The following is a 144,179-nucleotide window of genomic DNA, read 5'->3' as shown; positions in this document are numbered from 1 at the left end:
TCGCAATGCGATCCAGGTCAGTTTGGGCATTTTAATTTCTTTTTTTCCAGTTTTGCTATTTATGTTTGGTTGCCGGGAAAAGTTGACTCGAAAATTGAGATGGAAATTCTTTTTTGCTTGTGGTGCGTTTAATTTTGGAGTTAACTGAGTAGTCTCTATGTGATGGAATTGGATTCGGTTCGATTTTGAAGCCGAATTTCCCTTAATCGTTTCAAGTTTTCTGCTTTTTCATAGGCCATTAGATTTTCAATCTTTGTCTTGACTGGCTTCTCAAGTAAATTTCAACTGAGTTGCTTTTTAGTGCATGTGTGTGTGTGCCCTTGGGTTGTCGTCTTTATGTCTGCTATTCAATCTAGATGCAGATTTGTTTTCTTTTTGCCTTTGAGACTGCTTGAATTTGTGTTTGGGTACCGAGAAAAGATAGGAATTTATTCAGATTCAATACATTTTTCCTGCATTTTCTTTTAGGTACCAAATTGAGTATTCAGTCCAAGTTTCTGCTTTCCATAGGCTCCCAAATTTGGGATTTTGAGTGCTTCTTTTGAAAATTTTTAATTGAAGTTTTCTTTTTTGTCTTTGAGGTTGCTAGAGTTTTTTTTTGGGTACTGAGAAAATATGGTAATTTATTCATACCAGTTACATTTTTTTCCTGCATTTTCCTTTAGATACCAAATTGAGCAGCCATGAACTCCAAGATCTGCTTTCCATAGGCTCTTGAATTTGCAGTTTTTAGTGAAGCTTTTAAACTTATTTTAATTTGTTGTTGCTCAGATAAGGAGAACTTGTGTTTGTATGGTCACCCGAATGAGGCATGGGAGGTAGCTTTACCTGCAGAGGAAGTTCCACCCGAGCTCCCTGAGCCGGCCTTGGGCATTAATTTTGCAAGAGATGGGATGAACCGCAAAGACTGGCTTTCGCTGGTTGCTGTGCATAGTGGTTGTTGGTTGCTCTCTGTGGCTTTCTACTTTGGGGCTCGACTTAATCGTAATGAGAGGTACACTATTCTGGCATCTGTCTTTTCTCCATGTGAACTGTAGATTTACCATTGTGCATTGAGATTGTCTTTATGATCCATCTCTTCCCTCTTGCGCTATGCTGTTATATATCTTATTCATACTGAAATATGAATGTCTATAACTTGACATAAAACAAAGAAAAAAAATTAGGAAGGAGACTAGTTGAACCTGAGTCTTGAGTCTGAAATTTGAAAAATTATCAGTACTGATGTTCATATTGGAATGCTTGACTCTGTTACTCGGACTCATATGTGAGTGTCAAATATGTGTATATATCTGAGATGAGTATGCAGTGGCAGATTTTGGCATTTGATGTTGTGATAGGACTATAAATCACTAGTTTTGTGCCTTTCACTCCACAGAAAGCGATTATTTAGCATGATAAACGATCTTCCCACCATCTTTGAAGTTGTTACTGGAAGGAAGCAGGTCAAAGACAAACCCACAGTAGAGAGCGGAAGCAAATCACGAAATAGCACTAAGGTGAATGATGAATGCAGTTCGAACTGTTAATCAGAACTCTGTATCATCGTTTTTGCTTGCTTGGTTTTTGTATTTATCATTCCACCTTTTGCCTTTCAGAGGTCACTCGATGGGCAGCCGAGAAACAATCCTAAGATAGCTGATAATAGTTACAAGGAGGATGAAGAAGAGCAGGGTGATACCTTTTGTGGGATCTGTGGGGGAGGATACAATTCCGATGAGTTTTGGATTGGTTGTGACAACTGTGAACGGTGGTACCATGGAAAGTGTGTGAAGATAACACCAGCGAAGGCAGAAATGATTAAGTTTTACAACTGTCCTTTGTGCCAAAAGAAGGTAAGGCAATAGTCATCAATGGAGGGATTAACCCCGATTGGTTTTATTCACCGATGTTGTTGTAAAGCAGCTATGGGCAAATGAGTGCGTAATTCTGTTGTTACTGGCCTATCCTCCCTAGAATCGCAAGCCATTCGCTTCGGTTCTTTAGGTACATGAATAACATGTAGTGGCATACAAAATGAATGATGCATAGGCTTTACGTTTGTGTTCGGTTTTCATGTTTTGGAATTGAGTGGATACTTAGTTGCTTTTATGTCCAAATGACTGATCCAATTCCCAATCGATTAGGTTTTATGTACAAGAGAAACATCTATCATGTCCAGTTTAAATACTTTCTCTTTTCCCCTATTGAAATTTCCCATTTACTTTCAGTAATGTGCTATATATATATATATATATACACATATATATTAACTTCCTATGTTTGCATATTTTGCATGGATTAACCAAATTAACTTCCTATGTCCTTTTTCTTTTGAATACAAAAATACTCAATCTGGAGTTCAGTGAAAAGGTTGCATATATTGGAATTCGAATTTAATACTTGCTGGATTTCGTTTTTAAAAAATGTGACTGTCTGAATTAACTTAACTGGATTATTTCGGGTTTAAACCGATTTTTCCTTATCTATGTGGAAAAATACATTATTAGACTTGACAATTCATGTACCCTTTTGTGTTATTTATTATGTTATAATCATATTTAAAATATTTTATATTTATTAAAATTTAATATATAATTAATTTGTGTTGTATAGAATATTTTTTTATAATTCCTTTTATGTTGTGAAATAAGGATGTAGCCCACAACCATAAACATTAAGAAAAGAAAGAGAAATCATCCCTCCATGTGCCTCAGAATTTCCAGATTGTTTGGATAATTCATAAAGATTTTATCGCTGGGATAAAATATATATTTAAAATAAAATATTCATGTGCCTTGGAATTTCCAGATTGTTTGGATAATTCATAAAGATTTAGGTGCAAATAAATAATAACAACAATTTATCGTTTGGATAAAATATATATATTTAAATTAAAATATTCATGATTTTCGTTTTAAATATTTTAGCAAAGGATAACCATTATACGCAATTAAAAAATGTAGGCTAGCTAAGACCAGAGTGGGCAACTTAAAATAATTGGCGACGGCTATAACTTAATATTTATAGGCATTAGATGTTAAAATAGTATAATTAAGCCTTTTGATTAACCCTTTTTTATCGTTATTATATTAAAGTGGCTGTTAAGGACAGTTGATTCAACTATCTTAATGCTTATATGGCACTGTTGTTTAGGCGAACATGAGCAAAGTTTTTCAATAATGACAAATGCATTAAGTGGCAAATACGTGAGTAACCCACTGATGACATAGAATATGCACGCTCTAAATACTGATCAAATTCTTCATCCTCCACATAATCTATTTGTGGATACTCGACCAATGTATGCAAATTAGTGAAATCCATTTTGCCACCTTTGAAATGATCTTTGTTGACGGGATAATGGCTAATTAATCTCCTCAATTTTAGCTCAAGGTTAAATTCAATCACACCGGTAATAACGATTAATTCTACTAGAAGGCTCGTAATTAAGGTATATCATCCAACATGATTGTTGCTTCACCAAATGAGAGTTAAAAGGTAGGAGTTTTCGATCTTTACCTTTTCTAACAACGATGACCATATTGAAATATGAGGTAGTTGAGATACTTTCAAAAAAAGCTTGTTATAACTATGGCCTCTAACTCGAGCAAGCTCTTGATCCAACATCTGATAATGGACATTACTTTAATTTCAAAGGTTTAATGACAAATAAATACTTGCTTAACTAATAAGATAATAAAAAATACTATATCAACGATTACTAAAGCAATATGAGTTTCTTCCCTTAACTAAGTCATGGTAGGGTTCAAAAGATCAATGTTACGATGAAAAAGAAAGATTTGAAGATACTTCTTAGGAAGTTGATAATAGTGGAAGGCAACTTTAATTTGCATGAAACAAACAAATGAAGGGAAGGGTATTTATGGATATGACAAAAAAAAATTCTTGAAAAAGTAGATGACCATATGCGTAGACATTCATTTATGAGGGTTAAGTTGAGATAAATAGTTAAAATTCATTAGGATTAGGTTTATGGTAAATGATGAAAATTTAAATAAATATAAACTGAAGACCTATAAGTGTCAAACTTAATAGAATGTATTTTTCAGGGTTAGGTTTAAGGTAAACTGTGAAAATTGAAAATGTATTGAACTCAACAGTCACAGGTGTTGAGTTTTACAAAACATATTTATTAAGGTTAAGTTTATGAAATTGTTATATTAATTAAATAAGAACTCCACATCCACCTATGCCGAGGCCCTTTTGTATTTATTAGTGCTTAACTCTCACTAGTAAAATTAATTTGGCTAAAGGGATATATAAGCCTCTAAATTTTGATGAAAAAATCCATTAAATTTTTTCGTGAAAAACACATTCAATTAAACTTTCAAACTCTCATGACCGTTAATGTTACCGGCATAGTGATTTACATCAACTACAATTATTGAAAAAAGATTTTATTCCATAGCTAATTTTAAACTTTATTCGAAAAAAATTCTTGAAAAAAAAATAAAAAATCTAAAATTTAAATAAGATTTTGTTGACAATAAAATAAGAGGTCCAGTATTTAAATAAATAATTAAATCCAATTTTGAGATAACACTAAATCCAAAAATTTAAAACTAAAGTCAATACAATCTAATCTAAAAAAAGATTGAACATGAAGCATAAATATATTTCAATTTAAATAAAACTAATATTTAATCCCTGCTATATTGGGGTTTCAATTTATTTTATTTTATTAAATAATATCTTTTTGTTAATCATGAAATTAAATTTAAAACAATTGTTTAAGGTTAGGTATGAATCTTGGATATGAAAGTAAAATAAATTGAGTGGTTCAAATTTTAAATTAATCAAAAATAAATGTTGGACTTGAGCTCTTCAAATACATTATTTAAATTAAAAATTAAATTATTATAATATAAATAACGTTTTCTTTTAATACTTTCGTTATAAGTTTTGATCATCACTGTGATTTTTGAAACAATGTCTAAAATTACCTATAGTCCCTCCTCAACTCATAAATAAGAAGATAATACGCTTCAATGCACTCGAACCCATTTCTTCCTACATTACCAACAATGCACATGCCAATCTAAGACTCAATCATTATGATAAATTATACATTTACAAAATAATATATGAACCAAAATTTTATATATAAAAATATAGAAATAAAACTTTAACAAAATGTGATATATAAAAATACTTTTTTTTCTTTTCAAAGAAATAAAAATACATTTATAGAATGTATACTTAAATATATATATCAAAATCTATAAAGAACTAAAATTTTACTTTAAAAATTTTAAAAAATTTAAGCATTATGTGAATAAATAAAAATATAATAATATTTATAAATTTACAATACTATAAATACTTAAATATCATAAAAAAACAAAGAGAAAATTCTCAATTGTTTTTTTACTCGTTTTTTATGGTTAAAATGTATTATAGGTCCTTGTACTCTTCTTAAATTTAGAATTTAGTACTTATATTTTATTTTTAGGATTTTAGTCCTTCAACTTTTTATATTTTAAAATTCAGGTTCAACTGCTACACTATTAAGATTATTTTGTGAAATTTAGGTTTATTAGAACGTTATTTTTCGTTACATTGTTACTAAGTAAGTATTTTTTTATTTCAAAATGTTACACCAATAAATTTAATGAAAAAAATAATAGTGTTAACAAATATACTTGAATTTTAAAATCTGGAGACTACATTTCTAAAAATAAAAATATAAGAACTAAATTTCTAGAAATAAAAATATTAGGATTAAATTTCAAAATTAAGAAGAGTGCAATAACCTATAACATATTTTAAATATTTTATCCCAAAACCTTAAAATACCAAAAGGACTGCAGTCAGATAGATGGGATAGGCAGATTTACAGCGGTACCCATATCTTATCTTTTAGGGAAAACTACAACCATAATCACTTAATTATGGATAAGTTTTAATTTTGGTTATTTAACTATAAAAATGACCATTTGGTCACTAATATTTTGGAAGTTATTTTTTCTGGTCACCCAACCATTAAGTAATTAATGGAACAGTAACATGACACTTTTTTAATCAGTATAATAATAATTTTAATTCTCAATTTTTATACTTTCTATCAAATTGACTCTAATTCTATACAAAAAATTATTAAAAATTAAATTTCTTTTAAAAAATTAAAAATTATATAAAATTATAAATATATATATTTACTAAAAATTGATTGGTTCATTTATTAAAGTAAAGACAAAATACAAGAGAGAAAGTTGTTACAAGTTTTGAGGGTAAGCTTAGAAAACATAGAAACATAAAGGAAAAATAAATGATTGGAAAAACATATAGTAAAAAAGAAGAGCAAACTCATCGTCTGAAAAAGTGAGCCCTTCAATCTCTCTCGAACTAGAGATTCAACCTCAATCGATAATCCTTCTTCAACCTAATTATAATTTTGCCTTGAACAGAACAAAAGCCAAAGAAAGTAAAATTAGGGAAACATCTTTTAACACCTCAAACACGGCATAAATGTTATAGTCGAATCTTGAGGAATTACATGAGCTTGTTTAGAAACTCTAATGTAACTCTTGAAAATCAGATGATCTTAAAACTTATTTTTTGCAAACCTCTTTCTAGTTTTTAGAAAATTTGTGTTTTAAGTTATTTATTTTACAGAAAATTGTTTAATAGATTACTTTGTTTTGCAGTGGAAATTTCAAAATATTAAAATTTGAAAACTATGACTTAACTTGTAAAAATATATAATTTTGCAGTTTGAAATAATAATTACTTTTGAAAGAAAATCAAAAACGAAAAACAAAGTCCTAAACAGTTACACAGTCCACAGAAGTCCAAAAAAAAGCCTGAAATAGTTTAAAAACATAAAGCGTATTATTATTAACTAGAAAATCAATCTAAGCTCATATGCACCACCTGATCCTAAGTTTGATGATTACCTGAGAAGTCAAAAAATTTGGGTGAGCTTACAAAGCTCAACGTGTAACTTAGCCTATAAAAGTAGAATAGATAGCATAATTCACATAGAAGTCAGATACTGAATAGAATACACAGCATGGCATATGAAGCAATGCAACAAAATTATCAAATCAAACACGGATGGCGTGGCATATCATGCGATGCAACACTTAATACAGAACAGATAGAGACCCTACCTCCATCCACTACACATCATCTCTGTCCATCCCTACAGACCTATTTGGGTAATAAATACCCATCCAACCCCACACACCTATAAGTGAGCATATGTCACTTTTCAGAATAGTGCAGTCAAGCTGTCAGAAATAGTGTGGTAATCTGCTAGAATCAGATGAGTGTGGTCAAGCCACCAGAACAGATATGTGGTTTAAACCAAAAGATAAGGCAAATCATTAAACTGCCAACACTTCTTTCATCACATCATTATCCCACCCTAATGCACATGCAATCACTAACCAAATATCCAGATGCACACAAATCATACATGTTATACATATCAGAACATGCTAACATGCTTTCAAAATTCACATATACAGAGGAAGAATATCATATTTTATTTATATATAAGTCACACATTTCACAAAACAGACCCTACAAAGTAGTTAACCTTGGAACGTACATCAAATATGGTTCTATTAAATTTTACTGAAAATGAGCCTACATACATGTGTGGCCCACATTGCCTATCTAGCCCAGCCCATGTGGCTCACACGGTTTGGCATACAGTCGTATGGGGTCGACAATAAGTTTTTCGACTTTGTGTTGTTTGCTATTTTTTGAGACAAAAGGTACATACCTTATTGTTTCTAGAAAAAGACGATACGACACGCTTTTAAACCTTAAAACCAGTATTTAAAACGGACTAATTAGTAATGATATATGAAATCAAATCACTAATTCAGGCACAAACGATTAAAAATTTGGCTTTAAATAGGGCATTGATCACTTACCCTTGAAAGAAACAACAGCTTTTATCAACACTTAAACCATTAGAGGAGTCTTTGTCGCGCGATATTCACCTAAATAGATTCATAGAACCAATTAAAATGAGAATCGTTGAACCACTAAAATCTCTATCTTGTCCAGAAATAGGTAAAAACCTTAATACAGATAGGGATATTTGAAACTTACAGAAGGATTGAAATATAGTCTATTCGATCGAAAACACTACACGGAAAATTTTGAGGAGGGATTTTCTCAATTTTTTTTAAAAACTACCCACAAATCTGTTTGCTATATATATCATATTTTTTAGAATTTGAATTTGACCCAACCACTAACCACATGGGTGGCACACTTAGGGAGAACCAAAATTATTTTTCGTTTTGCACGCGTGGGATTCAAACACAAATAGGTAAGTTGAAGCCTTACCACTGAACAAGCAGGATTATTCTTATCAATGGTTGAGAAAAAATAATAAATAAGTTAGATGTTTAAGGATAGCATTTGGAACAAAAATAACTAAAATTCAAGGAAGGGATTTGAACACAGGACCTTTGTAACAGCCCGTTTTCAATGAAATCAAAATAGTGGTTTCAGGACCACAAATCCGAATCCGGAAGAAAAATCATTTTAATATCATTTCTTGATCTGCATTACGATAGAAATGTCGTATGAGAATTTCGTAAAAAAATTTTACTGATTACATGTCTAATTTGATGTAAAGGACGAAATTGCATAAAGTGCAAAAGTTGAATTCTAGTAGCTAAAGGGGTCAAATAGCTATGGAATTCAAAATTTGAGGTCCTTATATGGAAAATAGACCATTTAGAGGAGTTATTAGATAAGTATGATTAGTCATCAATGGAATTTAGCCAATTGTTAAGATTAATTTTGGAAATTAGGTATTAAAGTAATATTAAATAAAAGAAAAAAAATCTAATATCATCATTTTCATCATCTTTCCTAAATAAAAGATATGGAAACCCTAGTTATGGATGTTTACTTCAAGCAAGTTATTTTGGCTTAATTAGGTATGTATTCTTGTCCCGTTTTTAATAATTTTTATGTTTTCAAGATCGTAATAGTTTAATTTAGCTATCTCAGGGATTAATTTGCAAAACTATCAAAGGATTACAGTTTTTTCATGGATGAATATAGTTGAATTATGAAGTTTTATGGTAGAAAATGAAAGGTTGTTGATAGATAAACAACTTTTGTAAAGTGAATTTTGATGAAATTGTGATTTAGGGACTAAATTGTAAAGATGGAAAATTCATGGAAAAAATCTAAATTTTATGAAATACAGGGGCTACTATTGTGATATATAAAAATCGACTAGGCTTGGAATAAGGATTAAATTGTATGAATTTTATTTTCTGAGCCTAAGGACAAAATCATAATTAATTAAAAGTATAGGGGCAAAATAGTAATTTTTCCAAAGATGTGTATTGGATTGAATTGAGTATGAATTGTATTAAATTGAGTTAAATTCATTCATATAGATCCGAATAGACCTAATACAGAGTTAGAACAAGGAAAAGAAAAAGTATAGGATTAGTAGCTTACAAGTCTACGAACATTTGTCGAGGTAAGTTCGTGTAATTAAATTGTATATTTATATGTTTGAATTGAATGTTATGTATTTGAAATGTATAAAATTGTCATGTATAAGTATGGATCACATATCCGATAATATTTGACAAGTGCTAAGTCCTGTTTAAACTTAAGAAATTCGATGGATACAAATGACATTGTCATTAAGGGTTCCCGATTAGTTGTGGTCTTGCATGTGTTGCAGACACACCACAGCTTGCAAGAGCGTCCCGTTATTAGCTCTTATGAGAATCCCAATATATGGCTCTCTGGAGCTTTTTGATATTGACTCGCATGAGCTTCCCGATATTGGCTCTTATGAGTTTCCCTTTACATGGCTCACATAAGCTTCCCGTCATATGGCTCGAAAGAGCTTCCTGATTACATTCTCGTATGGGCATACCTGTATATGAATTGACGGATTACAAATTTGTACACTTCGTGTGTACTACCCATGTATCCAATGATATTTAAATAGTTCAATGGGTAATGTTCTGTTATAAGAAAATGTAAATTCGATATGAACTGTTATCAGTGTATATGTGAAATTACATGGAACTGATATTACATGATATGTTGAAATATAAGATGGATGATACATGTATGGAACTTGCTTGGTGACTATGTTCAACCATGTTTATGGGTTATTATATGTGTTTACATGGCTAACATGATGAGGATATGTGTTTAGGCTTTTGGCCAAGTTGATTTGGATATTTCTTGTATATTTGCCTTAAATGTTATTAAATGGTAAGTTAACTTTTCCATGTTATACGAGTTTACTAAGCATTAAATACTTACTCTATTTTATTTCCCCTATTTTATAGTAACTTGAAAGCTCGTTAAGGTTGAAAATTGGTCGGAGCTACATCACACTATCCATCGGCCCATTTCGGTACATATAGAAAACTAATTTTTGTTATAATGGCATGTATAGGGTAATTTGGCCAATGTTGGCTTATAAATATTTTGTTGTAAATAGCCATTGGAATGGCTTGAGTTGGACATATTTTAATGTGTATATATGTATGGCCTTATCATGTTTGTCGTGTGTTTTATATGGTTGAGTGATGGATAATTTATAGGTATGTTGATGATTAGGTTGAGCTAGTATGTTTGATATAAATAAGTATACATGTGATTTTTGATCAATTTGGTAAATTGGATAATAAGGAATAAGTAGAGATATGTTATGAATAAAACTTGATTTTGGCTTGATAGGGATGCCTTATTATGGTATGTTGATGTTCAAAAATGTTTGATTAGTTGATGGCAAATTTGGGGTGAGAAATGTGGCTTGGAAATAGTCTATTTTCATCCACACGGGCAGAGACACAGATGTGTGTCTCAGCCGTGTGTGTGTCCCCTGTATTTTTGAATTTGAGTAAAACAGAATGTTCACACAGCCTAGCAGACGAGTGTATGGCTTGGCCGTGTGACCCCTGCACCTTATTAATACAAGTCATTATGCTCACATAGCCTAGCACACGGGCGTGTGGCTTGGCCGTGTGACCCAAGTTAGAGAGCTTCCTAGTTTAGACACAGGCTGTAACACAGTTTTGTGTCCTTATTTTCGTCCACACGGCTTGAAACACAGGCGTGTCTCTTGACCGTGTGAGACACACAGCCTGGCTACACGGGCATATGTCCCCTGTACTTTGGAATAATTTTGATGTTTTTCGAAAAATTTTCTGAGTACCCAGTTTAGTCTCGACTTATTACTAATGTGTATTTTGGACCTCGAAGGTTCATATAAGGGACTTTATGATTGATTTCTGATACGAATACTGTATGATGTGAAATTTTTGTTTACTTGATCTGTAAATTTCGATAATCCTTTGTAACCCTATTCCAGCGACAGATACGAGTTAGGGGTGTTACAACCTTAGGCACAAAAATAGAATACTTAACCACTAAACCAAACTAACTCATTTTACATGATTTAAAAATTCAAAATTAAAAATTTTGGGGCGTTACAGCACCATTGTCTATAACAACATATTCCCAAATCAACACCGACATTAAAGACTAAAAAGCGTCAAGAAACCTTCGATCAACAATAGCAAAATGAAAAACTTTCTAGGGTGCATCCTCCACCCAATATCGATTGTCGAATCTTCTCATGTCTTCTAGAGCCATTGCATGCACTGTTTGGTTTCCATTTCGGCCGATAAAGTGGAAATGATAGGAAATGAAATTTTTGGCCAACAATTTCACATCCCAAGTGAGTGAACCAATTTCTAAATAATCAGAGTCCCAAACCAGTTGCGAACTATAGTCCTTGAACAATCGTTGTGGCTTTCACAATAAAAACTAAAAGAATCTGGTAATTTGTTCTAGGACACGAGCCCATAATTTGTCCTTTACCATCATGAATTACCACACCTGAACTAGATTTGTTTTCTATAGGTGAAAAGCTTGCATCGACATTTACTTTAACATTCGGCTGAGCTGGAGGCTCCCAAAGTACATCCGTATGAGGGTGTGATAATTTAGTGACCGAAAAAGAGTTTTAAGTTTCGAGCATTGACCTCGAATAAAGGTAACCAATTCGTCAACACTTTAATTCATGCCCTCATGTAAAAGCTTGTTTCTGGAGTACCATACTGACTATATTGTTATAACAATTTCAATTTGTTTACTGCTATTACTATGATAGAAAAGCCAGTGTAGCAAATCATCTAAGTCTAATTGGTTTACATTCCCTGATCAAAAATAGCCAAATGTTTCCAGATAGAACTAGCATAAACACAACCACAACTAGAATTAGTGGAGTTTTTAACATCGATTTTGTAACGAGGATAGCAAGATGTTTTAATAACTCATTTACTGTAAAGATTTGCATTATAGTGATGTAATTTTAAACAAACTTCCACAACAAAATTTTTACCTTATACAAACATTGAAACTTCCATATGAGGTCGTAAATATTATTATGCTGTTGATCTAAAGAGGTGGGATTTAACAACATTCTATATCTGTTTCGAACTAAATACAAGTCTGAATGTTCACCATGCTATGTCAAAACATCCTTTGCGGGTACATTGAAAAAAAAGATTAAATACACAAAAAAATTTAAGTTTTACATGAAAAAAATTATTTTCTTGAATTTTTGGCAATATTTAAAGGGTTTTTAGTTTGACTATGATGCAAAGATGATTCATTTCTAGTGTTGTGTTTCTTCAAGGCTAGGTTTTGATTTTATTTTTGAGTCTTGATTAATTGATTCCTTGGTTTACTGGTAACAGATTTTGCATCGATTTTCATAGGTTTAATCTTCTCTTATCATCTCTCTAAGTTAATCTTGTAACAGCCCATTTTTTAGTAAAATCAGAACAGTGATTTTGGACCACAAATTCGATTCGAAAATAAATTTTATTTTTATTTTATAATATGGTCTATATCAAGATAGACATGTCGTGTAAAAATTTTGATACGAAAATTTTATCGATTAAGTGTTTAATTACGAGAAGAACTAAATAGCATAAAATGCGAAAGTTGAATTCTAGTAGCTATAGGGATTAAATAGCTATGAAATTCAAAACTAAAGGTCCTTATATGGTAATTAGACCATTAAAAAAAAGTATGTAGATTTTTGGTGACTCGTCCATGGAAAAATTAGAAAAGAGTATGGACTAAATTGGAAATTGAAATAATTAATTAATTAAAAAGATGATAAAAGGTATCATCTTATTATTTTTGTCATCTTCAACCCCAAAATTATATGGAAACCCTAGGAGAGAGAGAAGAAACTTTCAAGGCTTAATTGGGTAAGTTTCCTTGTCCTGTTTTTAGTAATTTTAATATTTTTAAAACCGAGATAACTTAAACTATCTATTTGGGGGATTAATTTTAAAAAGTTATCACAGTATGGTAAATGGGTCATGGATGTATATGCTGAAAATTAGAAATTTAAGGTAGAAAATGAAAGGTTGTTGATAGATCAACAACTTTTACAAAGTAATTTTTGATGAAAACATGATTTAGGGACTAAAATGTAAACTTGTGAAATTGAAGAAAAATGCTGAATTTTTATGAATGTATGTGCTGTAAATTTTGTAATGGGATTTTTGTTAGGCTTGGAATAGAGAGTAAATTGCATAAGTGTCATTTTCCGAGCCTAAGGATGAAATTGAAATTTATGGAAAAGTTAGGGGCAAAATGGTAATTTTTCCTAGGGCATAAATTGAGTTCAAATAAATATGAAATATGAGAAATTGATTATTAAAGCTATTTATATAGATCTGGACACCACAAATTCAAGGTTAGGCCGAGGAAAAGAAAAGGTTTCGGATTAGTAGATTTTATACGCGAACAAGTGTCGAGGTAAGTTCGTGTAACTTAATCGAGTATGTAATTATGTTAATTGAATGTTATGTTTGCATATAATGTGAATTATATTGAAATGCATTACTTGAATGCTATAATGGACAATTCAATACATGCTTGAAATGGTGAAAAAAGGGTTAAGTCCCAATTAAATACTGAATTCCAATAAATATATGTGTTTCCTGAAATGGATGAGGTCCTGCGTTTGTTGCGGATTGGATTTAGCTCGGACGAGTAATCCTATTAATCTCATTTCAGAAAGGATTTAGGCCGGATGGGTAATCTTGATATAATGCTTCTCGAGTATACGTTATGATTAGGGTTTAGCCTGGACTGGTAGTCCTAATTAAGCTCTTCTAATCATACGTTATATAAAAGATTTAGCCTGGACTGGTAATCCTATTATATGAAATGTAGCTTGAGAGTGTGTTTCTTGATTAAGTGCCCTAATGGGTACTCTTGAATAAGAATTGACTTATTAAATCGTACACCTTAAGTGTACTATTTGAACATCTATCGAAATTTCAATGATTCAATGGACACGATTCTTGACATGGTATGAGAATTTTGAAATGAAATGATAATGACTTGAAAGAATATTGCATGATGAGCTTATTTATGTTTACTTGATTGATATGAAGATTTTAGTGACTAACATATTTGACTGAATGCATGTGGTCAGGCAATTTTGCTAATGGATGGAAAAACATGATATTGTATGCTTAGATTTAATAAACGGGATTGGTAAGTTTAGTTTTCTTTATACGAACTTACTAATCATATAATGCTTACTCCGTTTTATTTTCCCTGTTTTATAGTGTTCAAAAGCTCACGAAAGTTGAAGATTATTGGAGCATCGCCACACTATCAACTAGTTGTTTTAGGGTATACATATAGTAGAATTATTTTGGTATAATGACATGTATAGGATAACTTGACCATTAGTGGTTTGAAAATTATGTTTGTAATCTAGCCATTGGAATGGCTAGTAATAGTTGTTTTGATATACTTGTAATGTCATGCTATGGTAGCTAAATATATGTTAAGTGGTTGTTCAAATTATGCCTAACATATAGAATATACCAAGGTAAGATTATAAACATATATGCATGTAATGATATGCCTTGTTGAATGATAGAATTTGCTTAATTTAAATGCTTGAATTGGTTGGTATTTGGATGTGTGTTTTAGTACATGAAAATGGTAAATTTGGGTGACAAATGAGGCTAAGAAATGACTTTATTTTGTCCACATGGGCAGACGCACGAAAATGTGTCTAGACCGTGTGTGACACACGACTTGATAACATAGGCGTATAGTTAGGCTGTGTGTCCCCTGCACCTTAATTTTGAGAAACTGAATGCTCAAAATTGAGCACACGGGTAGAGACACGGGCATATGTCTCAGCCGTGTGTGCTACACGGCCTAGAACATGGGCATGTATCTTGGCCGTGTGAAACCTGTACCTAATTTTGAATTAAATTAATTAACCACATGACCTAGAACACTGGCGTGTTGCATGACTGTGTGTACAAGTCAGAGAGTTACACAGGGTTGAACACGTCCTGTAGCATGGGTGTGTCTCAGGGTCACACGGGCATGTCCCGTGGACCACACGGGCTTGTGAGCCCTGCACCTTTGAAAATTTTTGTAATTTCGTGAAAAATTCTTAGAGCTACCGATTAAGCCCCGACTCGACTCTAATGCTCGTATTGAGCCTCGAGGGTCCAATTAAGGGAGGTTTTGTATGATCTCGGTTAATGAATAGCAATTTACATAAATTATTGTAAAATGTTCTAAAAGTTTTAATAATACTCTGAAACCCTATTTCGACAACGGGTACGGGTTAGGGGTATTACAAATCTCTTTTGGTTGTTTCTTTCAAAGAAGTTTAAGAAGATGGCTTTTCAATAATCCAAGCCAAAAGCAACAATGTCCAAGGCTACAAAAAAACTGATGACTTAGGTTTCAAATACAGCTCGTTTGGTAGAACTAGGTATGGAGGACTGTACAAGTCTAATTCAGTGGTTGGCAAATCGAAAAATGTTAATACCAAAAGTGATGGCAATAGTGATGGTGTGGGTTGATGATGATGATGATTGGGAAGGGGTGAAATGTACTATAATTATAACCATAATTAGGTCCAAAATCTAAGATCGGGGAGCAGATAGATGTAAGGAGGGGGAGAAGGCGGAGACGATGACTTCGGTAGGTAATTAGGGTTTGCCGTTTTGATGATGGTAAGAAGGGTAAGGGCACAATGGCAAGTGGGAAATTAAGCAAACATCAGATGTAGGGTTATTGTAATGGTAGTGTTTGTTGTCATTATTATGAAGTTGATGATACTTCCAATTATAATATTGATCCATAATTTAAAGCCAAATTGTATGATGAATGTTTGAACAAAAAAAAATTGTACAAGAAAGAGGAACTAAAAAGAAAATTTGAGTTTCTAAATAAGGGTTGAAGAAAAAAAATGAGCAAATGGCAAAGTTTTGTAAACCTTCAAATTCAATTGATTTTTTAATCTATTTTGAGTTTTTTTATATAATTTTAATATTTTAGAGTTTTTCAAATTCTTAAAAGAATTTAAAATTTAAAATTTTTTTATATAAAATTAGGATCAATTTGATAGAAAGTATAAAAGTTAAGGATTAAACTTATTACTATATTGATTAAAAAGTGTCATGTTATTGTTCTGTTAGTTACTTAACGATCGGGTGAGCAGAAAAAATAATTCCCAAAACAATAATAACCAGCTAGTTATTTTTTATAGTTAAGTGGCCAAAATGAAACAATGGTTGTAGTTTACAAAATAGTGTTATAGATTTGAAATTATTCAAATAAAATTTAAAAGATTTAGTGCTAAATTAGTAGCGAATGCCAATTTTTTTACTTGGCCTTTTAGGCTGTTCTTTTTGAAAATTAGGGAAATAGGCTGATTTTGAAAAGCGAGTGTGAAAGTGCATCCAGATAGGCATGCTTTTATACAATCTCTCCTTGGCTTTTTTTTTTTAAAAAATTGTTAGGGTTAAGATTAGATGTTTTATAAGAATTAAGGTTTAGGGTTTTAAGAGTGAAACCATGAAAGTTTATACGTAGATTTGAGGGGTTGGGGATGCAGAACACATACATTTCATATGTCATGCTAGGATAGGACCATTACATCAGAAACTCATCATATGGAAGTCAGGTTTCGGGGTGACAATACTTGATAAAGTAGCGGGTCGAAGTCTAAGTGGAGGTCACAGTCGATGGTTATGATGCGATTACGGGTTCAAGTATAACCGGGGGCCAGTTGACGATCGTTATGCGATCACGAGTTTAAGCTTTTTGGATACCTACGAATGATGCCTTATATATATCACACATAAGATTGAAGTCATAATCATAAGGGAAAACGGAGGGATTTCCAATGTAAACAACATAATTTTTTTCTCCATTTCCAGGCGGTCAATATCTTTAACTTTTTTATTCTTACTCGAAAGCTGACACCGATATGGACACAAAAGGGCTCTCAGGTAGAGAGTAAATGTTTCGTCGAAGTAAAGGTTAAACTAAGGTGCGCAACAACAGTTGTAGTTATTAATGGGTCATTTAATAACGGCAACCATTGTCACCCCGAAAGGAGCATCACCTTTACTCCAACATCACAACTATTGCCCGCCTGAGAGTCTTGTGTCCACAGTGGTGCCAAATTTTGGATAAAAAAGAAGGTTAAAGATACCGACTATATGAAAATAGAGAAAAAATTTATATCGATAATGCGGGAAGCCCCACAGTTTTTCCCTGTGATTATTGCCTCAAACTTCTGTATGATATTTATGAGGCAACATCTCCGGGTATCCAAAAAGTTTGAGCTCGTGTTTGCATAACGACCGTTAACTGGTTCCCTCATTTATTCTGATCCATGACATTATAACGGCCATCAGTCGATACCTCTACATAGACTTCTACCTGTAACAATATAAAACAAAACCACCCTGAAACCCGACTTCTAAAGGATAGATTTCTGAGATAATGGTCTTATTTCAGTAGAATATATGAAATGTGTGTGTCTCAGAGTGATATCACATCACCAATAACTCAAGAATACCTCAAACCAAAAATTTTATTAGCGACGAAATTTTTTAACACTGAAGTGGGGAAAAAATTGAGAGAGAGAAATATTGTAAAGTGGATGGATGAAGGCTGAGAGAAATGATGGGTTTAGGGATGATGGAGTATAGATGGGGAGCCCCCTTTTATAGGCGTGGGGGAAGGGTGAGATTGCAAAGGAAAAAATCATCATGGTTTAAAATGAGTCATAGGACCAACGTTTTCATCAAATATCTTCAAAACATGCTTCAAATCTTACCCCACATTCCTGGTATCAGTGTACTTTTGGGGCAAACTTTAGGGAAATGGTAAGAAAGCTCGCCTAGTTAGACGAGCTTTCTTACCTTCCCACTAAAAGTTTGCCAAAAGTGCCTTAACCTCGAAAATCCTAGGTAAGATTTGAAACACGTTTTGAAGCACTGAATACTATTTGAAACACACGTCTGATAAAATTATTTAATCTGTGAAACATGTTTTTGAGCACCGAAAAGCGTTTCATAATTATTCGACGAAAGTACGTCTTCTTAAGTGCATTTTGAAACACGTATTCATTCTCTCCTTGTTCTATTTTACTATTAAAGTACCAACAGGTCGTCCAACTTTCACTTGGATACGTACCAATATGAATGGTCGGGAGAGAGACAACTAATAGAGGTTATATGGGTACTATAGAAACCTAGGGCATACAAAGGCCACATGTTCCGTATTGCTGGATACATTGGGTTTTTAACGTTGCTAGCATTTGATTTTTTTTTTACGATATAAAATTGATTACAATGCTTCTTTTTGTGTACAAAATCTTTTTTTTTTGTATTTCATTTGTATTTGCAACCATCTACTATCATTCATATAGTGGAAAAAAATGCTACTTTAATTGTTACTTCAAGTACATATTACAATTTCTCTATCGATTGAACTTTTATCATTTTTACGATTTAGTCAGTGTACCTTTATTAATCAATAGTTCAATAAAGCTACCTATCCAAAGTTATATATTTCATATCAAATATTATATATGGAAAATTATGTATAATTTACAATGGAATTTAACAAAGATAAATATGAATTGTAACAAAAATATAAAAAAAATTGATTTTTTTATTAATGTCATTTATATTTAAAGTAAATGAAAAATAAATCATTGGCGTTGTCGGGGCCAAATGTGTACCACAAGGCAGTGGTTGATGGGTGTACGTAGAATTTTTGTGTACTAGTTATGTTGTCAGCTATTTCTCTTGATCATGAACATCTTATTCGCCTTCACTTGGACCCTCATACTCTTCTTCATCTCTACCATCATATTCATCTTCATCTCCACCCTTGGCTTCCTCTTCATCTTTAACCTCAGCTTTGTCTTCGCCTCCATCGCATTCATCCATGCTTAAGTGTGGTGTCGTCCTAGTCTCTCATCGTATGTCCTTCACTTCACGAGAAGGTGGTTTACCAATAACCCACATCGATTAAACAACAACACATTGGGTGTTTGTAACACTACCGGCAAATAACAATACAATGTCACAAAACCCGAATACATTGATATTAGTGTGGGAATTGATGTTGGCATTGATGACGGCAATGGTGTCGCCATCAGTGTCGGGGCGTAGTTTGCTGGGGACTGAGGTGCCTCAAAAAAGGTACTTGCGAGAGATACAGATATAGGGTGCATAGTGTGATGCTTGTGAAAATAACACGGGGTTAGTGAAATGAATAGGAATAAATAGAGTGATTGGCCAAGATGTGGTACAGACATCGGTGGCACTTGTTGGGTTGGAGCTGGTACAAACCTGTTGTGGCACCTCCTCCGGACCTACAATGCTGAGGCTGTCGTCATGCCTCTTTTGATGAAGTTGCCTACTCCTCGCCTCCATCAACAATAGATATGGCTTGTCGGCGACTCTAAACCAAGGCATGTACTCCAAACAAGTCATCGTGTGCGATAAGAAAAAGGGTTTACAGATGGGTAAGAATTTCATCCTATGATTCCAAATGTCGATGAACTCCTTGTGATAACCTCGCCAATTTTTATTGGTCTTCCCCCGTAGTCAAGCTTGTGTAGTGCTTCCATGTCTCGCGGTGGCGGCAGAAATTTTTACCTCCACCCGAACTGTCACATCACTCAATTTGATTCATGCATCTCCACCATATTGTACCCTATCAATGGCACGCCCGCATCCCACATACTCTAGATGGCCAAAAATTTGGGCGAGACGCATTCTATAATATCCGGATCGGCGTATGACATCTATTCAAATTTCAATGCACAATTATAAATTCTATTATGTATGGAATTTTAAATTTCAAATCATTATGTAAATATTATAGGTTTGAAAAATCAATAACTAACCTCCACTTTCGAGTATTGATCTAACAACAACTAGATATCTTCGAGCTGCTTCGGTAGTCCCACATAACTCAGCCCATGGTTCCACCTATTCAAACGATATGTTAATTCAAACATATAATAAATAAACAACATTTACTATATTAACTACATATTATTATCAAATGATTTTTACTTTGTCGTCAATGAGAACATATAAGGGCAGTTTACTCAGGGACATAGAAATGGTAGTCGCCACCACGTTCATGACTGCAGTAGGAGCAGGCAACCACTGATTGACATCTTATTCGGTTTTGCTGTCTAACACAACTCCTACTACAACATAACTAAGTGTAGTAACGACCTTATATGTATCAAATTTCGAGATTTATCGAGCATTTGAATGCCCTAGATTAACCTTTGGATGAATGTTCGGGTGTATTATTCTTTAATAGCATTGGGCACGTCCTTAGAAAGTTCTTTGAAATTATTCTTCAACCATTTTATATCTATTCGACTATCTTGAAACTTGTTCGACACCTTCCCCAAAAATGCCTCGCAAAGGTCCTCTTTACCGGGAACAACCGCTGACCTCATAATGACTGACCCATCCACCGTAAACCAAGTTGTAAAGCTACCTCCTCGAGTGTGATTGTACACTCACGACATGGAATATGGAAAGTGTGTGTCTCGGGCCTCCATCTTTCCACCAACGCGCTGATGAGTGTAAGATCGAGTTTGCAACCCCTGAGCATACGAGACGCATGGAAGAATCTCCCATCTTTCAAGCAACCACGAATTTTGGTGTCTGGGCTTTTTGATAACTTATGTATGAAACCCTCCAAAACAAAATTATCCACCTATTTATATCGACAAAGTAAAATAATTAAATTTTAAAAAAAATTAAAAAATTTAACTTTAACTTAATTGAAAATAAAAAAAATTAAAATTTCCCCTTACCATTATCGCTTGAGTGGCAGAAATGTGCTTGTTGTCGAAACGAATGAGAAAGCTTGACATTCGTGAAAATTTAATCGAAATGAATATTCTAAATAATTAAATATAACTATAGTATTTTTAAATAAGTGCATAGCAAAATTTCGAACAAAATTTGAGAAAATTGAGAGTTTAGAGAGAATAGAGAAAGTTGGCTTTGAGTAAAAAGAATGAAAAATGAATTGACATTTATAGGAAAAAAAAATATATTGTTGGGTCATTTATAAAATTTTATAGCTGTCAATGTTTAAAAAATCGTTAAGAAAATGACCATTGAAAGAAAACACATTTAGTTAGACGCACTTTTACAAATTTTTTCAAAAAAAAAACAATCTTTTTTTCTAAGAAGAAACAAGTTAATTAAAGAAAATTGACATATTTGGTATTTGGTTTATTTAACCAAGATTATAATTCAATGATATGACACGTGCTTAAAATAAAAAGGGGTGTTTCCAAATAGTGGGAAGTAGTAGAAGGCTGAGTCAAGGACAACATATGATATCTTATCCTAAATTAAACTTCATATCTTATTTCTATTAATTAATTTATTAAATCCTTCCAACAAAAAAATTTAGTAAATCCTATAAATGAACCCCAAAATTATGTATTAAATTTAATTCATTGAAAAGTTTAATAAATTTTTACTATTAATATATTTAAATATTGTATACTTAGTTTATTTCGTATTATATAATTATAGCAAAATGGAAGCGAAACGTGCCATTGCGTTATTGACTCGGTTACAGCTTGGAATCTAGCACTATTTCTGGTCCACCCCAACTCACTCCAGGGTCTTCTCTTTCCTAGCCTACTCGCAACTCACAACGCGTGTTTCCTACTCAGCCTTTTCTTTTCCTCTTCACCCAGTGCTTGTTTATTTGCGTCTTATTTTTTTTTCGAGAAAACTATTAAAGTAGTCATTTTTATTTAACTAATGTTACATTTTTACTCACTTATATTATTATGTTGTAATATTTTAGTCATTGAGTCGTAAATTACTGTTAATAGTATCATGGTAAGTTAACGTGACACGTTAAATCATCATTTCAAATAAAAATTTGGTTAATTTATACAATCGGTCCCCTTTTTTTTCCTTTAAAGCAATTTAATTTTTTCATTTCTATTTTTTTAACTTTTCTATTTTTTTCTCTTTTTCCTTTCTCTTCTGCTTCTCCCTCTATTTTCTTCCTTTTTCCATAATTTTTTTGACATAGTTTTTTTATATTTTACACAATCATGCAATCATATCATAGACCTCAAAATAATCATAAAATAATTATTTTTATCTCATATTTTGTGGTCCCGAAACCTCTGTTCCAACTAGACCCAATTTTGGGCTATTACAACTCTCCCCCCCTTTTGAGATTTTCGTCCTCGAAAATCTTACCGAAGTGAAGTTTTGTATCTTTCTCATAATTTCCAGCATACTAACTAATTGTTTTCAAGATGATACTTTCAGAAACACTCTGTCGTCAATTTGAATCCCAAGATAACTCAGTCAACTCTGATATTTCTCTAACTCTGTCCTTCACTTGTCAACCATTCTCAGTCTCTGGTCATATCTATAATTATTTTATCACTGAACACTTTGATTCCACACTTAGGAACTTAGTCAACATGATTCTCATGAATTTTCGTTATATACACCTCATCGGTAAGGGGGTGAGGTCGTACAGTCTCTAACTCGATTCTGACATATATCTATATGACATATTTTTTTAATTATCCACATATATCATTATAATCATATTATCCACTTCAACCAATTTATTATTCATATCTGTCTTACATAAAATTTCCAATTATCTCATTTCAAACAAGTGCACTCACTCATACATTCTATTAATTTTGAATAACTTTAGTGATCACATTTACTAATTAATTTAGTCAAGCATTCAACAGCATATGTAGGCCAAACAAATATGAATAAATATATCACTATATAAACTTTCATCTGACATATTATCACATATACATATATCACGAATTCTTATTCATACCTTCCCGAGTTTAACACATCATAGCTACACTTTATTCAAATACTTCAATATTACTATTAAATGGTCAGATGTAGCTCGGTTGGAGAATACTTCATTTTAAACAAAATGGTCCTCATTAGTGTCGGGAGACATCACACTATCACATATTTGTGGCATGTATAACTAAACTCTCACACTTGCTATGTTAGTCCGAGAATCGACTAAACCTGCTCTGATATCACTAAATGTAACACCCCTTACCTGTACCCGAGGCTGGGCTAAGGTACGAGGCGTTACCGGACAAACATACAAACATTAAACTAAAATACGGGCCATAAAATTTCATTCATATTTCAAAACATTCATTCACTTACACATAGTCCCTTATTTGAGTCTACGAAGCCCAAAACATACTTTAGAAAGGGTTCGGGACTAAACCGAGAACTTACGAAAATCTTGAAAATTTCATGCTTTAAGGCTCCACACGCCCGTGTCCCAAAGTCATGTTCCATACACGACTGAGACACATGGTCGTGTCTCTGCCTGTGTGGAATATACCTAGGCTATTTTCCAAGCTTTGGTCAACCTTAATCTCTTACACACTTATACAAAATCAAAAGCATATAACATGGTATTCATTTAATAATTCAATATTCTCAATTAAACCACAAACATAGCATTTTTATATCATCATACATGTGTCTCTCATACTCATTTTACCTTGTTTATTATAGTACCACTTATACATTTATACCAAGAATATCATCTTACCAAATATCTTCAGCTTAATCATCAAGCATTCATATTTAAAACTAGATCATATCTCTATAAAATACCACAATTCATATGCGTAAATAACATGTTTGCCTAAAACATTTAAATTCAACTCCATACTCTACAAGCATTACATTGAAACTAGTCATATATATATATATACACATGTCATGATACATATCATTCTCTTTCTGTTTTCTTATAAACACATATCATTTATTTCATTATATCAATATTTCATATACCATAGTTTCCATGTATTCCACATATATTTATTTTCCTCCTCCTCCTCTCCATTCCACATCCTTAATGTATATAGCATTCTTGTAAGTACGATTTCACAATTTACTAATAAATGCTCAAATCAAACTGTCCATACAAGTCATAGTCACTTACTTATTTATAATTCGAGGTACAAAGCTCCAAATTAAGATCCGTAAATTTCCCCTGAAACTAGACTCATGTATCTTTGCACCATAAAATTTTCATAATTTTTGGTTTAGCCAATTAGTACAGTTTATTCATTAAAATTTCCCCTATTTCACATTCTGACAATTCTGACCTCTCTTCACTAAAAATTAATTATCTCACAATACAGAATCGGATAATGTTCTTGTTGATTTATATTGAAAATAGACTTATTAGGAATTTTAAAAATATAATTTTAAGCCTCTAATTATTTTTATCCAATTTTTTGTGATTTTCCAAAGTCAGAACAGGGGATCACGTAATCATTCTAAACCAGTCTCACAAAAACATAAATATATCAAAATATAGAACTCCTTTTCTTGCTCTGTTTCTTTTATATGAAAACAGACTCATTAAGCTTTAATTTAATATCTCATTCAGTCTCTGATTCAATTTCTACTATTTTTGGTGATTTTTCAAAATCATGTTACTGCTACTGTCCAAAACAGTTTTATTGCTAATTCACTCTTTCACACTTTCTTTGTATTAACCTCATTTTAACATACATATCACAAATCATTTTCACCACATTTCATACATCACAAGTATAGGCCCATGATCACAAGGTCACCATAAAATCATTCTCATGTATAACTTACTTGTTTATAACCTTACCACATCCTGGTCACTTAATGAACATATCATTCACATAACCAAGTTCATGCACTTATTCATCACAAAACTCACAAAGCAATACATAGAGATTCTCCCGTTGAACACTTCGGATCAATCCTCGATACTTTGTGGTTTCAGCACATAGCTCCACCCATCATAGAGATCGGCTCTCTTGTACACATGGTAAACACTCAGTACCACCCATGTGACCTAGCCAATTTATCTCGTAGCTCTCTTGTCTACATGGTGTCCTTCACCTGGAGCCACGCATGCGACCTAGCTACATATATCCCGTAGCTCTCTTGTCTACATGGTGTACACATAGTATCACCCATGCGACCTAGCTACATCATAATGTCTTGTAGCTCTCTTGTACACATGATGTGCACTCAGCACCATACATGTGACCTAGCTACATATATCCAATCTTTCCGAAGGTTCAACCGAGATTTCTCTCTCTTTTCCAACAATTTCACCAATAAAGTAATTATCCACAAACATATTTCCAATATTATTATAAAATATCATAATACAAGTAATATTGATGTATTACTTACATATAAACTTACATCTCATTTAATATCAAGGCAATAACATTAAATTACACATTGCCTTATTAAAAATCATATGAACTTACAATTTCCCATAATATCCATAATCATAGAAATCACATTTATGTATGATAATTCAATGCACTTCATGTACCATAGACATATTTTTAAATCAATTCATAAACTTGGCACCATAATCATTTAATTTAACATAATTCAATTAATTCACTAAATTTAACTTTCAAATATAAATTACAGCATTATTGCTGTATTATTATCATACCAACTTACATACTTTCAACACCTCGAAAATTTTAATAAATATATCAATTTTACATTGAAACATGCATAAATTAATGCTTATTATACATATGAATTTACCTCGATACTAAAACGATCATTTTACCAACTTTCCCAATTTTCGATTTTTCTCTCATTCTAGGTTTAAATCTCATTTTCTGGGATCTAAAACATTATATTTTACTTATTTAATTAATTTACTATTCAAAACAGTCCTTAACTCAAACTTTTGAAAAATTACAATTTTGCCCCTAAACTTTTACATATTTACACTTTTTCCCTTAGGCTCGGGAATTAAACTTCATCCCTTATTCTTATGTTTTATGACATGCTGATCACTTTTCCCTTCTATGGCAACATCAAATTCTCACTCTAACATATACTTATGACTATTAGGTATTTTTACCGATTAAGCCCTTTTACTTGTTTTCACTCAAAACCGAGTAGCACAAGTTGTCTAACATAATTTAAAACCTCATATTCTATCATAAAACAGCAAAATAAACACATTTCACCTATGGTTATTTTTCCAAATATGAACCCTAGCTTAAATTATTGCTAGAATACGCTTAATCAAATTACCGGGATTCCAAAAACGTAAAGAACTTGAAAAACGGGGTTAGAACGGACTTACTATTGAGCTTGGAAAGCTTGAAAACCCTAGCCATGGTTTCCCCCATGCTAATTTCGGCCTCCATGAAAAAGATGAGTAAATTTTGGCTTTATTTTCCCTTTTTATTTCTTTTAATTACCAAATGATCAAAATGCCCTTCCTTACTAAACTTTCAAAAATTCCATCCATGTCCAATTTTTGTCCATCACTTAGAAATTGGTCAAATCCCTATTTAAGACCTCCTAATTAATATTTCAAAGCAATTTCATACTAGAAACTTCTAGAATGAAAGTTTTGCAATTTATTCTATTTAGTCCCTAACTTCAAATTGAGCATTTTATGCATAGAATTTCTTCACGAAATTTTCACACAATCATGCAATCATGCAATCATATTATAGACCTCAAAATAATCATAAAATAATTATTTTTATCTCATATTTTGTGGTCTCGAAACCTCTGTTCCAACTAGACCCAATTTTGGGCTATTACACATGCCATTATCAACAATTAACACGTTTTACCTCGTTGAATTCGGGATCGGCCTGGGATGCTGATTCGACATTCTCACTTTAACTTAACCTGCGCATGGAAATAAACCATACGATACGTATGGGTATACTCAGTGGTATTTCTATAATCCAAACACTTAATAAAATAAAAATATAACAAATTAAAATCATATAACAATCATAACTATTCAATTATTTAATTCATAGATAAATTTATTGTAACTTATTTCATTCTTTTCACTTACTAACCTATATAGCTTTCCATGATTTATTCATAGATAATATTTACTTTTATCCAATCCAGAGCTACATAATTCATTTGTCTCAATCATACTTTAGTTCACTGTTTAATATCAATAAACTATATTCAACTATTCACTTTTCAATCAGTGTTCTGTACATATCCATTTCAATAACAGTCATTACCATTCATATTAAATCAACTTGCTATCCCAGATAGCTTTCACTGTATAATACGATTCGTGTGTTTCAGTCCACATTTCAATTCTTCATTCAGTATCAATCTGATCATTGTTATATTTAATAACCTCTATTAACATGACTCGGACTCAAACGGATACACAGATCCAACCAAACACACCAGAATGGCACCCAGTGTCTTATCAGATAGTTCAAAGCAATATAGTGACACCCAGTGTCTCATCGGCCTAGCCGAAGTAAAGTGGTACCCAGTACGTCATCAAATCTATCCGAAGAAATATAGTGACACCCAGTGTCTCATCGACTCGAGGTCAAAATATCCCTGAACTCTTCCAATCCTATGGCATGCCAACTATATCCAACCTGGCCCGATACTGTTAATAGGGTTTCCAATTCACTTTCCAGTTTCCAATCATTATACACTTCAACAATCACATTTATTCCCAATTCAATATAACTCAATTCATTTTTCAATAACAAATATTCAATTTCACAATAATCACATTTTTTTATCAATTTCATCACACTTCCAAATACATATATTTTCCAATATAACAAATATTTATTATTCAATTTCCACATCAATATTCATTTCAATTCAAACATTCACATATATTCATAAATCAATTCAATATAATCAATATTCAATCCAATTCAAATAATCATATCAAAACACCTACTATATATATATTAAATAATAAATCCAACAATTTAAGTATTAAGTTCGGATTATAGATATACAAACCGTAATTTCCAAGCTAACTCCCGTTGTCTTTGTCTTTTTCCTTACTTAGCCGAGATTTCCTGAGACAACATTAGCTACGGGAATTAAAATAATTATACCATTAATTTTCAGCACTCATTATAACAAATAATTGAATTTCTATTCAATTTACACCTTATTTTCAATTAGGTCCTAACTAATTCATTCACTTTACTAACTTAATTCATACTCTATTTCTATTCAAGTTCCATCCAAACTCAAATTTAACTACTAAATTTTTAGCTTATTTCAATAGTTTTGAAATTTCCTCAAATTAGCCCTTCAACATAAAACTTATGAATTACTTTACAATTCAATCCTTATTTCATTTCTAACTTGAATTTCTATCAATTTAACCCTTATTTCATCATTTTACTCAACATGAACATTATCTAGAAATCTAATAACTTTCAAAATATCAACTTAATTTCATCAAAATCTTGTTCCAAAACTTCTAAAACATAAAAATTAAATAAAAAGGGCTAAATTAACTTACTATTAAAGTTTAAAGCTTCAAAACTTCAATCCCTCCTTTTCTCTCTTTCTCTTTTTCTTCTTTTTTTCCCTTCTCTATTTTCGTTGTTCATTCTGATTTTTTTTATTTCTTTTACTTTCGTTGATATATATATATATATAATATAATATAATATAATATAATATAATATAATATAATATAATATAACAATAATAATTATAAAATATCTATTTAATATCCAATATCTATTTTACATTTGTATAGATATACATTATTACACTTGTCTTCTTTTATTTATTTATTTATTATATAAATATCTTTTACTTAATAATAATATATATAATTTAATAATATACCTATATAATAAGTAAGTATACATGTATTTTATAAATGTATGTATATTAGTATCACACATGTCACCATATGCACCATACATTTGTCTTACTTTTATTTATTTATCATATACATATCTTATAATATAATTACTTAATTAATAAATATCTTTTTTTAAATAATAAATATCTATTTAATATCAAATACATGTATTCCAAATGTATGTATTTTTATTAACACATTTGTATCAAATCATTACCATACACATATCTTTATTTAATTTATTTCATAATATAATATAAATTCAATTAATAATAATAACATTAATAAATATCAATTATAAAATCATAATAATAATTATTTATTATACATATTTATGCATAAAAATCAAAGATTTTTATGCATTTGTCGCCTTAGGACAAATGGCATAATTTTTATTTTGGTCCTTTTGATTTTCTTTTAATCTACAATTAAACTTTCACATTTTTTTCAATTTAATCCTTTTATCTAATTATCCTTAATTTAAGCTAATTCACTTCATTAAACTCTAATTAACCACTCACTTGACTTCATAAATATTTTTAATAAATATTTACGAGTCCATTTTTCAGAAATGGAGACCCGGAAATACACTTTTCCGATAACTGTAAAGTTCGGGTCATTACACAATTGATGAAAAATGGGCTTAAATTTTTTCTCAAGCCTGACCTGAATAAAAATGCTAAAATTTCGATTTAGCCCTCTTATATTAATTTTTTATTTAAAAAGTTTAAAAAAATTAATACATCAAAAACACTAAAACCATTAAAATAAATGTTTCCTAACAAATTGAAAATATTTTTATAAAAAAATATTTATACTTAAATAACAATAAGATATGTGCAACTTAATAAGCAATTGGTTTTAAACTAATAGTAAAATTAACAATAAAATAATAATTATACAATATCTAAACAATAACAACATAATAGTGAAATGACAGCAAAACAGTGGGAAAACAACAAGAAGATAGTGGAAAACAACAGGGTTTATTTTTTGCAAAGTCAAATAGGGCTCAAGCCCAAAAATTCTTACCCGAGGTTTGACTTATTTTCTAAATGGGCCTTTTTTTTTGCCTAAACTTTCCCACTTTTAAGGTTGGTATGAAAGTGATTGTTAATTATTTGAACAAATCATTATAAAAAACTCTAAACTAATTTAAGGTATAATTATACTTGTTCATCGTCGGGTCATCTTGATCCGACCTAAAAGCGTACCCGAAAAGTAAAAATGATAATATTGTACCTTATATGGCATTTATTAATTTTTCCTAATAAGGTCAAAATGAAAAATAAAAATAATTAAGAACTTAATTGTATGTATGTATAAATTAATAAACTTTAATAAAAAAAATTACACCATAATAATTAGTACTGAAATAGAAATTTAAATAAATCAATTTATTGACCACTGAAACCCACATGATTAATATAATAATAAGCTGACATGTCAGTCAATTACTGGTGAGATTTGTCACATAAAGAACTCATTTGAAACTTAAAATTCTCAAAATTGTGTCCTAACCTTACTTTAGTATATATATTAGATTATGGTTTGAGGCTTTCTATTATTGTAATATTTTAATTATAAAACTAATTAATATATCTATTTATATTATATCCAATAATCTGAGTAATATTAGTTAAATTGATTATGTAAAGTAAAAATATTATTTAATAAACATGTAAAATTACTTACATAAAAAATATTGAGATTAAAACATTATTTTGGACATGGAAAAATATGATAAAATAATTAGAATATTATGTAAAAATAATATAAATAAAATATAAATATTAAAATCTCACTACATGAACTATTTACTTGTTAAGATTTATATAAATTCTAGTTTTTTTGGACTTCAAGTACCAAAATGTATAATTTTGTTAAATACATGTATTATATTTGATAAAAAATTAACATAAGTATCACTTTTTTAAAAATGTCAAATTTAAGTACCAAATTATGCATTAAGCCTTAATTGTTTAAATAATTGTTAAAAAATTTGAAAAATTATATCAACTTTTAAAATAATTAAATATTTAAATAATGAAAAAGTTAAATATTTAAAAAAAAGTAGAATATATTTATTTTTCAAATGATTTAATATTTAAATTTTGAAAGAAAATGTGAAGTGAATATTATATTACTTTTTAATTAAAAATTGAAAAAAAAGATAGAATATCGGAAAACAAAAAAAAAAGAAGATTTTAATTAATTATAAAATGTATATTTCAAGTTAAATTATTTTGTTAGTGGAGTTTTTAAACTCTACAAGTAATATTAGGAGTTGACAAATGTTTTATAGAATATAACAAAATATTAAAAATAAATATTTAAAAAAAAAGACTCATACCAATTTTTCAAGATTGCTTGTAGAATAAAAAAATATTAAAAAAATTTAATGTCAACAATAATAATTTTAATGAAATTATACAACCAATAAAATTAGTTGATAATTTAATTTAATAAAAATAAAATTAATTACAATTTGAAATTTAAAAAATGGATAATTAAAAATTAAAAAAAGAAATAAAAATTATAATTATGCCACTTGTCACAATTTGAATGTATGTAACTTATTGTATTAAATATAGTGCTTTTTTTTCAGTGGTTTTTCTGTAATGGATAAAATTATTTTCCACAAATTCATATAAAACACAGAAAGAAATAATCCATTTTCCTTTTAAGGGTAAATGTTTGTGCATTTACTTTGTTTTATTAAATATACATGATAAAATAAAATAATGAAATTTATAATATATAAATAAAGCTGATCATGGTTAGGCTGAATTAAGTAAAAAATTTAGGCTCATTTTATAGGCTTGAGTCTGGTTCTACCTAAAATATGGATCTAAAATTTTGTCTAAATCTAACCTAGATAAAAATGTTAAAACCTGAGTGTGACCTGCTTGAATTAAAATTTTTTATATAAAAATAAATTTTAAAAATATAATGCATCAAATATACTAAAAACATTAAAATAACATTAATATAGATACAACTTAGCAAACAAATATCTTTAAAATAATAGTAAAATTAATAATAAAATAAGAGTTATATAATATATAAATAATAATAACAAAATAATAGTAATATAATAGCGAGATGATAATAAAATAATAAAAAATAGTGACAAAACAATAAAAAACAATAACAATTTTTTTTTTACAAATTCGGGTCGGATCGAATATAAAAAAATTTACTCAAGATCCAATCCGTTTAGAAAATAAGACTTATTTTTTATCCAAACTTATTTTTCGAACTTATATTTTACTCAAACTCATTTAGACTCTACCCATAATCAAATTTATAAGTTAACCTATACTATAAACTCTAAATCCAAAATAATTAAAAAGTAATTAATAAAATTAAATTGTATACAAAATTCCAAAGCGCGTGAGCTGAGGGCGAATCTTTAACGTACGCATTAAGACCTACGGCCAATCAGCTTTGGAGTTTAAAAACATCCAACTAGATAATGTTTTCATTTGGTTTTGCATTTGCATTTCATCTTTAATTTTAAGTAATGAAGAGGGGACCTTTCCCCTGTATGTCTCAATGATAATGATAGCCATGGAAGAATCGAGATGAAGAAGAATAAGTTAAAGCCTGCCCTTTGAAGTTTAGACTTTGACCCATAATATAGAAAGTGAGGGGAAGGAAAGCCGCAGTTTCCTACCATTTTCCTACTAAACAAACACCATTTCCCAAACCTTAAAAGCCCCCCCAACTTGCTCTTTTTTCTCCTCAAATTTTCTTCTAAGCCAAACTCACTCTTCTCCTCACCTACTTTCAACTAATACCTTTTTTTCTTCTTCTTCTTCAACTGAGACTGCTTATAGGTAAAAATACTTGAACTTTGGTTTGAATTTATGAGTTCTTGTTTGTTGGGTTTTTGGATTTTTGGTCAAAAGTTGTGAGTTTTGGTTCTGAGATGCTGAAGTCTTAGAATAGACCAAGTCTTTTGATTTAGAACATAGCTGTTTTCTTTCTTTTATGTTTGAATTTTTGTATTATTTGATTTGTAGTGTATGGAACTGATAATTCTAGATTTGGGGTTTCTTTAATTTACCTTTTTTTTCCAAAAAAAATCGAAAAAAAATTGTATGTGTTGTGATGTAGCAGAACTATCTTCCTCTTGTTTGATTATTGCTATTTAGTGAGAAACTGAGTTCTTGTTGATGTAATAATTAGCCTGGCCGTGTTTTGGGATGTGCAGTGGTTCAAAGAGTGAACATAAGCCCTCAAGTTTCATCATGGAAGGTGAATTACAGGAGCCGAAAGCCAGTTCTCAATCAATTTTGCTCGAATTGGCTGCATCTGATGATCTAGTAGCCTTCAAAAGTGAAGTAGAAGAGAAAGGTTTGGATTTCGGGGAAGCGAGCTTCTGGTATGGTCGGAGAATAGGGTTGAGAAAGATGGGATTTGAAGAGCGGACGCCTCTGATGATCGCGGCCATGTTTGGTAGCATCGAAATTTTGAAATACATCATTGGAAGTGGCAAGATTGATGTGAATAGAGCTTGTGGCAGTGATGGGGTTACTGCCCTTCATTGCGCTGTTGCTGGTGGTGCAGATTCTTCGGTTGAGATTGTCAAGCTGTTGCTTGATGCATCTGCCGATGCGAATTGTGTAGATGCTAATGGGAACAAACCTGTTGATCTGATTGTACCGGGTTTAAAATCTTCAAGCAATTATAGAAGAAAGGTGATTGAGTTATTACTGAATGGCGATGATGTTCTTAAGGGGGAAGAAGAATCCGATAAGACAACGATGCCTCAGTTGCCAAAAGAGGGGTCTGAGAAGAGAGAATATCCTATGGATGTATCACTGCCTGATATCAACAACGGGATATATGGGACCGATGACTTCCGGATGTATACGTTTAAGGTGAAGCCTTGCTCGAGGGCGTACTCCCATGATTGGACTGAGTGCCCTTTTGTTCATCCTGGTGAGAATGCGAGGAGAAGGGACCCAAGGAAGTACCCTTATAGTTGTGTGCCATGCCCTGAGTTCCGAAGGGGGGCATGTCCTAAGGGTGATGCTTGTGAATATGCTCATGGTGTGTTCGAATCCTGGCTTCATCCTGCTCAGTACCGGACTCGGCTTTGCAAAGATGAGACCGGTTGTGCTCGTAAAGTTTGTTTCTTTGCTCACAAACCTGAAGAATTACGTCCCGTGTATGCTTCCACTGGATCAGCAATGCCTTCTCCGAGGTCTGCTGCAATGAATGCAGTAGACATGACAACTTTGAGTCCTCTAGCACTTGGTTCTTCATCTTTCCCGATGCCGACAACTTCAACGCCGCCCATGTCTCCTCTGGCAACCTCTTCATCACCAAAGTCTGGAGGCTTGTGGCAGAACAACTTTAACCTCACCCCACCCGCATTGCAGCTACCTGGTAGCCGCTTGAAGACTACTTTTAGTGCCCGAGATTTTGATTTGGAAATGGAGTTACTCGAGCTTGAAAATCAATTGCAGCAACAACAGTTGATGGATGAGATATCGAGTCTCTCCTCCCCATCTTGCTGGAGTAAGGAATATGGTCGTCTCGGGGATTTGAAGCCTACTAATCTCGATGATGCATTTGGATCTCTCGATCCTTCCCTGCTGTCTCCATTGAAGGGACTGTCCATAAAATCCGGAATACAAGCCCAGTTGCAATCTCCAACTGGACTTAAAATACGCCAGAACTCGAACCAACTACGTTCAAGCTACCCAACAAACCTTACATCATCCCCTGTGAGGAAGCCCTCGGCATTCGGTTATGACTCATCAGCTGCAGTGGCTGCAGCAGTAATGAATTCCCGGTCTTCAGCATTTGCAAAACGGAGCCAGAGTTTCATAGACCGTGGAGCAGTGACCAACCCTGCCGGACTTGCTGCACCTGCTAATCCGACAAGCACAATGTCTTCAAACAATTTGGATTGGAGCTCCCCTAATGGGAAACTGGATTGGGGTATTCAAGGAGATGAGCTAAACAAGCTTAGGAAATCCGCTTCGTTCCAGTTTAGAAACAACCACCCCGCTGTGAGAGCAACAGACATGATGGCATCTAAAATGGAAGAGCCAGATGTGTCCTGGGTTCATTCCCTCGTGAAAGATGTTACTCCTATGGGAACCGCAACTTTGCCATCGTGGGTGGAGCAAATGTACATAGAACAACAAGAGCAGATGGTGGCATAAGAAAAAAGGATTCATTTGCTCATTTGCTTTAGTCTTAACTTATTTCAATATATTATTGAATTATTAGGTGAAAGATGGATCAAAACAACAAAGAAAATTGATTTGATTATTTCATATTCTTGATTCTTTTTTATTTTCTTCCTCTTTGGGGGATTGTTCTTCAATGTTTCAGCCAAGTTGAAGGTTATGGCATTACTCAAATTTCTGTGATCGAAGCCATTGTGAACTTAATCAACGATCTCGTTGTAATTTTCTATTGATGTGAATTTTCTTTTATCTGAAGATACACTTGTGTTGGATGCATATCTATATGGTACAATTATATCTCTTATTTAATATTGGTATAGATTGCATTATTCTTATTCTACATGCTTATCTATGTTGGTATATTTCAATATTTTTCTTATATTTATACTATAATTTTTACTCTCAAATATATATCAATTACATACTTAAAAATAGGTTTATATACACAGATTTTTAAATTATTTATTAGGTTGAGCAACTTAGTTTAATAATTATAGCATATTTATTAATGTGATAATAAAAAATAAAACTAGTTTAGAAAAAATTAAAAATTATTTATAAGGGAGCTTCTCAAGGATGATCTTCATCCTATTACGATTATTTTGACTAATTAATTTAGTTCTTGTTATCGCTGTTTAGCTTAGCTGTTTCGTTGTTATCAATTTTTTTTAAAATTAATTTAAAATCACAAGATATTATATCAATTGTTAAAAAAAAAATTCATTAATATTATGCAAATGCGACACAAAAATAATAGAATTATAGTTTGATTCTTCAAAAATTATAAAAAAAATTTACAAATTAATTCTTGAAAAAAGAAAATTCTGGCTTAGCAGGCAGCAAATGAAAGCTGACTGATTCCTCAGAATTACCCCTTCTTGTAGCCGCAATATATCCAATACAACCCAGCCATAACAGGGTTGAAAAAGTCTTAACAAAAAATATAACCCTCTATAAAAAAGAAGCCTCCTTTTTTCTCTGATTTCATGCTAAAGAACAAGAAGAAGAAGCAGAGACCTCTCTACCAGGCACTTGTTCACGTTAACATTGTTCATTCAGCTTCTTCTTTTCGTTTCTACGCAAAATACATACAGTTTATTCCCTTTGTTTCTTCGTTTTTGGTTTCCAAAGGATAGGAAAAGGTAGATACTGAGTGAAGTGACAATGGGCAATTGCTTGCAATACTTCTGGCCTACTGCGCAAAATAACCCTGACACTTCAGGTAATGTATTAATGGCGTTTCTTTCAATCGTTCTTTTTGTTCCTTTCTTGCTTTCTTGGAAGGTTTCATTTAATTCAGGCAATGTTTTCAGTTGGATATTTTTCATTTCATGCAATGGTTTCTTTTTGTTCCTTTCTTGTTTCCTTGGAAGGTTTCTTTTACTTCAGATAATGTTTTAATGGGGGGTTTTCCCATTCCATGCCATTGTCTTCTCTTTTTCTTGTTATCTTGAAAGGTTTCCATTAACTTTAGGTATTGTTTTGATGGGGTTCTTTCCATTTCATGCCATCTTTCTTTTCACGTGTTATCCTGAAAGGTTTTCCATTAACTTAAGCTAATGTTATGTTTTGATGGGGTTCTTTCATTTCATGCAACAGTTCTTTATCTTTGTGTGTGTGTTGTTGGGGGGGGGTTCTCATTCCATGACATTGTCTTCTCTTTTTCTTGTTATCTTGGAAGGTTTCATTTAACTTTAGGTGTTGTTTTGATGGGGTTTTTTCCATTTCATGCCATCTTTCTTTTCACTTGTTACCTTCCATTCCATTAACTTAAGCTATTGTTTTGATTGGGTTCTTCCATTTCATGCAATAGTTCTTAATCTTTGTGGATTACTTGATTTCAGGTAGACATGTCGAGCCTTTTGTTAATCACTTATACTATATGTTTCCTTGAAAAGAAGGCATTTTGGCTTGTTCTGTATTTGTTTATCACTTGAAATTGACTCAAAAGGCATGTATGTAATTTGATACTTCTAATGACATGAAGTACTCTTTTAAACATTTGAGCAATCATATAGTAATCTGCTTGTCTTGCTAAATAGCCAACTTGTTTCACATCTATTCATTCGGCGTGTAAGGCTTCGGTTTTGATGTGAATAACTTAGTTACATATGGCCTTAAATCTTATATTAACTCGTAGAAATGGTTCTCTCTTCAGGACTTACAACCGGTCTCCTGAGTGAAATAACATCTGAAAGTGATTTTCCAACCGTCAATCTGAAAGTTTTCACATATGCTGAGCTAGACAAGGCTACTAGAAACTTCGCTTTGGCGAATCGCCTTGGGGACGGCGGGTCCAGTCATGTTTTCATGGGGTACATTGATGAGCGGACCTGTAGAGCTGCAAGCCTTGCAACTGGAACACCCGTTGCTGTGAAGCGGCTTAGAACCGGCAGCAATCTGACTCATGATGAGTTGCTGGTAGGTTACTTCCTTCATCATGGTAACTTTGTTTGAAAATTTATTCTTTGCCTCATGTATCGATTTGCATCGACTGTAGAGCGTAGTTAATGACCTCGGTCGCCATGTTCATTCGAATCTGGTCAAGCTTATTGGTTATTGCTTGGAAGAGGAACATAGGCTTTTGGTCTGTGAGTATCTACCTAACGGAAGCTTGGAGGATCATCTTTTCATACCTGAGCGTTTACCATTGTCGTGGGAAACAAGGGTCAGAATTGCCATGGATGTTGCTAGAGGCCTTTCTTTCTTACATGGTCAACGAATTATATTCCGAGATTTAAAGGCAGCGAATGTCCTACTAGATTCGGTATGTATGCTAATGGTAACATGATAGCAACATTCATGGTTGATCATGGCATTAGCAGTTGTATCAGTCACTGACACATATTGTTGCAGGCCTTCAATGCAAAACTTTCGGATTTCGGCTACGCAAAAATCATTCCTGGCGTTGATCCATCTCTCACTGATCCAATTTTTCGAACCCGAGCTTCCGGTATTGAAGGATATCTTGCCCCTGAATATCTTGCTACAGGTTAATGTGTTTGCCTCTTTTATCCAATCTTTGTTTACCACAAGCTCTGATTTTGGTTCTTATGGAATTGATAATAGCACATTGCTTCCTTCGTAACCAAGTAACAAGTATTGAATGAATGAATTAGCTCTCTTGCAATGTTGTGCAGATCAGCTAACTTCAGCAATAGATGTCTATAGCTTTGGAGTCCTATTACTCGAACTGGTTTCCGGCCGCCGTGCTGTCCAACAAACAGAATCTGGTATAGAGGACAACATAGTGGAGTGGGCACAACCGAATATTGGCAGTAGACACCTGTTGGACAAAATCATGGATACCAAGTTAAGGGAGTACTCCCACGAGGAAGCTTATGAAGTTGTGCTCATTGCATCGGAGTGCGTAGGTGAAAGGGCCCAACGACCGCGAATGCGCAAGGTTTTATCGGCACTGGAACAGCTTTGCCCTTCTCTTGTCCCTGCCATTGCGTCATCAAGCAGTGCTCCTGTTGCATCATCAAGCACTACACATGAGCTTTCCTTTAGGACCCTACCTCAGCTTCAGTGTCCTCCCTCAAACATAGTTTCATCTCGCGAAGCACTTTCTCCTCCAACAATGGGCTGCTGCTGTCACGTCATCTGATTTGAGACCCACCCACCATGTGAATTCTCTCCATTTTTGTCACCATGTCTCGCAGTTCCAAAAACAAAGAAACAGGAGGTAAAAAAAAAAAAAAGATCGTATAGAAAAATGATTCTTTAGATTTTGTATATAACATCATATCTTGCAGAATTGCTTTTATGGAATGGAAATGATTTTTAGTTTTACTACTACTAGTCTGCATTTACATTGTAATGCATATACTAAAAAAATGGAAACTTGTTAAAAAGGTCGAAATTGATAAGATCATTCTAGTCTAGCCCTTCCGTTGATGGTTCCTTTCCCAACAAGCGATTACAATTCGGTAGAAACCAGTCTAAATAGGTTTTTTCATTTAAGATGGATTTGCCAACCTTAGTTAAAATATATTCATCTAGTATCACCCACTAGGATTCTAAAACAAGGCACCCCCAAAATGGGGATGTAGCTCAGATGGTAGAGCGCTCGCTTAGCATGCGAGAGGTACGGGGATCGATACCCCGCATCTCCATTTTTACTTTTTTCTCGACAACTTCTTTTAAGTGGAAAAGATCATATATAGCTTCGACTTTTTTAAGCTTTCTGATTCTCAACTAAAATCTTTCCCAAATCTGTCAGAGATAAATACGTTAAAACAACATAAATGAATTATGGAAGTCATAATTACTTATATCAAACATCTCCATTGTTAGCTTTTAACTGCAGAGAAGCATAAACTGACATCAAACATCTCCATTTTCCACCTAGCTATTTTAAAGAAAAACACTGAAACACTTCCATTTTACATGCTACTTACTACTAACGACTACATGACTGATGACACACGTGACATGACTCGAATACCTCCTTAAAATTTAGTTTTAGCTACCCATAAACATCCGCTGCTTTCCTCCCACAACGTTGGATTTTTATTTCTTCCTTCTTTTTTACTTATTTAGCCCCTCTGCTTCGTCGCGAACTTGTCCTCATTGATTGGAATCCCCTCTTCTGCCGCACGTTCTCCGCCCGACTTCTCGACGGTGCTCAACCCACCTTTACGACCCATTTCTTGATACCCTTCCCTTCCTATCTGGTCCCTCCTCGCCTGCCCTCCCCGGCTCCTCCCTTTGCCGCCACCACCAAATGAAAAGCCATTAATAGGCAAACAGTTATTCATAAAAATGATAATAATAATAATAAAGAATCATTGTTAATTATATTAATTACCTCCAGCAAGGTTTTCTTGAGCTTCAACGCTTTTGCCACCGGTTCCACCAGGGACGACGGTCTTTCCTTCCCTTGCCCTACGATCAAGCTCATCTCTTTCCTGTTGGGAAGCCATGGTTTCTTCTTCTTTTTCTTGGTTTAAACTGCTGACGTTGACTGAAGAAGTTAAACTGTTAAGCTCTTAACCAGAGTATCCTGGGAGTTCCAGTTTCTTAATAAGCATATATATAGTGGTTTGTTTGGGCTCAGCTCGAATCACGACGGGAAATATAAAAAGGTGGGGGTTAATCAGTGACGCTTGACAGGTGACCTTCGAGAATGACACGCGGTGGGTTATCTGGCGGAGCTAGAGAACAAGTTATGTACGCGTAGGTCACCGTCCGAGAATAGAATGACACGAGTATGTTATTTCATGCATGGGGAATATTAATTTATGGTTTAGTTATTGATGAGAACATTATTTTTAATCCCTATTTTATGATTTCATGCTATTTATTCGTTACATTTGTTTGACAGTCGAGCTTTTACAAAGTTCATTCATTTGTGTCTTAGGCTCCATTTGGATTTACAACTACCATCAGTGAGAAAGAATCTTAAACATATGCTTTTTCATTGAACTCTTTTTTGTTGTTTGGATTATTAATGGTGAGGTGCATCTCCACAATCTCACCACACTGTCTCCTCAATTTTCAACTGGAGTGAACTAGGGCAATGGGTGAACTGGGCAACCAGTGGAAGGAGTAATTCCCTTTTTGCCCCTGCAATCGTTTTAAAAAAAATTATATATGTTAATTTTACTTTATTATTATTTTAATCATAGATTAATATTAATATGTTTTATTAATCAATATAAATATAATTTTTAACAATTTCTTAATTTAAATACAATTTAAATATATTTTATCTATTAAATAATTTAAATTTATTATTTAATTTATTAAAATATTTATAATAAATATTGGAAGATACATTTTAATATTTTATTAAATTAATTTATAAATTCACATGTTTTAATAATTTTATAAAAGTAAAATAATTTAAAAACTTCTATTATATATCAATTCTAATATGATGTCCTTAACAGTCATTTTTTATTCTCACCTCACCGCTACAGCTGCGTTTGAATCCAAATACACACTCCACCATTGTTTCTAATCTCACTGCTACAGTATTCAATCTCACCGTTACAGTAACTAATCTCACCGTCACCGCTGTTTTTAACCTCACTGGAACTAAACACACCGCCCATCCAAACTAAGCCTTAGTTTAGTAATCTTTTAAGCTACCTTTGGATGTCCGTTTGATGTCATTTCAGTGCATTTGGAATATTTTTTAACTAAATCGCACCTTACCAATCTGTTTGGATTGTAAAGAACAAAACGATTGGAGCATCACTCAACACACTAGATACCAATTTCTCCACTGGAGCTTTATGCTCCAGTCAAATGTTCCAACATCTCATTGGTGGTCATTTTTCCTTTTACACGCTTACTCTTATTTTTTCTCCATTTTACTCTTCCTTTTTTTTTTTGGTCTCTTTCTTTATTTTACCTTCTACTTCAATAATTTTGTATTTTCATTGTGAGATAATTTTATTAATTTAAAATAATAAACATTTTCCCCATTATTTTATAACAAACTAATATACATTATTATCAAAAGAAATTTTAATTTACTATTCAGTAAATTAACTACTTTTAGATTATTTATTTTAAATTTTAATTATTTTGATTTAAAAATGTTAATTTTTTTACTTTATATAGTAAAATATCGAAAGATACATTTTAATATTTATTAAATGAATTTATAAATTCACATATTTTTAATTATTTTGATTTAAAAATAATTATCATTTTATCTAATAAATAATTTAAGTTGATTATATAATTCATTAAAATATTTATAATAAAATATTGGAAGATACATTTTTAATATTTTATTAAATGAATTTATAAATTCACATATTTTAATAATTTTAAAAAAGTAAAATAATTTAAAAAATTTCTATTATATATCAATTCTAATCTGATGTCCTTAATAGTCATTTTTTATTCTCACCTCACCGCTACAGCTATGTTTGAATCCAAACACAAACTCCACCATTGTTTCTAATCTCATCGCTACAGTATCTAATCTCACCGTTACAGCAACTAATCTCACCGCCATCGCTATTTTTAATCTCACCGGAGGTAAACACACCGCCCATCCAAACTAAGCCTTAGTTTAGTATTGCCATTCCAGTCTACGTAATAATTTGTCAAAATAATATTTTTAGTTATTTAAATCGATATAATGCTTAAAATTATATTTTGACAAATTTTATTATTATATTTAAAATTTTAGTTAATGAATATGTAATTTTTAATTTATATAATTATTTTCAATTCATATAATTAAGCACCTTAAATGTCAGGATAGATTATTCGAGTTACAATGTACGTAGATATCTCTACAATTATTCACACATCTAATACTAATATTTATCCTAAGTCCTATGGGTATTGATCTTCATCAATAAAAACGACTCTTTTATAAATCGTACATGACTTTTCACGAAAAATAAAGATAAAATCCCAACATAAAAATAACACATTTAATTATTGACAACAGTCCAGATCAATTGCGTAGAATACAAAACTTAACATTTTCGGTTAAACTCTCTCTTTGTGCTCTAATGGATACGTCGCAGATAGAACCAGAAACTTAAATGCCTGAACTTTTCCAATCTACCAAGCATTTGTTAAGCTCATTTTCATTCCGTGAACATGTGTGCACTCTTGCTCCAAATCCCGTCAATTCCTCCACTATGGCACGTTTAACAAATTCAGAAAAAGAAACACCAATCCAAAAAACAAGCTCAAAGTTTTCTATTTTATATTAAATGAAAACTACAAGGATAAGATATTTCATGTTTATAAAAATGGGATTTTTAAATTTTTTTCAAAAATATTTTATATATTTTTTGAATTTTTAGATTTAAAAATAAATTGATAAAATGTATAAATTTAAAAGACTAAAATTATTATTATTATTATATCAATAAAAAAATTATAATGGTTGACTTACAATTAATGACTTAGCGGAAAAATGATAAAAAATTTAAAGTTTAAAAATATTAATGACTAAATTAAAATTTTTCTAATTGGATAAATAAAATAGAAATACTCTCATTATTAGGTGACTATTCTTTTAGTTTATCCTAATCATAATACAAACTATACATTTAAGAGTTATAAATTTTGTAATAAATTTTTAAAAATTAAATTTAATATTATTTATATTAAGCTTCTACATTGCGAGCGATAAGAAACTAATTATTATATGAATTTCATTTAGTAATAATATTTTAACATTATAAATATTATATATCTTCTCAAATTAATTTTTGAAACCAAATATTTATAAATCATCTTATAATTGACATAATTTTTTGGTCACGCACAAATGTCTATCCAAATATGGTTTATAGTTTCAAGTGGACATTGATGGGCTTTGCTAATCCCAAATGTGCCCAAAAAGAGTCCAATTGTAGACGACCAATAAAAAAAAGCCAACATTTTGTCACGAGACTAAAAAAGTATAATTTTATCATTTTAATAGTCTATAATTTTATAATTTTTAAAGGATTAAATCAAATTTTTAATATTTTTTATAAATCAAAGTTATAGTTTTACTATTACTAATTTAAAATTTATAAATTATAAATGACATAAATAAATAAAAAAATCATTTTAGGGGCTCAAAAACTTTTGCCTGCCTAGCTAGATCCATTCTTGGATGTACATAATAGGAGTGAGTTGGGTTAGATTGATGGTTTGATTTGTTTCTATCTAATTTTTTATTTTTTATAATAGATTTTGGGGTTTTGAATTTATTTTTATAAAATGAGTTTGTTTTATGATTTTTAGATATTATTTGATAAAATTTTAAAATATCTGTTATAAATATTTTTTTAAAAAATAAAATTTCAAGTAAATAAAAATAATCAATAACTCTTATAAATATTTTTAAAAAAAATAAATTTCAAGTAAATAAAAATAATCAATAACTCTTACAAATTTTTTAAAAAAAATAAATTTTATATATGACTTTAAAATTATATTCACTATTTTACATATAATTTTTATCATAAAAATATAATTAATTATAAATTAAATAAAAAATAAAATTTAATTCTATTCAAATAATCATAATTCTTAAACTTATATTTCAAAAATCGTCCAAATTCCATCATTTTAATAATTTTTTATTTCTTTGCTTTTTTTTTTCTTCCTCAACCCTAGTATGCAAATTTGAATACAAAACGTCTATCACATTGTTAATAAGGAGGGGTTAACAAAACTTGATAAATCGAAAAAAATTTTAAATTTTAAGTTAATCGAATCGAGTTATTCAAGTCAATTCGAATAAATAATTTGAGTTTCGAGTTCGAATCGAATTAAATTTTGCAATTCAAAGAAAAGATTGGTGTAAATGCTCTTTTGGTCTCTGTCAAGTTTGAAAATGAACAAATTTATCTCTCAACAAAAATTACAATAAAAATCAAAATAATTTTTAATAATTTTGGGACCTAAATAAGTTAATTAATTATTTAAGTTTATAAGTATTTTTTTATTATTTTGCTTTGAAAAAGTTTTCAAATATATATAGTTTTAAATTTATGTGTTTTAATATGAAATTAGTTATACTGTAATAAAATTTTAATTTGATATGTTTAATTTTTTAATTACACTCGATTCAACTTGACTTGACTCGAATTTTGTTTCACTCAACTTGATTCAAAATTTTTTTCAAAATAAGTTAAGATGATAAAATAATACTTACCAACTAGATTAACTCAAATATCTTTTCACTCGATTCGATCGAGTGCTGACCCCTATACTTAACCATATAAAAAATCATATTAAGCATCAATTATGACTGGGATGAGCTAGTAAGTCAAGATTTTGGAGCCATTGTATTATCAACTATTTACATGATTGTTAAATGGTTTTCCAATGCTCATTTACAAGAAATGTCAAGTAAAATAAGAACTTACAATTATGGGTAGCATGTTGAGAATAAAGAGTGCTCTTTTTATGATCACTAGATGGACACCAAATTATACTTTAGGTACACACTTAGTTTTCATATGTTTATATTTCGATGCAACTTTGGGTTTTTTTTTTGTTAGAATATCAACCTCTATTTTTCATTGTTCATCTTATCTAATTTGTCGGGAAAGTTATATGGGTTGATTTTGTTCGTTAGAATCTTTAATACCAGGCTGTGCTATGCAAGAAGATCATGAAATTGTTACATGAGTGAAGTTTGATTACGAAATGATTAATAAATTATACTTTTATTGTGGTATGATTGGTTATTTAATCTATTGTGGACAAATGCCTACTATGATAAACGTATCTTGAAGGTGTAGATAGAAATTATATATTGAGACTTTGGATATGACTTATCAACGCTCACATTATATAACTTCTTTCCAAGCTTAACCAGTACAATTCCATACATGTTACTAATTTCACTCACTTTCAAGCACGCATAAGGGTCACTAATTCGTTCCAATCTATGAGGTATGAATTCTAGGCTAATCAACACCTATACAAGGCGAGTTCAATCTTATAAAGATCTCAGCCTAGAGTTAGACTTCAGCATAGAGTCAGATTCAAGTATAGAGTTTGATTCCAGTTTTGTAGCTAGTCTAACCAATTCCATTAAATAATGTTTGCCTACCAACTAAGCTTATCCTTCACATTGCTCATTTTGATGTGCAAGTGACTCATGATTAGGGGTGGAACGTTATAAGTGCCTAAGACTCCAAAGTTTTGGAAATTTTTTTTTCTAATTTTTAGAATATTTTAATTATTTAATTTTTTTTAAATTCTCACTATACCATTTAATTTTTTTCTTAAAAATAATTAAACTCTTAAAATTCTTATTAATCTCATAAAAATTTAATTAAACCCTATTTTTTAAAAAAATTCTTATTAAACTCTTAAAATTTTTAAAAATTTTACTAGAGCCCCCAAAACTTAATTTTAGGATTTGCCACTGCTTATGATTTGTGAGAAATTGACTTAAGGCAATGTCATGAAAGTTAGTTGAAAATTAATGTGGTGTATTTCCAAAACGATTATGGGCATGATGTTATATGTTAATCAGCAAACAATGAACCATGATGAACTAATTCTCTAACAAGATTATACTCGTGACATCACAACGGAATTGAGGATTTTTTATATGACAATGACATGTACCATGTAGGTAATATGGAAAATGAATAATTCAACCATATTCCGAGAGAAACTTTGGATCTAGAGAAGGTAGTCAAAGAGACGAATTGATTCTCTTACAATATTCAAGATGCATATATATTAGAGTAGATTTGGACACAAGTTAAGGTTAACAAATTCAAACATAAATGGAAAGTGTAACCATAATGTAATCTGATGTTATTAGCGAAGAAAGTTGGCTCTCCACTATCATCTTTTATTATTCAGGGAAGTACCAATTGAGAATGCAAAATTTTAGAATTGTAAAATGCCTTTGTGATGTTTTATAAAACATTATACACAATAATTTGATACACAATCAATTTATTTAAAACGTAAATCAATTTTAAATGATATTTAGTGAGTCCAACACCAACTAAGAGTTGAATTTACATGTGTTTTTTAATCTTTTGGATCCCTTAATTCAGTTTTTGTCACATTTAACATAGGTTAATACTATTTATTTACATTTGCTTTTGCTTTTGCAAATGACTCCTTTCAAAATAAAAATAAAAATGAAATTTGGACCGGGTTGTTACCCGGATCCAGCATCTATAATTAATCCAAGAGCTAGCTAATGCGCACACCAGTGTTTCAAGGCACATTTTTTACACGTCCGTTCCACTTTCTCCGGTGCCTTGGATTGGATCTCTCCCATCTGCTTCACTTTCTCTCTTTTCAAATGCTTTAATTCTCTGCCTCAGATCTCTTCGCAAAGTACTTTTTTTTATAGTTTTGCTCGTCTCTTTCTCAGTGTTCAGTTTTGACTCGCGATTGAAAGATTCAATCTCAGCCGTTAGATCCGCTCCTGATTCGTGGATCTTCATCCTTTGATCTGAGCCACCATGGCGGCCGCGAACGCTCCCATCGCCATGAAGGAGGTTTTAACTGTAAGTATTCTCCTTTCACTCTCCTTCTCTCACTCTTTCGTTTCGGTTCGGTCGTTTATTTTATAGAAAATTCAGCTGAATTATAGTTAATCAACGGTTGCCAAGCTTAATCGAATACTTTATAAACTTTATCAGATCTAGTATCTGTAAAACCTGCTTAGATCTGTTTGAAAGTTGCTTCTTACGTTTTGACATAGTTAGAATTTTGAGTGATCTGGATGATGTTGTCTGTTTGCAGTTGCCGAGCGTTGGTATTAATCCACAATTTATCACATTCACGAATGTAACTATGGAATCTGATAAGTATATTTGTGTGAGGGAAACCGCGCCACAAAATAGTGTTGTGATCATCGACATGAGCATGCCGATGCAGCCGTTGAGACGGCCTATTACAGCTGACTCTGCTCTCATGAATCCAAATTCCAGAATCCTCGCTTTGAAAGGTCAGTTACCTAACTGCCAACCTTAAGTTGTTATTTTTATTGAAGCTTGTTAAATGTGTGTAGTAATTGATAGTGATTATTAATTATTTAGCGTTTTTGTTATTGATTATTGGGTTGTATATTTAATATCGCTGTCTTGGGTGGTCCATAGAGCACAGATTGGATTCATGATATTGATCTGTTTTGCATCTGGCCTTACAAAGAACCTAGTTGTGTTTGAGGTTTTTCTTAATGGAATACTTGTTTACAATATATTTTTCAAAATGATACTTACCATCCTTGTGTTTAATATTTGTTACTTGCTTTTTGCTTCTAAAATGAACAAATGAATGTTGCAATACATGTTAACTGCAAGGACCCAGCTTATGGAATCTTAGTGTATGTGATATACGGTCAGAGTAATTATCACTTCCCTATTGTTTTATCCATATATTCCTTGGGTGTATTTGCAAATCAAACAGTTGTTCAGCACTGCTTAGAGCAAGCATGTTCTTATAGCAGAAATTACTTCAATTTGATCCTGTAATGCAACAAAAATATGGTTGAAATGGAAGTCATACAAGTGCTTCACATTCCTTTTAACAAAACTAATTAAGGGAGAAGGAGATTAAATATCTCTAGTATAAATTTTATGTCTTCTTTAATTTTTAAAATCTATCTATGCTTTATGCTAACAGAATATGAAATTGCTTTTGTAGCTCAACTACCGGGAACAACTCAAGATCACTTGCAAATATTTAACATAGAGATGAAAGCGAAAATTAAATCGCATCAGATGCCTGAACCGGTCAAATGCATTTACTGTCTCAATTTTTTTCTTTTTTTTTAATGGTTCCAATTTTGTTATTGCAGTATCTGTCGGCCTCTGCTTTACTTGTATTTCCTTAATGCTAAACTTGATTGCATGACCTTAGCAAAATGCCCTTGGTTCATTTCAGGTTGTATTCTGGAAATGGATTACCCCAAAAACGCTTGGTCTGGTCACACAAACCTCCGTGTATCATTGGTCAATTGAAGGTAAGAAGTTATTCTGTTAACTTTTCTAGTATCCCAGGTGCTGTTTTTTTTCAGCTCTAAAAACTTCTTTTTCTGAATGTACTTTTATCTATTAAACAGTATTTTGTGTGTTACAAGTCTCACTGCATCTTATTTCTGGCAGGTGATTCTGAGCCAGTTAAGATGTTTGAAAGAACAGCAAACTTGGTGAACAATCAGATAATAAACTATAAATGTGATCCTTCAGAGAAGTGGTTGGTTTTGATTGGAATTGCCCCTGGTGCACCTGAGGTAGGTGTTGCCTTATCAATGCTTTCTAAAGTGTTTTTTTAAGGGGTTGTTGCTTCATTTGTATTGAGTTTTGGGATTTGGAAAACTGCGAAATGTTAAGTAAATTTTGTTCTACATCAAAAACAGAATTTTTAAAGTAACATACTCAAAACATTACCCTAAGCTAACTGTGCCTAAGAAGTTCTTCTAGCTGGCGTGGTTGTTGTGTGGCCCATAGCTCAAACTGCTATAGAGAACTCTGAATTAGTTTATGACCCTTATGGGTGATTAATTCTGTCTCTTGCAGTGTCCTTTAGGATTTGCGTCCCTGTAATCCCCTTTTCTAGTTTTCTTTGCCTTTTCCTTTTCCCCATCTTGTCTTTCTACTGTTAGAATAGTTCTTTGCATAATCATTATTACTGATGAAATTCGCTTTCTTGAAAAATGTTCTGCTGCTACTATGTAATTCTGATTTGATCTACGTGTCTTGTCTCTTTAGAGGCCACAATTGGTGAAGGGGAACATGCAACTTTTCTCTGTTGATCAGCAGCGTAGTCAAGCTCTTGAATCTCATGCTGCTTCATTTGCACAATTTAAGGTAAGGAGATTTCTTTGTACTTTATTCCCTAGATATGATACCCTAATTAACTAGCCTGCTTATTGTATATGCTTGTTTGTGTTGTGCAGGTTCCAGGAAATGAGAATCCTTCTATTCTTATTTCTTTTGCTACCAAGAGTTTTAATGCTGGCCAAATTGTATCAAAGTTGCATGTAATTGAACTTGGTGCCCAGCCAGGTCTGCTTGCTATGATGTCTGTTATACTTTTGTTATCTCCTTCTCGTATATAAGGGGAAACTGAGGGTCTGTCTAAGTGAATTCAAAAATGAATGTAAAAATAAAAATAAAGAAATAGATCAATTTGCCATTGCCCCTTTCAGTAGTCAAATAACATTTGGGGTTTAATTCAGTAATCCTAGAATTTTATCTGTAGCAAACTCTAAATCATGATCTAGACTATTCTAAGTTAATTTTGATGGGAGGCATGTGTTGGCACTGGCTGTATATTAACTATTTTCTTGAAAACAACGTAGTAGCTACAACATTGTGTTGTATCTCCTGTCCATTTAATTTCGAACCTTTTAACAAAACCTCTAATATGACAGGTAAGCCATCATTTTCAAAGAAACAGGCAGATCTATTCTTTCCACCAGATTTTCAAGATGATTTTCCAGTTGCAATGCAGGTAGTATAATGTCCTCAACTTTGATTGTTTTTCTTGGTAAATCTTTTTTCAAACTTTTGTGCCATTAATAAGACATGTTTCTGTTAAATGGCAGATATCACACAAATATAGTTTGATCTACGTTATCACAAAGCTTGGGCTGCTGTTTGTTTATGATCTAGAGACTGCGACTGCTGTATACAGAAATAGAATAAGTCCAGACCCAATATTTTTAACATCTGAAGCTTCGTCGGCAGGAGGGTTTTATGCCATCAACAGGCGAGGTCAGGTGTTGTTGGCTACTGTAAATGAAGCAACAATAGTGCCATTTGTTAGCGGTCAAGTATGTTTTTGTGCCTTTCATGTGTTTTCTGATATCAATAAGGTGAGACATGCAGGCTTACAACTTTTCCGGGTTGTTTTCCGTTTCAGTTGAACAATTTGGAGCTTGCTGTCAATCTGGCTAAAAGAGGAAACCTTCCAGGTGCAGAGAACCTGGTAAGTTGATTGATATGTGTATAGCTTGGTCTATGGTTTGTGGATCTTTGCATTGAAATGACAATTGAGAAGTAAGAGCCTGATATTATTAACCGTAGGTTTTAGTTCCCAGACAATAATATCCCAAGGAGTAATCTATATTATCCAACAGTTACTTTTGTGGTAACTTTCTTCAATGATTCTGGGATCTCTTCGGTCTTGCTGCAATGCTGAGATTGGAGATAGCATTTGGATTGCTTAATTAGATTTTGTGTTCTCTATATCTGATGCCGAGTGTTGTTAACAAAAATATGTAGTTTAAGTTGTTCAATTTTATCTGTTTATTTAGATCCTTGTTTATGATTACTTTGTTCTTTTAAGAATATACTAGGGTTTTGATTCTGTGGTTTTTAATATCTCAGGTTGTCCAACGTTTTCAAGAATTGTTTGCTCAGACAAAGTATAAAGAAGCTGCTGAGCTTGCAGCAGAGTCTCCACAGGGGATCCTTCGCACGCCTGATACAGTTGCCAAGTTTCAGGTAATATTTGCTTTTCCCTTTTTGCTAATGCAGATTCTGGTTTTTATGTTTGTGTTGATTTTATCTGAGGCAGAAATGTTTATTTGAATGCTGCAGAGTGTACCTGTGCAAGCTGGGCAGACTCCACCACTGTTGCAGTATTTTGGTACACTTTTAACAAAGGGAAAGCTCAATGCCTTTGAGTCATTGGAATTATCTCGACTTGTGGTAAATCAAAACAAGAAGAATCTTCTAGAGAATTGGTTGGCTGAAGATAAATTGGAATGTAGTGAGGAACTTGGAGACCTTGTGAAGGTTTGTTTTGTTCTCTAATAGAAATGTATCTGTATCTTATTCAGTTGTATCTAAATTTCATTTTAAAATTGGGACTGTTTTGACTCTTTTTTGCTGCCTTCTACTTTCATTTTGCTTTTGTTGTAGACTGTGGATAATGATCTTGCACTGAAAATATACATTAAAGCTAGAGCAACTCCTAAAGTTGTTGCAGCTTTTGCAGAACGTAGGGAGTTCGACAAAATCTTAATATACTCAAAGCAGGTAATTGCTGCATTTTCTTCGCTGTTAGCATTTTCTGGTGTGATTGATGTGTGCTCTCCTTTTTACAGCCTATCAAGATGAGAATTTTTCTCCACTTGCTTTTTACATTTCTGTGAATGCTTGCATTGAATATTCATGACTAAATTGTTTCCTCAGGTTGGGTACTCTCCTGACTATCTGTTCCTTCTGCAAACAATTCTTCGTACAGATCCACAGGTTCGTCATTCTTCTTCTTGTAGTCTTTAGTGTTTGAGGTATTGAAGGCATGCCATATGACCAATCGATAAATATATTCAATTGTGTTAATTCCCTTCATTAGAGCCTCTTAATTAAAATTTTATGAGTATTCTGATTAAAGTAAAAGCTTCCTTTGTTTTATTGTTTGCCAATCAACGGCTACTATTATGAGATTTTTTTAGGGGATTGAATCTGTGTAATTTTCATTGACAAATGGGTTCTTGCTTCTTGTTTTACTTGCAGGGAGCTGTTAATTTTGCATTGATGATGTCTCAAATGGAGGGAGGTTGTCCGGTTGATTACAACACTATTACTGACCTCTTTCTTCAGGTCTGCTGCTCATCAAATTGGTTGTGTCAATAACCTTATGTTTCTATGTACATGAGATTGTTTCCTTTTGCTATCTGCCTTTTTTCAGAGGAATTTGATACGGGAGGCTACCGCATTTCTTTTAGATGTTTTGAAGCCAAATCTGCCAGAGCATGCTTTTCTACAGACGAAGGTTATATATTTTATGTGCTGGTTCAGCTAATCTAATTTTGGTTTTAATTTTGAAAAGAATAATTTAAGGTCAACAACATTCTTTTCTATGCAGGTTTTGGAAATCAATCTAGTAACTTTTCCTAATGTTGCTGATGCCATCTTAGCAAATGGAATGTTCAGTCACTATGATCGCCCTCGAATTGCACAACTTTGTGAGAAAGCTGGTCTCTATGTGCGAGCTCTGCAGGTAATTATCTTATTTAGATTTTTACTTGTTGCATCTTGTGTTGTTTTAACTTTTAGGTAATTATCTCATTGATCTTTTTCTGCAGCATTACAGTGAGTTGCCTGACATTAAACGTGTCATCGTGAACACACATGCTATTGAGCCTCAGGTACATGTTTTCTGCTATCTTTATCTCTTGGAAAAATTAGACTACTAAATCCTGATATATTTTTATTCAATAATAATTCTATTTTCAGTCGCTTGTTGAGTTTTTTGGCACTCTTTCACGAGAATGGGCCTTGGAGTGCATGAAGGACCTTCTTCTGGTTAATCTAAGAGGCAACCTTCAAATAATTGTTCAGGTAAAGCATGTTATATAATAGTATGCTAATAATGTTTAGTAAATCACCGAAGGCTAAGCTGTGGCTGTGCAGGTTGCCAAGGAGTACTGTGAGCAGTTGGGTGTTGAGGCTTGCATAAAACTTTTTGAGCAGTTTAAGTCATATGAAGGATTGTACTTTTTCCTGGGATCTTATTTGAGTTCAAGGTATGCTATTTAGCAAACAAGAAATGTCCTTTGTTTGATTGGGCATACCGCAGATATATCTAATATATCTAATATGGCACTTACTATGTTGGTTCTGATTATGGGACAGTGAGGACCCCGATATACACTTTAAGTACATTGAGGCGGCTGCTAAAACTGGACAAATAAAGGAGGTTGAGCGTGTGACCAGAGAATCAAACTTCTATGATGCTGAAAAGACAAAGAACTTCCTGATGGAGGCCAAGCTTCCTGATGCTAGGCCCCTGATTAATGTTTGTGATCGATTTGGGTTTGTTCCTGATCTGACCCACTACCTCTACACAAATAACATGCTCCGTTACATTGAAGGTTATGTTCAGAAGGTATACAATTTTCTTGACTGGATATGTTTACTGGCATATGATATGAGTTCAATTTAAACCCAGGTAATTGTGAACTTGCTTCTTTTGACAGGTGAACCCGGGCAATGCTCCTTTGGTAGTGGGGCAGTTGCTTGATGATGAATGCCCTGAAGATTTTATTAAAGGTCTCATTCTCTCAGTCCGTTCCTTGCTTCCAGTTGAGCCACTTGTGGATGAATGTGAGAAGAGGTGATTTCTTACCATATCTTTGGTCCTCATTTCCTTTGTTCACTACTTTGTGATTCTCATCTTCCTGCATGTGATTTCCAGAAATCGACTTCGTTTGCTTACGCAGTTCTTGGAGCATCTTGTGAGTGAGGGAAGCCAAGATGTGCATGTCCACAATGCTCTTGGTAAAATCATCATTGAAAGCAACAACAATCCAGAGCACTTCCTCACAACCAATCCTTACTATGATTCCCGGGTTGTTGGTAAGTATTGTGAGAAACGTGATCCCACCTTGGCAGTTGTGGCTTACCGAAGAGGACAATGTGATGATGAACTTATCAATGTCACAAATAAGAACTCGTTGTTCAAATTGCAGGCCAGGTATGCAATTCTTTAGTTTATTTATGATGATATATCAGATTTTTGTTTTTAAGTGGCTTATAGGTGCACCATCCTTTGATCACAGGTATGTTGTTGAGAGGATGGATGGCGATCTTTGGGAGAAGGTTCTAAATCCTGAAAATGAATATAGAAGACATCTAATTGATCAGGTTGTGTCAACTGCTTTGCCAGAAAGCAAAAGTCCAGAACAAGTCTCTGCTGCTGTTAAAGCTTTCATGACTGCTGACCTGCCCCATGAACTAATTGAGCTTCTTGAGAAGATTGTGCTCCAAAACTCTGCATTCAGTGGGAACTTTAATCTGCAAAATCTACTTATTTTGACAGCTATCAAGGCAGATCCCTCTCGAGTTATGGATTATATTAATAGGCTAGATAACTTTGATGGACCAGCAGTTGGAGAAGTGGCCGTGGAAGCTCAACTATATGAAGAAGCTTTTTCAATTTTCAAGAAGTTTAACTTAAATGTTCAGGCTGTCAATGTTTTACTGGATAACATTAGAAGCATTGATCGAGCCGTGGAATTTGCCTTCCGAGTTGAAGAAGATGCTGTTTGGAGTCAGGTGGCAAAGGCACAACTGAGGGAAGGGCTGGTGAGCGATGCAATTGAATCATTTATCCGTGCAGATGATGCTACTCACTTCCTTGATGTCATCCGAGCTTCTGAGGATGCTAATGTCTACCCTGATCTCGTAAGGTACCTTCTGATGGTCAGGCAGAAAGTCAAGGAGCCCAAGGTTGACAGTGAACTCATTTATGCATATGCAAAGATTGATAGACTGGGTGAAATTGAAGAATTCATTCTCATGCCAAATGTGGCTAATCTTCAAAATGTCGGTGATCGGTTGTTCGATGAAGAGCTATATGAAGCTGCAAAAATAATATTTGCATTTATATCTAACTGGGCTAAGTTGGCTGTTACACTTGTGAGACTTAAACAATTCCAGGGTGCTGTTGATGCAGCACGGAAAGCAAACAGTGCCAAGACATGGAAGGAAGTTTGCTTTGCTTGTGTTGATGCAGAGGAATTCAGATTGGCACAAATATGTGGTCTTAATGTTATTGTGCAGGTGAGTTTACTTTCCAGTTGACTTGCAATTTTCAGGAGCAATTGTCATTGCGCATACAGTTCCCCTTTTCTTCTTCTCATGTTTGTCTGTTGGAGACTGTTTGACCCCATTGATTTTGACCATTATGTTTGCTGATTTTCTAGGTGGATGACTTGGAAGAAGTCAGTGAATACTATCAGAATAGAGGATGCTTCAATGAGTTAATCTCTCTTATGGAGAGTGGTTTAGGATTGGAGCGTGCACACATGGGTATCTTTACTGAGTTGGGAGTCCTGTATGCCAGATATCGTCCAGAGAAACTTATGGAGCACATTAAATTGTTCTCTACGCGTCTCAACATTCCCAAACTGATAAGAGCTTGTGATGAGCAGCAGCATTGGAAGGAACTTACCTATTTGTATATCCAATATGACGAGTTTGATAATGCTGCAACTACTGTCATGAACCACTCTCCTGAAGCATGGGATCATATGCAGTTCAAAGATATTATTGTCAAAGTTGCTAGTGTTGAGCTCTATTACAAGGCTGTCCACTTCTACTTGCAAGAACATCCAGATCTCATCAATGATCTGCTGAACGTGCTTGCACTTCGTGTGGATCACACTCGAGTTGTTGACATTATGAGAAAGGTTCAATTCTGGCAAAAGATGATCTAATATTGAAATAAATGATTTTCTTTGTTATTACCATAGTTCATTTTGGGCTCACTATTATTTCCTTTTGGAATTTCAGGCTGGCCATCTACGTCTTGTGAAGCCATACATGGTTGCTGTTCAGAGCAACAATGTATCGGCAGTAAACGAGGCATTGAATGAGATTTATGTGGAGGAAGAAGATTATGATAGATTAAGAGAATCTATTGATTTGCATGATAACTTTGATCAGATTGGACTTGCACAAAAGGTGAAGTGCTCTTTTTCTTACATTAGTGTTTGGTGTTGGGTTTGTTTCTGATATTATTTCCAAATTGCTTGTGTAGATTGAGAAACATGAGCTGCTTGAAATGAGGCGTGTTGCTGCATACATCTACAAAAAGGCAGGCAGATGGAAGCAGTCCATTGCCTTGTCAAAGAAGGACAACCATTACAGAGATGCAATGGAAACAGCTTCACAGTCTGGTGAACGTGAACTTGCCGAGGAGTTGCTTGTTTACTTCATTGAACAGGTACTGAACTCATTCCAAATTACATAAAAATATATATATGCTGACTGATTATCTGTTTGGACTTTGGAGGTAGAAAGCAATACACCTTTTTGGCCAATTGCTACTCCTAATTATGTTATTGTGCTCTCTTCCACTTGTTCCTTTCCGGTGCAAATATGAGTTATGCTTTTCTACTCTTTCTTCTTGAAATATCTGTGTCTGACACTTATTTCCAGCGCATATTTGGACACGGTTAATGGGATATGACCTTCCAAGGACTGTTCAAATAGATGGAAAAACTTAAAAAAAGAAAAACATAAATATACTTTGTGCCAGACACATTTTTTCTATCCCACACTAACATCCGAGTCTGAGTAACATAGAAAGTATAGACATAATACTCAACTATCGTACTATAGGTATAGGACATGGAAAGTATAGTTAACTGATGTTTGTTTTTGCACTATGGTGGTTTTCCTAATGATATTATCACTATAATGTTGGTTATTGTTTTGAATTGTACTTAATTTCAGTGTTGATGTTCTCTTTGTACAGGGCAAGAAGGAATGCTTTGCATCGTGCCTCTTTGTCTGTTATGACTTAATTCGAGCGGATGTTGCTCTTGAACTGGCCTGGATCAACAATATGATTGATTTCGCATTTCCATATCTGCTGCAGGTGATTTCTGTGCTCTGCCGCTTTCGGTATCATCAGTTAATAGGGTTTCATTAGCTAGAATGCTTGGATGGTTGATCTTAGTTCAACCTGTAATTTTTTTTGTTTTGAGATTATGTTGTTTGAACCTTTTTTAATTTCTCTTTGAATTTACAGTTTATCCGTGAATATACTGGCAAAGTTGATGAACTTATCAAGGATAAGATAGAAGCTCAAAAAGAAGTAAAGGCTAAAGAGCAAGAAGAGAAAGAAGTCATTGCACAACAGGTAATAATAACTTGGAGAGCCGAAAATTGATCTCCTTTTTCTTGATAATGTATTCTCTACCCCTGCACAGTGGGAGTAGATAGATTTTCGACTGATTCAAAATGCTTCTTACTGATAAAATTAATTGTCTTACATTGCAGAACATGTATGCTCAGTTACTACCTCTTGCCTTGCCTGCACCGCCAATGCCAGGAATGGGAGGACCAACAATGGGTGGTGGATTTGCACCTCCACCACCACCCATGGGAGGAATGGGAATGCCTCCGATGCCACCTTATGGCATGCCACCAATGGGCAGCAGTTATTAACTCATGACAGGTTGGTTTGAAAGATATTTTTTAGCCGAGTTGATTCCTTCTGTTGCTGTGACAAATAAGACATTGATATCATAGTTCCAATCATGGCAATTTCTTCAGGCTTGAAGATCAGTTTATAATAATGCCATTTCTATGTTTCATCTGTGTGATATTATGTGATATTATTATGTTCTAATATTCTCTTCTTTTCTTTTTCTTTTTTTTTTTACTTTTTGGTAGAAAGAGGCATTTTTTTGGATGCTGGTAAGAAGGTAAGCCGAGGATTTTTATCACACATGCATATTTGTATTTTGTAGTTTTATTTTCCTTTAATGTCCTTGGAATTGACCCAGCAGTATATACGAGAACACTTCCCACTTCATTGTTTCTTCTTTTTGCTTCATTCTTTTCCTAAATCGAAACAGAAAATTTGTTTATGATCCATATACATGTTTTTTTTGGGCTACTCTTTATTGGTAGAATATGTTTGCAGTATATACATGTACATCTTTTCTATACAAAATAAATATTATTGCTGGTCTTTAGTTAGATTTGATTATTTTGATCGGAATGATGATTATGTGATGCGAATACGGGTCCAATAGGTTTGGAATCCAAAAAATTAAAATGACATGCCACGAAAGAGTAATGCACGTATGATGTAATTATGGGGAAAAAAAATCAAGAACGGACTGAGAGGATCGACCAAGTTTTTGTAGATTTTGATCTTCCGGACACGTAATTGACCTCGAAATCAAGAACAGGATCTTGATCAGAGTTTGAATTTGATGTGTTCCGATGATCCGCCTGAACTGTTCTCTGAGTTCATTGAGTTGTTAAAAGCTTTGCGCCTTTGCAATGATAACAATGGCGATCAAGTATTTGTCTCATTGCTTATTAAAAAATATTTGTTTCATTAATAACTGTTAAACAGTTCCCTTGATGCTGTTTTATACATGGTTCGTCGTTTGGAAGATCAGACTATCAAAGCAGAAAATATAGCTTGTTCTTAGCGTTGTCAATTCGCATAATTTATGTATATTTTACAATTGCAAGTTTACGATAATGAGAGATGCTTTGTACTTGGTTTATGTTTCCTTGATTAATAAGGATGGAAGCTACAATTCAAAACTTTGATTCCTGTCGTTTGGAGGTGAAGAAAAGAAAAGGGTGAGAAGACATCGCAATTTGTTCAGAAAATGCGAGCTGATGTTTGGTTTATGTCTAAAAGAGAAATAGAGGGAAACAAAAAGAAAATGACAAGGTTGGTAGAAGCTACTGAGAGATTTTGTACCATTGGGGTTACATTTAAGGTGGGTAAAAGAAGTGGAGAAATGGGAGGAGAGAATGAAAAAGTGAAAAGAAAATAAATTGAGTGTACTTGGTTGGGATGAAAATAGGAGAGGATGATTTTCTATGATAATACATAAAAATCAATATTTCTAAATTAGAATGTTGAGAGGAGAAATAATAATGGAGATGTGTATGCTAATTCAAAATTATGTATTTTCAGATGTTTCATTTCATTTCCTTCTATATTTTAACTCCACCAAGCAAACCAAGCGATGTATGGAAAAATTATTATTTTCATTTTTCTCTCTCTCCCTAGGAAAAAAATATGTTTTCCATCTTTTTAGTTTTTTATCCTTTTAATTTTTTATCTTTCCAATTTTTTTTTCATTAAAGCCTTGTAATCTCTTTAAATGATCTTATTTCTTGGAGAAAGAATTTCCCCTGAAGCTCTCGACGTTGACAACAATGTAGAGCTCACTCGAAGCACGCCTTAGGAGAGAACCACTGCTCACCTTTGTGTCGAGCTATCATGGAATCCGACGGCTTCATGCCCCTAGATGAAAGCGCATTAACGAAACAAGGGAACCAGGCTTGGGTCACTTATACCACCGCCACTTGCCTCCAAGGGAATTGATCATTGTAACACCTATTAATGGGTTTTGTCCGGTTACCGACGCCATTGGCTTGGTGAATCAAGTAAAGAACTTTTAAGTCATGGGCACAATTAAAAGCTACCTCCCTCTAGGGCTTATTTTGCTTTCTTTTCTTTTTGCCAAGGTTATTTCTTGTAGAGCCTAAACTTGTGTAATTTATAATAGAAATGAGTATATAGGTCTTTTTTTTTCCATGCCTCAATGTCCATTGCATAATAACTCTTCTTTTACTTTTCATTTCTCTCAAAATATCCGACATTTATCCAAATATGTATATAATCCTCAAACAATTAAATGTATTTAAAGAACCTAACAAATATTATTTGAATATGAACATTAGAATAAAATCCTTGTTGAGACTCTTCCTGAAAAAGTTTCTAAAATGTTATCCACCACGCAATCAACCGATCTCTCCCGCACGTTAGTACATCTTCTCCAACTAGTGACCTATATAACATAGGTCAAGGATTCATACCTCACAAAAGGTGAAACATTCACACTCTCTTGGTGGATGGCCATACACCCACAGTCGATCTTCTCCCGCACGTTAGTACATCTTCTCCAACTAGTGTGACCTATATAACATAGGTCAAGGATTCATACCTCACAAAAGCTGAAACATTCACACTCTCTTGGTGGATGGCCATACACCCACAGTCGAAGTACTCCTGGCTTTGTGAATCAAGCCCTCAAGGTAGTCGCTGGACGGGAGACAAAAACCCCAATAAACAATACTTTTGATTGTTGGGGACCAATAGTCTCCTTCGAAAATTTCTATCAAATCTCTCAACAATGCTTAAAACAGATTCAATTGTACCTAGAAAGTTCTCTAAAAATATGAATCTAGAAAACCATAACATATTAATATGAAACACATTCACATATCTAACAAACATACCGCCAACTAAGTTGAATAATGAATTGGCATAATTGTTGATGCAATATTTTGAAAGGTATGAGTTCGAATATTCTTATGCTCATATGTAGATATGAAAAATCTGACAATCATACCAGAACTTCTAGAATCATGGCCCAAAGAAATCAGCTATATCTCATCAACTTAGTCAATAGCTACATCCGCCAAAATCAAATCTGTAGCCATAATTTTCCATTTGAAGATAAAATGAGAACACCAAGTAAGTGCAACTTTGAGCCAAAAATATTAGAAAATTAACATCCAAAGCCATAAGTTGTTAATAGAAAATAACAAGTTTCCAGAATATTCAAAAGGTTTCGATAAAGATAACTTAAATCCTTTTAAAGTAAAGTATCCATCAAACAACAGAAAATCTAAAGAAACATAGAACAAATTGCTTGCTTTAAGATAAAATTAAACTACTTAGATCTTTGCCTCATCTTTCTTCTCTTCCTCTTCAACCTCCTCATACGCTTCTTCTTCCACTGATATTAGCACAATTTATATAAAAAAAACCATATCAATATTTCAATAAAAAAATCAAAAAGATCATGGTTTGGGTTTTGACGTTTTCACCTTAGCTCTCATGGTGAAAAGGCTTCGAAATCGATCTCCTTTTGCAGTTCAAAACCACTCGTGTAGTGTTCTTCTACGGAGGCTGCGAGGAGAGTGGGGAAGAGAAAGGTAAGGCTTTGAGATTATATATATAGGCTTAAAAGCTAAAACCCTAAATCCCTAATGGCCTTTCCGTAGTTGGGCTTTGTTATTATATGTTGGGTTAAACCATGAATCGGCCTATTTTAGCCCAAAATCAAGTTTAGGGTTTCTCAGGTTCCCTCCGGAAGAAGAAAAAACACCCTTTAAGCTGGAATCAAATCAATTTTGGACTATTTTAAAAGTCTGTTTTAGTATTAAAAAATACTGAAATATTATAATTTTTATATTAATATTAAAATAATTATTTTATAATTATATTTAAATAAATAAATTTAAGAATAATCATATAAGTTGATTAAGCAAAACTTCAAAAATAAAATTTGTATAATAATCTAATTGAAGTAAAAAAAGGAAAATTATTTAATATACCGTCAATGTATTATAGGGGTATTTTACTAATAAAGATCCATATCCAAATTTTTTTACGGAAATGGGCTGATTTCTTAATTATTTACCGGAATAGGCCGAAAACGGAGAAATCGCGTCCACATCAGCGCGAAGTCAGGATATTTGCTAGCAAAGCGCGTTCCTGAGGAAGCGCTTTGTCCACATCAGCAGAAAACGCTTCCCTGAGGACGCTGATGTGGACAAAGCGCTTCCTCAGGGACGTGCTTTGCCCGTGTTTTTCAAACAGTCAAAAATTTGACCATTGGGCCCCCAACGGTAAAAAAAAAACTATAAAACCCCCTCCCCTTGATTTTTTACACAAAAAAAGTACTCCTATCCAAATTCTCTCAAATTCTTCCAAAAATTCTCTCATATTATCTCATATCCTCTCAAATTTTCTCAAAGTTCTCTTTAATTTTTGCAAAAAAGCTCTATTTAAATTTTTTTTTGAATTAATTGTATTTTAAATTAAATTTTTGCAATGGAAAGGGAATTAATTCGTCTCGATAATAAACACATCTCCGTCGATCAAATGACAATGGTAAGTGATAATTTTAATATTTCAATAGTATTTACTATTTTTTAATTTATGCAATTTTAATTAATTTTTCAATACAATTTAATATTTTTTCATTTATGCAATTTTAATTTTAATTTTATATTTTTTTATAACAGTCTGTAGATCGGGTGTTGCAATGCTATATTCGTAATATGCCTGGTCCTCCATCACCGTTGATGGAGGGTTACCTACGGGACGCGGGTTTTTGGCACGTGGCCACGATAGGCCGGGGGTGCAAGTTGGACTCGAAACTAATCAGTGCGTTGATAGAGAGGTGGAGACCCAAAACGCACACTTTTCATCTTCCATGCGGAGAGTGTACTATCACTTTGGAAGACGTGGAGTTGCAATTGGGATTGCTGGTGGATGGGTACACGGTCACTGGGTCTGCTTATTCTGCTGATTGGGGCGCCATATGTTACGAGCTTTTGGGTGCTATTCCGGATAATATTAACGGAGTTCGGATTGAGATGGGCTGGTTACGAGACACATTTTCAGAGTTGGATAATGATTCGACTGAACTAGAAAGAATACGATATGCTCGGGCATACATTCTTGAGATGATCGGAGGTTATCTAATGCCGGACTTATCACGAAATCGCGTACATCTGAGATGGCTGCTAAAACTCGTTGATTTTAGAGTAACTGGTGAACTTAGTTAGGGGCCTGTCGTGTTAGCAACATTGTACCGAGAGATGTGCGGGGCGACACGACCGAATAAAGTCAAAATCGGAGGTTGCCTATCACTACTGCAATCATAGGCACGGTTTCGTTTTCCATTTTTACGTCCTCGAGTGGACCAGCCATATACATTCCCACTTATAACGAGGTAAATTTTAAATTAGATTTTACAATTATTACGTAGATTTAAAATATAATTGTATGCTAAAAATTTATTTAATTAGGTGGAACCATTCGGCGAGTTATGTTGGAATACCTACATCTCTTGAAGATATACGGCTTTTATTAGACCAATGGTCGGAAGCACAAGTAAGTTTTAAATAAAATATATATAGATAATAAAATACTCGTTTCGTATTTAGTATTTAATGTTTAGTATTTAGTATTTAGTATTATGTATTATGTATACAACTAATATTTTTATTATGTTCATATAGTTTCAATGGACACCATATGAGGATCCGGCAATTCGGGCAGTAATTCCGGATGAATTATTTCAAAATCCGAACGTTTGGCACGTAAAGGTCCCATTGGTCAACTATGCTATCGTGGAGATACACCAGTCAGATCGAGTATTGCAGCAATTTGGCTTCCAACAACCGATTCCTGTGGCACCTGAGCTGCTCGATGATGAGCACAAAATAGACTTACGGCAATTGCATACGGATTGGCCGAGATTCCACTCAGCATATATCGAAATGTGGGAGAATCGATATGATTATATACCTACTCGGGAACCGATCATCGTTCCTGAGTTAGCGTTTGTGCCCGAATACATGCTATGATTTAGGATCCATGGGAAGCCATATTTACTGTCCGAAGAAGAGAGGCGACGACAAATTCGTGTCCAAAGGGAATGACGAGGCCCTTTAAATCCAAGAAGAAGGGATAACGACCCGGGCTCATCAACAATGCCCATACAATCAGCTGGCCCATCAATAGTGCCCACACAGTCACCGGGCCCAACACTTCAACCAACGACACCTATATCACAGCCTTTTCAGATTATGCCAGATGCGTATCCTAGTCCTTATATATATCTTAACCCTTATATGTTTCCTTTTTCCAGTCCTATGGCAGGTTGGAATGCATGGCCCGGTTCATCTCCGTTCCCAATTACTCCGAGTCAACCGCTAACCTACAGGCCGCTGTCGCACGAGGCGCCATCGGGGAGCTCTTCTTTTTATCAATCCCCATCACCTTATGGGATTCAAACACCTCCGCCATGGGTGATGCAAACACCTCCGCAGTCATTATTCTATCAAGATGGCTCATCCTCCCAACACCCACAACTAGATCTCCAGCCGGATGAACCACAATCCCCGCCGGAGCAACCAGAACCCTCTCCGGAACCTGAACCAAGGAGGAATCCAGCGCGTAACCGTCGACGACCCCTATGTGGCACTGATTCCGATCGGCACCAACATTGATTTTTTTAATATACTTGTATAAACTATTTTTATATTCTTTCATTTAATAAAATAAAAGTTGTTTTTAATATTTTAATTATAATTTACTCTTTTATATTTGTAATAAAATAAAAGTTGTTTTTAGTATTTTAATTATAATTTACTCTTTTATATTTGTAATAAAATAAAAGTTGTTTTTAGTCTTTTAATTATAATTTTCTCAATACCACTGTAGAAAAAAAGCGTCCATGTGGAAGCAATTTTCAGTAATTTTACTGACAGTGCATCCAGCTTGAAGCGTTTTGGATCTATTTCTTCAGAAACTTCTTCTTAAATTTTTTTTTCCAGATACTACTGAAGAAAAAAAAACCAAAAATTTATTTTAAATACACTAATACATAATTTATATTGCATATATTTTTTTTCCAAAACCCTAAACATAAATTTAATTACTTAACCCTAAACTCGAATTTAATTAATTTTTTAATTAATATTTAATTTAATTAATTAATTTTACACCTTAATTTAATTAATTAATCTTACACCCTAATTTAATTAATTAAATCCTTACAAAAATCATAAACCCTAAAAAACCCTAACCCTAAACCATAAAAACCGTAACTTACCCTAACCCTAACCTTAAAAAACCCAAATCCCAACAGATGAAAAACACGGGCAAAGCGCGTCCCTGATGAAGCGCTTTGTCTACATCAGCACAAACCGCGTCCTCATGGAAGCGTTTTCTACTGATGTGGACAAAGTGCTTCCTCAGGGACGCGCTTTGCTGGCAAATACTTTGACTTCGCGCTGACGTGGATGCGATTTTTCCGTTTTCGGCCTATTCCGGTAAATAATTAAGAAATCGGCCCATTTCTGTAAAAAAAAGTTAGAAATGGGCCTTTATTGGTAAAATACCCGTATTATAGGGTGTAAAAAAAATTAATTACATAAATAAATATGACAATTGTCAGACTTTTAACCCATTTGTGAAATTTTAAAAACTCTATTAATAATGTATCAAATAATTACTCTAATCTTCTGTTATAGAAATATTATATCGATGTAATTTTACATACAATAACTAAACTTTTAAATATCAATAGTTTATAAAATTATAAAAATATGTAACAATGAATAATTTTATTTAAGTGGTAGTCATTATCACAACAATAATTTAATTTATAATATTTCCAGTCTAAGGGCACACAGATTTTTCAGATGCAAATAAAGTGCCAAATTATTGACTGATTAAAGGCAAAAAGAAATATTAATTACTTCACTGACACAAGGGTTAAAATATAATTTTTAGAATTAAGGGACTATCAAAACAAATCTCCACCTTGCATTATCCCAATTAAAGTATTTTCTGGATTCTTCATAAAGTATATATTATAAATTATATAAAAAAAAACAGTCGTGCTTTAACCTAATAATTATCCATATACTCGTACCAAAAAAAAAACAAAACTTCTCATGTTTAATAAATTATATTTGGAAAATTGCGAATATGTCCCTATTGTATTTTGATTTTTATATTGGTCCTTTTAGCATTGATTGCAATAAAGGGAATAAAAACTGGAATTTTGTTTCCCCAATCACAACAGCCCACGTTCCAAGGGCACAAGGCAACAAATGACCTAACTTTCTCCGTCGTTGACAAACAGAAAAGTAAAATCTACTTCAAGTCCTTCTACTCTTTGTTCAGTTTGAATTTAGTCACTTTAGTTTTCAAGTTTAAAAAACAATTTCATTTATTAATATCATGTTTTTTTATATATTAAGAGAGTATTTTTTTTAAAATATTACACTAACGAATTTAATATTTTTTTTAAATATTACACTAACGAATATAATAGAAAAATTTTATCCGCTTTAACAAATAGACCTAAAAATAGAGAAGCTAACATTCAAAAAAATAAAAAGTACAGGTACTTGAAGCATAATTTAGCCAAAACAATTTATTCATTGAACAATTTCATCGAGCACATGGTAGCATTACATTCATGGCAACCCCACAATATAAGACAAAATAAAAAGCAGAGAAAAACCCATAAAAGGAATCTACTCAAATCCACCATCGTTTACAAAAAATTTTTTTTCGTGTGCGTGTTTGTTTACTGAGTCACAATGACTGGAATCTGACGAAGCCGATCTGATTCAACTTGAAGAGAATTTCTACACAGTGGACAACTCGACTCAGCACTGAGCCACCTATCAACACACTCGGAATGATAAGAATGGTGACACGAAGGCAAAACCTTAACTTTCTCACCATCTTCAAACAGTCCAAGGCATATACAGCACTCGGTCCCAAGCGCCGCCCTCCCCCTCGTCACCATAGTAATCGGCAACGCATTGATGGTATTGGGGTCGAGCCCTCGAGGCTGAGGAGGAGGCTGTGGAGGTACGTGAGAGGCTGGGGATAGGTCATGTCGATGAGAACTGCATAGCCATCGAGTGTAAAAGAAGATGAGAGCGAAAATAAGGACGATGGCAAAGAGGACGACGGTGAAGAAGAGAGTTCGGCCGTGGATTTGGAAGCCGCGGTCTTCGAGATCTGCGTAGTGCCAGTGGAAAGGCTGAGAGTCTTGGGCAGACGCCATTTTAGCGAAAGGGAAGGTGTCGAGGCTTTTATAACAGTGGAAGTTGAGGCATATTTGGCAGTTAATGTGGACGGTTGGGAAGTAAAGATGAGGAGATCTTTGTCCTAAAATTCATATAATGTGACAAAATATTAAAGTTTATCTTAATTTTTTAAAGGATATATTATAATAATTAGAAATTTTATCATATGCATATACGTATAAAACCACAAATTTATAATAAAAATGTGTGTTTAAAAATAATATAAAATAAATAAACGTATGGTTTGAAACTACTTAATAATAACACGTGAAATATATACGATATTAAAATGAAAAAATTAACTTAAATTGTTTATCACGATGTTGTCATCAATCTTGAGTTCGTGTCGAGATAACTTGTGACACCAACTCAATCAAATACTCTTGAGGATCGACTCGTATAAACAACGAATAAGAAAAATAGAGAATAGCGAACACAATTATTTTACGTGAAAAACACCTCCAAAGAAGATAAAAACCACAAGCAAAAAATGTTTCGACTTTTCACTAAATAAGTAAATAAACGAAAGTATAATATGAATAAAATAAACCTATAACAACTTATACATTATCCAAAACCCCAAATGCAAAGCTCAAAATCTCAAATAGCAAACCGATAAACAAAACCCTAAAGTTTCATGAGATACTCGCAAAAGGGGTATAAAATACTCTCTATAATTACCACGAACCTCTTACCAAAACTCTTATGCTACTACATCTTATCACTAGCAAAGAAAAGCTCTTGCTAGTTGATACATCAAAACAGGGATACAATGACCTCTCAAATAGCAAACCGATAAACAAAACCCTAAAACTTCATGAGAGACTCACAAAAGGGGTATAAAATACTCTCCATAATTACCACGAAACTTTTACCAAAACTCTTATGCTATTACATCTTATCACTAGCTAGCAAAGAAAAGCTCTTGCTAGTTGATACATCAAAACAAGGATACAATGACCCCTGGAATAATTAGAGCCCAACTAGGAAAAGATAACAGAGTTTAACTGAGAGAAGAATATGAGACACACCCTACAAATACAGTATTAATAAAATTCCATCACATGTAATTTAGTCAGGAGCTTAAATAATAGTATAAATGTACAATCAATGGAGGTAATAAAATATGTATAAAAATATTAAAATAAAGTTTTAGTTATGTGATAAATTAAATGTTTTATTAATATAATTGAGAAGCGTTCAAATCCCACAATATGTATATTTTTATGCATATTTCCATAATTTTTTCAACCAAATTGATACTCGATTGATTCGTAACACAAACTCAATTATAAATTTAAATAACAATATAAATAAAATATATTAAATTGAGTTGAATCCTTTTGGATAACTTTAAATTTAAGTAATTAAAGTTTCATATTAGAATTTAGATTATTTAAGTTTAAAATTATTAAAATTTAAAATCAAATCAACTAAAATTCAAGTTATTTTTTCTATTTCATCTTTTAATTTTTAGATTTAAATAATTTATTAGGAAGGATTAAATTATTTTAAAAAACTCTATCCTTATACATGATTAAGTGATATTTTAATGAATAATTATTAACTACAATATTTTAATTCTATAAGCGGAAATTTTTAAAAAAAACTTTCTAAATATGCTTTATCTAATAATTTTTAAAAAGATTATATCTCACAATTAAATCTCGATATGTATAACTTTATCTCTTATTATTAACTCAAAATCTCTTTTATTTATTAAAAAAAAACCTACTAAATAATTTTAATTGAATCTAACGGTCTTATATTCACATGACTTTGTTGAGATTTTTTCGTCCAAGGATACTGAAAAACAGCCAATGGAAAGGATTAGATTGGAAGTGGACATAAAGTTTTAATTGAAAAAAAAAGTGTAAAAGTAATTAGAAAAATTAAAGGATAATTTAAAGAAACCGTTCATGGAATGAAGGGCCAATTTTTGGTTTTCAAGTTTTGTGAAAAGTCGGATTAATCTCTTCCTAAGGGACAGAAAAAAAGTGAGTCATTGTTGTTTTTAAACCCTAACTAATATTAAATATTTGGTTATGTACATGATGTTGAAGTTGTTGAGACTACTGACATGGTAATGTCTTTTAGGTTGATTGTAAAAAGGTAAAATTATGCCTTAGCCTTCTTAAAAATAATAAAAAATTAATTTAATTATTTAAAAATTATAAAAATATAGACTATTTAAATGATAAAATTATATTTTTATTATCGTAAAAGTTATAATTTATTCGTCCCTGAATATGAATATAATCTTTGTCTACATGGATATGATCTTGTGTACATAAATGGCTTCATTAATTTTACTGGGAGGTGAATGGACTTTAATCAGTAATTTCAACAATACTAATATTTTAGGGATTACTGCCTTTTGTTAATGCTTGAATAATTGCAAGCTAGTCGAAATACATAACAAAACTAGATTAAGGCCCCCAAAAGTTTTGGGAAATTTTGGTTTTTCGCTTAAATTTTTTAAAATGTTTTAATTAGCCCCCCTAGGTCGGCTTACTTTAATAAGTTCTACCCTAGTAGTCATTGCTTGTATATACCTTCTCTCATGTGTCAAGGCACCCCAGCAATTATAGACATGATTGAAGCGGAGGAGAGATTGGATCATCATTTCCACTTGTGTTCACTCGTCAAGGCTTAAAAAGGATTAAATTAAATTGTTAAAGTTTAAAATGGATTAAAAGTGAAATTCAACCATTTAACAAGGGGTCCAAAGCTCCTTTGTCCCAATCTAAAACAGATTCAAATAACGAATATAAATAAATATTAGTATTTAAATCAGTTATGAATCGTATGTTAATAATTATACAATATACGATTGAATATCATATGTACATATTCCAGTTCACAAAAAAATATGGAATATTCATTATCCATTATCCATTATCCATTATCCAAGCTTGACTTGCAAGTCTATTTCATTACCTAAAAATATTAAAATACTTTTATTGTATGCATCCATTATAATATATTAATTTTTTTTATAATTTTAATTTTATGATTAATATTATAAATAAATTTAAATTATTTTCTATTTTTTCTATATCTTTTATAATTATTTAAATGATATATATTACCATTTACACTTTGTTGAAAAGACCAATTTAATTATGATTAATAATAAATATATCTTTAAAAATTTTTATAATTTATAAAAAATCTAATTTAGACACATTTCTAATTTAATTTATTTGATGCAAAATAGTAAACATATTTTTAATTAATAATATTAAAAATATTGACAATGCTAAATTATCTTATTAAAAAAAATTCTAGAATTATGATTTTTTAATTTTTTTTTAGAAAAAAATAAGTTAAATAGATTTTATCTTTAAAACAATTGTAAAACATTTATAAATCAAATTTAAATTTTATACAATTTTAATAATAAAAGTATTTTTAAACCATTTTAAATTATTTTGTTCAATTTCAATATTATCATATAAGTAAAATTCATTAAAAAATATATATCAAATCAAATTATTGTAATGAAATTAAAAAAATTGACAAAGTATAAAACAATATTTAATAGAAAGGGGGTTTAGATTTCTAGTTCTTTTGTTTGCTAGGGTTTTATAGCATGCCATTTTCTTTGTTTTTTCATTTTCACAACATCAAATCGGCGCACGTTAGTGTTAGTTGGGATTTGTAGAGAGTGGATGCTTACCTACAAAAAAGCTTGCCACGGATGGAGGCGGACATCACTAATATGAATTTGGAGGATGAAGAAGAAGAGTCGATTCCCTGTGAAAGAGAGCTGAATAATGATGATGAAGATCTTCGGTTTTCTTTAGTGGGGAGAACTCTTACAGATTGCGTAATTCACTTTTCGTCTCCTAAGAGAACTATGGCGGACTTATGGCACCCGTTAGGAAGAGTTATAATCATATATTTAGGGGGAAAACAATACTTATTCCGATTCTTCTATGAAGTGGATATAAAAGAGTATTGGATGGAATGTCGTGGACTTTTAACAGGCATCTGTTAATTTTCCACCGATTGAGTATCGGAGAAGATCTAAAGCAGATCCTATTGTTTTATTCTTATTTTTGGATCCGAGTTCACAATCTACCATATGGAGTAATATTGGAAGGCTTAGCAAGGAAATTTAGGGGGAGGGGTTTGTTAGACAATTTATACAATATGATGTTGCTTTGATTTCACGAGGAGAACAAAGATATATGAGATTTAGGGTGAAAATTGATGTAAGGCTAGCTTTAAAGAGAAAGAAAAAGCCGACGCTGACAAAATGACAAGAGGGCTACATGTATTTCCAATATGAAAGACTCTCATTATTTTGCTTTCTTTGTGGAAAATTTGGTCATGGGAAGGGGTTTTGCTCGGTACAAAAGACCATCGAAATTCAAAAGGTTATATTTGGTTGGAACCTCTCACTAAGAGCACCATTTAGAAATGAGCTGCTTGCCGGAAGTATATGGTTAATGAAGGAATTGCCAAGCGGAATCAAGAAGGGTAATAGCTCTGTTGGAATGGAATTATATGGACAAGGAAGAAGAAGAATAGATGGTGAAGATTTTTCTCAATGAGAATAGTCTATGGGACAAAGGGAGGCCATAATAGAAGATACTCCAGTCAAATATGGTGAAGGAAAAATACGATAAAGAATAAGGAATGACCATTTGTGTGAGGAGAATGACTCAAGTGCTTTGATTCAATTTAAAAAGAGACTGGCAACATCTAATCAGCGTGCTGACCGGGCGTAATAAAAATTCTAAGTTGGAACGTTCGTGGATTGGCATCCATGAGCAGTTAATCGCCTTCAAAATAAGGTAAGACGCGTATAGCCCCAAATTTTGTTTCTAGTAGAAACAAAGTTAAGTGACAAAAGAATGGAAAAAGTTCAAGGGAGATGTGGATTTACTAATGGAATAGACGTAGGTGTGCAAGGTTCCAAAGGTGGATTGTCAATTTGGTGGAAAAAAGAAGATGAGGTACAGTTGCGAAGTTATTCAGCCAATCATATTGATGTGGTTGTCATGGTAAAATGCAGAGCGCTAACATAGAGATTGACATGTTTTTTTGGTGCTTTAGAGGAACATAATGGAAGTGAATCTTGGAACCTTCTACGAAGGTTAGAGAATAGTCGAGATATGCCATGGATGGTCGTGGGAGATTTTAATGAAATCATGTATTCATTTGAGAAAAAGAGTGGTAGACTAAGGAGTGAGAGAAACATGGCCTGATTTTGTGAGGTTTTGGAAAAATGTAACCTTAATATTTAGGGTTTACGGGGAGGTGGTTTACATGGGAAAGGTAGATTGCCAGCAAATAATGTTCTTGAAAGATTAGATAGAGGGTGGCTAATCAAGTATGGTGGGAGGCCTTCCCGAAGTATTCTTTAAGATATCTAACGCATGCTACATCTGATCATTGCCCGATATTGATAAATTTTGGGGTAGAATGCAATAGAGCTCATGAGAATGGAAGCTTCAGGTTTAACACAAGTTAGGTGCTAGAAGAAAAATGTGAATGTCGAATAAAAATTTTTGGGAAGGGAACAAGGAGGATGTTTGTACGAAGCTCAAAGAAGATGAAATTTTATCAATAACATGAAAAAAGAAAAAGAAAACTCAACTCTTAACACTAATAAGTGAAATTCTACAGTTGGATGCACAAGGAAGATCAAAGAGAAAAAAAGATACATCTGATGGTTCAGTTTCAAGCATTAAACAGTCAAGTAAAGGGATATATATACCAGTACAATCCCCTATTCTAAGTTTTTAACACCATTAGTTAGTATTTGCATTATGAACCAGTAGGATCTTCATTTGTTGGAGCTTGATTTACTTGATCGGATGATTTGGTACCGGAGTTTGCTTGATTCGATAGAATAGAATCCATTTGATCTATTATACCGGGGGATGGGTTTTCCTTCTTATCTGTTGTTGGCTCAACGATATCCATTTGGCAGGTTGCAGATGGGTTGCAGTCTATCAGGTCAATTTCTGGTTGAGATACGGTTAGTGGAAATGTGTTTCTATGGTCTAAGTTGTTTTCGATACTTGCATATTCGGAGAGGAGATCCATGAACTCGTTAAGTAATCGTTGGACTTTCCTATTCGATGCCATGTTGGAAGAATGTCTTCTCCAATTGTATTGACGAAGCACAAGCAACTTTTGTTCCTGGAAGGCAAATTACGGATAATGTCCTTATTACCTACGAGATACTTCAGATTTTAAAGCATAAGAAAGTAGGGTCACGAGGTCACTTTGTATTAAAGTTGGACATGAGTAAAATATATGACAGGGTGGAGTGGACTTTCATAAAAAAAGTTATGAGACAAATGGGTTTCTGCGAAGAATAGTTGAGTCTAGTAATGAGCTATGTTCGAATAGTGGAATATTCAATTATTCTTAATAGGACAATAGGAGAAAAATTTAGACGTTTAAGCGGATTAAGACGGGGGGATCCACTCAGTCCATATTTGTTCTTATTGTGTGTAGAAAGGTTCTCCTCACTACTGAAACTAGCAAAAAATAATGGAATTATTAAAGGGGTAAGGGTGGGAAGAAGTGGTTTAACCCTAACTCACCTATTTTTTGCAACTGACAATATCCTATTTGAGGAAGCAAGTTTGGAAGGAGTCAACGCTATTAAAACGATTATAAAAGAATATGAAGGGATTTCGGGCCAACTACTTAATTTTGATAAATCCCTTGTTTATTTCAGTAGCAACGTGCAGAATGGAATTAAAGATCAGATTGGAGCGACCCTTGAAGTATGAAGTTCGAGTGATCTAAAAAAAAAATTTAGGTCTCCCAACTATGATTGGAAGATGAAAAAAATAAGAAGAAACTTTCGTCAGTTTCAAAGACAAATCCGCAAAAAAAAATTAGAAAATTGGAATATTCGGTACTTATTACTTAAAGGAAGAAGTTTTCATTAAGTCGGTTTTACAAGCCATACTAGTTTATTCTATGCAATGTTTTTTGTTGTAATACCCCGAAAATTTTTATAGTAAAATATTATCCGTGATATAGTAAAATAATGAAATAAAGTGACAAAAAGGGAAATTTTGAGTTATGTAAATATTGGGAATATATTATGACATAATGATTCAAGAAAGGATTAAATTGTAAAAGTGAGAAAAGTTATGTGGCCCAAGAGTAAATACTCAAAATTTGAAGGATTAAAGTGTAAATATGAAAAGTTGAAGGACTAATAGTGCAAATATTTTAAGGGTGGAATGATCTAGAAACCAAGGAAAATTGATGAATTAGGACCAAATTAAATAGGTGAAGAATTATGAGGGACTAAATTACAATTTTACCAAATTAAGTGATGACTCAAGATTGGAATTTTAAAAGATCACAAAGGGCAAAATGGTCAATTGGAAGAGAGAGAAATCTAGAGACAATGATGATGTTGGAGATATTTTAGATAAATTAAATAAATAAATATTAGTTTATTAATACTTTAAATTGATTTTTAAATGATATTTTATTATTTTATTATTATTTTATTTAATATATATATGTAAGGAAAGAAATGGGAGGATGATCACCATTCTCATGCAACTAACGTGAGAAGAAGAAGAAGAAAGAAAGTTTTCCTTTTCTTACAATTTAGTCCTTCCTCCAAAAATTCATTATTTTTACCTAAAAATTGAAAGAATTTCCATAGCCATCAAGAGAGAAAGATAGCAAGAAGATGATGGGGAGCAAGAATATCAAGTTGGATTCAAGAAATAGAAGCTGGAGGAGAGAGAAAAATCAAGTTAAAGATTGAAGTCAATAAGAAAAGGGGATTTAGCCTGGACTGGTAATCCCAACAATACTCTATGAGTTTATATTACAGGGGATTTAGCCTGGACTGGTAATCTCACTGTAAGGATGAGGTTCGCGGGAGTATGCTCTCTGAAATGAAATGTGTAAGACCATGGTTGAAAGATACTATGGCAGCCTGATATGAAATGTGTAAGACCATGGTTGAAAGATACCATGGCAACCTGATATGAAATGTGTAAGACCATGGTTGAAAGATACCATGGCAACCTGATATGAAATGTGTAAGACCATGGTTGAAAGACACCATGGCAACATGACAGAAAATGAGTAAGACCATAGTTGAAAGACACTATGGCATCATGTCAAAGATAAATAAGACCGTGGATGGGAGACGCTATGACATCTGTTGAACAATTGATATTCAGGTAATATGTATCAGATGACGAATGGTTATATGAAATAATTATGAAGATAGATAAACGAAAAAAGTATAAGTACATGGAATATAATTTATGTTAAGTTTGATATAAGCTATTACCGGAATAAATATACATAAAATATATGGAAATGATGGAGCATGAAATATTGATATAATGAAATGAATGATATATGCTTATGAAGAAATGGTAAGAGAATGATATGTTTCATGACATGTATATATATGATTATCTTTGATATGTTGATACAAGGAAATTATGTAAGTAAAGACAATTATTAAACTCAAGTGTGACATGTCGAGAAAATAAGTATATCAATGTTGAATTTATATGAAATATGTGCAAGTATACTAACAATGATATGGCTTGACGCTTAGACAAAGGTCAAGCTATTTATTGAATGGTAACATGTTTAATTATAAGAAGCATTGAAATGGTAAGTACTTAGATGAAAATAAAATTTAAGATTTTGTGAAATTTTTTATGATCCCGATTTAATTCCGGTTGATTTTTAATGTATGTTTGGGGCTTCAAGGGCCAATAAAGAGACATTATGATTATTTTCAAAATATGAATAATAAATGACTCAGAATTATCTAAAAATGTTCAGTAAACTCCAGTAATGCCTCGTACCTATTCTGGCAATGGATATGGGTAGGGGTGTTACATTTGCTACCTGTAACTTTATGTCATGAGCTTGAAAAAATAATTAGTAAGTTTTGGTGGAGAAACTCCAAAATGGGGAAAGGGATACAGTATTTTTAAATATTAAATTTAAATTTTATTTCTAAAAACTCTAAAATATTATTCACATACCATAACTTTATCAACAACTACCCTTTTTTATTACTTAAAAAAACTTCATTCTTTATTAAAATTAAATATTTATATGATTATATGAATTTAAAATGAGGGACTGGTAGGCCAAAAAGACCATCAACAATAAAGTTAAAATATTATCAAATCAAAAATTACTAGAACGAAAGGAGTAACACAATAATTTTATATATAGTTGTTTATAATTTAAGTTGGTAATTTTACAGATGAAATTGTTGTAACCTCCTCACCCGGCCTAGACGTTAGGCCCAAATTCAGAAGGTTACATTGGTCACCGAAATGACCCAGTAAGCTATTGGAGTTTATAAAATAGTCATTTTAAAAAATTTGTTTATCTTAGAGGAAAACTTAGTCTATTTTTAGAAAAATTCGTGAGATAAAAAAAAGATTAAGTTTAGCTTTTCCTTGAAAATGGTGACTACTTTTGAAAACATGGTAAATTTCCCATTTATTTAATATTCAGAATTTAGCTATAATCTAATAGTGGAAAAAATGATATCTAGCCTAGTTTTAAATAACAATAAAAATCATATTTCCTGCATAGATAATTAAAATCTATATCTCAACATCCTAAAATCAAATTAAATATCATGTATGTTATAAAATAAAAAACATAAATCTTAAGTCTCATGTCATAGTTTAATAATAAAACGATACAATCTCTGATTAATAAAAAATGTCAAATAAAAAATCTAAAATATGATATTAAAATCAAATTCGAGTCGATACCCTCTGGATGTCATGTCCGCATCCTAACCTGTTGGGTTATTTGTAAATAAGGAAATAAATGGAAGTGAGCTATGAAGCTTAATGTGAGTTCCATACAAGAAAACTAGTGCATTGTAATAAACCAAGCTTACGTATTAACAATTTTCAGTATAGTATAATTCGTATAGTATAGTAGAAATTAGCAATTCATTCAAGTATGTTTATGAGTGTCAATGCAATGCAATTTCAGTTTAACCACAAGGAAAGGTCATACTCCACTGCTACACTTCACATTAAAAGTTCCCAGAACTCTTTTAACCCGGACACTCCAGATTGTGGATAAACCACTAGTGTTTGCAGGCTAATACGTTGCCAGTAGGTTGTGGATGCACAATGTATTTGCATATAAAAACTGTCAGTAAATTTATGGATAAACCACCAGTGTTTGCAGGTTAATACGCTGCCAGTGGGTTGTGAATACACAACATAGTTGTAGATAAAAGCTGCCAGTAAATTTGTGGATAAACCACCAATGTTTGCAAATAAATTATTAGTACTTCCTCCTTTCAAAGCATCCCACCCCATGCAATGCAGTATGACATGCTAGTAACAGTACAGTGCAGAAACAATAGACATGCTTAACATGTATTCAATTCAATAGTATTAGTAGGCATATTTGACATGTGATCAGTTCAACAGTGATAATAGGCATGCAAATAGTAATATAGTGGTAAGAGTAATAGTATCAGTTCATCAGAAAGATAGTGACAATAGACATGAAATATTCATATATCATCATTAAACAATAGAAATTCAGTCATCAAATCACAGAATCTAGCATATTCATAAAATCAGGGGCTCAATCGAGTGAATAAAATTCCTAAAAATAGTTTGGGGATTATGTAGGGACTAATCTGAATAATTCTCAAAATTTTGGGTAAAACTATAAAATAGGGGTCACACAGTCATGTGGCCAGGTAGTATGATGTGCTATATACAGTGTGGGAGGGTTACACAACTATGTGGCTAGGCCATGTAACAGACTGTGGTCGTGTGGCAATTACAAAATCAACATATTTGAGGGAAATGGCCATGTGAAAGGTTCTGGGCCGTGTGAGATTTGAACTAGACTAGGATTTCCAAAGCATATGGCCGTGTGGTCCACACGCCTGAGAGACCGTGTGACCTTATTCCTACACATGATCACCACCGATTCACTTGGGATAGAACACACACCTTTTACCGAGAGTCTAATTGTCGTTCCTTACACTTGATTTTGGTCCGACGCACCTAAAACAGCTCTTTCAAATTACATTTATACACAAGTTAACATTGGGAATCAAGATTCATCAAGATTAATGGAAAATTTCGACAAGATCCATAAAAGATCATTTAATTGATCAAAATATTAGCATGGGATAGAAGTTCAATAAAAATTTGAGATTAATCATTGGGATTGGGATGTCCTTACTGGTTCTTTGGCAAATAATAAAGATGTTATTGATGAAAATTATGAAACCAATAGGAAAATTAACGATTGATTTATTTGGGGAAAGCAAAATATTCAACAACAAAATATGTAAAATAAGATGCAAATAAGATGATAGAAAAGAAAATGAGAAGAAATAGAGAGAAAAGAGAGCAGAATTCTAATTGTGGTTGAAAAGAAAGCATAGTCCAAGTGGGATTAGGAACAGAAGGACTAAATACCTTGGATTTGGGAACCCTAGGGGGTTGCATGGTAATTTACCATTGTTGCCGAAAATAAAAAAAATGGAGGAGGTTTTGGACGGCTCAAACTCGAGTATGCAAGGGGACAAGAATGTTAACCATTAGACCTATTTCTTGTTTAGTTTTTACAGCAGACAATATATATTTTAGTGTGGTTTTTATCCTAATTTGTTGAAAATAAAAAAAAATAGAAATGAAAGAGGTGTAGCTTGAACCTAAAACCTTTAAGGAGTGCACTAACTACTTAACTATCAAACTTAATTTATTTTTTAACTAATTATTCCAATTAACCCCTTATATTTTAAGACGTGACAATCGTATTTTGTAAAGAACTTCAACAACAATATTAACTATTTAGCTAAGTGCCTTGAAGAGAACTAAAATAATGGTACTCCCATACAAAAAATTGAATAATAGAAAGATTACTTAAATAATTAAAGGTGAGTTTATTATTATGACTTTATGCATTTCAAAAATTTTGATTATCTTCTTCCTTTCATGAATCATCAATAACATTAATTAGTTTGAAGACCCATAAAAAGGCGAAAACATTATTTTAAATAAATCAGTATTTTGTGTCAATAAGCAACATGTAAATTCTTAAAAATAAACATAGAGACTGATGAAATAAAAATAAAAATTTAAATAGATAAACAATCTAATTTAATTGTAAGAAATTAACTTTATTTATCAATTGAAGACTTAAAATAACCACATAAAATTAGCATGAGAAGAGTGGATATGAAGATCTCCCAAAGATAATTATCTAGAGAGACTTGCTCTCTCTCTCTATAAACTGTTAAAAAAATATAAAAAGAAAAAAAATTAATTAAGCCTCTGTATTAAATTTGCACCTAATTAGGCCCATTCATTAATGATTTCTGTCATTAATCACATTGACCGTTAAAATAGTTTGAAATTAAGACCAATAAAGTAGTGACACATGGTAGCTTTTGGTTTAATCTAATATTTTTTCATAAAAAATATTAAAAATCATTAAAAATATATAAAAATCAGAAAATATTAAAATTGATATAAACTTATTAAACTTATAAAAAATTGACGAATGCACCAGTTCAAGTAAAGCCATTAGACCAGTTGACCTAATTACTGGCAGTCGAACTAATTTTGTGCTTTTTAATATTTTTATCAAACCAAAATTCCATTTTCCAACTATTAGTTTATGTCAGAATGAAATATTATAACTAAGGTTTTCAAAATCAAAGCGGTGGTCGAACTGATCAGGCCACCGATTTGTCAATTTGTCAGGTTTGTCCAATTCAATTAAATAAAATATTAAACAATAAAATAAACATTTTTTTAAATCAGTTCAATAATTTGGTTCCTAAGTCAACCAATCTAATGACTTTCTCTAGATTGATATCTTTATTGATTTCGATCTTATCAGTCTAATTGAACGAGCCGGTCCAATTCAAGTTTTTATAATTTTTATGAGTTAAAATATAGATTTTAATACTTTTTATGATTTTTATAGAATTTTAATATTTTTTATAAAATTTTAAATATGTTTTATTAATTTTATAATTTATTAGATTTTTTATATATTTATAATATTTATTTCAATTTTCATAGTTTTTAATATTTAATCATTTATATATTCTTTTGATAAATTTTTTTTACTTTTATAATTTTTCTGATCTTTTAATTTTTTTATTGAAAAATATTAGATTAAACTAGAAGTTGCCACATGTCACCGTCTGATTGGTCCATCAATTTATTTTAACGCCACATATGAATCCGTTGAATATGTAAATTAAAAATATTTTTTAATAGATTCTTTTATGACTTTAACATAAATAGAATTGAGTTGACAAAATTATTTAATTGAGAAATCAGTTTAGTTAATTAGATTAATTAATTAATTAATATTTATTTTGGGAAGTTGAAAACAAATATTGAATTTAATTAAATTATAAAGTGTTGGGTTAAAAGTCTAAGAATCACATATAATTGTATCCAATATATGAGAGACCCCAATGTGCCTCGTATGATAAGTAAGGGGCAACAACCCTATTAATATTTACTAATAAATATTATTTGTGTAATTCTTATTCAATTAGCATTCTCCCATCTCTCTCTCTGCAAAAAGTAATAAAAATTTATTTTGAAGTAATTATGATTTTCTACCTATTTCTGTTGACATAATTACTTTCCTACTAAAGTAATAAAATCGTTTCTTATTTTGTGTTTGGTTCGTGTTGCTCGAGACTACACGTGACACAATTTGAGATACAAGGATAATTAAGAAGACTATTCGGTTGAAAGCCGAGAACAATTCAAATCAGTCTCCGCACAAAGCATATGTCCTTTTTAGTAAAAGTTTATTGCAATAAATATCATAAAATAGCTTAGTTTAAAATTTTTTTAAAACTTCTACTATTACAGTAAACCGTTTTTTTAACTGAATTTTTCTAACATAAATTATTCCCTCTCTTTTTATTTTGCTTTTTCTTCTTAGGTTTTATGATTTTCCATCGGTTTCACAAGTTGGGCCAAAAATTGGTTGCAAAGGGGTTCTGGGTTCATGGTTTTATGCAGGTTTGTGGGTTGCTAGATATTTAAATTTAGGGTATTCTAGATTTGGTTTAGGTTAGGATTTGAGAAGGGTTGAGTGGTCGGAATAACTTATGTTGGGTAAGGAAGAAGATGAGGAAAAGAGTAAGAGAGAGAATGAAAAGAAAAAAGATTAAGGAAGAATGAAAATAACAACATAATAAAGAAACAAAATTTAAAGAAAATGAAAATGAAAAAAAAGTAAAATTTTAAGTCAATATTCCGTACCTTTTAATGTGAAGTGACTAATTTAATCAATTTTCTTTAACAAAAATAGTCAAATTAATATTAAATGAATAAAATAGAAATGACTCAATTGTAAGTGTCTAACAAAATAGTTTATTTTTTATTTTTATTTATTTCCATAGAGTTTAAAAAAAATGAAATTTAATCAAGAAGCTACCCTATTTTTATGAATTGCATGACAGGAAGGTCGTAAGTTGTGTTGGAAGTTGTATAGGGTGTAAGCTAGTTCTTAGATGTCCCCTATTCTTAGCAACAACCAGGTTTTCAGCGCTTTCTCATATTATAATTTCAACGATTCCTTAAAATGATTATTGAAAATGTGATTAATAAAAATTTTAACTTATATACGTAGAAAAGTATTGATTAAAATCTTTGAAAAATTATATTATTTTATTTAGTACACTAAATATTTTCTTGAGAATATAATGATAATTTACAAATTTATCCTTATAAAATAAAAATAATATCCATATTTCTAATATTTTATAATAAATATCAAGTTGACAAAATATTAAACTTTAAAAAAACTAATTTTGATATTATGCCTTTTTTTAATTTTAATAAGAATTATTAAGATTAATGGCAGTAAATATCCGACCGAAATTACAAAATAATGATTCACGTTTGAGATCAACCCATAGCTTATCTTGTATGGGTTACAGAGAAATTTGGCTTAAAAAGTTGCTTCTTCACCAAGATTGTAGCAACTGGAATATGAAATACAATTTGTGATGAATGTGGCCTATTTTCCAGGTAAAAAGAAAATAACAATGAAAATCTCAATTCGACATCGATTAGATTCCAAAATTCTGCTGGACACCCAATATAAGATCCGGAATGCTATGATGCAACTGGGGAAGCATGCCAAACACCGGTTTTCACTTGTGCCAGACACCAATATAAAGTCCAAAACTTCTATGATGCTGCAGAGAAAGTAAGCCAAACACCGGTTTTGGCCCGATCATGATCCAACTTCTTCAGTATATAGCAGTAGTTAAGCTGGACCAGATGGGAGGAGAAATTACGTTAGCTATAAAAATTGCAGCTCCTTGACTCATGTAAAACACTAAACAACACAATGGAAACCGGGGTGCCAAAAGTAACTGTCATTAGTCTTGTACAGAACTCGAGCAAATTGACTCGATCATACCATATCTTTTTTCTCATTAAGAAAGTCAACACACACAAAACAGTCGATGGCAAAAATAGAGAAAAATGGCATTGAGCTATCAACTCTATTATCAATCCTTTGTATAGTATCTATATGCAGCATGGAAATTCGGCCAGAAACGGATCTTAATAACCTATCTTAATTACATTCAGCAAACAATTTCTCTGACAAAAATGGCACCGATTGAAATGAATGGCGTAATGGGACCTATGTGAACAGTCAAATTATCTACAACTATGTTATCATTTCATAGTGTCAAAACCTTTATTTGACTTGATGTTCTCCTGAATAAGGAGGTCCTATTCTAAGTTCAAAACCCCCAGCCCCGGCTTAATTATCAAAACTTATCGATAATAGAATATTCAGAGAATATAAAGTCCTAATTAGATTATTAGTAAAATTATATAAAACAGAAAATTAAGATCTAACAAATTATCAATGCTTGACTGAAAATAATTAGAGAGAGAGAGTGAGAACAAACCTCCATACGAAATAAACTCGTAGGAACAACAAGTCCAACACCTACTGAACTTCGGAGTGACTCTACGAACTTCTGAACAGAGATATTGCGATACTCATTCTCTGTTAATTTAGCAACATTACCAGCACATGCAAACACATGAGCATGGATTCCCTTTTCTCTAAACCACCTAAATGGAAGATCGAAAGAAAGGTCTGCCAAAGCAGTAACAGCAAGGTCTCCTCCAAGAAAATCCACACCAGAAGGATCGGCACTTTCATTGTTAACCTGTCTTTTTGGTTCTGTCGGTCCCAATCCCCTTGTCTTAAATCCCCACAATGCTGTCGGCCCTCCTAAAGCACAAACTGGAGATATGTTGCCACCTAAGAAGAATCTTTCTGGCAAAGATGATGGCCTACTTGAGAACCCATTCCCCCATGGAAAGACAACACCGCCAGAAACCCCAAAATTAAGGGCAGCATGATAAAATCCGAGAGGAACAACGTAACGAAGATCAAACTCCTGTCATAAATTTCAATGAAAAGAAAAAAAATATGACAAACAGCAATGCTGACAAACAAGTTCAAATGCGTGATTGTGAGACAAAATCAAGAATGCTTAGGATGTAAACAAAAAGCATGCATAATTCATACCTGCCGCAGAAAGCGTAAGCTTCGACTATCAGGTGCGAGGCCACCAATTTGAGTAGTAGAAACAAAAGCATAACCCCAAGTTGGTCGCATTGTTGAATTTCTCCTATCAAATTTAAAGGTATATTTCAAAGAAGAAAGTAAATTATGGCCAAGCTGCCTCCTTATGGACCTCGATGACATTTGTGATGGATCTGTCAAGGTACGCCACGCAAGATTATATGCTAAATCATGATATGGAGTAGAAAATAATCCAAGAGAAAGGCCCATCGATCGCTCTTTGTAAGAAGAAAACTTTAGCCAGTCTTGGGATAGCAAGTATGCTCGTGCTGAGACAGGTGTTACCAGTCCTTTAAATTTCGGCAAAAAAACACCAGCGCTCAACTCAGCTGAGTGATCGTAGCCATATGCCAATGAACCATCCCAAAGATCCCCATAACCAAAGAAGTTTTTGTACTTGAGAGATCCTTCCACTGTGGAAGATCTAGCCTACAACAGCATTGTACAACTTTAAAACAGAATTCAAGGTATCATACTTATAAATTCACAGAAAATGAGTGCTCAAAGTGTAGGAGAAACAGAACTTTCCAAGTCAAAACTAGTACAAACATTACAATCACGCATATGTCATTAGCTTATTTTCTATATCACATTTTGTTGGTCACATGTAGTGACCAAATGCATAACTAAATAGCCTATGAAAGCAAATCTATAGCATAAGATGCATGTGCATAAATGTCATACAAATGGAACAAAATGCACCTTCATTCTGACCCTGGAAACACTTATCTGACATCTACATATATGCAGCCTTACTCAATGGGCATCGTTTCTACTCTTTTATCTATCTAAATCTTTAATAAAGATAAAAACTCCAGCAAATCCACTAACTCGCAATATTCTCATTCATTAGCATTGTCATTATTCCTTATATTTTACGGTCAGCTTAAATAAAAGAGTTCCTCTCCACAAAATCAAATCATCTACATTGTTCCGACTCTTCATTTCTCTTTAACTACCTCCATCTGCCCGGCATGTATCTAGACGGGTATGAGATATGATCCTCCAAATACATACCCTGTCCGACATGAAAACTTCAGAGAATTTGAACAATACATGTACCCGAAACATACTCATACCTGACCCTCATGCACGAGTCAGTAACATAATTAATTACCACATTACACTTAATAAATTCAGTTATCACAGACTCAAACCTAGTTCCACATTCCAACTACTCACACTAAACTCATGTATATAAAAACCCACATTGCAACAATTTCCCCAAATTTCTCAGTAACCAAAACATATATAAGTCAAAACAAGCAAATTAGAAAAGAAAAAATAAATAAAGCTTAAAAAAATCAGATTGAAAAGAAAATCACCTCCGCTTTCGTATAAGCTCCAATCTGTCCCGAAAGCGGGCTGGCTGTCTCAACAACCTCGATAATCACGTTAGCAGTTCCAGGAAGTTCCGGCGGGCCGGAATCGAGCGTGATTTTCACGGAATCAAATATTTCAAGTGCTTGGAGCCGCAAATTCACTATCTGTGACGCTTTTAAGAGCTCTTGCATCGAGCCAACGTTGTTCAAAACCTCCGTCTCGGCTTCAATTACGTGGTCTTTGGTTTTCGTGTTCCCTTTGATGATCACGTCGTGGACTCGGACCGAAACCGGACCGCTTTGCATTCGCTGGAGCAGCGAGTCCATTTTGAGTTCTTCCGAACGGAACTGAGCCTCTCGAGAGTGAGGTTTAGGGCGGTTCGGCTCTCCAAATACCTCGCCTTTTGCGTCCTCGTCATCGTATTCGACGTCGTTCTCGTCGTCGTCGTCTTCTTCTTCTTCGTCGATGTCATCGGTGTTGAAGGGTTTTGGGTGTTCCGGGTCGGGTTTCGATTTAGGTGGAGTCACGTCGGGTAGAGAATCGGGGTCTGACATTGTAAACGGAAAAAAAAAGGGAAATCGCAATTGAAGACAGTGAAGTAAGGAGGCGGGCGGCGATGCCAGGGGTTTTTTATGTTAAAGGTTTATTCAGGAAGTCATTTTTTGCTAAAATACCCTTTTACTGTTTATTATTTACTTCATTGTCACTAATATCTTTGTTATTTGCTGATTTGATTTAGCATTTCGAGAAATTATCTCATTTATCAATAGAATAATAAAAATATATTTGCATTAATTTATAAAATTATTATCCATATGTACATATAAATCAGTAAGTTCAATGCACCATTTTTTGACTTTGTTATTTTATATTTAATATTATTATTAACTTGTTGCATTTAGTATTTAATATTTAATTAATTTTTTTAGAATATTATATTCTTAATTATAATAATTAATATAAAATAATACTTTTATTTAAATTATTGAATTTAATTAAAATATATTAATTTATCATTTTGAATTTTTTAAAATAAAATCAACACAACTTTGTTTATGTCAATTTTTTTAACTAATAATGGTAAATTATAATTATAGCCAGTATGATTTTCGACCCATGCTTTGTGTAGGGTTAATTATTTTTGGACTAAATAGTTAAAATTTAAAGGTTACAATATGCTCTAAGTTTCTATACTCTCTATATATTCGAAATTCAGTGTTCGTCTTTTTATTTTTAAGAATTTAGTTTCTCTATTTTTTGAATTTAAAAATTCAATTCCAATTGTTAGCATCATTAAAATGCTTCTCTTAAATTTGTTGGTGCGACATTCTAAATTTTTTTTTAAAAAGTACTCACTTAATAATCATTTCACAAAAAAGTGGCATTATAATGGAATTAAATTTAACAAAAAAACTTAACAATGTTAGTGGTTCTTTAAAACATTTTAATTAGAAGAAAATATTTAAATTAACTAATAGCACTATAAACGTTGAGGTACCAAATTATATAAAATATTCAAATATAAAGATTAAATCTCAAATTTTAATATGGTATAGAGACAGGAATTGAAATTAAACTATTTTTATATAAATAAAAAGTAGAGAGACCAAAATTAAAAAATAACCATTATTATTAACAATGTAAAAATAAAAAAGAGTAAGTTGGGTGTCAAATAAGCAAAGCCTAATGCCTTCCTTTTATATATATAGTAGTATAGATTATAAGTATCATAAATTTTTTTTCTATATTTTATACTTAGAGCTCTATTTAAGTAATATTTTTATTTTAAAATTAGTAGAATTTTGTTTAATTAATAATTAGCAAAATTAATTAGATTGATAGTACATCAGACAAGACTAAAATAGAATAGATCCTAGATTAATTTATGGCTTTAATTACTTGTGGCATTCATAGTATGTCAGACCTTAATCTTGAGTGGATAATGTACTATGTATGTGTAACTCGTATACTTTGATGTAAGTAAAAACTTATGTTCAAATAGATAATGAATCAAAAACTTGTGTGTTGAGTATATGGCTTCTGCGGCATGTAGTATCATTTATGATAGTGAAATTCATAACCTAACTAATAAGTAAATGATATCTTTTCATCGGCATTATATAATAGATGAAAAGTAAATGTGGCCACATGCTGTTTGTCTTTGTGATAAAATACTTGATTACTATTTTATAGTAGTTGACTTTTCATAAAAAAAGATGTAATAGTTATCATGAGATAAAATAGGATCATATTAGGATAACAAATTTATTTCAAAGAGATTAAGGATATCCTATGAAGGTAACACATTTATAACAAGGTCATTAGACGAATACTTATTAAAGTAGCTTTAATAATGGTATGTAATTAAGGAGAGCTCACTCATAATACTATAGTGGAATGACTTCGTGACTAAATAAGTTTGTAATAAATAAGTGAAAAGCTAGAACTTAATTATAAATTATTTAAGTCATAATTATATATGTCCAATCGGTCCATCCGTTAGCTTGTTGAAACTAAAAATAAATTGCATCTAAAACCAAACGAATATTAATGAATGAGAATGACGACGTTAGAGAAATAGGTCACATTCACAAATGAATGCGTTTTCCCACTAAGTATAAAAATGACTTGAGAATTAATTTAAGGTTTTCAAATTATTATTTAATGAATTATAACTAAATAATTGGATTTCGAAAATAGAATTAAATTAATTCGTCATTATGAATCCATTGACTATGAAAATTAAATATATTTTTTATACATACTTTTAAAGTAAAGTTGTCATGACTTTAACGAAATTAAAATTGAGTTAAAAAACTATTCAATTAGAAAATTAAATTTAGCTAATTTAATTAATTAAAAAAAATTAAATAATTAATATTTATTTTGAGAAAGAAAAATAAATATTGGGTTTGATTATAAAGTGTTGAGTAAAAAGTTTAAGAAGCACATAAAAGTGGACTCAATATAAGAGAGACCCAAGTCCCCTCATATGATAAGTAAGGGGTGACAACTCTAGTAATATTTACTTGGATGTGTTGCCCATATCTCTCCTAGTTGGATTAGGATAGTATTTTCTATTAAATAAATATTATTTGTATAATTCTTATTCAACTAGGATTCTCTCATATCTTTATAAATGTATAACACTAGTAGAGTTATTTACACAAGTTTTCATATATCGCTATTCCGCAGAAAGTAGTGAGAATTTATTTTCTTAGAATTACTTTCTTACTAAAGTAATAAAACCGTTTCTTGATTTTGTGTTTGGTTCATGTTGCTTGAGCTCACACTCAGTGCAATTCGGGGTACGAAGATATCTGAAAAGACCGTTTGGTTAAAATTCAAGAATGATTCAAATCCGTCTTGCATAAAAAACTTATATTTTTCTGATAAAATCTTATTATTATAAATATCACAAATTGATTGAACATAAATCACCCCCCTCTCTTAACTTATACTATTACAGTAAACCATTTTCTTAACTGGATTTTGTGAACATAAATCACCCCTCTCTTTTTTACTTTGTTTTTTCTTCTTTTGTTTTATAGTTTTCCGCCGGCTTCATAGGATGGGCCCAAAATTGGTTGCAAAGAGGTTTTGGGTTCATGATTTTATACATGTTTGTAGGTTATTAGATATGTGAGTTTAAGGTATTGTGAATTTGGTTTAGGTTAGGATTTGGGAAGGGTTGAGTGATCAGAGCAAACCACTAACGATTGCGGCTAAGTTGGGTAAAGGAAGAAAATGAGGAAAAAGGACGAGAAAGAGAATAGAAAAAAATGAATGACAAAAAAAAAAAAAAGAAAGAAGAAAAGATTAAGGATGAAAAGAATAATAGAATAAAGAAACAAAATTTAAAGAAAATGAAAAAAATTGTAAAAATTTTAAGTCAGTATTTAGTTGTCATGACTTGTTTGATCAATTTTGTAACATCTCAAATTTTAGCGGTACTAGAAATGGTGGTTTTGAAATCTTGTTTTATGATGATCGAGTTTGTAAATATTATTAATTAATATTTACGAGTTAATTAAAATATTTCATTGAATTTTGGTTTGGTGAAAATTGACAATTGGATAATTAGTTACGTACAAGTGTACTAACCCTAAAGTTAGTGGTGTCAAAAAATGAGATATCGAGACCTTACTTTCAAAAACTGAGTTCGAAAATGTTTTCATTAAAATATTTATCGAGTGATTATATGGATAAATTGAATTTCGAATAGGAAATTTTACTAAATTCAAGATTAATTAAAGTATAAGGACTAAATCATAAAAAGGATAGAAGTTAATCATTATTAAATTTTGTTAATTTAAAAGCTTAATTAATAATTGTTCGAGGATTTAGGTGGCAATTTAGCTAAAATTAAAAGAGTGGGACGGTTAGTGCTTGTCCTAATTAATTACACGTTAAAATATGTTAATAATGAAATAGATACAAGTACAACATAAAAAGAAAAGCATGTCAGGTCATCTTCAACCCTTTTACCTTCTTTTCATCGTTCGAACATCCAAAGAAAAAGAGAAGCCATTGTTTTCATTCTTAGAAGTTCGGCTGTTGCATGTAAGTGATTTTGGAACCGTTTATCCGTAATTTTATATTTTTGAAATTGTTGTAACTTAATTTAGCTAACTTGGGTATTAAGTTATAAAATTGTTAAAGTTTTAAAAGTTTTCCATTGATGAATTTTGAAGCTTTTGATGTTTAATGGTAGAATTTGAAGCTTAGATATGTAATAGGGTTAATTTGTAAAGTGAAATTTGTTAGTTTTGAGTTTAGGGCTAAAATGAAAATATTTTAAAATTGACATAAAATTTTTGTAATTATTGAATTTAGAGGGCTATACAAGGATTTTATTGAAATTGGAGTAAAAATGATGCTAAAATGTGAAAATTATTATAATTTTGGTTTTAAGGATTAAATTGAATAAAATGTAAAATTTTAGGAAAATTATGTAAAATAAAATTAAGTTGTCATATGCCTTGAATAGGATATTATAAAGTAAATGTCATTGATAATTGGCAATAAATTGTTATAGATTGAGATTTAAATAAATTGAAAGTTAATCGAGAAATATGAGAGAGTGTAGATTAGTCTCTGACACTTTGTAGTTATTGTTTTCCAGGTAAGTTCATATAGACTTACTTTATTAATTTTTTTTATATATTTGTATTATTTTATTTTACTGTTAGTTGGAAATGTTATATATATATAAAGTTTTTGGCATTAAATGGATTAAATCGTAAAATATGAAATATATGATAAATATGAATAGATGTATGGTAATGAATGATCGTGAAATTGTTGTATAAATGAATGATGTGTATATGATGATATTACACGGTTTAAAATATGTTTTGATTGTTTTTGAAATATGAAAAACATGTATACGACTACAGAGATTGAATTAGTATAAGTACGATAATAGTAACGAGTGAAATAAATAGTTATTTAGAATGGAAGATTCATGGATTGTTAATTGAATCATGTTACATGTATATGGGGTTTTTACTGAAAAAATTAAAAAAAATTATATACCAAAATAGGTTGTCAGCTAGATTATTTATCAAAATAGGTCGTTTTTTTCATTCGCGCCTATGACAGGCGCAACTCTTTTTTTATATTAAAATATTTTTTTATTCTTTTAAATAAAATATATATTTTTTTTATTTTTATTAAAAATATTTAAATTTATATGCATGTAAAAATACGGTCAACGGATCAAAATACGAGTAAAAAATATATTAGAATGGGTCGCACCTGTCAGATAGGCGCGACTAATCGTGCCTGACAGGTAGGCGCAAATGGTACTGTTCCGCACAGTGTACAAACAGCCCCCTGCGTGCCATCTACTGCTGTTACTGCAGACTCATTTCATATTTTTTATATCAACTTGGATATAAATTTGTCTAAGTTTAATCATAACAGATTTTTTTCATAAATTTATATACTTTAAAATTATTTTTATAAAAAAATGATTGTAGAAATATTGAAGAATATAAATCAAGTATTAACATACCAATACTTAATAGCAACTTAAAAAAAATAAAAAATTGATAATAATACATTAATAGTATCAATTAAAAGCGTTTCCCAAAACTCATAATTAAGAAATATTTTAAACAATGGGAGTAGAGTTTTGACTGTGTGAAAAAATATGGGATATGGATATTTATATCTACAATAACAAGTAGGATATGATCTTCGAATTCCATTTAATGCACTGTTGATTCTAAGTATGAATTAAGATATTGACAAATACTTTTATTAAAATTATTTAAAATTTTAATTAAAATATTTAATACCCACAAATATCAATGTTGTGTTTAGTTTAGTATCTGATGAATTTAAAATTAAGTTATAAATTATTTAACACCCACAAATATCAATGTTTCTAGTGTTTTGTATTTTTTTAATGTAATTTTTATATATTGTAATTTTATTTGATTTTTTATTTTTATTGACAATTTTTAAGGTATATATAGGGGTAAAATTAAGCACCAGACACTCTTGTGGGCCCCATCATTTGTGCCTCTGAGATAGGCACAATTAATAGCGCCTCTGAGAAAGGCTCAATTAGTCGCGCCTCTGAGATAGACGCAACCTGTATTCGTATCTATACATGGGTTATACTGATTTGAAAATAAAAAATAATATTTTATTTAAAAAATATATATTTTTTTAATATAAAAAAAAGAGTCGCGCCTGTCAGATAAGCGCAAATGAAATGAACAACCCATTTTGGTAAATAATTCAGCTGACAACCTATTTTGGTATATAATTCTTTTTCTTAATTTATTTCAGTAAAAAACCCATGTATATGGCAATGTTATGATAGTTTAGAAGGTTGGAAATAGATTTGTGGCCCGAGAGAACTTAGTACACAATTAGGCTATATATATATAATAGGTACTATGTACTGGTGTTGGCTATCATGCCATATACATACAGCAAGTACTATGTACCGACATTGATTTTCATGCCATATAAATACAACATGTACTATGAACTGGTGTTGGCTATCATGCCATATACATACAAGTATTATGTATCGGTGTCAACTTTCATGTCATATACATACAATAGGTACTATGTACCGGTGTTGGCTTTCATGCCATATAAATATAAGAGGTACCATGTATTGGAGTTGGTTATCTTATCGATGATTGAAATACTGCATGTGTTCTAAACTCTCCCCAACTCGTAAGAGCAATTTAAGTCTTGTCTATCCGAGATTAATTTAATATAGTTCTCTGAGCAAAAACGTTTAACGAAATAGAAAGGTAATGAATAAAAAAGATGTTATTTACAAGGTTGTATGATGAGCTTGTATTGAATGGTATGATTATTTGTGTATGAATAAAATCATATGGCATTTGATATGATGTATTTATGTAATGCACTAAACATGGGATTTGTGGTGTAAATTGTATAAGGATGTCAAGGTTTATAACATGCTTTGTCCCATATGTTTCAATTATTTATATTGTTTAATATTAAGGTAAGTCAAGTTAAATTTAATATGCTTATGTTGCTTATCCTTGTAGATGGACAGTTAAGATCGAGTGGATCGGACCACACCAAAGTTCACACTATCCATCTTAAGTTTCGATAGACTTTGGTTCATATTAGCTCGATTATATATGACATGTACATAGGTGTCGTTGTGTATGTATGTTGATTTTGAGACATGTTGCTTTGGTCTCTATCTGATATTTTAGTGTTGGGATAAATGTAAACTATATGCATGAATGTGTGTATTTCATGTTTTGATCATGTTATTCTTAATGGTTAAAATGGCATTTTGTTATGAATATGGTATGACTGGACATGAATGTGTTAAAAGGCAAATGGTATTTATAAGTAGTTTTAGCCTAAATTGACATGAATTGAAGGAATGGATGGAATTTTTGTATTTTGGGTACCACTTGGATGTTTTTGTGTAGGTTTGAGTTAAGATTAAGTGCATTAGTTGATGTGATACAAGATTGAATTGAATCACGTACAAAATGTCATGTTTATGCATCACACAGTCTTGCATATGGCCGTGTGTCCACACGAATTGGTGACATAACTGTGTGACCATTGAAAGTAGAATCTATTAACATGGTTTCTGATTGTTACACGGTCAGGTCATATGATTGTATAATATGCACTGGTTGAGACACGATCGTGTGACTATTGAAGCATGAAAAATTAATTCCATACAGGCACAATAAGTTACACAGCCTGGGCACACGGTCATGTGACTCATATTTGCAAAAATTTCTATTAATTTTGAAAAAGTTTCAAATTGATCCTTAATTGTTCTTGGGTCAACTTAAGAACCTTCGTAAGCTATATTGAGACTCAGTTTAATTTGTAAATCATATTATGCATGGATTATGAAATGTTGTATTGTTTAATTGAATTTTAAAGCCTATATTGAATGTGATCTGCTCCGATGCTGTTGTAGCATTTCGTAGCTCGGGTCCGATGATCGGATCGGGAATAGAATGTTACAAATTTCCTTTAACAGCAATAACCAAATTAATAATGAATGTGGAAAAGTTACTTTCTCATTTTTTATCATGAGAAAGTCCAAAACAAAAGTAAAATTATTTTGACATATCAAACATTAAATAACTTTCTAAGTGATTAAATTCTGAAGAAAATTTTCATTTTCCATCCTACCACACAAAAAGTTTCAATGGATAATTCATAGTTGTGCCTCTTGTATGTGTGTCTAGATGTGATTAGTAGGCCGCTTGTCATCTCTTTCGAGCTTTCCCACTTTACTTAGAAGCAAGTTATAGGCAATATACAAGAGGAAGCCAAGTAGCCAACACCATCCTATCAGCAAGTGATGAATAGAGGTCGGTAGTCCGGCCCGAAGGCCTGCCCGAAATGTGAGAGGGTTTGGACAAAAGTATAGGCCCGAAAAATGAGTTTGGACAAAAAAATAAGGCCCATTTTAAAAATGAGACAGGCCTCGGGTAAGGTATTTTTAGCCCAGGCCCGACTTGGTCGGCCCGAATTTACTAAAGGAAAAAAATATGCATTTTTTTAATGTTATTTTTTTGTTGTTTTCTCTCTATTTTGCTACCATTTTACTATTATGTTGCTACTATTTCTTATTATTTTAAAGGCATTTGTTAATTTTTTTATTATTTTAGAGGCATTTGCTTGTTAAGTTGCATTTATCTTAGTGTTATTTAAGTCTACATATTTTTTAAAATTTATTTTCAATTTGTTAGGGAAATATTTATTTTGATGTTTTTAGTATTTTTGAAGTATTATATATTTAAAAATAATATAAAAAATCAATACGGGTGAGCCGGACCCGGGTTTTAGTATTTTTATCCGGGTCGAGCTTGGGCAAAATTTTACGCCCTTTTTTGGGTTGGGCCCGGCCCTAGCCCAATAAATGAACATAATTTTTTAGTTGAGCCCGACCTGAGCCCAGCCCGGCCCATGAACACCTCTAGTGATGAACAATAAACATTACTATTTGTTTACTTGAATTATATTTGATTTGCTAACAATCATATAAAGGTAAAACAGATGAAGAAGTTGCTTCAAAATTGAAATAGAAAATAAAATTAAAGCTAACAATGAACAAATCAGAACAAATAGAGACCAATAGGCTTGCAAATTATGCTTTTTCTTTTCCATTTGCGTATTTTCACGCTGAAATGCAGAACGAAGATTTTCCTGGATTTCCTCTCTTTCTTGAGTGTATATATATGTATGTATGTATGTATCACTGCATCAGTGTGTGTGTGTATGTATATACAACAGATTTTCAATTCACCTAAACTAAATACGTGCAACCTTCGTTTTGCCTTTTCACCTATATAAGATATATAAAAACATCAAAGTTTCATTCTTATAACTTCAACTTCATCCCCTAGCTTGCTTCTGTGGACATAATCTCCAGCTCCGCCCACCAAAGAGGAGAAACTTTCGGGATTGCACCTTCAGGTGTAATTGCAGTGATCTCTCTCAATCTTGCACCGACTTCTCTCATATCTGGTCTTTGTTGAGGTTCAGGGTGGACACAAGATTGATCACCTCTCCGATTTTCTCAACTTGATCTGCATCGAAAGAGCTTAGAGTTGGATCAACCATCTGCATGAGTGGTTGATCCCTTCTTAAATAGTCCGATGCCCAGTCGTAGAGCGAACCATTGTCATCCACCAAGTAAGGCATCCTTCCGGTTAAGATTTCGAATAATAATACCCCAAAGCTATAAACATTACTTTCTGGCCTTGATAATGATGGTGTATCCGAATGGTATTTTCTATCAGTTTCACTCTCAGCTGCAGTTATCTCGTTCCAGGAGAATGGATCATAGACTTTGGCCGCGTAGTCTTCGGTTAGATTGACTGCAGCTGACGACAAATTGGTATGCGGTATGGGAGGGTTCAGCTGGTGCATATGCTCTAGGCAGGAAGCGATGCCCACCATAATTCTTAACCTGGTCGTCCAGTCCAAGTGCTCGGATTCTTTAACTGCAATATCATTCCAAATACATAGGAAAACTTAGGAAAAACTGAACATATTATGATGTTCTTATTCCATGTTATGTAGAAATACATCCGAGAAACAAGAGTTAGGTGCTCAACTGTGTAAATGCTCAAAAAGTGTTCCATTCGGAGCATATTCAAAAACCATCATCCTCGTAAAAGGCTCGTCTTCCTCACAATATCCAACTAGGTTGACGAAATTTTTATGGTTCACCTTTGATAATGTTTCAATCTGAAATTATAAAACTAGATATGGTTAGACAAACCAATAAGAACACTCCAAGTAAAGCAAGACAGCAATGTCCGAGGCATAGAGAGAGAGAGAGACATGAGTATAGAGATATGATCTTTCCACTCGAATCCTAGTAACAGAGATGGATGTTTTCAGTACAATACCTTGTTTCTGAACTGTGCTTCTAAATTCCTTGACCAATCTTTGGCAAATTTCACAGGGATGTAGGCCACGGATATTTCAATCCCACTAGACAGTGTCCCTTTGTACACAGTGCCAACTGTTGAAGAACTAATCACATTGCTGAAATCTTCGCAGGCTGCTTCCAGCTCTGATCTCTTCAGCTTTGGTACACCTGAAATGCAACATGAATTCAGGTACAATGTGTTGGATACAAATATGTGCTCGATTATTTCCAATTTATTCCAAATTTATTCAGGTACATCACGAGTCTATAATAAAAATGAAGAATTGAGGCAGCAACATGACAGAAGAATTACCGGTTACAAATGCTTTCTGAAGCTGTCCGCTTAGCCCGGTAGACCAAGGTTTCACAGCAGATACCTTAGAAGTTTTAAAGAGATAGGCAATGACTATTAATATTAGAAGGAATACACCACCCCCTATGGCTCCAGCCAGTATTGCGGGTCGATGATCTGAACCCGAATTAATAGGATTGTTTCCTGAAGGTGATGGAGCCAAAGCATTTGGGATTGACGGAGGCGGAGACGGAGACGGAGACGGAGAAGCAGTCGGAGAGGACGATCGGTTAACCTGAGCATCTCTTCTGAATGTAGGATTGCCGGAAGGTTCAGCGGATACAGGAGTAGGAACTCGAGGTGAAGGACGAGAAGACAGAGATATGTTGTTGAAGTTTATAGAGGGTGGCCTTGCTTGAAGCAGTCTCCTTCGCATTGCATCTTCAGATTGGCCAACGTTCCTAACAGAGAATATAAAGATAAAGAAGGATTAAACACAATCATAAAGAAAAAGACAAAGTAATAAAGCTAAAGGATGAAAATTTTCATGAAAATTACATCTATTTGATCCAGACAAAATATTCTTTCTGTTTTAATTTTGTTTTTGGAATAACATATGTACAACACTTCACATATAACTTCATATAACTTTCACAGCACAAAAAGGTCCATCCTGGACATGACCTTAGTTGATTGATGCAATCACTCTTAAGTTATGTTATTCAGTGAGTATCGGATGTGAGTACATATCTTTGCTTTTTCATGTATTTGTAATATATTTGGAGGGTTATATCCCATGTCGTCAAACATGAATATTTGGATGTCGATACTTAAAACAAAATAAAGAGTCGAAACAACATCGAATTGTATAAGAATGGCTTCTATTGGAAATATGATGGCATACCATGTATTGATATTTTGCTTGCAAGATAATTTAGCAGCCTTAGATAGTCGGTTTTCATCCACTTGAGTTTCTGAAAGCTTCTGAAGTTGATAAATCTCAGGAGATAAACTATTGAGGAGCTCATTATTGTCCAGTAAACTGCAAACATAAGCATAAATTAAGTTATTATACTAGGTGATAGAGAAAGAAAAGAAAAAGCTTCCAAATGAAAACAGATTCGGATTGGAATATTACAGAAAATGTAGATATCCAATCCGTTATCGTCCCTGGACACTGTCGACTTACAGGATCGTCAGTGACAAATTGTTTCCAAGTTCGGGCGGAATCGGTGCACTGAAGTTATTGTATCCCAAGTCCAACACCTCTAGTTCGTCGAGTCCTCCGATGCCTTGGGGGATAATTCCAGTAAAAGAGTTGTTCCGCAAAATACTGTAGAGGAAACGATGGTATTAGAATGACTATAAACTCGTGGATGAGACGAGTATATTCTTTTAAAGAAAAGATTTTCATGTATTTTAAGATCTCATAGAAGATCTATCGAATTCCAACATAAAATTTCAAAAAAAAAAGGAAAAATGGAAGCAACATAGATGTGAACAAAAGGATAAACAAATCATAGTCACTTACATGGACTTAATATGAGCAAGAGATCCAAGTTCAGGTGCCAATGTTCCTTCAAGACAAAGATCCTTCAAGTTCCTGCATTTTATTCATTCCATCAAATTTTAGAACAAATTAAAGGAAATAAGTTATCAAAATTTCAATATACTAAATATGGAAGTCTCAAATTTGCAAAATTGTAAAGAAAATATTTCTGTTTGAATAATCATATCCCCAAAGCTAACATCTCCAGAAAAATAAATAAATAAATAAATACTGAGCACTCAAGATTACAATTCATTTTCCTTTCTTTTCTCAGCAGCCAAACAGCACAAATCAAAAGAGCAAGAAAAAGTAAGACATAGAAAAGGAGAAAACTTACAAAACAACAACTTTGCCATCAGAACACTCGACACCAAACCAAGAACAATGGTCTAACTCTCCATCTTCTTCTTTCCAACTCGACAATGAACAAAAAGGATCATTCACAACTCTATCTTTTAACCTTAACAACGCCAATCCTGCATAATATCCATTACCAATCATATATTTTCCTTCACTTTCCCAGCAAACAAACAAAATCCAAAACTTCAAAAAAGACAAAAAAAAAGAAAAAGCTTACCTTCTTCATTCAATGACCAACAAACCAAAGTTTGACATAACAAAAACAGCAAGACACCAACTCCGAAACCTTGTTTTAATCTTATAAACTTCCAGTTCTTGTCCATGATCATCGTCTTCCTTTTTATTCTTCTTCTTTTGATCAAAGCTTAACCCAAAAAAGGAACCCAGAAATGTTTCACTGAGTTGAAAGAGAAGACGCCGCTGAGTCAGACGCTGAATACAACACGATAAGATCAATTTAGACTTCAGAATTCAGATGATTTTTCCTCTCCTTTTTTTAAAAAAAAATTATTCGTTTTGGGTTTGAAAACGCGTACACTCAAAAAGGCTGAACTCTGCAAATAACCTTTTAAAGCTTATGGCTTTATCGATTTGAATTTTCGTGTTTTTTTTTTTCAGTTTTTCTTTGTCGCGGTAAAATTAATAATTGCAAATCTTTTGGGGTAAATTAACTAAAAGTGCCGGTTTTTTAAAAATATTTTACGGATTAGTCCTATTCTGGAGAGAATGAGAAAACGCGTCTAGCTAGACATGCTTTTAATTTTGGTCAAATGATTAAATGTTAGCATTTTTATAATTGAGTCTCGAGTTCAATTCTTCTCCTACACATATTTTTTATTTTTTATTTCATGTTGCTTCAAGCTTTTTAAATTTTAATTTTTTTTAACATACTAGTTCCTTTGTTAGATGGTTAGATAGTTACAATTACATCCTTAAATCTCGGGTTTGATTCATTTTCTATTCACATTTTTATTTTTATTTCATATTGCTTCAAGTTTTTTAATTAATATTTTTAATATATTAGCTCATTTTGTTAGATGATTAAATAATTACGATTACATTCTTAAATCCCAGGTTCCATTATTTTTATAAGCATATTAATATATTTTTTATTCTATGTTGTTTTTTAATTAATATTTTAATTAATAAATATATTAATGCAAATAAAAAAGACTTGAAAATAAAATATTTATTAATTAAAAGCATTAATTAAAAATAAAAAAATCGAAATAACATGAAATAAAAATACATTAATATGTTTATGAAAATAATGGAATATGAGACTTAAGATGTAATCGCAATTATCTAATTATCTAATAAAAGGAGTTAATATGTTAAAAATATTAATTAAAAATAAAAAAATGAAGCAACATGAAAAAAATAGAAATATAAGTAGGAAAGTCGAACCTAAAACTCAAAGATGTAATTATAATTATCCAATCATCTAACAAAGAAACTAATATGTTAAAAAATATAATTAAAAATTTAAAAAAGTTTGAAGTAAAATGAAATAAAAAAATACAAATGTGAGTAGGAGAAAAATTGAGCTCGGGATTCAAATATAAAAACATTAACATTTAATCATCGAACCAAAGTTAAAAGCACATTTAGTTAAACACATTTTCTCATTTTCTTTCCAAAATCGACATATTCCGATAAATTAAAAAAATAGCTTAATCTGTTAAATATTTTTAAAAAACACGGCATTTTAGTTAATTTACCCAGTCTTTTGCCCCTGGCTCACGGCTACGGTAAATGAAAACTGACGTAAAATAGAGGGCGGCGCCGCCGGAGAGTTGCGTTTTTGTTATTTTCTATTGTGTGTTATACTTATACAATTTTTTGTATGATAATAACTCTTAGAAATTTGAGAATTATGTGTAGTTTAGAATTGTATAAATTTTTATTATTTTTGTAATTCATATAATTTCTATATTATATTTCATATTATAAGATGTTTTATTACTTTAAATATTGCAAAAGTCTATAAATTATTTTATTTTTAATAATTTTTACACTAAAATTGTTTCTACTTACATATCTTACTAGTAATTTTGTTTCTATTTAAAATCTATTAAATTATTAGTAAATTTACCTTTTGATCACTTTAATTCAAAAAATTACAAAATAGTCGCTAAAGTATTAGAAAGTTTTTATTTAAGTCACTAAGCTGTTAAGTTTAGTTTTTGAAAAAAGTTTGACTAGCGAGTTTCAAGCAACGATTTGATAATCAGTAGGTGGATTAGTACTCATTGATGAACCTTAAATCCAAGTCAATTTGAAGATCAATGTCGAAAATCAAAGAAAAAAGTTGTTTAGATTTTAAAATTTAATTTATTAATTTTTATTTTTTAATTTAGTTTAAAAAATAAAAGAATTAAATTTTTAAAAAATTACATGAACTAAATTTTAAATTTATGGAGAATTTATGTGATATTTTAATTTTTTAAAATATATTTTATTTCTTTTTAAATTAATTTTTATATGAAAGATTAGAAAAGGAACGTCGCATGTATTGACTGAGACATTTTTAGTATTTTCTTAGAACAGGGTTAGGTGGGTCCAAAGCTGACTTGGCATTTACTTGATTTTATTTATTTATTGTGAACTGTGGTAGGTTTAAAGGGCCTTTTTTTTACTTTAATGAAACAAATATATTAATTTATTAATTTGTTGAGTTATAGTGACTTTCTTTGATGTTTCCTCCTACTGTCTTGATTGAATATAGAAAATTAAGTGTGCAACAAAATGTTTTTTTTATTGTTAATGTAGAAGATTTCCAATAATGTTAATTTTATAAAGGGAAAAAAAATAAAATTCCGCATGGTTTTTTAATTTTATAAAAAAATTATTTTGCAAAACATAAGTAAAAGAAATAAAACGAGAGATGTGCAACACGAGGACATTTAAGCACGCTTAACCGTAAAATTTTGATGGGATCCAGTGTATTAATATTGATATAATCACACCCATCAATTCTTACAACTTATTGTACTTGCGCCTCGAATTTGAATGTAAATTTGACCAAATAATATTTAAAAAGATTTATTTCACAAAACATAAATAAATAAGAAGAAGGAGAAAATAATTATGCAAATAATATTTAAAAAGGTTTATTTCACAAAACACAAATAATAAAAAAATAAAATGAGAGGGGTGCTTATTTTAACTTTTGAATTTGTATTTTTTGTTAAACAACCTTAAAATGAACTGTAATTAATTAATTTTAAAAATATTTCTTATATATATATTTTTAAAATTTTTTAAATAATTTTATAAATTTTAAAAATTTAATTAATCATTGATGTGATAATCCGTCTACATATCGTGTTAACAAAATTAACATACGATAAATTAAAAAAATTTAAATAAAAGACTAATTTTTTTTTAGTTTAAATGTCAAACGAAATTTCTAACTACTATAAAAAGAATCGATTAATCTGTTTTTCTCTTTAATTATTATTAATTAGCATTAGTAATTCATCTAAAACTGTTAAAAGATAATTGATTAAATAACAATGATTGATTCACATCTCAATAATTGATTTATTCAGTCATGAATTAGACCCTAACTTAGGACGCCCAATTGAATTGATCTGTCTTTTATTATCAAGTCAAAGTACAGTATATACCCCCGAAACAATCAAATCAAAGAACAATAATGTTGACAAGTTCTTCTTTTTTTTCCTTTGAAAATTAAATTGTCATGACACATGAATTTTGATTGTTCAAATGAAGAACTGGAAATGGGGTTTTGCTTAATTGGAAGATTGTGATTTTGTGAACATTTATTTTTATTTGGAATTAAATATTTTGATTTAAGTACAATATATTTCAATTATCAATCTAATTATGTATTATAAAAATAATTTATTGTGATTTAAGTTGGAGTGTATTTTAATTATAAGTTCAATTGCACTTGTAATACTAGGTTTCAAATAAGTAAATAAATAGTTGGAATAAAATTTATCAAATATTTTATAAAAGAAATATATGAATTTTTAACTTTATTTATTAAATTAAATTTAACTTGATTTGGAAGAAGAGGAATAAGAATAGGAGGCAACTCCAAAAGTTGGAAGTTAATGACTTTTAAGGAAAAATGTAGATAGAGTAGGCATTGTGAATGTAAAAGCAATGTGGAGTTCCCTATATTAAAAGTTAGATTGTGTTTAATTTAGTCTTATATTAAAAGTATTCTTTAGGTTTTTATAGGCATTCAATATGAAATAATTTTGGAAATGAATAAAATCAAATCGATATACTCTGTATAATATTTGCTGAGAAAAAAAATACATAATCTAGTTAATATTAATATAGGGCTAAAAAATAAAAGAATACTGCAGAGGTATTACTACCGCGATCATTTTGTTATTGTATCCTGAGAGACAGACGACTAATGTTTCTCTAAGTAACAGAAGAGCGGCCGAATTTGTCTTAAGGAAACTGTGAAAACAGGCTTCAACATTTAGTAAAACTCGATTTCCTTATTTGATTTCTGGTTTTTCAAGATCTTCTTTATTTAATTGTTTTTCAGATTTGGTGTTTTTACATAAATCTAAACATTTGTTTATATTATTTTTTATTTAATATAAATATTTATATTTATATTTGTTCGCTAATGTGGTTTGTCCTATATTAACATTGTTAGTTTGTACTGATGTAGCACTGTTAGCCAATCCGATGGTGCCACATGATAACATTTCAGTATGCCACGTGCAAACATAAATTTAAAAAATATAAAATCTCTCTCTCTCTCTCTCTCTCTCTCTCTCTATATATATATAAAATAATATATATTTTCAAATGAAGAATGAATCTGGACAAATTCAAATGTGTTTTTAGTAATTTTATATTTTATATTTTTTAAAAAAATATCAAGGTACTTATATTATTATTGTCAATACCATTTTTTATTTGAAAAACGGGAGTCGACTTAAACACAAAAATGGAGTCGCCACCGATCTTTTTTTGAGGTATGATCGGATCACCTTGTAAAACATTTTATTTTATTAAAATATCGACTTTGGCCTACGTAATTCAAGAAAACAAGTTCGGGAGTCGGTTACGTACGAGGAAGGATTAGCAACCTCGCAACGCCCAAAATTGGTACCTAATCGATTAATTAATATCCTAATGTTGAAAATTTGGAATAATTCTTAAAAACGATCCCTTTAAAAATGTGAGAACAACGCGAGCTGAATTTTCAGATTCACTCATTCTGAAGGAATAAAATACCACATCCAGCACGTTAGGACATGAAATTTCAAGCCCCCAAAAACTGAGATCATCTCATGATTTCCAAAACACGCAATGAAATTTTAAAAGGGTATTCGGTTATTTGGTCCAACCACAAAACGAAACCCAGCAGTTAGGGCACAATTCCTCGAATTTCTAAATATGAAACATTGCCTTGTTTTTTAACTTAAGAAAACATGAATGAAATTTCAAAAGGATATTCAGTTATTCGGTTGAACGAAAAATTGAAACCCAGCATGTTAGGGCACGATTTCTCGGACTCCCAAACACGAAATATTTCCTTATGTTGAGAGGGTTTTCGAAATGCGGGTGGTTATAAAATGAATGAAAATAAAAATAATATATAAAAAATAATAATTGATGAGAGTGTTTAAAAAAATATGGTAAAATAGGATCTTTAAAAGAAATAAATTGTATATAAGTAAATTATTAAGAAAATACAAATATGCAACAACATGGGATTTATAATGTACGTAGATAAAGCTAATATAAATTTTGTGTATATAATAATAGATAAAGGTGATCTAATTAAATATCATATGAAAGGTTTTTTTAAAAAAATCAATAAGAATAACGAAAAATAATAGTAATATTAATGAACCACTATAGTATATAAAAATAATAGTAAAATAATAATAGTGAAAAATAATAGTAATAATAATGTATATAAATAATAGTAATAAAAATAGTAACGATAATAATAACATATAATAGTAAGAATAATAACAATAATATATAATGGTAAGAATAATAATAACAATGATAATATTAATTAGCAATCCAATATTGAAAAGCATGTACATATGTAAAATAATAAACAAAAAACAAAATAATAATAATGAGAATAATACAATAAGTAAATAAAATATTTAAAAAAAAAACTGAAAGTAATTAGAGTTGTAAAAGGCTTGGGATTTAATTATAATCAAAACGAAACATGGGATGCAAATTATAAAATGCAAAGAAATAACAAATCATGAACTGGGATCAAAGTAGACGCGCGTGTAAAGGGGAAGGACTGATAGGGAAAATATCCCAAGCCCTCCAAATGCGACGTTTCAACGCGGACCACATTGAGTCTACGTGCAAAATTTAGAGGCAATTTTTAAAAAACAAATGAAATTCAAACTGGGTCAAATCGAAAGTCGGCGCAAAAGGGAATGACCAGCCGCATAAATTTCCCCTTCAAAGCACAAAAGCACAGATCCCATCCCTCCCAAACGGCGCCGTTTTGTTTGCCATTTAAAAAACTAAAAAAAAACAATTGAATGGCATTCTTCCATTTTTTTTAAAAGAAACCCTAGCCCCTTTTTATTTCTCTCTTAATTTTTCCTCTTAGCCGACTTTAATCCCTCTCTTTGAACGCCGATCCGCCATCCTAAACGGCATCCAGCAGATTCAAGTTTCGAGGGACGACATTCTTGGCTATAAAACCCCCTCAAAGCTCCGACTTCAGCAAAGCAAACGGAACTCCACAGCCTATTCGTAAGATAAATCTTTCCCTTTTTCTATTTTCAAATGTTTTAAAATTCAAATAGAAAAAATAAAGGAAATAGAATCAAAAGAAAACATAAAATCAAGGACAGTTGAATCTAAAATCACCTTTTGGATTTCTTTTGCACTAAGATCTTTTCTATTGATTTTTGGTGTGTATATCTGTTACTGTATTCGTAAAAAATCGAAAAAAAGTCCCTTTTTACATTCGATCCTCTTTAGTTTTATAGTCGAACTAAAAGGGGGGAAAAATAACTTTTTGCTGCTGTCCTTTCTTTTGTGTTTGTTTGCAGGTGCGTGATCGAGCACGTCTCTGATGTGGCGTGGTAGAGCAGCGCATGTCTCGGGATGGTGGTGCTTGGTACTCGAGGGGGCACGCTGTTTGCTGAAATGACGCAAAGGGGATGTTAGGTTTCTCTTGCTGAAATGTTTTAGGTTCGTGGGCCAATTGGGCCACATTGTAAATGGGTATTTAGGGTTTAGGTTGAGGTTTTAAGGTTTTGTTCTTATTTGGTTTTTGGTTTATGGGCTCCGGGCTAAATTGGGCCCTACAGCTGCCCCACTTTGCTCATTGTAGTGTAACGAGAATGGAACAAAGATTTTAAAAGGGCCAATTTTGCTCGGTCTTATTGACTCTTGACCTCTTGATGCTTCCTTTCTTAGGTAGCCTCGCCTTAACCCACTGTATCTTCAGGAGTATAGGGATTTTTGTTTCAATTTGCTCCGCTACTACTTAGGGAGACATGATTTGTATTCTTCAGCCTGTTTCCCTATTGCTTAGGAGGATAAGGCTCACCGTCTGCGATCTGCTCCACTACTGCTTAAGGAGATAAGGTGGTCTGTCATTTTCAACTTGTTTCCCTACTGCTTAGGAGGATAAAGCTTATTGTCTTCGATCTGCTCCACTACTGCTTAGAGAGATAAGATCTGTAATTTCCAGCCTGTTGCCCTATTGCTTAGGGGGTCAAAGCTCACTGTCTTCGATCTGCTCCATTACTGATTAGGGAGATAAGATCTGTAATCTTCAGCCTGTTGCCCTATTGGTTAGGGGGTTAAGGCTCACTGTCTTCGATCTACTCCACTACTGCTTAGGGAGATAAGATCTATAATATTCAGTCTGTTACCCTACTACTTAGGGGGTTAAGGCTCACTGTCTTCGATCTGTTCCACTACTACTTAGGGGGATAAGATCTGTAATTTCCAGCCTGTTGCCCTACTATTTAGGGGATTAAGGCTCACCGTCTTCGATCTATTCCACTATTGATTAGGGAGATAAGATCTATAATTTCCAGCCTGTTGCCCTACTACTTAAGGGGTTAAGGCTCACCGTCTTCGATCTGCTCTACTACTGCTTAGGGAGATAATATCTGTAATCTTCAGCCTGTTGCCCTACTGCTTAGGGGGTTAAGGCTCATCGTCTTCGATCTGCTCCATTACTACTTAGGGAGATAAGATCTGTAATCTTCAGCCTATTGCCCTACTACTTAGGGGGTTAAGGCTCACCGTCTTCGATATACTCCACTACTGCTTAGGGAGATAAGATCTGTAATTCCCAGCCTGTTGCCCTACTGCTTAGGGGATTAAGGCTAGTGGAGATTTATTGCTTCAATCAAACTTGCTACATCATCCTCTAGGGGACATACCTGTAGAATTGATTTCATAAGCCTATGTTTATGCCTAATGATGATGACTAGGATGCTATGACCGGAATGGGTCAAATGTTCCTAGGTAGATGTGCTATGAATGATATACGTATGAATGTAGAATGTCATAAGAATGTCCTTTTTTACGTTTGAGCTATTATTTCTTTCTGCTTGTCTAGCTTATATCACTGATATATGTCTTCTTGTTCAACTGATAGAAAATCTAGAATTTTCAAGTATTTTCAATCCTTAGGCTTGGTGAGTTCTAATTAATTGTCCTACTTCAAGTTCTTGCATATTTTTAAAAGCTTCCAGAGTAATATGCAGAACTCCTTTTACGAAAGTGTTATTCGTTTATTAATCATTATTTCAATATGAAATGCTTGAAAATTTTCATAAAAATGGATAAAACTGAAATTTATTAGGAACAAAATCTGAAAAGAACGAATAAATCAAAAAGAGCAAAAATTATCGGGATACAAGAATAGGTGATGGGGAAAACAAATAGGTGCCCCCAAATATCGCAGTCTGAGTTTCTCTGTACGGACTCTCCGAGGACCACTTTGAGCTTAACACATGCCTAGGAGATCTTGAGTACTTTGTTGATGCCCCAAGACATATCATATTTCCTGTTTGTTAATTCAAGCATAGCAGACTATCACATATTGAAATTTGAATTGCCTTTTCTAGGTTTTCAATTCAAAACCCCTTTGGTCTCGAGGCGCCCTTTGCGGGTTTTCACCTCGGCCTCTCCCTTTTTCTTTTTTTTTTCAAAGAGCCCTTTGCGAGTTTTCGCTTTAGCCTCTCCTTTTTCAGGTGAAGTACTTATTGACCAAATCCGAATTTATTGGGCTGGGAAGGTTTGTACCGTCCATTTCTGCTAATATCAGCGCTCCCCCGAAAAAAACCTTCTTTACCACATAGGGTCCTTCCTAGTTTAGCATCCATTTCCCCCTGAAATCTTTTGTACAGGGAGAATATGTTTCAATACCAAGTCCCCCTCGTGGAATACTATAGGGTGAACCTTTTTGTTGTAAGCTCGCATTATTCGCTTCTGGTATATTTGACCATGACGGATAGCCTTTAACCTCTTTTCCTCAATCAAGTTCAGCTGATCATACCGAGACTGGATCCATTCTGCTTCGTCCAGCCTCAACTTTGATAAAACCCGAAGAGAGGGTATTTCGACTTCGATGGGCAAGACTGCCTTCATCTCATAAACCAATGAGTAAGGTGTTGCCCGGTAGAGGTTTTAACAGTTGTTCGATAGGCTAAGAGAGTAAAGGGTAACTTTTCATGCCAATCCTTTTAGGTCACAGTCATTTTCCCTGCGATCTTCTTGATATTTTTATTAGCTGTCTCAACTGCCCTATTCATTTTCGGGCGATATGGTGATGAGCTGTGGTGCTTAATTTTGAACTGACTGTAAACCTCCACTATCACGCTGTTATTTCAATTTAACGCGTTGTCAGATACGATCCTTTCCGGCATGCCATATCGACATATGATTTCCTTCTTCAAGAATTTCCTGACTACCAACTTTGTGAAGTTAGTGTATGAAGTAGCCTCTACCCATTTGGTGAAGTAATCAATAACCAGAAAAATTAATCGATATCCATTAGAAGCCCTGGCGAAATCGGCCTAATGACATCCATGCCCCACATTGAGAAAGGCCACGGAGAAGTAATAACATGAAGAGGGGAAGGAAGCACGTGGATCTTGTCTCTATAAATTTGATACTTATGGCATTTCTTGGCGTAACTGATGCAATCTCCTTCCATCGTGAACCAGTAATACTCGAATCTTATGATTTGTCTGGCCATTGTGAACCCATTAGCATGCGTCCCGCAGACACCTTCGTGGACTTCCTCCAGAATTTCCTTGGCTTCAACAGCGTCAACACATCTTAACAGCACATGATATTTTCTCCTTTTATACAGGATCTCTCCGTCTAAGACATAGTCACTAGCCAGCCTCCTCAACGTTTTCTTATCATTGTCAGTTTCTTGATCAGGGTATTAACGATTCTTCACATATCACAGAATGTCATGATACCAAGGATAATTATCTCCCTCCTCTTCTTTGTCGATATTGTAACAATGAGCTGGAGCCTCACAGATACTCATCTGGATCAGCTTCATATCCTCTCGTTTATTTACTCTGACCATAAAGGCTAGTGTAACTAATGCATCAGTCATCTGATTTTCATCTCGTTGGAGGTAACGAAAAATGACATCATCAAACACCTTGATTAAATCCGAACTAGCTCTCGATAGTTGACCAACTTTGGGTCTCTTGTTTCCTATTCACCCTTGAGCTAGTAGATCACTAGTACGGAATCCCTATATACCTCCGACACCTGAATGTCACGCTCTATGGCTGCAGGGATTCCCATGATACATGCTTCATACTCTGTCATATTATTCGTGCAATCAAAATCTAATTTGCAAGTGAATGGATAATAATCTCCGCTTAGGGATATCAGGACTGTCCCAATTCCATTACCAACGGCGTTCGATGCTCCATCAAAATTTAATTTCCAAATAAGATCTTCTGGAATGTCTTCTTTGGTAGTTGCCACATACATCAGATCTTCATTAGGGAAGTCAAAGTTTAAAGGCTCGTAATCTTCTAAAGCTCTACTGGCTAGAAAGTCTGCTATTGCGCTCCCCTTCACAGCCTTCTGGTTCACATAGATTATGTCGAATTCGAAGAGTAGGATTTACCATCGGGCCATCCTTCCATTCAGATCGGCTGAATCTATCATGTACTTAAGAGGGTCTAATTTCGAGATTAGCCAAGTCGTGTAATACAACATGTACTGCCTCAATCTCCGATTTGTCTAAACCAAAGCACAACATAGTTTATCAATTGGCGAGTATCTCATCTCGCACTCAGTGAATTTCTTGCTGAGGTAGTATATCGCATTTTCTTTTCTTCCTGTCTCGTAGTGTTTGCCAAGCATACATCCCATTGAATTATCAAATACTGTCAAATATAGTATCAATGGTCTACCTGGACTAGGTGGCGTTAATACTGGGGGATTTGACAAATATTGTTTAACCCTGTTAAAGGTCTCCTGGCACTCATCATCCCACAAACCTAGGTTGTGTTTCTTGAGAAGATGAAATATGGGGTCACATTTCTCAGTTAGTTGCGAAATAAACCGAGCGATATAATTTAGTCTTCCCAGAAAACCTCGAACTTCCTTCTGAGTGCGTGGCAGAGGCAATTGTTGTATAGCCTTGACTTTGTCAGGGTCGACCTCGATTCTTTTTTCACTGACAATGAAACCGAGTAGCTTTTCTGATCTAGCCTCGAATGTACATTTTGTTGGATTGAGCTTTAGCTGGAATTTTCTCAGCCTTAAGAACAATTTCCTCAAAACCTGTATGTGCTCTTTTTCAGTTCGAGATTTTGCGATCATATCATTAACGTAAACCTCAATTTCCTTGTACATCATGTTGTGAAACAAGGTTACCATGGCTCTTTGATACGTTGATCCCGCATTTTTTAACCCGAATGGCATTACCCTATAACAGAATATTCCTCACAAGGTTATGAAGGTGGTCTTTTTCATGTCTATAGGATGCATCTTTATCTGATTGTATCCAGAAAAGCCATCCATGATAAAGAACAGTGAGTAACCTGCCGTATTATCCACCAGAGTGTCGATATAAGGCAGCGGGAAGTTGTCCTTTGGGCTGGCCTTGTTTAGGTCTCTATAATCTACATACATCCGCACTTTTCCATCTTTCTTAGGGACGGGGACGAAATTGGCTACCCATTCCGAGTAATTCGCCACTTATAAGAAACCTGCATCAAATTTCTTCTTGATCTCTTCTCTTATTTTTACTGCAACATCGGGTCTCATTCTTCGGAGCTTCTGTTGAACTGGCTTGTATTCCTCCTTTATAGGGACACGGTGTACTGCACTATTAGCACTTAAACCAGGCATGTCTTGATACGACCATGCAAAGACATCTTTGAACTACTGCAATAGTTTAATGAGGTCTTGCCTTGTTTCCTCGGTTATGCAAGTTCCAATTTTCACCTCTTTCCCATCCTCCAAAGTCATATTCTCAATTGTCTCTTTATGAGGAAGAATCTGTTTCTCTTTCTATTCTACCATTCTTAACAAATCTAGAGATAACCTACAGTCTTGATCATCTTCAAAATCCTGAGATTCCTCTAAGCACCTATCTCACTCAAAAGGGGACTCTGGGTCCGTAGCAGCGTCGCTCGTATCATTGATATCTGGAGACTTATTGTAGGCATGAAAGAATATCCAAAGAATGAATCTAAGAGTGGCTTATTTGTATGACATGGTTATGAATGAAATGAGAGAACAAAAGAATATTCGCCCGGCATGAGACTCAAAAATGCATTTCTTATTGAAAATAAAGATGTTTGAACATTAGCTTTTTCACAAAAAATTCTTATTGTTTCTAAGCTTAAAACAATAAGTGTGTTTTGAACATTACTCTATATTAGCTCTAAAAAATACAAGAATTTCCTCCGCAGTTTAGTTGTTCAGAACACTTCCTAGCACGTAGGGGTGAATGCCCAATACGTTTCCTTCCATCTTTCTCTCCTCAGAAATGGCGTTGATGCTCAAATTTTCTATCATATCTTCAGCTATTCCTTCACTTGTCGTCTTCAATTCAAGATGGAGTATTCCCCTTAATACAAATGTATTGGATATATAGAGAAAAGTCATTAATTCCCATTTGACCTCAGCCCCACTCAATCGTGCCCTTCGTCTCTCCTGCTTTCTTTCTAGCTCTTTCTTCTTCTGTTTGGCGTTTAGATTATGCTCCAAGCCAAAACGATCCCGCGTGTCAGCCAAGCCCGGCACTTCGACCTGTCCATAGAGGTATTTTTTGAGTCCCCTTCGAGTCAATGCTCCTTTTCTTACCATCAGTCGTAGGCTCATCATCATGGCTTCTGATATTTTTGGCATTCGGACCTTGTCTCATTCGATGACGAAAGTTTGCATTCACGAACTCTAACGACCGAAAGGAACACTTTATTGCCTCAGATTCTCTATGTATGGCGCATCACTAGTAACGAATACGATAATGTCCTCCTCTGCATTTAGGGTTATCAGCCGACCCTCCGTCACCAACTTCAACTTTTGGTGCAATGATGATGGTACTGCTCCTACTGAGTGAATCTAGGGCCTCACCAATAAACAATTATAAGAGGGCTTGATATCCATCACGAGGAAGTCTACCTCGTACGTATTGGGTCTGATCAAAATGGAAATCTCAATCCTTCCCATTACTTTCCTTTCGGTGCCATCAAATACTCTCACTATGTTCTGGCATGTCTTCATATGAGAGCTATCTATAGGTATCTTGTTCAATGTGGACAAGGCCAAGACATTCAGTGCCGACCCATTGTCAAATAATACCCCCGGTAGTGTATACCCTTTGCACCGGGTAGTGATGTGCAGAGCCTTGGAGGACCCTATGCCCCCTGGTGGTATCTCATTGTCGCTTAATAAAATGAAGTTATCGATACTTATGTTGCTGACAATACGGTCTAGCTTGTTCACCGAAATGTCTTCAGCGACAAAGGTTTCATTCAAAACCTTTATCAGCGCGTTACGGTGTATCGGCGAGTTTAAAAGTAAAGTCAAAACTGATGTGTGTGTCGGTTGCTTGTGCAGCTCTACAACACTATACTCACTATGTTTGAGGAATTTTAAAAATCTTTGGCTTTATTATCAGTTACCGGTTCATTAACCAATGGCTCTGACCTTTCTTCCCCTTGTTGAATCATCAGGGACTTCCCTTTGTTGGGCTTAATTTTCGTATTTGGCATGCTAACCAGACTTTCCTTTCTCAAATATGTCACATTACAGTTATAATTTCAAGGTACCCTTTTGCTATCCTTATAAGGAAAAGCTGCGGTTTTCTGAATTACAACTTTCAGTGTAATTTTTGCTCCGGCTTCGTTGATTCTTGGTTGTGAGATGATCACCATCGGCTGATTGACCTCAGCGACCTTCTCTACTGACTCTCCTCCTGCGGTGCGCACGTCCTCTCCTTCAACGAACTTAAAGAACTCTAGCTCATTATTGTCCATTAGACCCTGCATCAGGGCCCTGAATTCACTGTATCTCTGAATCTCATAGTTCTCATCATCGTGGAACTCACAATAGTTCTTCGCTTCTCGAGGTTTGCTCCCCACGTCTTGTATTAGACATCTTTCCACCATTCTTCTCCAGACCTCTTTCAACAGGGTTCTTACTTCTGTAACACTCAACTTGATTCTTTTTCCCGCATTGTCGATTATTGCGTTCACCTTATTATTAGTATGATTGGGTAACAGATTTCCTACACCAGGTGCCTCGTCGAACTTCACAACGCCCATATTGACAAGCCTTTCGACTAACCTTTTGAAAAAGAGGTAGTTCTCTATCGAGTGTCTCACTGTTCCCACATGGTATTCACATCGAGTAATTACATCGTACCATTTGGGATATGGAGGTTGCAACAGTTTTAAGTAGAAAAGGGCTACAACGTGCGCATCAAATAGGCTATTGTACAACTCTTGACACGTTATTGGAATGGGAATAAACTGAAGCTTCTCCGTGCTTTGTTTGGTATTGGGCTTCTGTCTTGGCGAAGCTTGTTGGCCCGTAGCCATCATTCTCGATTGATTAACCGTGACTGGTTTTACATAACCCATGTTCACATTACTGACTTCATTTTCTCTCTTCTTCGGGGCTGACTTCCTGGTGCTTTCCCCAGCCTCTATCTTCCCGCACCTTATTGCATAGCCTCTATCTTCCCGCACCTTATTGCATTCTCTATCATTTCACCAGACATCACTATGTCCGTGAAACTTTTAGTTACGCTGCCCAGCTTGTGATTAATGAAAGGTGTTTTCAAAGTATTAATGAAGAGCATAGTTGTTTCTTTTTTCAGCAGTAGTGGTTGTACTTGTGTAGCAACTTCCCTCTACCTCTGGGCATATTGCCTGAAACTTTCACTCGACCTTTTCCCCATATTCTGTAATGTGATCCTGTCAAGTGCTATTTCTGTTACATGACTATACTGCTTCATGAAGGCTTATGTTAAGTCCCTCCATGATTTGATTTGGGTGCGATTCAGCTAATTGTACCATTTGGTCGCAACCCCAGTTAAACTATCCTAGAAGTAGTGAACTAATAACTGATAATTGTTGACATTACTAGTCATCCTCTGACAAAACATCATGATGTGGGCCTCAGGGTAGCTGGTTCCATTGTATTTCTCAAGCTCCAGCATTTTAAACTTTGGAGGGAGCAATAGATTCGAAACCAAACTCAACTCTTTAGCATCCATACCACACTGATAATCAGCATTTTCCGTGCCTTGAACTTCTCTTCCAGCCATTTGTATCGGTCTTCCAGCTACTTTGGAAATTCTCCTTTTGCCCTTTCTACTTCTGCCATGTTATCCAGATTAAGGACACCAGGATTTGTCAGATTGTCTCCGGTGCCTGAACCTATCGGGAAGTGCATTAATGCCGAGATACTGGCTTGATGCTGTGGACAGATATTGACAGACACCCTAGGTGGATATGCGTTGGGCCACATTAGGGTATTTGCTGGGGCAAAACCCGGTGGGTAGACAAGGTCCTCATTGATATCCCCAGGGTTGACCATAGGGCTCTTCCCTTTTTCCTGGCCCTCCGAGCAGTAACTGAGTTAGCTGATTCATCATGTTCTTCTGCGATTCTAGCATCTGATCTTTCATATCTTGTTGAATCTTGGCTAGTTGCTCTTGCATCTGTGCTTGCAGCCGCTCTTGCATCTCTTTCTGCATTTGTTCCAGTTTTTCCAACTTTTGATCCATAACTTTAGTTTTTCTCCGTGTGTAGTAGTGATGTTCCAGGATAACTATAACACGATGTAACACCCCCTACCCGTATCCATTGCCAGAATAGGTACGAGGCATTACCGGAGTTTACTGAACATTTTCAGATAATTCTGAGTCATTTATTATTCATATTTTGAAAATAATCATAACGTCTCTCTATTGGGCCCTCGAAGCCCCAAACATACATTAAAAACCAATCGGAATTAAATCGGGATCATAAAAAAAATTTCGCAATTTAAATTTTATTTTCATCTAAGTACTTACCATTTCAATGCTTCTTATAATTAAAAATATTACCATTCAATCAATAGTTTGACGCTTGTCTAAGCGTCAAACAACATCATTGTTAGTATACTTGCACATATTTATATAAATTCAACATTGATATACTTATTTTCTCGACATGTCACACTTGAGTTTAATAATTGTCTTTACTTACATAATTTCCTTGTATCAACATATCAAAGATAGTCATATATGTACATGTCATGAAACATATCATTCTCTTACCGTTCTTCATAAGTATATATCAATCATTTCATTATATCAATATTTCATGCTCCATTATTTCCATATATTTTATGTATATTTATTCCGTTAAAGTTTATATCAAACTTAACATAAATTATATTCCGTGTATTTAATTCTTATTTCGTTTATCTATCTTCATCATTATTTCATACAACTATTTTGTACATATATTTCCATATGACCAGTTCTTGTAAACAATTCACACAACCATTTCATATAACCATTCGTCATCTGATACATATTACCTGAATATCAATTGTTCAATAGATGTCATTGCGTCTCCCATCCACGGTCTTATTTATCTTTGACATGATGCCATAGTGTCTTTCAACTATGGTCTTACTTTCAACTATGGTCTTACTCATTTTCTGTCATGTTGCCATGGTATCTTTCAACCATGGTCTTATTCATTTCATGTCACGCTACCATGGTATCTTTCAACCATGGTCTTATTCATTTCCCGTTATGTTGCCATGGTATCTTTCAACCATGGTCTTATTCATTTCATATCACGTTGCCATGGTATCTTTCAACCATGGTCTTACACATTTCATATCAGAGAGCACTCCCGCGAACCTCATCCTTACAGTGGGATTACCAGTCCAGGCTAAATCCCCTGTAATATAAGCTCATAGAGTATTGTTTGGATTACCAATCCCGGCTAAATCCCCTGCAACGACAATTACTCTAATAAACTTGGATCTGAATTACCAGTCCAGGCTAAATTCAGACCCTAATTCGAATTACCCGTCCGGGCTAAATCTATTTACACGTATTCTTCGAGAGGGTTATACTAGGATAGGATCACCCGTTGGGGCTAGATCCTTTTTACCGTCAATTCCTTCTCAGAGATCCATCAAATTTTCCTTTCATTCAACCGAGATATCTTCCCCTTTTTATCAAATATGTTAATGTTTCATCAATTTTCATACAATGAACATTCAAATAATATTCATATCAAAAACATACATTTCAAGCATTTAAGAATATAATTCAAGTTATACGAACTTACCTAGCGAAATTGCAGAAATATCAAGATTCAGGGACATTTTGGTAATTTACCATTTTCCCAATTTTCACCCGATCTTAAATTGAAAATTTCATTCAATTTATTAATTTAGATAATAAAACAATTCATTCCCTTCAATTTGCTCATTTTGACATTTTTACAAAATTGCCTCCTGAAGTTTTTCTTTTATTCAATTTAGTCCTTAAGCCTAAAACATGCAAATTAGCCATACTAGCTGAATATTCATATATATTTTCCTCCTCTTCCTCTCCATTCCACATCCTTAATGTATATAACACACTTGTAAGTAACATTATCTATAATCTTTATTATTTACTTTTATGAATATTCAAGTTGTCCATCTGTGTCATAGTCACTAAATTATTTATATCTGGAGCTCTAGAACTCAAAATTAATATCTACTAATTTTCCATGAAATTAGACTCATATATATTCTTACCATAAAATTTTCATAATTTTTGGTTTAATAAATAAGTACAGTTTATTCTTTAAAATTACCCCTATTCTGCTGTCTGACAGCTGTGACCCTTCTTCACTAAAAATTAATTATCTCCTTGTAAAGAATTATAATGATGTTCTTGTTTATTTCTCTTGAAACTAGACTCATTCAAGATTCTAAAAATATAAATTTAAGCCCATAATTATTTTTTTCCAATTTTTTATGATTTTTCAAAGGCAGAACAGGGGAACCCGAAATCATTCTGACCTTGTCTCGCAAAATTTATTATATCTAATGATTTAAAATTCCATTGATTACATAATTTCTTCTATAAGAAACTAGAATAAATAATATTTAATTTCATATTTTATTCATCCTATAATTCGATTTCTAAAATTTTTGGTGATTTTTCAAATTTAGACTACTGCTGCTGTCCAGAACTATTTTAGTGCAAGATATTAATTATCATGTTTATAACACCCTTATTTTCTTTTTCTACGCTATTTCTCATCACTTTCTCTTATTTTCTCTTCACTAACATGACAAGAACATAAGACCATATATAAGAAAACTCTAAATCAACATCAATTCCATGCTTTTTCAATAATATTAAACTTAAAAATATATTGAAATCTTGATGTTTTTACCTTTTTCTTATTGACTTCAATCTTTAACTTGATTTTTCTCTCTCCTCCAACTTCTATTTCTTGAATCCAACTTGATATTCTTACTCCCCATCATCTCCTTGCTATCTTTCTCTCTTGATGGCTATGGAAATTCTTTCAATTTTTAGGTGAAAATAATAAATTTTTGGTGGAAGAACTAAATTGTAAAGAAAGAAAACTTCTTTTCTTCTTCTTCTCTTACGATGGCTTGCATGGGAAAGGAAAGGTGATGATAATTCTTCACCTTTTCTTCCTTTTATACTAAATAAATAATAATATAATAATAAATATCTCATAAAAATATTAATAAAATAATATTTATCTAATTTATTAATTTAAAATATCATCAACATAATCATTACATTCTAGAATTCTCTCTCTTACTAATTGACCATTTTGCCCTTCATGATATTTTAGAATTCCATCCTTAAGTCATTACTTAATTTGGTAAAATTATGATTTAGTCTCTCATAATTTTTCACCTATTCAATTTGGTCCTAATTCATCAATTTTTCTTGGTTTCTAGATCATTCCACCCTTAAAATATTTGCATCATTAGTCCTTCAACTTTTTTATATTTACATTTCAACCCCTTAAATTTTGAGTATTTACTCTTGTGCAACAAGACTTTTCTCATCTTTGCAATTTAGTCCTTTCTTGAATTAATATATCATAAAATACTTCCCAATATTGACATAACTCAAAATTTCCCTTTTTGTCACTTTATTTCCTTATTTTACTATATCACGGATAATATTTTACTGTAAAAATTTTCGGGGTATGACACACGATTTCTAATTAATTAGGGTTCTTTTATGAAGTTTAATACACATGATGCGATGTAATGCAAATGTATGAGATGAATGCAAGACTAAAGAGACGTCGATTTTGATTCAATTCTATTCAAAAAACTTTATTAGAAAGTAAAATCCTTTACATAAAATAGATCATATATACGACTTTGCCCTAATGCTCAAAGTTTTAACTTTCTTAAGAAGGCAAGCCAGCTCACTACCCCGATCTGACTCTAACTCATACTTCACACTTAGCACATCAGTCTGAACCGCTAAGGTTTGTAGATGATCGGCCACTTCTCGAATCTGAGCCACGGCTTCGCCCATGATATAATCTCCATCCCTGACCTGGTCCTGCGATCGACGGAGCTGTTCCTTTCACTGCTCATTATTCAACTCAAGGAATTCGATTCGAAGTTCACAGTTCTATAATGCAGACTCGAGTTCTTCTACCTTCCCTTTCAAATCCTCGATCCTGCTCAGGCTGGCTCTTAATTTAATGTCGGAGTTACGACCACGGTACTGATGCAGTGCCTCTTTAGCTCCGCTACCCGATCTACTCACATCTCCTTCTCATCTTGGCCTTCAACCAAGCTTTTCTTTAAGGTATTTTCACGTGCTCGAGAATCATGGAACCTCTTCTGCCACTGATTAGCTCTAGCTTTTTCATCTTGAACTTCTTGTCGCCACTGCTCTGATGTCTTTCCCAATCTAGCAGTTCTCATCGACATCTGCAACTTCTTACAATCAGTCTTCAAACTATCCAAGTCATCCTCAACCTTTCTCTTTCCATTTATTAAATTCTCGGCTTGAGTTTCTAGACATCGGCGTCTAACCTCAAATGCAACTTTTCCTCCTCCAATTGCTCTATCTTCTTCCCTAACTCTGAATTTCTCTTTTTGAAGTCTTGTTTGATGATTTCTAGCTCGGAAGGGATTACTTGCAAGTATTCTTCCATCGACCGAACTCCCTCTAAACTCAGCCCAAAGATGTTATCATTGACCCTTTTATTCAACTATCTATTGTATTCCGGAGTCGTCATTGAACCTACAGCCAATCCCTTCATTCGGCGTGTCTGTTTCCAAGCATCAGAAAGCTCTCGAACTTTCTTTTTATAATTGTTTTCCCTATATGAGAACTCACTCTAGGCTAGTGCATGTGTCATCGGTATAAACTGTCTTGATCTATACTATCTTAAAACGAGCAAAGGGGCATATCAACCAGCTCCCCAAATTCCAGGCAAAGGTACCCAATCAAAACTCTCACACCGATAGGGGATCTCATCAGGAACCAACCAAGGAGCTCTCCACTCAACGTCCTCCTCTTGTGGGTTTCGGAGGAGCGCAATCCAATTCTCTTCTGATATGTCATATTTCCTGGGCGTGGCTGTTATCTCCTTTAATGGGGAGTAATTCTCAGAAAAAACCCGATAAGAAAACCTTATCCACCTTCCAAAAATGACTGTGGATCCATGCTAGCAATAACTGCGCGCACCCTATAAATCTACCTTCACCTGCCCTCCGACATGCACCCAAAGATTTGAATGTCTTGGCTAGAATTGTCGATACTAGTGTGACCCATTTGTCAAGTCGATTAAAAAAGTCGGCAACTGCTTCATCTATATGCCTTAAAGCTTTTGGGAAAATTACCAAACCATAGATGCTCAAGACGAAGATGTCAATTTTCCTCTTTGTATCTGGATGTGCTACGATCAAGTCCCCCAAACTCACCCAAGTAATGTACTTACCATCACCCTTTTGCTGAATTCGGGCTGTAATCCACTGTTCACTCATCCCGGTGATACTCATTAATTTCTTTATAAAAACTGGGGTATTAGCAGCTTGGAAGAAATTTTGTTGACTTGAACCTTTGGAAAACGAAGCAAAGTTGTATACTACTCCACAGTAGGCACCAAATCCACCTTCCCAAAGGTGAAACAACTATATGCCGGGTTCCAAAACTGAGCCATTTCCCAGAACAAGTACTTGTCCACCTTGATATCGAGCAGGTAGGGTAAGTCACCATAATTCTGATAGAACAGCTGCTTAGTCTCGTCATCCCAACGGGCCCATATATCCCTCAATTCCTAGAACTTGTTTTGGGTCACATTGATGCGAGTGAAGTTACAAAGCTTCGATATATAGCCCGCTGCTAGGCTATCCCCTTTCTCAAGTTGCATCTTCTCTGACCACATACGGGCAGCCGTATTATCCTCTACTTTATCAAGGAATTCGCTTTCCATAACCAACTTTATAATTTAGTAACCGAACAGAAATCGACACCTCTTTAATATGAAATGACATGCAAACATAACCACAACAAAACACAGCAAGTTAGTATCGAAAAATAAAAAACAAAGCAAATAAAAAACAATCAAACACCTATCTGGATAATCGCTACGGTTCAACATAGCTCTATCTAAGGCTGGCTTCTAGAGTTCACTATATGTGGCTCGTTTCTAAGAAAGGGGTACCTAAACCAGCAGATTCCTCAACCCTCACCCATTACAGGCTCATGTGGATTGAGTTCAGTTCAGGGGAATAAATTTCCCTATGACCATGCGGAGGTGAAAACCTCACAAAGACATAGGTACAGATGTATCCCGGAAGCAGTCCACTAGCCCATGCGGAGGTGAAAGCCTCACGAAGGCATAGTTTCTCACTCCCACTGAAAAAGGTGCGACCACAATGGTCATGTAAGATAATGCGAGGAGACATAAAAAACTCAAAATGCAAAACACGAATAAAATGACCAAAACCATAAAACCCATGAAATGCAATAAAAGAATGATATGTTAAAAACCAAATTTTAAATTTTCAACAAAAGGACAGAAAACAATCAATTTTACGGCTTAACTCTCTTATTTGTCCCTAGTGGAGTCGCCAAGCTGTCAATACCATTTTTTATTTAAAAAATGAGATTCGACTTAAAAACAAAAATGGAGTCGCCACCGATCTTTTTTCGAGGTGTGATCGGATCACCTTGTAAAACATTTTATTTTATTAAAACATCGATTTTGGCCTACGTAATTCAAGAAAACAGGTTCGGGAGTCGGTTATGTACGAGGAAGGATTAGCACCCCCGCAACGCCCAAAATTGGTACCTAATCGATTAATTAATGTCCTAATGTTGAAAATTTAGAATAGCTCTTAAAAAACGATCCCTTTAAAAATGTGAGAACAACGCGAGCTGGATTTTAAGATTCACTCATTCTGAAGGAATAAAATACCATATCCAGCACGTTAGGACACGATATTTCAAGCCCTCAAAACTGAGATCATCTCATGATTTCCAAAACACGCAACGAAATTTTAAAAGGGTATTAGGTTATTTGGTCCAACCATAAATCGAAACCCAACACGTTAGGGCACGATTCCTCGAATTTCCAAACACGAAACATTGCCTTGTTTTTTAACTTAAGAAAAGATGAGTGAAATTTCAAAAGGATATTCAGTTATTCGGTTGAACGAAAAATTGAAACCCAGCACGTTAGGGCACGATTTCTCGGACTCCCAAACACGAAATATTTCCTTATATTGAGAGAATTTTCGAAATGCGGGTGGTTATAAAATGAATGAAAATAAAAATAATATATAGAAAATAATAATTGATGAGAATGTTTAAAAAAATATGGTAAAATAGGATCTTTAAAAGAAATAAATTGTATATAAGTAAATTATTAAGAAAATCAAATATAAAACAACATGAGATTTATAATGTACGTAGATAAAGCTAATATAAATTTTGTGTATATAGTAATAGATAAAGGTGATCTAATTAAATATCATACATAATTTTAAAACTACATTATATGAAAGGTTTTTTTAAAAAAAAACAATAAGAATAACGAAAAATAATAGTAATATTAATGAACGACTATAGTATATAAAAATAATAGTAAAATAATAATAGTGAAAAATAATAGTAATAATAATGATGTTAATAAATAATAGTAACGATAATAATAACATATAATAGTAAGAATAATAACAATAATATATAATAGTAAGAATAATAATAACAATGATAATATTAATTAGCAATCCAATATTGAAAAGTATGTACAGATGTAAAATAATAAACAAAAAACAAAATAATAACAATGAGAATAATACAATAAGTAAATAAAATATTTAAAAAACAAAAAAAAAACTAAAAGTAATTTGAGTTGTAAAAGGCTTGGGATTTAATTATAATCAAAACGAAACATGGGGTGCAAATTATAAAATGCAAAGAAATAACAAATCATGAACTGGGATCAAAGTAGACGCGCGTGTAAAGGGGAATGACTGATAGGGAAAATATCCCAAGCCCTCCAAACGCGACGTTTCAACGCGGACCACATTGAATCTACGTGCAAAATCCAGGGGCAATTTTTAAAAAACAAATGAAATTCAAACTGGGTCAAATCGAAAGTCGGAGCAAAAGGGGATGACCAGCCGTATAAATTTCCCCTTCAAAGCACAAAAGCGCGGATCCCATCCCTCCCAAACGGCGCCGTTTTGTTTGCCATTTAAAAAACTAAAAAAAAAACAATTGAATGGCATCCTGCCATTTTTTTAAAAGAAACCCTAGCCCCTTTTTATTTCTCTCTTAATTTTTCTTCTTAGCCGACTTTAATCCCTCTCTTTGAATGCCGACCTGCCACCCTAAACGACGTCCAGCAGATTCAAGTTTCGAGGGCCGACATTCTTGACTATAAAACCCCCTCAAAGCTCCGACTTCAGCGAAGCAAACGGAACTCCACAGCCTATTCGTAAGATAAATCTTTCCCTTTTTCTATTTTCAAATGTTTTAAAATTCAAATGGAAAAAATAAAAGAAATAGAATCAAAAGAAAACGTAAAATCAAGGACAGTTGAATCTAAAATCACCTTTTGGATTTCTTTTGCCCTAAAATCTTTTCTATTGATTTTTGGTGTGTATATCTGTTACTGTATTCGTAAAAAACCGAAAAAAAGTCCCTTTTTTTGTGTTTGTTTGCAGGTGCGTGATTGAACACGTCTCTGACGTGGCGTGGTGGATCAACGCACGTCACGGGATGGTGGTGCCTGGTGCGTGAGGGGGCACGCTGTTTGTTGAAACTGCGCAAAGGGGCTGTTAGGGTTTCCCTTGCTGAAATGTTTTAGGTTCGTAGGCTAATTGGGCTGCGTTGTAAATGAGTATTTATGGTTTGGGTTGAGGTTTTAGGGTTTTGTTCTTATTTGGTTTTTGGTTTATGGGCTCTAGGCTAAATTGGGCCCTACAATTATTACTTCGAAATTAAAAATATATATAATTTTTAAAAAATAATATATATAAATCAATAAAGGCATAAAAAAATTTTACATCAAGAAGTGTAAACAACCATTTATTCAGATTCATTCTAAAGGTGCTTTTTAGTTCTTTCACATATTTATATATACATTTATAAATTTTTAGTTATTTTTATATATTTATATTTTTTATGAGTTTTAAATTTTTTTATAAATTTTTATATTATACATTATAATTATATATTTAAAATATTATAGGTTTTTAATATATATTTATAATTTATATATATTTCAAAATAATAACTTAAAAACTAATATTTTATAAAAACATAAAAGTACTAAAAGCACATTTGGACAAATATTTGTCCAGTTTATTCTTGATGTGAAAAAAAGTTACACTTTTTTATTAATTTATATATTTTTAAAGATTTTCTATTTTTATTTATGTTGTCACATGACACCACCGGATTGGCTAACAATGCTACGTCAATATAAACTAATAGTATTATCACAAAAGTATCAACCTAATTGACAGAATACAAATTCATGTACCAACTATGTAAGGCCCAAATTTTTTCCGGGTCCATATAAAAAAAACAAAAAAACCAAAAATTATAAAATTAAATAAATTAGTCCAGTCCATTTACATACTAGCCCAAATCACATTTATACTTATAACCCAAATTACTAAATAAACCCCTTAAGCCCAATTTTAACCCAAACTCGAATTGAGACTACCCTAACAAAATACAAGACCCGGACCCAATGGCCCAATACGCAAAACAAGCCTAGGCGACCCAAGCAATTTCGACTGCTGAGAACCCTAGCAAGGGGCCTTACGCCGCTGCCCACGAACGGCTTCTCCACGCCGCACATACCTGCGAAATAGAATAACGGCAACACAGATTGACAGCAAATAACAGTGAGGATAACAAACAGTAAAAAAATAACAGTAACAAATAGAGCAGAAAATGAGAAATTTGTAAATTTTATTTTTTATTTCGGCTATATAAAGCCGATTGTAAAGAGTGTACGGGGACTTTTTTTCACATTTTTTACGCATACATACGAATACAAATCACTCAAAGAACTGAAGGTGATCTGAGATTTCAATTTTGTTTCTTTCGATTTCTTTTCTTTTCCTTAGTTTTTCATTTTGTTTCCTTTGCATGTAAAAAACAAAAAGATGGAAGGGACTCACCTGTGGGTTCATTGTTGGAGCCTCGTCTCCTCCGAAATCGAATCTAAAAAGGGTTGGGTCTCCTCTTTTTTATTTTTCTAATGCTAAAAAATGGTTAAGCCTTCGAGCATGGTTTAAGCAGAGTTAAGGACCCTCTTCGCACATGGCCGACCACCAGATATAGTGGTGGTGCGGCGGTGGTCAATCGGCACATGACCGAATACCTAGCAAGGAAAATGGCTTGCCCCCATTTTTAAATTTTTGGTTTCGGTAAAAATGATTTTTAAGGTTAAAAATTAGTTTTTATAAATAAAAAAAACGGCACCGTTTTGAAAGCTAAAGGTCCGCACGTTGACCCGACCCGCAGGTAGGGTCCACGCATTTTTGTCCTAAAGGGGTAATTTTTGTTATTGGTCCCTCTTTTTTTCACTTCCATCTAATTGAGCCCTATTTCTATTTCTTTTGTATTTTTCATTTTTCCCTGGAATTTGTGCGCCATTTCAACTTAGTCCGCTTTTAAACGCCGCGTTTTGGAATTTGGGACATTTTCATTTTTAATCCTCGTTTGTTTGTGCACATTTTATTTTGGTCCTTGACTTTGTTTTAATAATTTGATTTGTTTATAAAGTATCCTTTTGATTTTGTTTTTATTTCAATTGAGTTTTTTAAAGTTTCAGTTTATGTTTTTTTTATTCTTTATAATTTATTAATTATTCATTTTTTAAAAATTGTTTTAACATATTATTTTGAACTATATTATTAATTTCACATTGTTTTAGTTGTTTTTTTATTTTCTTTTTTATATTTTTTTGAATTATTTTATTATATAATTTATTTATTTTAAAATTCTCTTTTATGTATATTCTTTGTTTTAAAGATTTATATGATGTTCATTTTAAACACTCTATTGCATTATTATATATATATATATTATTTATATTAAACTACTTTTATTTTATGTATATTATCTATTTTAGATTGATATATATATATATATATATATTTGTTTATTACTTACTTTAACTTTCTTCTTACATAATACTTATTTTAAAATTAATTTATATATTATTATTTTACATATTATTTATTTTTATTCTTATTTTTATGATTTATTTCAAACTTTTACATGTATTACTCACTTTAAAATTTTTATACATATGATTTATTTTTTAAATTGTTCTTTATATTGTCAATTTCAATTTGATTTTCTTTTACATTATTTGTTTTAACATTGTTGATTATTATTTGAAAGTTTGGTACATTTTATTTTTTTTATTTTGCTTTATATTTTTTAAAATCGTTATATTTTTTTTATTCATTAGTCTTAGATTATAAATGTTAGTATTTAAATAGGTATGTTGTGAGATTATTGCTATTGTGTATTTCGATTTGTATATCCGTATTTTTATCATTGTCATTCATTTGTATAATATTGAACTCACATATTATTATTTCATGCTCGATACTATGCTTTTGTTTCTTATTATTGTATCGTGATTTAAATTCCAACGTATTTAGGCCGATTTTAGTTGTTTCATTTTTATCCCAAACAAACCGAATAAACGCATTTTGAGTCGGTTTTATAATCGCTCTTCTTTGAAATTTTCTCAAAATAAGGCGATATTTCGCGCTTTGGAAATTCGAGAGATCGTACCTTAACTTACGGGTATCGATTTTCTCGTTAAACCTAAGTAGCCAAATATCCCTTCATATTTCAAAAATCCGTTTTTTCTTAAATTAAAAAACAAGGCAATATTTCGTGTTTGAAAATTCGAGAAATCATGCCCTAACATGCTAAGTTTCGATTTTTTTCGTTTGACCAAATAACCAAATATCCTTTTGAAATTTCAATGCATAAGTTTTAAAAATCGAGAGACGATATTGGTTTCGAGGGTTTAAAATGTCGTATCCTAACGTACTGGATGTGATATTTTATTCCTTCGGGACAAGAGAATCTTAACATCCAATTCGAATTATTCAAATATTTTTAAAAGGAATTGTATTTCAAAATCTTTTCAAATTTTCGATATTAGGACATTAATTAATCAATTAGGTACTAATTTTGGGCGTTACGAGGGTGCTAATCCTTCCTCGTACGTAACCGACTCCCGAACCCGTTTTCTTGAATTTCGTAGGCCAAAATCGATGTTTTAATAAAACAAAATATTTTATAAGGTGATCCGATCACACCCAAAACAAAAAAGGATTGGTGGCAACTCCATATTTCATTTTTAAAGTCGATCCCCGTTTTTCAAAATAAAAATGGTTTCGACAAACTATATTAAAAAAAATTGGAAAAAATTGGAAAATCAAGTTTTTTCTCGAAAACTCTTGGAGTTTGCATTAATTAGGGGTTTGGGAATTAAAAATATTTTAAAAATATTAAATCTCATATGTTAATGTAAATATATTATATTCAATTAAGAATTTAATCAGATTTCACGAAAATAAACTTTATCTTGTAAATGATGATAGAATTTATATATAAAATGATAAATATTTATATCTTTTTAAACAAAAAATTTATTATAGGTTATTATAATATATGTTCTTTTTGATACGATATTTAGAACTACTTATAATTTTTCCTCAACCCTTGAATAGGAGGATAATGCGCTTCAATACAGGAAAACAATGCAGATATCAATCAAGTTAAGACTTAATTGACAATATTTTTAGTGTAGTTTTTAAACGTTTCTTTTCATATCATATCAACAAACGTAATTTGTCATTTAATTTTAAAAAATTCATTGATATAATTTTGTTGTTAAGAAAAAAATTTAAAAAAGAAAAAAGAATAGTTCCGTTGAATAGAAAATCAAATAGTATGAACACAATTGTTGTAAGTGAAATCTCCTTCGACTTGTATTACTTTATTTCTATCAAACAACATCAACACAATTGATCTAAAACTTAACCGACAATATTTAATGTATAATTTCTTAACATTTATTTTCATATTATATCAACAAATGGATTTTGAAAATTTCATTAATATAATTTTGTTGTTAAGAAAAAAAGCTTTAAAAAGAAAATAGAACAGTTCTATTGAATAGAAAATCAAACAGAATTAACACAATCATTGTAACACTTCTAACCCGTATTCACCGTCAGAATGGAGTTACGAGGCATTACCGATCATAAAACAATTCAGAACAAACTTTCATTACAAGTTAGTCCTATATTATTATTATTATTATTATTATTATTATTATTATTATTATTATTAAAACAACCAAACTAACATGTTTCGTTATTCCATATATCTTGTTAACTCAATATAAACATTTAACCATAAAAATCAAATGCTTAAATTATAATACTTCGTTTCATAAGTACATTACCAAACATTCCACACATATATATGTCTAAGTATATTCATAAATACATATCAAAATAACCGAACCAATAAATTACTCACAAACCAATTAAACATGATCATATCATTTTACTCTTTTTTTTGTCAATAAAAAATTCACTATTCATTTGGTCATTTATTTCAACGTATTACTCAAATATAAAATTAACTAATAATCATACTAAATTCAAGATTACATCTACTTCATTTAGCCCTATCATTTCATATATATATCCTATCACGAAAATAAAATTAATTAACATATAAATTAACTATAATTTACCCCTCAAATTTAAATCATTACGAACATATGTTCTCATTTACATATATGCATATTTCATATCAACCTATCTCAATAAATAATTCATAACACATCAAATTATTGAATGGCATAACCGAATTTACATTATAAGTAACATTAATACTTTGCCGATTTATGAACAACCATATTAAATTCATATACTCCATATCTAGAGCTCATGTATTTAAATTATTGTAATGCAAGTCATATCTTCCCAATATATCAAAATAAAACCACAACCAAAATATTTATATCTCTAAACAATCATCATTCAACTCACTTCCAAAACACGTGACCAATCATCTATATATATATACAAATGCCGAACTACTAATAAAAAATACTCCTTAACTCATTTCGACATTCATTCAAATATACTTTTAACTAAAATTTTAAACCTTTACTAACACATAAGAAACATAATCAAATCATTTTAATTAAAGGTAGTATAACAAACATAATTCATACTATTATATGCATATCATAGCCGAATCACTCATACCACGTCAAAAATCATCAATTAACCTCAATGTACAAAACACATATCACATATACTATTCATCCACTAAACTTATTATTTCCCGAATATAATCATGCATTTAGTTCACTTAACGAATAATCACATAACCATTACGACATGTTTATAATATAATTATGAAATCAATTCACTTTATCCTAATTTATATATTATACATATCAATACTCGACTAAATCATTGATAAACCGTAATTTATACATATTTTTACCCCATGCTTAACACATTTTATGGATGATTTCTCCTTAGATTTGGAGAATTCGATGCTCCTAATCCTTTAATTTCATGTTCTATACTTAAGTGAGCATAGGAGAGTAAAAGGAATGAGAAACGGGCCGAAAATGGAGAAAATGGACCCACATGGGAAAACAACACGGCCTGGACTTCCTCACACGGGTGTATTATACGGCCGTGTCAATTTGGCAGGATTGAAGCACGACTTACACGGGTGGATTACACGCAAGTGCCCATTTAACAGCCTTGATCACGGCCTTAAGTAATCGCACACGGGCGTGTCCCTACCGAACCCAAGTTTAGTCCAATTCGGAAAAGGCCAATTTTGAGGGCTCTTAGGCATTCCAAAGCCTATTTAAACACTTGAGGAGGCACTTAGGAAGGGAGACGCAGAGTAGGAAGCAAGGAATTACTCAAGGAAAGCCAATTGATCCATCTCAAAAGCCGGATTCATCATCAAGACTGGAGATCTCCCTTCAAGTTCCTTTAGGAGTTTTGGGTTTTCTTATGTTTTGTTATCTTTATGCTTTTGAGATGTTTTCTTTCATAAGTATGAACTAAACCCCTAAATACCTAAGGGGAATGAAACCTAAGACAGATCTTGCTATTATTATCTGAATTGTATGATAAATATTTGACTTGTTCTTAATTATGTGTTCTTAATTCTTGTTTTGATATTCCAGGATATTGGTTCAAGTTAAGCTCTTATTCAGAGGAGGAATAGACCCTGTCTAAGAGTAAATTTGTCATAATTAAGCGGAGTTGATTGTGCGCCTAGAGATAGGGTGACAAGATTTTGCCAGATTAGGGTGAAACCTAATAAGGGAATCCAGAGATCGAGTTAATGCAATTATAGGGTGTTAATTAGAAAGAGATTTCAATTATTCAACCTAGGGTTAGACGTTATTAGTCTCGAGAGAGATAATAATATAACTTAGGGATTTCTACGGATCAAGTCAAATGAATAAATTGTCTGATTCAGAGTCAAATAAAAGTGAAGTCTAGGTGGATTTTTCCTTAAGTATTGTCTCAATCAATCAAATTTTCCTAAAAGTATTTTTCCCAAGTTTTCTTTCTGTGCATTCTTAGTTAGTAATTAGTTTAGACAACCAAACCTCTTAAATTTTAGGCTAGATAATAAAAAGGAAGTAAATACTAGTACTCGTAGTTCCTTTGGGTTCGACAATCCAGTCTTGCTGAACTATACTACTGTTCGATAGGTACACTTGCCTTAATCGTGATAATAAGTTAGTCTTAAGAACATTTCATTTATAAATCTTTAAAACCTGTTACGAATGTCACGCATCAATCATATAACCAAAACACCATTCAAACATGTCAGATTATACTTACCATAATATATTTATTTTTTGTCAAAATAATAAATCAACAACTAATCTAATAACCAGGCCAAACCATATTGCCAATTACCACACATTCAAAATTACTAACCAGATGTATCCATAGCTTAATCAAACTTAAACCAAACTTAACATGAATAAACAAGCCATTTTAGCATGGCTTTTATATATACAAACCAAAATCCAATGCTTCCAAATATTATCTAGCCTATACATGCCATAGATCCGAAATTTAGCTTAAAAAAAATACCGAAAACGGTCGATAGTGTGATAGACCTTGCTGACGATCTCCGAGCTCGTAACCAACTTCTAAAATCTATAAACAGCAAACAAACACACACAATAAGCTATCATAACTTAGTAAGTCATAAGCAAATAATAACTTAAAATTTATAACAACTCGACTTAACCAAAATAAATTATGCTAACATAATCAGATTTATTTCAAGATCACAATTTCATATGTATCATATATTTCTATATACAATTTTACCTTAGCAGAACATATACATATATCTATTATCAAGGTAATATTAAATTTCAAACCTTAGTACCATTAGATAGCCGAATATACATAACCCACATACATATATATCCATGAACCATTTCATAAATATCCATATAATATAATCAAAAAGGCCAAATACATTTTCAATATGCATTTACAAAATTTCCATTTCCATTATACATGATTTATAACACATATCGAGTAACTTACTTACCTTATTTCAAATAAGCATTAAGCTATCACATACCTGATTACTTTAGCTCGTTTTATCCATTCAATCATAGTTATCATTGCCTGTTGAACAATTTAAAATTGGATAGGACACTCAGATAATCACATATATCGTACAATGCCAACGTCCTAGACGTGGTCTTACATGTAATCACATATCGATGCCACTGTCCCAGACAAAGTCTTACTCGAACACATATATTAGAGTCACATATCGATGTCAATGTATAAAACGTGGTCTTACTCGCACACATATATCAGAATCACATATCTATGTCGACGTATAAAACGTGGTCTTTCTCGCACACATATATCGGATTCACATGTCGATGCCTCATATACATCCTTGTATCAACTTCAAATTGGTCAAAATATGAATATATTTATTAACAAAATTATGATTCACTACCAAGTCCACCATAACATTATATAATAGAATATACATATATATATATATGATTCACATTTTAACATCATATACACAAACATCTATTATATAGTCGAATATAAACTTGGAACTTATATACAAATAATCAACATTTTAACGTTTATAGCTCATGTCACCACTTTCAATACTAAAACTCATTCATTACTTTATCATCAAACGTAAATTACTTTCATTACTCAATGTCGATTCATAAATTACTTTATATTATTACAACTATTTATTGATCACGTATATATTAAAAATTTAACCACACGTAGTTGCTTATAAATTTACCTCGGACGATGTAAAACGGAAAGGGACGACTAGTCAACAACTTTCGTTTTCCCCCGATCCTAATCCGATTTCTTTGGTTCTTGATCTAAACATATTCAAATTAAGCTCATTCAAACATATTTTCATTCAGTTCGGTCCAAAAACATATAAATGGACAAATTACTATTTTACCCCTAACATTTACATTATTTTACAATTTAGTCCCTATTGCACAAATAACAAAATATACAGAATTTCACTATCACCATGTTAGGCCGAATTTTACCCATATCCATAAAAATCCATATATTTCATTTATTTCACATTTTAGTCCCTCAAATTATTATTTTTTGCAATTTAGTCCTAATTACTCAAAATCATCAAAAACTCCAATACAAAACATGTTAATCTAAAACATATCTTTCATATTTCATCATCAAACAACAAAAATCACAAGCTTTCAACAATGGCATAACTCAAAATATTCACCAAAATCAGAAATTCAAGCATGGGTCTTGTAGATAACTCAGCAATAATCTCAAAAACGTAAAAATTATCGAAAATCGAGCTAGTTACATACCTTAATCAAGATCAACCATGGCCAAAACCTAATTTTTTTTCTGTTCTTTATGTTTTCATATTCGGTCATAAGAAACAATAATAAACATGGCTTTTAAGTTATGTTATAATATAATATATAATAACATATTATTTAATTTATATATATAACCTTAATTAAAACATTATATTATTACTTATATTTATGTCCATTGCCGTCCAAATATAAAACCAATGGCATAATTGCGTCATAAACACTTCCTTTTATAAAGACACATTCATTTTGGCCCTTTTATAATTAACCACCAAATTTTCATTTTACGCAATTAAGTTCTTTTATTTAATCAGGTACCTAAACGACAAAATTAAATTACGAAAATTTCACACACACAAATTCACACATAATAAACACAGAAAATAATTTTTAAATATTTTTTTGACTGGAATTTATGGTTCCAAAACTACTGTTCCGACTAGAGTCTAAATCAGGCTATTACAATCGCTGCAAGTGAAACCTTCTTTGACTTGTACTACCTTCTTCCTATGAATAGTACATGAGAGATAGAATCGTCCAAAGAAAGTATCAATTTCCATTGTTGTTGCTCCACATGAAATTTTTCAAATTTAAGCATGATATTAGTATATTTTTATATATTTCCAAATTTAGTCGGGTCGTAGAATTTTATCTAAATCTATTTATATTTATAAATAATTAACCCAAGCCGATTTTAAATCTGATTATATTATTTTAAAAAAATTAAAAATATATTTTTATATTTTTTAATTTAATAATTTAATAATTTTATATATTATTATTTATTAAAATTTTATATATAGTCATCTTAATATTTTTTTAATGTTTACATTATAGTAGTATTATAGATTTATCTTTTATGTGTTATAAATTATATATAAAAATAATATAATATAAAACATTACAAACTTAAAAAAGAGTCAGGCTAGATCAGGTTGGGCTTAAGCCTTAAATGTTCAACCTCGAGCCCAACCCATATTTTAGACGGGTTTATTTTTTTCTTCAAGTCCATTTTCTGAACTTAATATTTTTACTCAAATCCTCCCAAATTTTTAGAGGAGGACAGGCCATCTGAGACTTAACATTTTGTGCATTACTGGTACGATGGGTCTCTTAAGGCTCTCGGTAATGATTTCTTAGTTGACTGGAGTCATTGTTAAGTTGGCCTGATGATGGTAGGATTATGATTTAAGTTTTAGCAGTTTGGTCAAAATGATGCATCTCTAGTTTGTTTTTAAATTCTTCCAGTGTTGCGATTAGTATGAGTTTGTCTTTCTACTATTTTAGGATTATTTTGCAAACATGACATTTATGCATCAATTTATAGTGTCTTATTTATCGTTTGTATTATGTGCTCTGTCTTTATATTTTTATTGTTTGCAGTTCTAATTAATTATAGTATTTTATTAAAAAAGAAAAGAAAATTTTGAAATTTATTTTTTTAAATAACAAAAATTATTTGGAAAGTATATTTTTTAAAAGCTTACATAATTTTTTTTAAAAAGTTATATTTAAAAAATAATTAATAACTTAAATGGTATGTCCATGAGATTATTTACCAAAATGGCATGTTTGCTACAGTGCTCTACCGATGTTGTAACACCCCTAACCCATATCCGTCGTCGGAATAAAGTTATGGAGTATTACCGGAGTTTTCAGAACATTTACAAATAATTCATATCAATTACTATTCATTTTTCGATATTATCCAAAACGTCCTTAGGATGGACCCTCGAGGCCCAAAATGAACGTTAGGATCGGGTTGAGACTAAATCAGGAACGTAGGATATTTTTCGTGAAATTTAAAAAGTTTTCTTCGTGTACAGGGGTCACACGCCCGTGTGTGTAGGCCATGTCCCTAACCTGTGTAACTCTCTGATTTGCAAAACATGAAGATGCAGTTTTCACACGGCCAAGACACACCCGTATTCTAGGTTGTATGGCACACACGGCTAAGACACACGCTCATGTCTCTGCCCATATGCTCAGTTTTGAGTATTCTGTTTCTCGAATTTAAGGTGCAGGAGACACACGGCCGAACCACATGCCCATATGCTAAGCCATGTGTCACACACGGTCAAGACACACGCCCGTGTGTTTACCCGTGTGGACGAAAATAGACCATTTTAAGGCCACTTTTCTCACCCTTTCCACTATCAACCTGCATACATCATTTCCTTGTACTAATATAGTCCATCCAAGCAACCAATTCAAGTCAAATATCAAGTTTTATACCTAATGTGTGTAACAGCCTAATTTTCAGTGGTGTTGGAAAAAACGATTTGAGATCACTAAATCGATGAGTAAATTCAAAAATTTAGCAAATTAACATTTATGAGTCAAATGTGAAGTTAGAAATAATTTTGAATTAGTGAATTCTATGAATTAAAAGAATTTATTAGATAAATTGGGTAGAAAACGACGTATCAAGACCTCAAATTCATAAACCGAGCCATAAATATTTTTAAAGATATTTATGGAGTGTCATTGAGTTAGTATTAAAGATTCGTTAGGAAATTTTAATGTTTTGATAGTTAATTAATTAAAAAAGACTAAATTGAAAAAAGTACAAAACTTGTTAAATTGTGATTAAATAGCTCAAGTATTAAATAAGAGAGATTTAAAGAGCAACTGAGCCTAAATTATATGGGTCGGACGGCATGAGTATGCAGAAAATAACAAAGTTAATGTGAACAAGGGGCAATATGGTTATTTTTGAATTAAAGTAAAAATTAAAAGATGACGAAATTGAATTTCTAGAGATATCTTCATCAATCTTCAGCCAAAACAGCCATGGAGAAGTCCTTCTAAACTGGTTTTTCATATTTTGTTACATGTAAGTTTAATTCTTGTTTTTTCTTTGAAATTTTCATGTTTTAAGACTTTTACAATTAGATCCAACTAACTAATTCACTAGTTTTGGATTCTATGAGTGATTTTGAAAGTTACCATGGATTACTAATGAAATTTTATGATGAATTATCATGGATTTTAAACTTTAATTCCCTTATATGATGATTTTATTAAGTGATTTTAATATAAATTGATTTTTAGGACTTAATTGTGAAAAGTTAAGAATTAGGGTTTGGTGCTGAAATTTTGAATGTCAAAGGTTTATAATAGCCTTAAATGATCAGATAAAGTGTTAATTTAGAAAAATAATCTCAATTGATGGGTTAATTAATTAGGTATTAAATTGTAAAAATCTGTAAAATTTAGGGTAAAAGTGTAATTTTAAAAATTGAAGGGTAAAAAGTGTGAAGTGAATTAGAATCGAATTAGATGCTAATGAGTTGAACATTTTATATTATAAATCGAGAATCTGAAGATAAACGCGAAAAAGAGAAAATTTCAAACTAGTCCTTGAATCTTTACAAATTCTACAAATTAGCCAGGTAAGTTCATATGGTTGAATTTGCATGTATAATTGTTAATTTAGGAATGGTATAATGTGTTATTTCATATTTTGTTATTAAAATATTATAAAAATGTGGAAATCAGATTGAAAGTTCAAATTGAGTAAAACGTAAGATTGAGTACGATCGTTCCATGATCAGTGATGAATTGACAAATAAAACCATCGTTAGACCATGGCAAAGTGTGGAATGTAAGACCATAGTTGGGCCATGGCATTTCAGTGTAAAGACCATAATTGGATTATGGTATTGTGAACGTAAGATTATGGTTGGACCATGGCAGTATATGTGTGTACGTGTAAGACCATAACTGGGCTATGGCATCGTAATAAAGTGAAAGACCATAGTGGGGCTATGGCATTGTGATATGTGCAAGACTATGACAAGGTCATGGTAATATATGTGTAAAACCATAGTTGGAATATGGCATTAAGCAAATTATGTACTCAAATTCGTAAGACGTTCTCTAATTTGATAAGAAATGGTAAGTGTTATATGAATTAAAGTGATAGAATTCAATCAGTTGTGATATTGAGCTCAATCAAGTAAATTCATCATTTGAGATTGTGATTGGCAGGGAATATTAATAAAATGCTCTGTTTCATGTTTTGTTATTATTTGTTCGATAAGATTTATTTTAAAGCCTATGAACTTACTAAGCTTTCATAAGCTTACTTTTGTGTGTTAAATGTTCATTGTAGATTAATAAAGAGTACGTAGAATCGGATTAACACATCAGGCCACACTATCCAGATTTCACCTATAGATTTTTTAAAACAAATTTTGGTTTATATGACATGTATAGGATGGAATGAAAAGAAAATAAACTTATAATATGGTTATGAATGGCTCTTATACATATATGTTAGTTTATGCATGTATTTAATAGTATCTATTAGCAGTCAATGAATGGAATTACATGGTAAGTTTATGCAAATGAGTAGTGTGATGACACACTAGGTTTAAAACTTGATATTTGACTTGAATTAGTTGATTGGATGGACTATATTAGTATAAGGGAATGATGTATGCAGGTTGATAGTGGAAATGGTGAGAAAAGTGGCCTTAGAATGGTCTATTTTCGTCTACACGGGTAGACACACGAGCGTGTGTCTTGATCGTGTGTGACACACAGCCTAGCATATGGGCATGTGGTCCGGTCATGTGTCCCTTGCACCTTAAATTCTAGGAACAGAATACTTAGGACTGAGCATACCGTCAGAGACACGGGCGTGTGTCTTGGCCGTGTGAAAACTGCATCTTCATGTTTTGCAAGTTAGAAAGTTACACGGGTTAAGGACACGACCATGTGATCTGTATCACTTGGTCGTGTGAGCCACACGGCTTACCCACACGGGCGTGTGACCCCTGTACATGAGAATTTTTTTTAAATTTCATGAAAAATATCCTATATTCCTGATTTAGTACCGACCCGGTCCTAACGTTCATTTTGGGCCTCGATGGTCCGTCTTAAGGACGTTATGGATAACATCGAAAAATGAATAGTAATTCATATGAATTATTTATAAATGTTCAAAAAACTCTGGTAATGCTCCGTAACCTTATTCCGGTGACGGATATGGGTTAGGGGTGTTACATTTATTGGTATCAGAGTTTCAGTTTAGCCGATTCTTGGAACTAATGAGACGTGTAAAGTGTCTAGAAATACATGCCATATAAATCTGTGATAGTGTAATGTGTATGATCCGATCTAATCCTTATTTTTCTTATAAATTGTAAAGATGTTCGATAGACCAAAATGTACTGAACAGGAAGAAGTTAACAGTAGAGTGCAGATCTCTGAACAAGGGACAAGCAGTAATGTTCTAGTTTCTCTTATGCGAGAACAAAAACTCAAAAATACGATTTATGAATTTATGAATCAGTGGTATAATGAGATGATGCAAGAAAGAAATTAGGCTCATCAACCTCCTCCCCCTCCGACAACTGAATCTAGTAAGCAGACTCCAATAAAAAAACTCAGAAATTTTGGGGCTGAAGAATTTCGGGGAAGATTAGATGATGATCCTGTTAAAGCTGAATATTCCCTAAAGAATTTAGTAAGAGTTTTTAAACAAATGGCTTATTTCCCGGATTATTATTTGAGATGTATTGTTTCTTTACTAAAAGAAAAAGCATACAACTGGTAGGAGACTATAGAAGCGGTAGTACCTGAAGAGAAACTTTCTTGGGAATATTTCTAGAGTAAATTTAAAAAGAAATATATAGGAAAAAGGTATTTAGATAAGAAGAAAAGGGAATTTCTCGATTTATGACAGGGAAATCGGTCAATAGCTAAGTATGAAAAAGAATTTGTATACCTCAGCAAGTATGCCCGAGATATTGTACTGACAGAAGAAGAAATATGTATTTGGTTCGAGGATGGATTAAATGATGATATCAGAATGATGATTGGAGGTATAGAAATTGGAGAATTTGTTGCTTTATCAGATAAAACCCAAAAAATGGAAGAACAGCATAATAAAAAGATGCAACGGGAAAGAATAAATAAAGAATCTTATAAGAGAAGTTCTTCAAAATCATTCTCAACATTTCTGGCTAAAAATTTTAGAAACGATTCAGGTTGATCCACCTCAATGCCAGAACGATCGAACAAGAATAGAGTAACTCCGCAAGAATTTGGGGCAACCATTAAACCTGCAGCTAATGTTAGTAGTGTGCAAAATGTTCCCAGGCCTAGATGTAAATATTGTGGGAAATCACATCCAGGTTAATGCAGAGGCAAGTTAGGAGCTTGTTACAAATGCGGGGCCACTGATCATTTTATTAGATATTGCCCTCAACTGCTTAAAGAGGAAGGAGAACAAAAAGAGAGACAATCAATTACTTCTCAAAAAGGCAAACGTTCGGATCAAAGTAGTGCTACAAAAACTACTGTTCGGGTATGAGAGATTAGCTGCTCAGTCAGAAGTTAGGGCACTTGCACGTACATATGCCATCCGAGCAAGAGAGGAAGCTTCTACTCCATATGTAATAGCTGGTACTTTCTATCTTTTTGATGATTCTGTGTATGCATTAATTGATCATGGATCTACACATTCATACATTTGCATTGCATTAGCATCAGAAAAGGAATTGTGTGTTGAATCTACTGATTATGATGTGCAAGTCACTAATCTATTAGGCCAAAGAGTGATAGTTAACCTAATATGTCGAATTTGTCCACTGAAAATAAAAGGCCATGATTTCTCTGCTAATTTGATGTTGTTACCATTTCGGGAATTTGATGTTATTCTAGGAATGGATTGGTTAACGAAACATGATGTTGTAGTAAACTGTGGAAAGTTACAACATCAAATTCCCTATCATGTCAAATTCTCTATCATGTTTCGTTAACCAATCTATTCCCAGAATAACATCAAATTCTCGAAAGGGTAACAACATCAAATCAGTAGAGAAATCACAGCCTTTTACTTTCAGTGGACAATTTTGACATATTAGGTTAACTATCACTCTTTGGCCTAATGGATTAGTGACTTGCACATCATAATCAGTAGATTCAACACACAATTCCTTTTCTGATGCTAATGCAGTGCAAATGTATGAATGTGTAGATCCAGGATCAATTAATGCATACACAGAATCATTAAAAAGATAGAAAGTACCAGCTATTACATCTGAGGTAGAAGCTTCCTCTCTTGCTCGGATGGCATATGTACATGCAGGTGCCCTAACTTCTAACCGAGTAGCTGAATCTCTCATACCCGAACTAGCAGTCCTTGTAGCACTACTTTGACCCGAACGTTTGCCTTTTTGAGAAGTAATTGATTGTCTCTCTTTTTGTTCTCCCTCCTCTTTAAGCAGTTGAGGGAAATCTCGAATAAAATGATCAGTGGCCCCACATTTGTAACAAGTTCCTAACTTGCCTCTACATTCACCTGAATATGATTTCCCACAATATTTATATCTAGGCTTGGGAACATTCTGCACACTACTAACAATAGCTGCAGGTTTAGTGGTTACCCCAAATTCTTACGGAGTTACTCTGTTCTTGTTTGATGGTGGATTGTCTTGAATCGTCCTGAATTAAGGTGGATCGTCCTAAATCGTCTCTAAACATTTTAGCTGGAAATGTTGAGAATGATTTTGAAGAACTTCTCTTATAATATTCTTTACTTCTTCTTTCCCGTTGCATCTTTCGATTATACACGTCTTCCATTTTCTAGGCTCTATCTGATAAAGCAACAAATTCTCGAATTTTTGTACCTTCAACTATTATTCTGATATCATCATTTAATCCATCCTCGAATCGAATACACATTTCTACTTCGGTCGGTACAATATCTTGGGCATACTTGCTAAGGTATACAAATTCTCTTTCATACTCATCTACTGACTGATTTTCCTGTCGTAAATCGAGAAATTCCCTCTCCTTCTTATGTAAATACTTTTTTCCTACATTTTTTTAATTCACTCTAGAAAAATTCCCAAGAAAGTTTCTCTTCAGGTACTACCGCTTCTATAGTCTTCCACTAGTTGTATGCTTCTTCTTTTAGTAAAGAAACAGCACATGTCAAATAATCATCCAGAGAACAAGCCATTTGTTTAAAAACTCTTACTAAATTCTGTAGCCAATATTCAGCTTTAACAGGATCATCATCTAATCTTTCCCGAATTTCTTCGGCCCCAAATTTTTTGAGTTTTTCTATTGGAGTTCACTTACTAGATTCAGTTGTCGGAGGGGGTGGAGAAGCAACCGGGGGTGCTACTGATAGTGCATTAGGTGGAGGAGGTTGCTGAGCCTGATTTCTTTCTTGCATCATCTCATTATACCACTGATTCATAAATCCATAAATCATATTTTTGAGTTCTTGTTCTCGCATTAGAGAATTTGGAACATTACTGCTTGTCCCTCGTTCAGAGATCTGCACACTACTGTTAACTTCTTTCTGTTTAGTACATTCAGGTCTATCAGAAATCTTTACAATCTATAAGAAAAACAATGATTAGATCGGATTATACACATCACACTATCACAGATTTATATGGCATGTATTTCTAGACACTTTACACGTCTCATTAGTTCTGAGAATCGGCTAAACTGAAACTCTAATACCAATAAATGTAACACCCCTAACCTATATCCGTCACCGGAACAAGGTTACGAAACATTACCAAAGTTTTCAAAACATTTACAAATAATTCATACAAATTAATTATGATATTATCCATAATGTCCTTAGGATGGACCCTCGAGGCCCAAAATGAACGTTAGGATCAGGTCGGGACTAAATTAGGAATGTATGATATTTTTCGTGAAATTTAAAAAGTTTTTCTCATGTATAGGGGTCACACGCCCATGTGGGTAGGCCATGTGGCTCACACGGCCAAGTGACATAGGTCACAGGGCCGTGTCACTAACTCGTGTAACTTTCTGACTTACAAATCATGAAGATGAAGTTTTCACAAGGCTAAGACACACATCCATGTTCTAGGCCGTGTGGCACGCACGACTAAGACACACGCCCATGTCTCTACCCGTTTGCTCAGTTCTGAGTATTCTATTCCTAGAACTTAAGGTGCAGGGGACATACGGCGGGGTCACATGCCCATATGCTAGGCCGTGTGTGACACACGGCCAAGACACGCGCCCATGTGTCTACCCGTATGGACGAAAATAGGCCATTTTAAGGCCACTTTTTTCACCCTCTCCACTATCAACTTGCATACATCATTTCCTTATACTAATATAGTCCATCCAAGCAACCAATTCAAGTCAAATATCAAGTTTTAAACCTAATGTGTCATCACACTACTCATTTGCATAAACTTACCATGTAATTCCATTCATTGACTACTAATAGATACTATTAAATACATGCATATAAACTAACATATATGTATAAAAGCCATTCATAACCATATTATAATTTTACTTTCTTTTCATTCTATCCTATACATGCCATATAAACCGAAAGTTGTTTTACAAAATCTAACGGTGAAATCTAGATAGTGTGGCCCGATATGTTGATCCGATCTTCCGTACTATTTATTAATCTACAATGAACATTTAACACACAAAAGCAAGCTTATGAAAGCTTAGTAAGTTCATAGGATTTAAAATAGATCTTATCGAACAAATAGTAACAAAACATTAAACAGAGCATTTTATTAATATTCCCTGCCAATCACAATCTTAAATGATGAATTTACTTGATTGAGCTCAATATCACAACTGATTGAATTCTATCACTTTAATTCATATAACACTTACTATTTCTTATCAAATTAGAGAACGTCTTACGAATTTGAGTATATCGTTTGCTTAATACCATAGTCCAACTATGGTCTTACAAATATATTACCATGGCCTTGTCATAGTCTTGCACATATCACAATGCCATAGCCCCATTACGGTCTTTCACTTTATTACGATGCCATAGCCTAGCTATAGTCTTACACGTACACACATATACTGCCATGGTTCAACCATGGTCTTATGTTCACAATACCATAATCCAGTTATGGTCTTTTCACTAAAATGCCATGGCCCAACTATGGTATTACATTCCACACTTTGCCATGGTCTAACGATGGTCTTATTCGTCAATTCATCACTAATCATGGAACGATCGTACTCAATCCTGCGTTCTACTCAATTTGAACTTTCAATCTGATTTCCACATTTTTATAATATTCATAATTTAATAACAAAATATGAAATAACACATTATACCATTCCTAAATTACCAATTATATATGCAAACTCAACCATATGAACTTACCTAGGCTAATTTGTAAAATTTGTAAAGATTCAAAGACTAGTCTGAAATTTTCTCTTTTTCGCGTTTATCTTCAGATTCTCGATCTATAATATAAAATTTTCAACTCATTAGCATATAATTCAATTCTAATTCACTTTACACTTTTTACCCTTTAATTTTTAAAATTACACTTTTACCTTAAATTTTGCAACTTTTACAATTTAATCCCTAATCAATTAACCCACAATTGAGCTTATTTTTCTCAAAGTCAATTAAGGCTATTATACAGCCTTTGATATGCAAAATTTCAGCACCAAATCCTAATTCTCAAATTTTCACAATTAAGTCCTAAAAATCAATTTCTATTAAAATCACTTAATAAAATCATCATATAACGAAATTAAAGTTTAAAATCCATGATAATTCATCACAAACTTCCATCACTCATCCATGGTAACTTTCAAAATCACTCATAGAATCCAAAACTAATGAGTTAGTTAGTTGGACCTAATTGTAAAAGTATTAAAACATGAAAATTTCAAAGAAAAAGCAAAAATTAAACTTACATGTAACAAAAACATGAAAAACCACCTGTAACAAAAACATGAAAAACATGTAACAAAAATTTCAAAAATATTTTTAGAATGACTCTTCCATGGCTGTTTTGGCTGAAGATTGATGAAGATATCTCTAGAAATTCAATTTAGTCATCTTTTAATTTTTACTTTAATTCAAAAATTATCATTTTGCCCCTTGTTCCCATTAACTTTGTTATTTTCTGCATACTCATGCCATCCAGCCCATATAAGTTAGGCTCAATTGCTCTTTAAATCCCTCTTATTTCATACTTGAGCTATTTAATCACAATTTAACAAGTTTTGCACCTTTTTCAATTTAGTTCTTTTTAATTAATTAACTATCAAAACTTTAAAATTTCCTAACGGAACTTTAATACTAACTCAGTGACACTCCATAAATATTTTTAAAAATATTTATTGCTCGGTTTATGAATTCGAGGTCTCGATACGTTGTTTTCGACCCAATTTATCTAATAAATTCTCTTAATTCACAAAATTCACTAATTCAAAATTATTTCTAAATTCACATTTGACTCATAAATATTAATTTTCTAAATTTTCGAATTTACTCGCCGGATTTAGTGATCTCAAATAACTTTTTCCAACACCACTAAAAATTAGGCTGTTACAGATGTCGCTTGACAAATTGGCGGCACTGGACTGAAATATGACGACCTAAAATATTTAGGGACTTAACATGGAAATTTCCTCTATTTTTGGCTGGAAAAAAGGTTTTAGGGTGCCGATTGACCGTGTGGCGGCACCAAACCTCAAAAATGGTAAATTGCTTTATCAGCCTTTCTTGTTTATTATTTCTTTTTATTTCCCTTCAATACAAAAAATAGAGAAGTTTTTTATCAACTAATCCAAGTTTTTTCTACCAAAAAATATATTTGTAAAAAAGCCAATTCCAACTGAAAATAAAATTTTATTTATTTTTCAAAAAAAAAATCGAATAATTTTATTCTAGTTGGAATAATTTTTAGAAAAATAATTTTACAAAAAAAATTATTTGAACCAAAAAAATATTTTTTGAAAAATAAATTTATTTATTTTTAGTTGGAATCAACTTTTTTACAAAAATACTTTTTGATAGAAAAAACTTTTTGGATTAATTGATAAAAAAACCTCTCTATTTTTATGTTGAAGGGAAATAAAAAGAAATAATAAACAAAAAGGGTTTGTAGCGACGTAAAAATTTTAGCTTAGCTTGGTCGCTAATTGTGGCGATTTATTGAAAAAAAGTTTGAAATTTGACGTTTGATTTTTGAAATAAACAGGGAGTCGCCACCGATCCTTTTTCCTAGGTGTGATCGGACACCTATTAGATCTCTTATTAAAACAAATAAAAGGCTAAGTTTAGGTCTACGTTAAAATCCAGAGAAAATTTAGGGTTCGGGAGTCGGTTATGCGCGAGGAAGGTATTAGCACCCTCGCGATGCCCAAAATTGGTATCTTATTAAACACATGATGTCTTGATTTTC

At 32.4% G+C, this 144,179-nt stretch overlaps 8 protein-coding genes, 3 long non-coding RNA genes, 1 other non-coding gene and 1 pseudogene across 14 annotated transcripts in view; 6 read left to right on the top strand and 7 right to left on the bottom strand.

The window, feature by feature from the left end:
• The window catches only part of LOC121230730 (PHD finger protein ALFIN-LIKE 2), a 2,613-nt gene extending 427 nt beyond the window's left edge, over positions 1–2,186 (top strand). Inside the window, exons 2-5 of the mRNA XM_041116042.1 lie at positions 1–16; positions 772–994; positions 1,379–1,499; positions 1,599–2,186. The exon at positions 1–16 is cut by the window's left edge and continues 17 nt beyond it. Of these exons, the coding sequence (XP_040971976.1) occupies positions 1–16; positions 772–994; positions 1,379–1,499; positions 1,599–1,847 (609 nt within the window). The 3' untranslated portion in view covers positions 1,848–2,186. The remainder of the gene's footprint in view (positions 17–771; positions 995–1,378; positions 1,500–1,598) is intronic.
• A 30,391-nt stretch (positions 2,187–32,577) lies between these two features.
• Positions 32,578–35,549, top strand: LOC107900532 (zinc finger CCCH domain-containing protein 29). 3 transcript variants are annotated; one of them, XM_041116041.1, is made up of 2 exons: positions 32,578–32,924; positions 33,302–35,549. In XM_041116041.1, exon 2 carries the CDS (start codon positions 33,339–33,341, stop codon positions 35,265–35,267), a length of 1,929 nt encoding a protein of 642 aa, XP_040971975.1. In that variant the 5' UTR covers positions 32,578–32,924; positions 33,302–33,338; the 3' UTR covers positions 35,268–35,549. The 3 variants fall into 3 exon arrangements, with proteins under 3 accessions (XP_040971975.1, XP_040971974.1, XP_040971973.1); XM_041116040.1 differs by having other exon boundaries at positions 32,649–32,924; positions 33,281–35,549; XM_041116039.1 differs by having other exon boundaries at positions 32,649–32,924; positions 33,277–35,549.
• A 673-nt stretch (positions 35,550–36,222) lies between these two features.
• Positions 36,223–39,089, top strand: LOC107948292 (probable serine/threonine-protein kinase PBL18). Its single transcript, XM_041116038.1, has 5 exons — positions 36,223–36,516; positions 37,453–37,715; positions 37,795–38,061; positions 38,151–38,286; positions 38,435–39,089. The coding sequence occupies exons 1-5, from the start codon at positions 36,459–36,461 to the stop codon at positions 38,902–38,904; spliced, it is 1,194 nt and encodes a 397-aa protein (XP_040971972.1). The 5' UTR covers positions 36,223–36,458; the 3' UTR covers positions 38,905–39,089.
• Positions 39,090–39,339: 250 nt separating this feature from the next.
• Positions 39,340–39,412, top strand: TRNAA-AGC (transfer RNA alanine (anticodon AGC)). Its single transcript has one exon. It is a non-coding gene; the product is annotated as a tRNA-Ala (tRNA).
• Positions 39,413–39,568: 156 nt separating this feature from the next.
• LOC107948294 (em protein H5) lies at positions 39,569–40,340 on the bottom strand. The gene is made up of 2 exons (XM_016882792.2): positions 40,108–40,340; positions 39,569–40,005 (listed from the first exon to the last, which is right to left on the bottom strand). The coding sequence occupies exons 1-2, from the start codon at positions 40,220–40,222 to the stop codon at positions 39,836–39,838; spliced, it is 285 nt and encodes a 94-aa protein (XP_016738281.2). The 5' UTR covers positions 40,223–40,340; the 3' UTR covers positions 39,569–39,835.
• A 6,581-nt stretch (positions 40,341–46,921) lies between these two features.
• Positions 46,922–58,213, top strand: LOC107900528 (clathrin heavy chain 1). The gene is made up of 31 exons (XM_016826149.2): positions 46,922–47,266; positions 47,505–47,709; positions 48,408–48,496; positions 48,648–48,726; positions 48,869–48,996; positions 49,475–49,573; positions 49,663–49,771; positions 50,140–50,219; positions 50,314–50,541; positions 50,631–50,696; positions 51,098–51,214; positions 51,311–51,508; positions 51,635–51,751; positions 51,908–51,967; positions 52,232–52,318; positions 52,407–52,490; positions 52,584–52,718; positions 52,804–52,866; positions 52,955–53,059; positions 53,132–53,244; positions 53,354–53,606; positions 53,698–53,834; positions 53,916–54,194; positions 54,280–55,282; positions 55,426–55,911; positions 56,015–56,185; positions 56,262–56,447; positions 56,982–57,104; positions 57,258–57,368; positions 57,509–57,686; positions 57,905–58,213. The coding sequence occupies exons 1-30, from the start codon at positions 47,222–47,224 to the stop codon at positions 57,674–57,676; spliced, it is 5,124 nt and encodes a 1,707-aa protein (XP_016681638.2). The 5' UTR covers positions 46,922–47,221; the 3' UTR covers positions 57,677–57,686; positions 57,905–58,213.
• A 1,603-nt stretch (positions 58,214–59,816) lies between these two features.
• On the bottom strand, positions 59,817–61,263 carry LOC121230729 (uncharacterized). The gene is made up of 3 exons (XR_005928864.1): positions 61,103–61,263; positions 60,622–61,011; positions 59,817–60,311 (listed from the first exon to the last, which is right to left on the bottom strand). It is a non-coding gene; the product is annotated as an uncharacterized lncRNA (long non-coding RNA).
• Positions 61,264–66,222: 4,959 nt separating this feature from the next.
• On the bottom strand, positions 66,223–66,949 carry LOC107900215 (RING-H2 finger protein ATL66). Its single transcript, XM_016825907.2, has one exon. The coding sequence runs from the start codon at positions 66,880–66,882 to the stop codon at positions 66,394–66,396; it is 489 nt and encodes a 162-aa protein (XP_016681396.2). The 5' UTR covers positions 66,883–66,949; the 3' UTR covers positions 66,223–66,393.
• Positions 66,950–81,771: 14,822 nt separating this feature from the next.
• Positions 81,772–85,497, bottom strand: LOC107900525 (sorting and assembly machinery component 50 homolog). The gene is made up of 4 exons (XM_016826147.2): positions 84,868–85,497; positions 83,486–83,971; positions 82,854–83,354; positions 81,772–82,200 (listed from the first exon to the last, which is right to left on the bottom strand). Exons 1-4 carry the CDS (start codon positions 85,417–85,419, stop codon positions 82,117–82,119), a joined length of 1,623 nt encoding a protein of 540 aa, XP_016681636.2. The 5' UTR covers positions 85,420–85,497; the 3' UTR covers positions 81,772–82,116.
• An 8,992-nt stretch (positions 85,498–94,489) lies between these two features.
• LOC121230728 (probable inactive receptor-like protein kinase At3g56050) lies at positions 94,490–98,536 on the bottom strand (annotated as a pseudogene).
• Positions 98,537–107,993: 9,457 nt separating this feature from the next.
• Positions 107,994–109,873, bottom strand: LOC121230547 (uncharacterized). The gene is made up of 4 exons (XM_041115453.1): positions 109,379–109,873; positions 108,740–109,072; positions 108,445–108,635; positions 107,994–108,363 (listed from the first exon to the last, which is right to left on the bottom strand). The coding sequence occupies exons 1-4, from the start codon at positions 109,871–109,873 to the stop codon at positions 107,994–107,996; spliced, it is 1,389 nt and encodes a 462-aa protein (XP_040971387.1).
• Positions 109,874–121,755: 11,882 nt separating this feature from the next.
• Positions 121,756–123,111, top strand: LOC121230726 (uncharacterized). The gene is made up of 2 exons (XR_005928862.1): positions 121,756–122,478; positions 122,708–123,111. It is a non-coding gene; the product is annotated as an uncharacterized lncRNA (long non-coding RNA).
• Positions 123,112–123,577: 466 nt separating this feature from the next.
• On the bottom strand, positions 123,578–124,707 carry LOC121230727 (uncharacterized). Its single transcript, XR_005928863.1, has 2 exons — positions 124,178–124,707; positions 123,578–123,854 (listed from the first exon to the last, which is right to left on the bottom strand). It is a non-coding gene; the product is annotated as an uncharacterized lncRNA (long non-coding RNA).
• Positions 124,708–144,179: the final 19,472 nt, after the last annotated feature.

The sequence above is a fragment of the Gossypium hirsutum genome, chromosome A06, assembly GCF_007990345.1.
Source record: "Gossypium hirsutum isolate 1008001.06 chromosome A06, Gossypium_hirsutum_v2.1, whole genome shotgun sequence".
In the NCBI taxonomy this organism is placed as follows: Eukaryota; Viridiplantae; Streptophyta; class Magnoliopsida; order Malvales; family Malvaceae; genus Gossypium; species Gossypium hirsutum.
This window is presented reverse-complemented; position numbering and strand designations above follow the sequence as displayed.

Excerpts from the sequence above, each read along its gene's own strand:
- LOC107900532 (XM_041116040.1), top strand. The coding sequence starts at position 33,294 with ATGTGCAGTGGTTCAAAGAGTGAACATAAGCCCTCAAGTTTCATCATG.
- LOC107948292 (XM_041116038.1), top strand. The coding sequence starts at position 36,459 with ATGGGCAATTGCTTGCAATACTTCTGGCCTACTGCGCAAAATAACCCT. Across the intron at positions 36,517-37,452 it reads AAATAACCCTGACACTTCAG|GACTTACAACCGGTCTCCTG; the intron begins GTAATGTATTAA and ends TTCTCTCTTCAG. Across the intron at positions 38,287-38,434 it reads CCCTGAATATCTTGCTACAG|ATCAGCTAACTTCAGCAATA; the intron begins GTTAATGTGTTT and ends AATGTTGTGCAG.
- LOC107948294 (XM_016882792.2), bottom strand. The coding sequence starts at position 40,222 with ATGGCTTCCCAACAGGAAAGAGATGAGCTTGATCGTAGGGCAAGGGAA. Across the intron at positions 40,006-40,107 it reads TCAAGAAAACCTTGCTGGAG|GGAGGAGCCGGGGAGGGCAG; the intron begins GTAATTAATATA and ends GTGGCGGCAAAG.
- LOC107900528 (XM_016826149.2), top strand. The coding sequence starts at position 47,222 with ATGGCGGCCGCGAACGCTCCCATCGCCATGAAGGAGGTTTTAACT. Across the intron at positions 47,710-48,407 it reads CAGAATCCTCGCTTTGAAAG|CTCAACTACCGGGAACAACT; the intron begins GTCAGTTACCTA and ends TTGCTTTTGTAG. Across the intron at positions 52,719-52,803 it reads TCTATGTGCGAGCTCTGCAG|CATTACAGTGAGTTGCCTGA; the intron begins GTAATTATCTTA and ends CTTTTTCTGCAG.
- LOC107900215 (XM_016825907.2), bottom strand. The coding sequence starts at position 66,882 with ATGGCGTCTGCCCAAGACTCTCAGCCTTTCCACTGGCACTACGCAGAT.
- LOC107900525 (XM_016826147.2), bottom strand. The coding sequence starts at position 85,419 with ATGTCAGACCCCGATTCTCTACCCGACGTGACTCCACCTAAATCGAAA. Across the intron at positions 83,355-83,485 it reads GCTTACGCTTTCTGCGGCAG|GAGTTTGATCTTCGTTACGT; the intron begins GTATGAATTATG and ends AATTTATGACAG. Across the intron at positions 82,201-82,853 it reads CGAGTTTATTTCGTATGGAG|CTTAACTACTGCTATATACT; the intron begins GTTTGTTCTCAC and ends CATCTGGTCCAG.
- LOC121230547 (XM_041115453.1), bottom strand. The coding sequence starts at position 109,873 with ATGGTAACCTTGTTTCACAACATGATGTACAAGGAAATTGAGGTTTAC. Across the intron at positions 109,073-109,378 it reads CATTGATACTATATTTGACA|AAGGCTGTGAAGGGGAGCGC; the intron begins GTATTTGATAAT and ends TATGTGAACCAG. Across the intron at positions 108,636-108,739 it reads GTGACATTCAGGTGTCGGAG|GTGTTTGATGATGTCATTTT; the intron begins GTATATAGGGAT and ends GATTTAATCAAG.